Source organism: Echiichthys vipera (assembly GCF_963691815.1).
Source record: "Echiichthys vipera genome assembly, chromosome: 7".
Classification (NCBI taxonomy): domain Eukaryota; kingdom Metazoa; phylum Chordata; class Actinopteri; order Perciformes; family Trachinidae; genus Echiichthys; species Echiichthys vipera.
This window is the reverse complement of record NC_139832.1, coordinates 16,470,609-16,614,787: the sequence shown is the minus strand read 5'-3', so window position 1 is coordinate 16,614,787 and position 144,179 is coordinate 16,470,609. Positions and strand designations below refer to the sequence as shown.

Below are 144,179 nucleotides of genomic sequence, written 5' to 3'. Positions count from 1 at the left end.
CATTTCCAATTTTTTCCATTTATGTGTCTATTTCACAAACATATTCCAGAGGGTAAGAGTTGGAATATGTCGTCCCGGGTTACAGGGATGGAACTGAGAGATTGTGGAAAGAGTCCCAAAGTCCTTATAGGCGTCAACCGGAAAGAGTCTCCTTCACAGGAAGTGAAGACAAAGATGGCGCTACATTCAGAGGCTGAGGCAGAGGAGAGCCAACAGGAGCAGAGAGAGTACGTTGAGAGACATGGCGGACATGACACCTCCACCTGAGAGACACAGAGATTATGGTATGTCAGCTTTTGCAGAAAAAACATCCTGGATTGACAGTCAAAGTTGTTGCCGATTTGAGGGTAGAAAAATATACATCCCTTGAGTGTCCAGCTGTCATCCATTAAACTAAAGACCGTGTTTGTTGTCTGAAGTGTAATATTCTACCCCATTTGTGTGGAGACCACCTTAATGCCCCTCCATTTGTCAATTCCCTGCATTTGAAATCCCCTATGGCTTAAATTCCCGGGTCTGTGAAATCAAGCTGTCAGGTGGGTCTGGACTGAAAGATAAGGGATAAGGAAAAACCACAGAAGGGGTTTCCTCTTCTCATCAAGATCAATTACAGAGGCTTAAAACCCCCTCTACCCAGTGAGCCTACCTGTCAGTCCTTCAGCCAGTGAGGGGATCGAGTCAGGGGGCTATCAAGGCTTTAGTCATGGACCGTAAAGTTTCCCATCTTAGCCCTCCAATCAAAGGTATGAAACCTGAAGTGACAGCTCTGCTCTGACCCATGGGAACCCTCTAGCTGTGACAAATGTTAACCTACCGCCAACTTTGAACCTTGTATAATCTCACTAGCAAATGGCAGACCAGGAATAAACAGTCACAGCGTGTCATCGAAGCACTATGGATTTAAAATGAGATTAGATAACTGAAGGCTTTCTTTATTTTTGTTCCACTGCTGGGAAACTAAACTCAGTCGAAAACACAATACAGTAGCATTTTCGCAAGGGATTATGCTCACTCACTAAATATAATTTCAGTGTTCATCTAACAGAAAACACAGTTGAAAGGAAGCCTCATTCTTCTAAATAAGTAAATCATAAAGTGTCTTAAGCATCTCCCTTTCCCTTTTTTGACACTTTTTACACCTCTATTGTTTTGTTTAACACTCCCTGACGAACTACATCGCTTCAGGATCACCACAGACGCTGCTGCATGCTGTGAACTATGTCTGCAGGAAACTCGGAAAAATACTTAGTTTTGGATTAGATTAGAAGTAATCTCAGAGAATATCCAAATTATTTTCTCGTAGATTTGCTCATTTCTTTCTCGTAGATTTGCCACTTCTTCCTCAAAATATTACCTGCCTCCCCCAGGTCCGTTATTACTTTTTTTCATACAATGGCCCTAATACGCCATTGTACCCCTAAGTCTACTACAATAGTCTGTAAATATGTAATAATAAAATGTCTTTTTACTTTACAATTGTAATTAACAGGAAAGACTAGTTTAAATAAAAAAAAAAACATTTTTATTGATATGGAAAGAAACAAGGATCATGAATGTTATCTGTCTGTTACCTGTGATGTTGATCTGTGCCACAGCCCCGTCTCCCCCCTCTGTGTGCACCCGGATCTCCACAACATAGTTCCCATCTGTTGGCAGGGGGAGGTCTATGAATTTCTTACTGGTTGTGTACAGAGTGCCTGTGGAGTGGCCCTGTTTCCTCAACAGCACCTAGGCATACACCCAGATCATTTATAATAAATATAAAGTGTCAAGCAGCTACTGTTTAAATTGTGAGAGATTATAAAAGTAAAACTGTACTCACTTTGTAACCATCTACCGGTGCCTCGTTAGCAAGTGGTTCCACATTTTCCCAGGAAATATTTACTTTCTGGCCCCTTAACTTTTTACCAATTATTCTGGGAGCTTGACTTGGAGCTGTTAAAAGACACAATAATTGAAATGAATAACAATAATATTGGCACGTTATTGTAAATAAAGACTATACATGGCTCTGAGCTACATCTCTGCTGGTCAATACTGAACTGCTATAAAACACAACATACGTGGTTTCTTGGTATGGATGTGGAGGTGCTGGCTGGCCGGCCCGTATCCGGCAGAGTTGTAGCCCCGAATCTCAACAACGTAGTGGGAGTCGGGCTTCATAGCCTCCAGCCTGGTGTGGTTCTCACTTCCGGGTACAACCACCCTCTGGGCACCGCCCTCACTGTCTTCTTGACTCCTCCAGTACTTCACCTGGGACAGGAAGGATACAGTTGAGATGGCTAGGATCTGACACTACTTTGTTTTACTTATACAGCACTTACAATAACTGATTTATAGCATGAGGAAAGGCAAGTACAAGCTAGTTTATAGAAACTAGCGATATGAAAGCGCTACTAATGGATGTTATCATAAAAAAAAATAATAGAAAAAAAATCTTTCGTTTTTAGGGACATTTTTGTGATTGTTCCTAGTCATGTAGTATACAATAGTTTAAACCAAATCACAAAGACGTTCACACTCATTTTTGTTCCAGGATGCCTCAGTAAATATTTTTACTGACCTGGTATCCATCTATGTTGCTCTGTGGGAGAGGCAGCCACCACACTATGGCTTCTGTGGCAGAGAGAGCTCTACTGTCAACAGTCACAGGAGCTTCATATGGAGCTGAGGAGAGACACAGAGTACAGTTTGGTAAATAGGTTACAGTGAGAGAGCCACTTTAAAGGACGAGTCCTTTAGAGGTAATCTTTATATATAATTTATAACTCCAGCGTAGCATATCTTATATGTATGAATATATTTACACTCTAATGGATCAATTACTCTGCATCATAAACCAGCTAGTCTTCCTTGTCTGTGTTCGTTGGCCTTACTAATGTCACCTTTCTGTCAGTAGTGCTCAAGCATAGTTTTATAATGTGAATAAATCACTGTAAGGAACCAAGTAGTGTCAGATATCTCTCTTGGCCCACATTTCGTCACTGGGCCATCGGATACTTTTCTGTGACTTATGGGCCAGTTATACCACTGTGTGTAGGCAGTCCCTGCCAGGAAACTGTCCCCGAATGTTAAACTGCCTCGCTGGGGTTAGAACCAACAACCCATCACACACTGTCATTGTGTTGCACACAGAAACAAACACACAAAAACAATACTGCCCAACCAGCATGCACACAAATACAAATGGTCACACCCCTGGAGACAGAGCACTTTTTGTAGGCCTAGCTATAAAATCATAGACTCTAAAAGGGCAAACGTTCCCATAGTGGGTTGCCATGGCAATGAGGCATCCCTGTAACCCATCATGTCTGGGTTGGTTGCCAATGGTTATCTCAACTGTCTGTCAGTGGAAGTTAATAACTAGGCTAAATGCTTTGCATCCTTTGGGCGAATTATCAGCTTTCTGGTTCATGCTACATAGATCATGATAATCCCCCAAGGAAAGACGGAGAGGGGAAGATGGGTTCACTTTCAAGGGGTATTAAAATTCCTCACAACTATACATGAGAAGTCCTATTAAATGAGTCCTACTCTACTGAAAACCCTTCTAGTGATAAGTAGCTGACAATGACAGATTGAAATAGCAGAGTGTTGGCATATTGAAGAATTCCTAAATCAAACACGACCAGGACATTGTTTTGAGATTAGTTTTGCACATTTCTCCTTTTTGCGTCAGCATTGAGAGCTGTAAATCTCTTCAGTGCTTACCGTCCTGTGCAGAATAAATTGAGGCTGTAAGGCTGTAGGGTCCTTCTCCTTCGCTGTTGAATGCTTTGACTTTGACTTGAAACTCTGTCGATGGAGGGATGGTGGAATCTTTGTGGACATAGCGCTTGGCCTGGGGGTCCGCGACCGTCACCTGCCTCCACTCGTATCCATCGTGTGGTTTGAAGGCCACAATGTAGCCAAAATGAGGCCCATAGTAATACTGAGGCTGTACAGGCTGATGACAAAAACATCAAACATTACTTTAATATGGCCAATGTTTTATCAAACACACCTCTAGTGTGAATTATACATAACCCTATCAGAGTTTGCATTATGACTATCATGCATCTTCCACGTTTGTTTGTATACTTTTAAGAGATTAACAGAAAGACTCAAAAAAGACCAATTTAACTAATCAGATGTTGTTGAAATACTATAAAATAAAAATGACTGCATTCTGTGAGTGATATACAAAGAGTTGTGACACTTTGCTGGCTCATCCCTCTTGATCTGTCCTCATGCCTCATTTCCTTTGTTGGCACTCTGTATTATTTCTCACACCATATGCCCAGCAGGACGTGCCTGCTAAGCCAAGCAAAAAGGCACTTTAACCAAGAGAGCTAATTTATCAACGGCTGTAGAAAAGGGAAATGGAGGATAATGATTTAGTTCAGTCATTGATTTTTGTTGATAGTAATTGTTTTGTTTGGTACAAAGTGTGAGTATCCGGTGCTGATGAACTAAATTGGTGTCTGTCAAAGTGACTGCCTGGAAACATATCATTGGCTTCCTTTAAATTCAAATTTAAATTCATGGACTACGTTTTATTTGTATTTGCATGCCAGAATTATCGCCCTGAAAAAGGTTGTTTTGCCATCGTTGATCAAAGTTAAAGTTATTGTATCAGTCACGAATCAGGAGTGCTGCAACTATCAATTTTCTTATCTATTTTTTTATGTCTGCCTGTGAGCCAACACCTCACTGGAATAGGTGTCTGTTTATATTAAATTGTTCTGCCGTGTTATTTTTTTCTTCTGTTGTGTAACTTTGTTTTGAAAAGTGCTCCAATATAAAAGTTATTATCATTACATGAATTGAATTGTATTTACTTGAGATTAAACACTTGCTTATGACCTTTTTGCCCAGTGCATAGTCCAGACCTACCGTCCACATGATGGTCAGCTCTCTGCTAGTCCCTCCACCGCCACCGACGTCCGAGGGCGCCACCACAGGAACTACAATGAGACGGCAACAGAAAATCTCTGAGCTCACATGCTAAGATTCCACAGGAACAACGCCAACCCACACAGGCTGTAACCTATCCCTGGCAGCAGTACTGAAACATCCTTTCTCTGCAAACATAATATCAATGTCTTGAACTGTGCCAAATGCAACACCTTAATGTCAGTGTGGGAAGCTTGCCACTGAAGGAAACAGAGAGGCAAAAGAACTCTTGTTTTGCCTTGGGTCTTCAAGCTTACTCTCAAATGATGACTATTTTTTTAAGAGAGGTTACTGTAGGCCTGTGATTTCCATTTTATAATTGAATTTCAGTATACAGTTTCAGCAAAGTGCTCATTTGTAGAGGTTTGTGTGGTAAGTTTGGCAGCATGCTTCTGCTGTAGGAAGTACAGATAGATGGGATTTCTGCTGACTCACTTCTACAGCGATACTTAACATTAAGTAAACAGTGCTATAATAGAATGAAGAAGAATAAATATCAGAATGGAAAGCTGGATTGTACGACCACATTTCCACGACCTTTCAAGTTACTGAGTCCTCGTACCGTAAGACTTATGTAGCAAATGTTAGCCCAAAGTCAGGACATGATCTTACCTGCAGCAAGGGTTTTGTCTTTAGGTGAAGGGCTGCTCGGCTCTCCTGTCCCCAGAGTGCTGGTGGCAATTACTCTGAACTCATATTCCATCCAGGGGAACAAATCCACCACTGTGGCTAGCTCTGTATTCCCCTCTACATCTGGGGGAGCTAGAGAGAAAAGCAATGCCAAAACTTCAGGGCTATAGCACAGTATGTTAAACATTATACAGCACAGATTGTGCTATCCCTCTATTTAACAAAAATATCCTTAAAACAACAAGGAAATTCCATTTCCAGAATACATTCCTATATTTTAAGTCCTTGAGGCATGACTAAATGCATTTTAGCAAACTTTAAGAGACATTAACCACCATGTCGGACTGCAGTATCACCATGTGGCATGGCCCAAATTATCATGACAGCAGAGACAGCTCAGCATTAAAGCAGCAGTGTTTATTTGACCAACTAGTGGTGCTTGAGTTCTCACATGTAGTGGCATTCTTCCAGACATCCTTTGAGAAGGAGTCCCTGTACTGGATGGTGTATTTGGAGATGGGGTTGTGGTTGTCTGCTCCGCGGCTCCACTGCAATGTTACACTCTTGTCAGTTTTGTTTATCACTCGCACCCCACCTGGGGCACCGGGGGGACCTGGGGTAAAGAATAAGAAACAAGTTAAATGTGTTTGACGGATGACGTGTATGGTGGCCGCACAGTTGTTTTGAGATCAGTGACATTGTTCCTTAGCTTTCACAAGTTCAAATCCCCACACGACTTTGACTTGTCCCTCAGGCAGATAGAGATCATCTCACTTGCTCACAAATTGTAGACGGATGGAAAGAGGGTATCACATTTTTGAAGAAGCTTTATCTTTATTCAAGCTGCAATTCTTGACAAAAGTCCTGAGCCGTTTAACAACTTTATACTTCTACACCCGTCTCCAAAAAGACCACTGTTTGATGCATATGAGACACAGCACATCAAAGCCCTTACATTTTCTTTTTAGTCTCTTCTTTAAAAGACATCAGCAAGGACTGATGGATTAAGGCATTAGAGTTTAAATCCCATTGACATATATGAACTAAGGCTTAGGCAAAAGCTTTTGAATCGAGTGTTTCTCGTGGGCCTCCTGCTTCTCTCGATTCTTCCTTTGGAACATAAATATGGCCTAATAGAAAACCCAGACTGTGTCAAGGTCAGCCTCCCAACCCACAGCCTCAGAATTCAGCCACTTTTTCCAAGTCACGAATATGAGCCGAGACAAGTAAGGCGATTAGACAGCCAAAGCTGGACGGCCCTTAAGCTTTCCCTCTCCTCTATGGGTCAGGAGGAGAGAAAGCAAAGTAGTGAAAAATCTAACGTTTTTTTACAATTCAATGTAAGGGATGAAATATTGTGCATATTTCACATGTCTGTACAACAATGCGTCATATGGATGCTTAGCATAGTGTGTTTGGACTGATAAGCTTCAGTGCTTTTCCCCAGGAACCAAATTTAATAAAGTTTAGGAATAGTTTTCCTAATTCACAGACAATTACATTAACACAGCCACATTTCAACACTGTTCCAGGCAAGACTGTAACATTACACTACAATAAACACACACACACAAATGCACGCACACACACATACACACAGACACACACATACACACACACGTCATATGAAAAGGCTCTTCTCTCCCTATCTCAAATCCCTATTAATAACAAGCTGCAGGTGCAGAGCTGTGTTTTTAGCTCGGCCAATCTCCTGAAGCAGATCTGCTTCCTCATCTGTCCTGATAAATGGCTGTCTTTCATCTCCTTCCCTGCGCCCCGGACTGTTGGCATTTGGCACTCCATTAGGAGCGGCCCAAGGCTTGTGTTTTGGTTCCACTCTGGGAAACGTTACAGTCAGCTGCTGTGCATTCACCTGGCTATCTGTCAACACCTGCTCAGAAAGCAGCAGCGGTGGCAGCACACCCAGGGCACAAGAGGGATCACTGGCAACCAGATTACTGCAAGAGTTCTTGGGTTCCTATCTGAAGAGACCCTTTGTCCACCGACACTGGGCTCGTTTCAGTACCCAAGGGGAGGGCTGTAATGCAAGCTTTCACTCATCAGGAAGTGAAGGGTTGAAAACAAAGCCTCATGAATCATCCAGGAGAAGAAATACAGTAAATGACAGATAGAGCACTGGAAGAGTGACAGTGTTTGTTCTATGCGTGTTGATAATTGTATGTTGCTGGAAGAACAAGTACTGAAATCAGCAGCTCTCCGTATCAAAATGTTGTGGTGAAAGATATAAATGATGTTCTACACACTTTAGTCATCAAATACTCATCCCATGGCATTACACAACTTAAAACCACAAACATACTAGTTTCTGTAATGCCAAGACAAGTGGGAGCTGACTATTTTTTCAAATCCCTTGTTAGAGCATTGCTTGCTCTGTTCTATTTCATCAAATCTATAACTGTTTCTAATAATGCAACCACAGCAACAGGTAGATATTGAGATTCACAAAAAACCTTTCTGCAAAAACACAATTTATTTTCCAATTTACCCAGCTGGACATAGTGTCTGGATAAGTATGACCTAATTTGCAGCGTGCAAACATATAGTATAGCCAAACAATATAATCCAGAGGTAAGGCACTGGCAGATACGTTTGAATTGATTTATTCAAGATTATTTGCACTTATAGAAAGGCTGTATTGGTTGGCTATTATAGGCAATAATTGCCAGTTATTGGTTTCTACATGCATCATCTTTGAGCAGACAGCCTGAGTTAGAGTTTCTGGGTGGTGGTGGTAGATAGTGAGTGTTTCTTGTGTGTGTCTTTCTTTTGCATGAGGACACAAGGCGTTTCCTTAAAAAAACAATTTTTCACTGCTTTCTCTCTTGCTTTCCTTTGCATGGAGTCTCGGGGTCGACAGATTATCTGGCAAAAATGGCTGCGGTCTGGTTACTCTGGAGAGATTTACTTCTTTAAAAACATGCGCTCGATACAATACTTGTGTTACTCTGTCTCATCTCTCCCATTTTTTACAAACAGGGTCTGACAATAAGAGCTGAGGAAACATTTTTAATGAGTAGTTTAGAAAATGTGTGTCTGATGAACTGTGGAATTCTTCTTCTTCTTGTTTCACTTTAATTTTTAAAAAGCTCTGTTGAATTAAAACCCCTGAAAACTTGGCTTCAAATCTTAGAGGGGGGACATTATGTGCATTATTAAGTTGATGTTTTTTGGGGCGGTTTCTACTAGAACATGTTTACATGCTTTAAAGTTCAAAAAATATTATTTTAGGATTTGGGGGTAGACATTACAGATTGCCAATGGAGGGACATTCTGAAACTGGTCCACTCATCTTCGATTGGTGCCAGGCAAGGCCTGTTACAGTGGAAGGTGCTTCATTGAGCCCATTTCACCAATGCTAAATTGGCTAAGATGTACCCTAGTCACAGTAATGCTTGTAACCGCTGTAAACAGTCTTTTTGGGCTTCCACCGTCTAAAAATCTGCCCATTACTACACAACTTGTTGTTGCCTTTACCACCCTGCTCGCCAGTAACATTCTCCTTAAATGGAAACATGTTTCTCCACCGACTCATAGCAGTTGGATCCATGAGATTTTACAGTGTCTCCTGTTGGAGAGGTTAAGGTTTTCACAGAGGGGATCTTTGGAGGCATTCCACAAAACCTGGGACCCATTGCTGGCTTTTATTAGCAATAGAATCACTGTTATTCCTGACGATGCTGAGGACAGTATTTACTCTCTATCTGAAACGCTTCATTTCTGAATACAGTCTGAGTGCATTTCTTTGTGGGTTGAGCGTTTTGATTCACAGTATTTATATATTAAAAAAAAGACATGGAAATCTCACTTTTATCAACATTGGACCTTTACGTATTTCTCTACAACCATTCATAAGCAACCATCAAAAACACACTTGTACCTGTTTAGGCCTTACTTATAAAGAGCTTAATATTCAAAAACTATGCTTCATCAGAACTAAGCAGGCCTAGCTTAATCAGATTTGATTGGCAGTACCCAAATATTCCTAACAATCCTAGAAAGAAGCTGATTGAGAAAACATGTCTTCAGAGCCTTTGAGACATTTAATAAACTGTAATTGACTGTATATATGTGTAATTACACCACTCATGACTCACCCCTGACAACCAGGTGAGCAAAGGCGGTAACATTGTCGATAGGGGTCTGTGCAGTGCAGGTGTAGCGTCCAGAATGCTTCAGCTGGACGTTCTTGATCAGTAGCTCGCCGTTTGAGCTTCCATTCTGCACAGAACAACACAAGAGACAGCAGTTCATGTAGGAGCGAGCAATACATCATACATCATAGATATGTGATTTCATTTAGCCTGAAATATGGAAAAGAAAGTATTATTTCGATCACTAAAGTAACCTTTGCACGATCAGAGGGACTGAAATTTCCAACCAGAGCATGCAATTAGGTGAACTGGACATGGGCTTCGGCTAAAGGGCTTCACCTCTTTTCTTGTGAAGAAATGTCAAGCTCTAGACAGTGTTTGCTTTAGTCAGCACTCTAACTGGAGAAAGGCAAAACCATCACAAAGTTCTTCTTTAAAAACACACGATTGCATTGAGCTCACTGATTGAGAGTCAAACTGGCTTCGCTAATACCACACAAACATTATTGCGGTAAGTGGAGCTGGACCCCGTTTTTACAAAGAGAACAAAAATGTGGTATTATCAGTCAACGAGGTATCATCGATCACAGTCATAATAGTGTTTGCCTAGTGGGCAGAGTGACAAATGAGAAATGCTAACCACTAACTTATGGTTAGAGCTGCACTAAGAGAGAGAGTAGGTCACGTCAACAATAATGGATGTTAGCGGAAATTGCTATTAAACTGATATACAATGCTTTATTCCACTCAGGGAAGGAATGTGAAATGGCTTTTAGAGACATATTAGTTTAAAGCAGGCTGTTCTTTTCCATTTCAGGTGTTCCAATAAAAATGCTACAGACATCAGCCCAACCTGAAATATGATTTGACGTGAATGAACCCTAGGCTAGAACTGAGATATTATTGCTGGGACAAAGTCGGGGCTATCAACCAAAACTTTTATTATCAATGTCTATTTCTATTTAACATACTTAATTAACCAACATGATGTCTCACCAGGGTGCGTTCATAGTGTTGACTGTCCTTGTGGAGGTCAATGACCCTTCCATCCAGGGACCAGATGAAGGTGATGTCTAGAGAGGGGTCATGTGACGCAGCACACTGCATCCTGGTGTCTTCACCCACTTTAACGTCAGAATTGGACGGTGCCAAGGTGATCTTTGTGGAGTCTGGGGGGAAAACACAAGAGGATGAGGGAAGCAGTGACGATGAGTAGAATGTGAGGGTATCAGAATGAAATCGAGTTCCTGTGATCTCGTTGTTTGGTGTAAGGTGGTCATGAAAGTCAGTCTGAGCTTCCTTAAGTTAGTCTTCTTCTAGTCTTGATGGTCCGATAAAGTAAAACATGATTAATGTATGTTATTTTGGCCTGTGAATGTTCTCATTTGTCCAGGTCATTGTTATCCTTAAGCAATTTCAGTCAAAAGCAACTGGTTAGTTGTCTCAGAAGACGATTCACCTCTCATCCAAGAGGCTTCATCAGTTCATGTATGCATCTGACCAGGTTTGGACTGGTCCAACTATCTGGTGTGGGGATCCAGGTATTTAACCTTTCACAAGGCTGATGATGTCACTGGAACCCTTTGTGCTCCAAGTGCCAACGACTGTTGTTATTATGAGATTTTAGTCTTGCAAATAGTGAAATTTGCAAATAGTGAAATTTAATGACATAATGAACATTGCCAACAACCAATAAGTGCGCTCTCGCCAGAACTAAATAGAAAGCGTTAACCAGGTAGACAGCAGGGATGTGCAAGAAAATGAACAAGTCGCGGTTCAAGGGTGGACAGACTTTGCTGTCCCCGTTTTTTGAACCATGTTCATGACCACATACTGTGGTGCCAAAAATCTGCCAGTAGCAGGATGGAAAATAACCTTAAAAGGAATCTAGTTGTATTCTTGCATACAGTAAACCTGCAAGATCCCAGGTCTTTGCAAAATGTTCCAGTCTGTGACTAAAAACTCAGTTAAGTCTTTAGATGTAAGAGGATGCCAGACTTCAGTCTTTGAAAAGTATTTTAAAAATCTCCCAGTGTATACTAGGCATTAAATGAAACATGGACTCATAGTAGTATTGTATTGTATTAAAAATTGTGTAATATCAAACAACTATAATTGTTCAATGTACACAAACGTCCAAAAGAGGGCAGAAAAGAGCTGTACATCAAGCACCACTGGCAATCAACTGCATGGAATTAAATATGTTTGACAGCTGAGATTGCATGTCTAAAGACAATTAGTCACAAACAACCTCTAATATCAATTTTAATTATTTGCTATTTAATCAAAATATTTTAACAAGTTTATTGCTCAAGTACACTACTCTCCTCATTTCTCATTGAACAGTATGAGGACTAAGCCCTTCACATCTGATCTAAAGTATTTCCATTTAGTCTCTGTCCTTCGGGAATGACTGAAAATCCACCAGTAGCCCTCAGAGGGACATTATTTAACAGTCGACATCTGGAGGTCAGGACTGTTTGGTGGGACTGTGAGTGACAGGAGTGATTGCCAGTGAAGGCTGACATCAGTCACAGCAAAAGCGACTCTCCTGGAAACATTTCAAAAAGAGGTATAAAAAGAGTTATCAATTAAGTCTTATTCATTTGCAGAAACGTGCCTGTAACCAACAGAGAACCCGTGCTGTTGGCCTTGCCCCGGTCATTCTCTGCAAAGCAGGTGTATCTGCCTTCATCCGCTCGTGTCACGTTGAGGATCTCCAGGCTTCCATCCTCCCAGATGAACACCCTGAGGGGAAACCACAATTAATTCTTCAAACACTGCTGAGAGAGAGCTATGCAATATAAAATATTTAGCACGATATAAAGGTCAAAAGTCCAGCATATGTGATTCAATAGATGTGTGGATGATGAAAAATGATGAAAGTACTCTGAAAGTATGACGGTTCCCTAATGGGTATGGAACAAGTGTGAGAACTTAAAACTACACAGCAAGACGCAAATTAAACAGTGCTAAAATCAAGGTAAAGATTGATCCATATTTCTCTGCATATTTCAGATTCATGCATGACAAATAGCATCATGCCAGCTGCCCTGTCACTACTCCACACCCTCTCTCACGCAGTCACCATAACGAATATTATGAGGCATACTACATACCCATGACTGTGTGTGTGTGTGTGTGTGTGTGTGTGTGTGTAAGGGGGGGGGGGGGGGGGTTCTTACAGATTAGGCTTGTTTTGTCAGTGAGGAGCCCAAGACAGGGGTTTACGTCCATGCTGATGAGCTAACTGTCAACCACTGACAGACATCACTGCAGCGCACAGCAATCGCCGACAAACAACAACACTAAAGACTTTTCTGGCACAAAGTAAATTTAGGAGATCTAGAGCTTATTAAGATCCTCCAAATCGCCATACTGTACAGTATGTGTCTTGCTACTGTAAGAGAGGATCAACTCTAGATTAGAGTAGTGAGACATTCTCATATACTCATCCTTGTGTTAATATGACCCAGATATGTCTCCTAGTCACAGAGAAAGATTGATGGAAATTTTTAGCATGAAAAACTACAGTACAGAGACGAACTCTGCCATGAGTTAAGAAGTTTGGAAGTGTGCTATCTAAATAGGGGACTGCTCACCTGGTAGAGTTGGAAAGCAGCTCAGTGTCTTTGCTCCAGGAGAAGGTGGGCTTTGGAGCCGCTTTGGGTCGACATTCAATCACCAGCCGGCCGTTTTTAGGTGCCAGGACTCTCTTCACTGGGTTGTGTTCAAACGTGGGAGCGCAGGCTGAGGAGGGACCATTTGGATGAATTATCACAAATTAGCAGAAAATGCATTGATACATTCGTACATTTATAGCCGATTTTACATTCAGAAAAACGTGTAAAGTACTGATCAAACATATTGTGCATAATTTTTGGCATTTTATCTTTATAAAATCTGACATCCGGATCCAATTAGTCAGTTTGAAACGTAACCTTTAAATCTCTGACGCAGCCTTTTGCGCTGCAGCTGTAGCCAAAATGTGACTCACCATACACACGCAGTTCAGCATTGGCATATATGACTCCGTGGTGATTCTCTGCAATGCACTGGTACATCCCTGAATCGTCAAACGTCAAGCTGCTGAACCGCATCTCTTTCCTGTCAGACTGGAAAATAATAATAGTGTCAAGTTACAACACCATCACTCTACATTTTTCCATTTTCATGCAATTGAAATTCTTCTATTGAGCAAATTATTAAAATCAAACTGTTGATTATTGGCACTGATGGTAATTAGTTTATTCAAGATTTTCATTAAAGCGTAATAATGCAATGAAACAACCACCCCCACTCAGCTGTCATTGCTTGTTACTCTCTTGGGTATTCTGCAGGACTGAGGACAGTTGTATCTATGAAGGGTTACACAACACATGCTCGAACCCACCCACTCAATACCAACAGGTATCTTCTCTTGACATAATGCATACCCACAGTGCCAGCTTCCTGCTGTGCTGATGTAACAATCCTGGGCTGCACACTGTACAGGTACTAAGAGATGTTAAGACAATAAAGATTTATGAGCGCGAATATTACCGGTACTCCATTTTTCAGCCAGCGGATGCTTGGTTCAGGTTTGCCACTAGCTATGCAGGACATAGTGTAATCCCTACTGAGGTCCTTCTCAGTGCTGCGGATATGCTCCACCCACTCTGGAAAAGCTGCAAAAGAGCAAGATAAGAGTTTGAGAAAAATCTAAGAAAGTGACAAAGCTTCTAAATAACATATGATACTTGAGGCATTACAGTAGGTGTTTAATCTGCGAGGTACTGATAAGAACATAGGGCTGGTGAATTTACACCACACAGCAGAGCCCTGGGGATAATTAATACAGCTAAAAGAACTAACAAAGAACTGTAAGACTTACATTTGATGAATGCATGTATTCCCTGTCATTTATTATTATTATATATAAAGAGAAGAAGGCTGATATGACATACAACACATTTCTTACCCTCTACAGACACACGTGCAACATGGTAGTCCTTTCCTCTTGAGTTCACTGCCTCACACTGATAGCGGCCTCCGTCTTCAAACTGCACATTGTATAGGTGCAGATGAGCCCCCGCCATCCGCACCTCGTGATTGGGCGGCAGCTGTCCGTCTAACTTCTTCCAGCGGATCTCAGGGACGGGGCTGGGAAGGGCAGAGAGAGAAAAATAATAAACAAGGCGGACTTCAACCTGTAATGCATCACTGCACTCAAGTCAGCATCATTCTAAAAACATGCTTTATAAATGATTTTGCTCAGAGAATAGGGGGTGGATGTAAGACAGCCTAAGCTACAGTAAACAACATGTGACTATGCATTTAGGGTGAACTAATATGGTGTTCTGAGAGATTGGTACATCACTATTACTTTAAATTTTGTATTTTATTTGTCATAGTCACCGTCAGCATTTAATCATTTAAAGTTCCCATATTATGCTCATTTTCTAGTTAATACTTTTTGCACATAGCCAGTTACATACAGGCTGTATGCATTTCTCTGTATATTTACATTTAAGATACTTACTGTATTTATACAGCACCTCGACCGGCTTTATAATAAAAAAAATGGCATGAAAATCTCACTTGGGACCACGCCAATATAATAACAAAGGTTAAAAAACCCTCATGATTTCGTTACGGAATATTTCATTATTGAGCAGAAAAACCTCAGAAACTTATGGATGTCTCACTGGCTGATACTTGCCTTTCATGCCTTTCAGACCAAATAGTGCACATTTCAAATAGAGGTAGTGAATGATCTCTCACACTTACTTCCCCAAAGCGAAGCATTCCAAGGTGATATTCTGCCCCACCAGAGCAGTGGTGTCTGGAAACTTGACTTTGAGGTCAGCAGGGTATTTCCTGATGGGACCTGAAAGGAATAACAACAGACCGGAATCATTGCTCGGCCCAATAGTGGTGTCAAAATGATTTAGTGTTCATTTTAATCATCCAGTGTTTGTTTCAAAGTTTTTTTTCAAAGTCTCTTTTGTCAATACCTAAGTGGGTCAAATTAAACACATTTTTTTTTTTTGTAAATGCTTTTTACTTGTGTGCATGCTTCAGTCCTACTTCAGTCCTAGGCGTACCCCCATTTAAAAAATCACTGGCCTAGATCATCATTTGTTGTTTTAAGGACAAACTCCTAACATAACTTCAGTTGATGAAACACTGCAGGGACTGACTGGAACCAAGAATAAGGTTAATATGCCTGAGTATCCAGGTTTCAATCAAGGTACTTCAGGTAGCATTCATGTTACTTAAAACCTAAATAGGGACTTTTGCCAGTTTCTAAAACCAGAATATGGTGTTTAGATGCTTAAAGCATAACCAGGATACTGCAAAAACTACACCTTTACTGTGATATATAGCATATCGAATGTACCAGTGTCTTGTAACAAGGCATTTCGAAAGCACTTAAAAAATGCAGTCCCAAACATATACACAAACTAGTTAGAGTTAAATACAGGCCATACTCTGTCTGCTCTGCTCTAATCCTGACCTCTTCGGTGGGACAGCATTCAAATCAGTTCTCTAAGTAACTATTCAAATCACATCTCCCGCAGGTGAGGTGGGTAACATGATCATGAAAGTCAATATCAAACTGCGGAATACATTTTTACCTCTTACATTTGGTTACACAATCACAAAGAGAATTGATAAACTAATCTTAAGTATACTGCTTTAGTGTATTATCTCTCTATTCTTTCATAATATGCTGGTTTGTGTGCCAGTCTACTTGTGAGCTTATTTGTACCTGCAGTGTAAATCAAATTTAAAGAGTCAACAGTGACGTGACCTTATCACATTTAAAATAAGCACTGTTGCGATTAAACATGGTGCTTCGGTACGGACGAGAGACAAAAAAATCAATGCAGCGTTTTGCTGCAGCCAGGCAGAGCCACTTCTTATCTTCAAGCTTATTTTTGAAACTCATCTCTTGAGCTTCTGCTCTGCACTCACACCTCATTTTGCTGGTAAAGCTTAAAGCCTGGATACTACTACTTTGTTTTTCTGGCTCACACATATTCAATCTCTCTGTTGTATTTCACAATTGTGTTGAGCTTAAGTGCACGTATGCATCCAAACATGTATTGATGTATTACATTGGATATTAAAGTGAGAGGCATTAATTGCAGTACAATGTAAATGTAATTGTGGCCCAAGCACATACCGTGATCAATCCGGTAAAGAGTAACTTAACCAACGCAGATTTTGACTTGGACTTTTATGTGGATTATATAAATTTACTGGCTATAAAACTGAAGAAACCGGAAATCTCAAAAAGCTTCAGTGTAATTTATTGAAAGGTCAGAAATAAGCAAAGAAAATGGGTTGTAGGAAGTGAGGTACTAACGTTCAGCCAGAGGTACGAGGGGGATGTAGTTGGAGAAAACGCTCTTGGAAATGGACGGGCTGGACGCAATGCAGGAGTAGTTGCCGCTGTCCGATGAGTCCACCTTGGAGATATAGAGGTTACCAGTTATCTGGGAGACAAAGCGCCTTTTGTCCAGTGGGATGAAGGTGGGGAATTCATTGAGGATCCATCGGAATGATAGCTCGGCTGCACAGAAAGAGACACGACAAAAAGCGGCTGTCAATCAAGACTCTGACATGCAGCAAAAGCTTTGGGAAGAGCCAGGGGATTGAATGTGAAGCTGGCTTCCTTTGAATAATCTGAATACATGCAAAAATAAAAAATAGCACAATTCTTTGGTGCTGAGGGGAATTTATTATTGTAGCATCTATTGACCTTTCAGATGAAATCTTAAGCTGTGACGCATAATAGAGGAATACTGTGAGCACATTAGCTTGTTGAGTTAATTCAGATGCTGTGGAGAGAGACTTAACAATGCTTTCAGACTGTTCAGATGATTTGCATGAGCATGGATATGGAAAATATGTGTACTGTATTGGGGTTGATGGCAATGGCTAAATAATGGTAATGCTATAAAAATGCTCAATAAAATGAGGCCACATACAGAAGAAGGGAAAACGAAAATCAACCAAGATATAGTCACACAGTTTGTAATCTTTCTCTTTTACATTCATGAGGGAGTAGCAGTAACCCCAGCATGCGAATTGCTGCAAACTAAGACAAAACGCCTATAAACTCATAATGAGACAGTGACAGAGTGGGAGATGTCATTATTTTTTATAGCTTAGAGGACATTAAGAAAGGGCAATTCAATCCCATGCCAACAGGGGACAAAACATCTTTGGTTTAGTTCATATAATCATCATCAGTGTCATGAAATCCCCCGTGTGGATAAAAAAAAAAATCTCACAGTAAAGTATGTCTAATGACTACTACTACAGCTGTCACACTTTCATAAATATATATATATTATATATATATTAAATATATGGGAAAATATTCAGTCCACATGACTTGCATAGGTATAGACTGCAGCACGAATGCGTAAACCTACACAGTCAAAAATGCATAAAAATCCACACAGAAGGGACCAGAAACAGGGAACACTAACTGTTGTGCCACCGTTCCATCCATCCACCCACTTCAATCAATGAGATGCTACTGCTACATGATGATGGAAGTTGAACACAATCTTGTACGAACAGTTCAGCAGAAGCACACTCTGCTATCACCCACAGTTATCTTGTGCTGTACCTGGATAATGTGGCGGGGGAGCGCAGAGCAGCACCGCCCCCTGTCCCTCTTTGACGTACACCGACTCCCTCTCCTCTGATGAGAAAAGGTCGAGGTCTGAGAGAGACAGAGACAAAAGAAATCAGTTGTGAAGTTTGATTCAAGAGCTACACAGAATCTACTGTAATACATTCATATTTGAGCATCTCTCGAAGCTAAGTTCTACAAAACATCTCAAGGTTTAGGGGTTGCATTAAGTTCAACAACTGCTTTTGAATAGAGTTATAGTTTAAAGTAACGCATATTAACCACACTGGCATCATGAAGTCATACCCATTCACAATTGCCCTTTCCACACCACTTATGATCTGTCCCATCTGCCCTTGCCATTTCTGTGCACTTAATATGCATGAAACTAGAGCTTTAGGGCAGTTCTCTTTAAAATGTGCATGGTGCTGTACATCATCTCAGCCTAAAAGGAGGTTTGCATCCCAGCTACTTACATCCAAACTGGACCGAGGCCTCTTGGCTGATGACCGTGCCGTACATGTTGGTAGCCAAACAGTAGTACTGTCCAACATGTTTGGTTTTAATGGGATTGCTGATGACCAAGTTGCCTCCTACTAAACGGTAGTGGCTGCCTTGTGCATTCAAGTCGACTTCCATGTTGTCCAGCATCCACCTGATAGGAAAAAAATGAGGGTCAGCAGAGTAGTGCATAGTAAAAGCAGTCAGTGTAAATAATATATAAAACATTTAACCCCCCACGGCAGGATCAAAATCTGACCAGTGTGTTTCACTATTGCTCTTTTTTGAAATTAACCTCTACACACACTGTAAAAATGTACCAGGATTCAAATATGTTCTATACAAAAACAATAACAAATTTCTTGTTTGAAAGGCATAACATACTGTACTGTAGATGAACCCTCCTACTGGCTGTGGTCAAAGCTAATTCTTTCCACTCTGACATCTAATTTTGGGCTCTGTGACAGTGAAGCCGATCTGGAGGATGCCAAGCAATATCATTTACATACATTTACATCTAAATTGAAATGGATCATGCGAAGCGCTTTAAATTTTGAGCTGCAAAATGAGGTGGAGACACGATGGCGCTGACGTTTGTGCTGCTGCTGCTGCAAGCACAACATCCTATTTGTTATTCTTTTTTTTTCCTGTCATAGTTTTGCATTTATATGATTTTTAGTATGGGGGGAAAAAAAACATCTGCTGCAGACAAAACGAGTTGTGTAGGACAATGCCACAATTATGTGGGAATATGTATCACACAATCATGCACAACTGGATGGTCACAAACATAATAAACCCTTGGAGGTGCATCGATGTTAAGATCATCATCGTTGTGACCTTGCCATTTACGGGAAGATCCTCAAACAGTCAGGATACAGCAAGAGAGATGGCGAGTGACTGGAGGCGCACAGAATGCACCGCGGGTAGTAATGAGGCTAGGTTTAGGGGGAACATATGTTACTTGTATGTGGCAGGTGGATTGGCCCGGACCCGGCAACTCATGGTGATTTTTGCCTCGGGCGACTCCTCTGGGTAGATGGTATCCACCGGCTGCTCCTCAAACACTGGCCCGTAACCTGTGGCTTCGTCTGCAGACAGCAAACAAGCAAGACAAGGGGTAAATAACAACTCAGACTCAGACTTACAAAAAGGAATTATCAAGGTGTTAGAGCTCAGCACCCGTCTGGCAGTTCTGGGGCAGCTCCATCAAAAACGACACAGCAGGGTTCAGATGTAAGACGAATAAAAACATATTGACTGGTCTGTGAGTTTGGACCTGTGAGCACGAGCACATACTGTACACACACCCACACACACCCACACACACACACACACACACACACACACAGCCACACACCTCTGTTGCTTAGAAATCCTGGTTGTTGTAGCTGTTAACTAAAGTTAACAACTAACTCTCTCTATATTATGCTCCTGCTTTATTCAAAATTGCAAAATCGCACTAATTATGACAGCGATGTGCTCACTCAGGTGCCAAACCACAATCACACATTCATATGTTGCCAGTGGATATGATGTAGTTACAAAGCAAATCAGATCCCTCGGAACTGGAAATGCTATCTTGCCTTAGCATAATCAAACACCTTTCATACTGCACGTGTCATCATCTGTGTTGGGAAGCAGTTACACAGGCAAATCCAGGGAGAAGAGTCTCATTGATGAAAATGCCTTTCTTGCTTCAATCTGGCTTTTACACCATCAACACACACATGCAATTAGCCCCAATTACTCATTAGAACAGACAGACGTCAGGAGCAGAGGCATGAATAAGAGGCGAAAATGTTCCCAAGCGCTGATTATTCTTTCAGATCAAGAGTGTGTGTAGGTGACTGCAGGAATACAAATGTGAGGTGTGTCTGAACGTGTGTGCACGCAAGTGTGTTATTCCCCTTGCCTCTGTATGTTCTAAGAGAGCACAGCTGACACCTCAATGGGGAGAAGCTCGCTCTTTTCAGACTAATATCCTTCTATCCGATGCTCTTCACAAGGCCTACAGTGAACTCTTTTTGAAAGTGTCATATTGACTGACAGTGAGCAACCTTTAGGAATCTACCTGCACAAAAGATGCATTTTTGGAAGACATGTTTGTGCAGAATAATAAAAAAATAAAGCGTTAATCATATACAGCAGTCGAACATGTGTGAGCGCAGTAACCTCCAATCCTGTGTAGTTAAATATCAGCGAACCAGACGCATATTTGCCTCTGCCGTGAAGGAGGGAAAGGAATTAAAAATCTTATAATCCTAACCAGTATGAAGGCAGACTTGTAACCACTCTAGCAAGTTATCTACCCCCTTCTCGCACCACGATGGCTAACCAGGAGGCAGCAATTAAGACGTTAGGAGACAGGATCCACTCCCACTCCCACACTCCAGCAGCCAACCGTGTGTGAGTGCCTGACATTGATGCAAATCCCAAGGATTCTGAATTACTGGAGGCTGAGAAAGAACTAACTATACCATTAATGGTGAATGGAGGCTGATAAAAAGGCAAAGTAAGTGGGAAATTATGTTTTGGGAACAGGGGAGAAAGGAAAAAACCCAGAGGAATTGAAAGAAACAGGGATGAGTAAAGGGAATATAGTGACCCTATTCGACTGTTGCTCTCAGACTGCTCTGCGTGAGTGTCAGATAAATGCCTCGCATGTAAATATAAAATATAAATGTGGGATGAGCTGGAGGAGGGAAGCCACTGAGGTTCTGGTGCAGTGCGGAAATAGGAGTTGGAGTGAAACTTGGAGAGATGAGCACTGGTGCCGTTCCTATCCTTTCCCTGTTATGTGGGTTGTGACAGATGGTGAAGGGGAGTGTTGGAGCAGGCCAAGTAAGGCACACTGCCTGGAGACACACACAGGCCTCTTACATTCTCTCTACATCCTTTCACTGCCTCTGTCAATCTGTCTCTACCTCTCCCTTTCCTGTGTCCTCACTCCAACTCTAACCTACTGTATACTGTCACTCTGCCCCTCTTTCTTTATCTTTCCTGGATTTCCTTCTACAACTTTGATTCTCCAGGTCTCTGAACTCTAGTTAGCCGTACAAGCTACATGGCTCCGGGGATGGCAACGTCAGTCGGTCAGTCCATCGCTTCTGGGCAAGACTGAAATATTTAAACAATTGGTCCCCAAGACAATGGATCCTACTGACTTTGGTGATCCTGTAGTGCCACCCTGAGGTTGACGTTTCTGTTTGACTGAAATGTCTCAACTATACTAGATAGATTTTCATTTAACTTCTGTTTTTTCAATGTTACAATGCCCATAAGATGAAACCTAATAACTTTGGTGACTTTGATTTTGAGCTATTTAGAAAATTTTAGCATGCTAACATGATAGTGAAAGATATTGGAATAGTCAACATATATATGCTAAAAAATCAGCGTTTTAGAATTGTTACTTTGAGCTCTAAGCACAATAAATACTGCTGCTGGCATGGCTGTAGACTCTGAGTCTTGTTTTTCTCAAATCATCAGTGTTTTCTTTCTTTGGCCATCTCTCAAAACCTCCCACTCTTAGTTGCCTCGTGTATTCTCTCAAGAAGTCTTTGCACTCTCATCCTCAGCAAGCCTGGTATGTTTTGTCCAAAACACAGAGAATCTCTTTCCAACTTTTCAAAGCTATATCCGTTTACAATCTCTGTTTTATTCACTCTCTTCATCTGTGTGTCTCTCAGGTTATCTTTTTTCTCTGTATAAAACATTTTCTCCGTTTCCTTTTTCATTACTTGACTGTGAATAGGTGGAGTTGCCCTTTTTAACAAGCAAGTCATTATTTGACTGTACTGTAAATTGGGAACATAACAGAAACAACTGCAATCTGTCAATCTTTTTTCAAAATCTCCAGCTGTTTCACAGGGTTGCAGTTTTCATTTTGCAAAATAAATACATTGTATGTTTTTTTTCATATTTAAAGTGTCACATAATCATCCCAGAAGAACTTAATCCTTAATTTAACTTTACTCACAGCTGTGTGTTCCGGCTATATCTGCAGCGTGGTTTGTTTGCATGACCAAGAGAGTGTCCAAGTGGGACGGATAACATATTGTTTCCCGGAGGCACCAAAAGCACAGTGTAGCAATAATTACCCACAAGCCCTTGAGCCATATAATGAGGCAGGGTGGCAGACCAAATTGTCCCTGGAGCAGAAAACTACATTTTAAATTGTAAATGTTGAATAAATAATATTTCTGATTCACTGCCAGCCTGACTATTTTGCAGAGGTGTGGACATAAGAGTGCCAGTGTCAGTCAGTGTGTGCTTAGTGTGGTGCCAGCTGTGCAATCACAACTGCTGTCAAAACAAATTATTCTCCGAAATGACAGCTGCAACAGAGCAGCGCTTTTCAAACAGGACTGATGAGAGGGTGAATTTGAGCCCGGATTTTTTCACAGACCTGAACATATATTAATCTGAATCTGCTATGATGACAATAGCAATGACTGTGGGTTTAAAAGTGCATTACCGGGATCACTGTATGTAGAGATACTGTATAAGAAACAATTATTATTATTATCATTAACCTTACTGACTATGTTTCTGATATGTTTGTTTTTGTAAAAAAAATTCAAAAATGTGTGTCCGTTGCAGTTTCCAACAGCCCAAGATGACTTCTTCTGAGATCTTGTTTTGTCTGACCAACAGTCTAAAACCCAAAGATATTCAGTTTGCTATCATGTAGGACAATCTAAAGAATCAAATCATCCCATTTGAAAATCTGCAACCAGCAAAACAAACAAAGAAAAAAACTCAAATGGTTACTCTATTATCAAAAATAGATGCATATTAATTTTCCAATGATCCAATGACAGTTGCAGCTAGTTTTTAACAGAAGTATTGGAAACTTTGAGTACAGTGTGCGGCAGACACTTAAACTAAAACACCGACTGGCTCAATGTTCAACAAGGTCAGGTTTAAGGATTGAGATTGAAGCGGTGTATTCAGCCATTCTTTTGACATTTTGATGCCCTAAAATTTCAAACTTTTTACAAACATCTTTCAAGCCTGCAGGGGGTGATTGTCACTTCAACAGCAGAATGATGGGCATTACCATTGCTATGGGCTAAATGAGCAGTTCACTTGTAAGAAAAAAAAAAGAGAGATTCTGCAGTGTTCCCCAGCTGGAAGGCCACCTACGCAATGCTCTGACCTTCGAGGAGTGTGTGTGATTGTGTGGGATCGTCTCATCCTATGGCCACGCCTTCATCTTTGTCCAAGTTTCACAAAGCGTTCAAAACAATAAAGCCTAAGCAGCATTTTCTCACATTTGTAAGTGCTAAGTGACCTTAAAAACTATAGTCTATGTTGTATCTGAATGACTTGTGCAGCTTCAAAAGCACTCAGCAGGAACCCACTGTAGCTGCATCATGCTGTGTTGTTTCTACAGATGTGCAGCGGTGAAGATAATGTCAACATGTCCAGGAGGTGACACACTGTACCAGCAGACAGATTGTAAAAGTAATCTATGGTTGATGATTCATGGAGAAGAAAAGACAGGAAATGGATGGAAAACTAAAATGATTCCTCTCCTCACTGAATCCATCAACAATTCAACGTGCATGCAGCATCACAACGTGTTCCCAAATAACAAATCAGCAAGCCTTCCTTTTTTCCAGTCGACCCCTTGCTGACAGTCTGCCTCTGCTTTATTTTTCTCCCAGAGAATAACACACATGGAACAAATCTCATGCAGATACACACTGTAAACACTGAAGTACTGAAACAGTATTTTTGGAAATGAAGAATGTTGCAGCTTTCTGTTGGAATTTATACATTTAAAGGTTGCATTTATAATAATAATAATAATAATTTCTGCCAACACACTTGACTAAAAGAAATTACAACATTTTACTTACAGGGTGTTAAATGAAAAGATCGATATGGACTATTTCTGGACTATTTCTTGGCTGGGCACAGTGACTTCCCGGAGTCTCTGCTGGTTGCCTGGCAACTTCTCAACAACTCACTGTGCCCCACCAATAAATAGTCTGGCATATATCCCACTGTAAACCTCACCAAATATTTAAACACATTTTTTTATGCTAAACTAAACCAATCACCTGTTGGTGGTAGCTTCATGTTGTACAATGTAATGTTTTGGCCATGATTAAATAACTATTTTACACAAAAGAAACTGACATAAATTCTGTGCAACCTTTTTCTGTGCCAAAGATGGGTGCAAAATGTTTTCACCCTTTACACTACTTGTGGTAGACCAATAAAATGTCCATCTGTGGGAAACAATGCTGATGAATAATGAACCCACTTGAACCCCATGTACCCCCTGACCATGAAAAAAATATATTTTGGTAGCAAGAAAAACAAAAAATAAGCTACTAGGATGACCGCCGGGAGCTAGGCAATGTTGAGATTTTTTCGGGACGGGACAGGAGTGAAAATCCACTGCCATGTCAGTCTCTAGTGGAAAACACATCAGCTCCGGGAGTCAAGTGCAGGCAGCCAGCATTTATGATCTATGATTTAAACTGATATTCAACACAGTATCGTGTCCATAGACTGTAAAACACCGGCCCTCGCGATCCGACCCTCACGGTGCTACAGATTAGCATCTAGTGTACTGTATGTACCATACATAGTAGGCTTCATTGCAAGTGTGCAGGTGTGGCTATTTAATTAGCATAACAGAGCTATGACTTTGTGATACTCCCGACACCAACACCTTTTAATTTGTTCTATAATAAACAGTTTATGGTTGTAACATACAAATTAGTTGTAAGTACAGTACCCTTATGGTAACACCAACACATGAATGACCGTAGTCGAGGTCAAGATGACGGAGTTAGCATCCTAATGATGCTAATCCTGACAACTAGCCTCCGAGGCGAAGTGAGGGCCAGCAGCTAGCTGTCACTCAAGAGGCCATGCACCTAATTATTCATAAATTGTAACTCCAATAAAATAAAAACTAGTCTGGTACAAAAAAATCACCCCCTATTTAACATTGGGGTCAATGAGAAATTGCTCTATTATAAAACCTGCCCCTTGTGGCCACTCGAGGAACTGCAATTTTTGGCACTTCCACATTGGATGAACCTAGAATTCGCCGTGGTTGGGGCTTGGTTGTCTGACTGTCACTCCTAGTCTCTGTGAAATATGGCCACACCTACAGCCTCACCGATTTCTACCAATTTACAACCAAAGATGTACTAAAAGTTGTAACTAATGACATGGAAAGCAGCAGACATGTAAATGGTATCTATCATCCTGGCTAACTCTTTGCAAGAAAGACAATAATCGTAGTTCCCATGTTGAACTATTCCTTAAAACAGTTCTATTCTAAATTTGTTGAAGGATATTATAGAAAATGTAATGCTTGTGTAAAAATCAAAAGTGATAAACAATCTTAAAAATAAATAATTAGATGAATATATACGTAAAAAAAAGATTAAATGTTTACCTTTATAAGGATGCTTGACTGAATCCCACTACACACTTTCTGTATCATCCATCAGACCAATATAACCCCACAATGAGGCATGGCAGCTCTAATACAGTTTCCAGTTCTAATTACCATCCTTAATTCATCTTCGCAGTAACGTGCAATGTCTTGGACTTTAACCATGTCCATTAGGATTAATGTACATCCAGAAGTCCAAAAATAGCAGGCTTGGATGGAAACATGACCTCCAGATACATTTTCATTAGTCCTGTCCTATTGTGGAACATGAGAAAAGGAGCCGTCTGTCACTGCCTGTCCCTTAACGCATCTAGACAGATATCATTGTAGTTGACCCACCTCAGGGGGAAGATGGAAAGAGCTGCAACTGAAGCCCATTTGTATCTGACAAACTTCTTTTATTCGGTTTTCATAAACCAACAGTACAAAAGCTTGAATAGTGTGTTTAATTAAGGAGGATGGGGAATATAATAATAATAATACTGTCCTATTACTACATTGAATTCATCATTTTCGTTCATTTTTTGAGAGGGTTAATATCACATTGTAGAGGAAAGCAGCCCCTTTTGGACAACCAGGCCTATTTTTCTTTTCATGGAAATCAAAGCCATCTGAACAGCATTCATGAACAAACAACTACTGTAAGTTACTGTCAATGCTTAGTGTTTCTTTTTTTAAGAATAAAACCTAATTAAGTACTTCATGCCAGTAACAGCTCCTGTGCACAAATTGCTTTGACACAATAATGTGATAAGAAGTCACAGGCCTTTCAAACTGACCTACAGGTGCAGCCGTGACTCTGAATCACAGCCTGCTTCCTTCCTCTGAACTCCAAGGCCACAGCCTCATCAACCCAATGGTTAACATGTGCTGCATGTTTGTCTCTGGTTTGAAAACTATAATTAAAAGATAATATTTTTTTTTCCCCTTACACATTTCAGGTAACCCTGTGACCTTTCTGGTTATTAAACATTCTCTGTAACCTTGTGGTCTACCTTGACCTTGAAATCTTCTCACCACAGATATAACTGAATATGCAGAGCACAAATACATAACAGCTAAATTATGTCTCACAAAGGAAAACTTTGGACACACGAGTGAAGATTTTTTATTTTAAAGTGTGCAGGGTGTAATTCTAAAACTGTATCTTCATTAGCCTCTCTCACATAAAATGCAGCCAAGTTTATTGGCTAGAGCAATGGTGCTGGCCAGCTTGATGTACAAACAGTAAACAGTTAATGATGAGTGTCTGATGGCACAGCATGGTAAAAACCAAGGAGCTTCTACTGTATTTTCATCATTATTGAAAATCTCCTTCAATGTTTTATAACAATCCACAAGACTTTTATGGCACTGGAACAAGTAATCATTATTTGGTAATATAATCAGTCTTACCTCCATAAAAGTCAGGTACCTCCCCATGCATTGATGCATCTGTAACAGTTAACAAAGGAAATCATGTCAACACTATTAAACTTCAAATACTGTACACGAATGCTGATATTTATGTGGTTTTTTTTAATCCTGTTTTCCTAAACGATACTATTTATGTCACTTCTCACAGGACACAACAACACAAATGGATTAAATAAAAGTCCGGCTTCATCGAAAGAGTTTCTTCAGAGAGGTGCAGGTCTTTGATAGGATCCCTTTTTGCTGCAGAGAATGATGAACAGCTGGAAAGCCTGCTTTGGTCTGAAAGACCTCCTCTGGCTGAGCGTCATCTCTGTGGAATTCATACATCCTGCCATTCACAACAAAACAGTAAACTCAAAACATTTGTGGTTGTCCTTGGCCGAATGCAGTGATGCTGGCTGTATTTAATGTACATTTACAAAAGTGAAAAACACCATACCAACCTGTTGAATGAGCACCCTGACTGATACACACACACACACACACACACACACACAAACTCTACTGTATACTTTAGTAGTAGGATAGTGTGCGCATGACTTTTGTTCTGCTGTCATAGCACTGATGTCACATTAACCAACAAACTATATTCTTGTTTGGGCTAAACAAAAATGTCATGCCAATGTTCTCTACTCAGGATAACGGCCGTAGTCTGTTGTTTGGCTGCTGTCTGTTTAGATAGAGCAGCAATACAGTTCAGTCCTGTGGGGGTGAACTTAAAAAGTGTAGTGTCTGTGTGCCATGCAAACATGTTCGTGGTGTTTGAGCCTTCCCCTTCTTTTTCTCTGGATGTATTTGAGCACAATTTCAACAGGGTATTCAAAGCTTTAGCTTTAGTGCTGCCAAAACATTTGGTGAACTCAGCTACAATAACACAAGTACCTTACCATTTTTGCTCATGTGAAATCAAATCTAAAACAAGTGAGAATAGCCCAAGGTAAGGAAGCACAGAGGAGGTTTTTTTTTTTTTAGGACAGGTAATTTTCAGGCCTGCTGTTTTGTGACTACCTTGCTTTGTTTCCCGCACAGCTGACTGCACAACAGCATCACAAAAAAAGGAATAAAAACCTGCAAACTCTAGGTCCTCCAACCTGGCCCACTTTTTCTACAATCTGTGCTATTTTGTACAGTTGGCCATAGCATGTGTATAATAGCTCCAGTTTATCTTTATCCGATTGAATTAGTTTGTATTTACACCTGACACTAAAGCGTTTCTTACCTTTCTTGCATGTCTCACAGAGATTCCCTCCAAAGCCACAACCTCTTCCCCCCTGCCTGACCTCTGACGCTCCCCCGACACATGCAAATGCTGCGTTCGAGTGCAATGGGAAGTCCAAAGTTTCAGACCTCCAACTAGGCAAAGTGCACTGGAATGCCTGTCAACGTAGAACCTCCTACTAGCGAATTCGGGGGAGATTGACATACCCAGACTTCACTAGTAAGGGGTTCACTTTTGTGTGCCATACACTTATTAGGAGCATTTTAAGATTACAAAAGAAAAGTGTAAAATTGCCAAGGTAAGAACTACTTTAAAATGCATCTTTACTGTAGTCCGTGACATTACTATGTTTATTAAAGCTGGCAGTTGGCAGCTTGTTCACACCTTTCCTCTCTTGTACTCAGTTACTGTCAGCGCTGAGTGTTTTGTTTTTTTAATAAAATGGAATTCAGATCTTTATATCAGTAACATATAAAAATTTTGACAGAACAATAGAAAAGGAAGTCCCTGGCCTCAAACTTCACCCTGACAAACCAGTTTTTTCATGTGCTTCTATCAGCTGCTTGCCACCTGTGTGATTTTCATGCCCATTTGGAGACACTAATAAAGTGTGAAAACAAAAAACAAAAAACTAAATAGTCAAGCAGAATGAGCAAAGTCCTTTTGCCCTTTTAATTTCTGAGTGCTGGCTGCTACCCAGCAATGTTTGAGAAGAAAATTCTCAAAGAGTAAACTGTGATTACTGCTGAAGTAATTACAACATTTAATGTATCACTGAAGCCAAGTAAGTCTTTTTATTTCAACTGTAACTGTGAGCTGTAAAAGTGAATGACTCATGGGGCCAGACAAACATCTAATAGCTCCATTATATATAAAGTAACACAGCTGTCTGAGTGTAAGTATAATTTTTAGAGATGTCTTGCTTTCATCCCACATCTGTGATATAGTGTATCTCAAGATGCACATTGTGTCAATTAATTAAGCCATTCCCTTTGAGTTGAATGGGCTACTGACCTGCAGGGGAGAGAGAGAGAACCAGGAGATGGAGGAGCAGGGTGAGGTGCAGCATGATGTTGAAGTGAGGACCACCTGGTGGGGGTACAGCTAGAAGCTCAGCTGATGGAACATTGGCAGGACTGCCTGTTCTTCCTAAAGGAGGTAAATTAGAGTAGTAAGAAAGAGGGTCTGTCAAAACATAGGACACTTTTTACAGAAGAACATTTCATTTGTAAGTTGGTACAGTGAATTTTAAGGAAAATGATAAAACCTCAACTGCCCTTCAGGGTGGACTGGAGTATTTACCAATATCACGAAAATATAGACCAGCTGTGCACAAAGAGGCTCAATTGAGCAATAACAATGTCTCCTTTTTGGCCCCAAACTTTGGTTTCATTCACAACAGAAAAGAGCATACCGGTACTAATGCTAAATAAAAAGCAGGATTTGTTTGTTGGACATATTTTCTTACAACAAAAAACCAAAGCAAAAGGCCAGGAATACACATGAAAAAAGCAGAAATACATTTCTATTTCCAAAACCATTTACAATGTGTGTGTCTCTCAGATTGTAAAAATGACTTTCACTTTTTCATTTAGTCTACAAAAAAATATAAAAGGCTCCCAGAGCTCAAGGTAAGAAAATGTGTCTTAAATACCTTAAGCAATGAGTCTATTGTCAAAAATGTCGCTGATTAATAGTAGACTTTCTGTGTAATATGGAAACTGTAGTAGAATCAACCTGTGTCGGAGCACATGACAAGCTTCAGCTGCAAATCCCTGCCTTCATGCAGATCACAGGCAGACAGTGCCACAGCATTTTTACTGCATCTCTGCTTCCTGTCAGCCTCCAAGGCACAAGTTCCTTGATAGGTTGACGCCTGATGATTGACATTTTGATGGTTGCCAGGAAAAAAAAAAACCCTGAGCGCTTGTTTAGCTGAGCAGGCACCTCGCTGCTTACTCACTCCCCCCCAAGACATTAACAATAACACCACACCAGGAACCACCAGCGCAGCACAAGGTTTCAGCCTCACGCCCAATAACACTGTATGAAAAGCAACAGCTGTTTGAGTCAGGAACACTAACAAGGACGAAAAGAAGAATGCTTTTCCGTGACGGTGGATAAAATTCTATTTGAAATGAATGTATTGTCTTCATATAATTAATATTCGAATGAGATCCGACTGAAGATGTTTCATGTGTTTATAATAGTCTGTTTTATTAAGCATAGCACAGGCTCCCCCATCACAGAGGGTAAGAAGCTCACACTGAAGAAAACTGTTTCGGCTTATATACTGTTACAGGAGAGTGCGAAACAATTTTGCTCCGAAAAACAGAGAAAGAAATCTACATCTGTAAGGAATAAAACTTTACCTATGTGGAGTGAAATAACTCAGTACCAGGTAGTATCAAAATGTCTCCGCCTTCATGTACCCCAGATCTAAAAAACAGTCTAATTGTACGCTTTTCTTGCAGCCAATCACGGCAAGTGTTGTTTGATTTAAAGCAACGAGTGATGGCCCACTACTGCAACAGCTACAACCCATATGGTTTGCGGTGTGGTAAAGTCGAGATGCCACCAAAACAAGTATCAAATGAAGTAATCTCCTGGTATCAGTATCACTTTAAGGATACTGGTATTGTAATTTTTTCCAAACAATACCCAGCTGATGCTGAATGTGCTTCCAATGGACCAGTATCCAACTAACCAAATTAATAATTTTAACTGACATGATCAATTAATAATTAATCGTTATGGTGATATAAAAAACCTTAAGGGAAATTAGATTTGAGAACGTGTGTGTCATCTTGTGGATAACAGCAATCAAAGTGTGTGAATTCATAACATCATCGCCAAGTCTTTCAACGTTTTAAGGGCAGAAAGAGAAATAATGTAGCGAAAAAAAATCTCATTTGCACCGCGATTTTAGTCCGTTAGTTCTACTTTGAATGGCTTTTTCAGCGCTGCATTCTCTTTCAGCGAACACTGTCAAAACTCACACCCAAATCTAACACATTCATTTATATTCATTTACTGGCATCACAGTGCTGAGCATAGGTTCAATATTGTCCATTCATTCCCAGGTTGTGCTGGACTGGTGTGTGTTGATTAGAGTGTAATTGAACATGAGGCAGACACTATTGATTCTCTGTGCACAGCCTGAGGTGTCGGCTGGCAGAGACTCAGAGGTGGGACGGCAGGATTGAGATCTCAGCACTCACCAGACAAATGGAGTCTTATTACAAGAAAATGGATTATGATGCACAACACAAGCAAAACTACACATAACGCCGTATGACTAAATATTCAAGGCATGGATACACACACAAAAATGAATTGAGACAAACTGGCGGACACACTGAACAACTACGCCACATGCTCAATAAGTTGGATATAATGTCCGAGTTGTACAGCTGCAGCAAAGCAACACAGAGAGGATTTCATCTTCATGCTGGCCTGTATCCTAGCAACACCTTTTCAAAGGGCGCAGTTTAATGTGCTGCGGGGGGCTTTTGTGACCAACAATGAAACTATGCAAACACTCATTTTAATCTGGAGCAACACTGCTGTTGTGGAACGAAGAACCATGGGGCGCTGTGCTCATCTATTACACACATTCATCCATTAAAGTCAGAAAAAGCAGTGAAAAAATAAGTTTATTAAAACTTGCTCAGGCTTACCCTCTCTCTCTCTCTCTCTCTCTCTCTCTCCGCGCACCTTACTCTACAGCGATATCGCTAATGTAAATATAACATCTGTAACTCATAAATCATAAATGATTTTAATAGATGCACTTAGGAGATTAGGGGAGACGACGAGGAGCCTCATTATAGCATCACAGTACACAGTGAAAGAGCCAATCCCATCTATCCCATTAACAACTGCCACTGAATTGATATACTGTAAGAAACCATCAGACCAGCACCACACACAAAGGCACCATGCTCTTATAATCAGTATTAAAGGGGGCCTCCTAGCACTCAGTCTACCTTAACAGCCGGAACGCACATGATGAGACCGCTCCCATCATCACAGTAAATCACAAGGCCCAGACGTGACAACCCTCAAACAAGGCCATTTCTTCTCCCCCATAAATCACGCCCCGGAAATTGCCAGAGCTATAACTGCTCGTGGTTAGATTTTGGTGTTTTTTCTTGTCAAGGCTTTTTTTCTTCTTTTTTCATTTCCCAGCTTTTGCTTTGCTCACTGAATTTCAATCTCTTTCCCTCTGCTTTAACTCCCCTTGCTCTAAAAGAGACCAGAAATCAGAAATCATATTACACCGATTAGAGGCTGCTAGGGGCAGATTCTGGGGGTTTTCTGCTGGACTCCAATGGCCAGTACTGTCATTTGTGCTTTTTATCTTGACCGCATAACCCCCTAAGGGCGCCATAGGGTAAGTGAAAGTGAGTGAAACCCCTCCTTTTTCTGTGTCTGGCCTGATGTGTACTGCATAATCAAGTGGGTAACTTTATAGAAATGTCTTTCCTTATCAGTTGAGGAAGATTCAGTGATGTGGGGGAGGAGAGGCGGAGAGGATGAGGGAGAATGGTAGACTTCAAAAACAAGACATTGCTCCAACACCCCCCACCCCATCCCCACCACCACATTCATCACTTCTTACACTGTACATCCAAACACAGTCAACATCACCACCATCACAATCAGTCATTAAACACAGATTTGCAGTAATCCTGCAAAGGGATGCGAAGATGGGGTTAACGCTGGATTGATCTTAATCAGTTGGAGAAGAGAAGATGAGCACTGCTTAGACACAGTGTCAGCTACTGCAGCATTCAAGTCATGTCTGATCTCCACAAGGATGCAAATCTCCAGCAGTAAAGGCACATTAAGCTGCTCTTCTCTGGTTTAAATGATTGTAAACTGGACATTTTTATGAGTTTCTGAGATTTTATAAGCAAAACAGTTAATCAGGAGAATAAAAGGGATGTTATTCATTAATGAAAATGAATATTAGCAGCCCTGATGTTATAGCAGTTTGAGTTAGCAGTGGGGCATGGCAATATATTTATCTTATCATTTATCATTAACTTTCCATTGTTCTTATCAGTTTGTGGGATTTACTATGTAATAATATGAATCATTCTGAGCTGAAAATGCCTCTTTAAAAACAAACTGAAAATGCACCGTTTTTATTTTCACTACTTAACATCATATACTGTATTTAAAGAAATAGTTTGACCTTCTGGTGAATACGCATTTTCACTTTCTTGCCTGGAGCTATGAGAAGATTGATACCACACTTATGTCTGTAACCTACAATAAATATGAAGGTAAAGCTAGCAGCTGGTTAGCCTAGCGTTATATAAAGGGAAACGGTTAGCCTGGCTCTTGATCTTTGTTTCATGTAAAGCACTTTGAATTACCTTGTTGAAATGCGCAATATAAAAACACTTGCCTTGCCTTTTTACCATTGACAGGGTAGCTGTTTCCCACTGTTGCCAGTATTTGTGCTTAGCTAAATTAGGGCTATTATTGATATGCTCAACTCTCAGCAAGAAAAAGAATAAGTATGACTATTCCTTAATTGGAAGAGGGTGTGTGGGCAGAGTATTATTTCTTATACTGAGCCACAATATGTGGAATCCAGTAATAAGGTATCTGGGAACAAGAAGTAAGTGAGCCATTGTGTCTAACTTCCATTTGTGGAGGGAGCAGTGACTTAGTCTGCTTTAAAGGGGCATTACTGTTCAATCGCTTTCTCTTTTTTAGCTTTATTTATCCTAAGCCTGCTGAAACAGTTGCTGTTTTTCTGATTCACATTCATGAAATGATAAACAAACATGCCTCATATCTGCCCAGTACAACCGCATCTTTGAGAGGAAAGTGCAGAGAGGTCTTCAGGGATTTGTTTCAATTGGGCAAGTTTTACCTCTTTCATGTCAGCTCATAATGGCCATCTTTCATGCCGTCCAGAGACAAAAAACATGTTATGAGAATATCTGAGAAGACGCCAAAAGCAACAACAGCTGGTCAGCCATGTACGTTAATTGTTTGCTTCGTCAGAACTTATTCAGAAAAAGGCGTTTACACATCCCATTTACCGCATCGACCCTATTTTGAAAATGGCAGGAAGACTGTATCCTACTTTCTCTACATATTTCTTTATGACATATTCCATTTGTATGGAAAAAGTGTTTAAAATGCCAACTTTAGAAATGTTGTTTGACATGATGAGCGAGAAATGGAAGGAAGAAAAAAATTATTTCACATCTGATGGGATCAGACACCTGATATGACTAAATACTGTTTGATCATACATCCCAGAATTAAACACAAGCAGAGATCTCTTCAATGTTTTTGCTGAATCATTGTTATTTTACCGCAAAGCAATGGGGATACAATAATCTACCTTGTGAATTATTCATGACAAAATCATTGATTTTGTTTCCAAAATGGGCCACAGACAGCCTTTGTGTCTCTTCAACTTCAGCTCAGAAATATACTGTACATTGTATCTGAATGGAACATAAGACTGGACTTGGCTTTCTCCCAGAAGACCAACAGAATGATTCAATCAACTAAAGGATACAGACACATAGGCTACCCAAGCCTATTACACAGCAGATAAAGCAGTAACCCCAGGACTCAAACAACACCTGCTGAAAAAGTTGCTCTCTACACGCTTTATGTTGCACCGGTCCCCTGTGGGTAAGCATGAACTGGCTCAACACTTAATAGAAACAAATTACTTTATTTTTCTGAATGTAACAGCTTGCTTTCCTCTTCAGTCAGAATTCATTCAAGTAAATAGTAGCGCCATCTGAAATATTTTCTTTTACCAGCTAAAAATCCAGTTCATCTTGCTCTTTCAAATGAAAAACTGTCCAATAATTCATTGATAAAGGAAATGGTACAGTCAGATTTAACATGGACTAAGTTGTGTATTCAAGTCTGCATTCATTTCTCAGGCTGTTACTTGTTGTGTTGTGTGCAATCTAGTACTTATTTTTGTTCATCACCTGCAAAAACACCTCAATAACTCCTGAACCCGGAGAACCGACTGCACGTCTCAGTATGAAGTACAGTATTATTCATGATGTAATCCAGCTATAGATGATCCTGTCATGGCTCGTTCACTGTCTGTCTCTCCCTCCCTCTCCCCCCCCCCTCTCTCTCTTTCTCTCTCTCTCTCTCTCATTCTCTCTCACTCTCTCTCTCTCTCTCTCTCTCTCTCTGTCTCTCACCCAATAGACGCAGTCATGCTAATGTAAGCTATTTATCCCAACCCCTGCAGTCAACACAATGCCCCCCAGGGCCACAGACTCAGCAACCTCAGCTGACCTGAATATCAATGACACCAGTCATTTAATCCATGAAATCTGGAGCTGAACTCCTGTATGAATTACATTAACCTCAAATCAGGTTTTGTTTGTGAATTAATGCAGAAAGACATCACACGTCCCTTGAATTTAAAAAACAAAACAAAAACGACTGCAACTTTTGTCTTTGACGAGTTTGTTCAAAACCATCATTTGATGCCATTTCTGAATTGTGACTGACAAAAGGTGAACATGGAATGACAGCTGATAATTTTGGCATCATGAGTGAGTATTAGAGATGCACCGATCCAGTTTTTTCCGATCCAATCCGATACGGATACCTGGGCTGAGCGTATCGGCCGATACCCAATGCCGATCCGATACTACTGTAGAATGAATGAAGCTTATACCTTGCCATGTGAGAGAAGGCATCAGGCTTGACATCAACATTTAGCCTTGTTTAAACTTATGTAAATGTGCTTAATATTATTTATTAACAAATAACAAAGTGTTCTTTAGCATCAAAAATAATAAATAACACTTCCAGTGCACTTCAAACAGATATTTTGAAATGTAATATAAAATATAGCATCTGCCTGAAACCCAACAAACAGTAGCTTATAATTAACTTGCTGTGTATGATATTGATAAAAAAAATAAGTGACTGGATCAGAATGCTGGATCAGCCTCATTCATCTGATTTCCGATTAGTCAATATTGGAGCCGATATCCGAAAAAAAAAGTGAAATGTAGATATGCATAAATAAATACATTGAATCAAGTAAATAGGAAGAAACTCCCTCTCCAATTGTTTCACCTAAGGGCTTGCCTTGACCCAAAAACAAAGCAGAGAACATCCAACTCTGGATGGTTGTTATATACATTAAGACATTTCAGTTTGATCTGATCTTAGTCTCTCTGTTTCCATTGAACTGAGCAGATCTGTAGGACTCAACTACTAATGCTGGATCATAGTAGGGCTGCACAATATATTGTTTTATAATTGTCATCGCAAAGTCAACTGCGAAAGACTGCTGTGTTGCAGTCAGGAATTGTTAGAGTTTGTTGAAAGAGAGTATTATCAGTAGTAAACTGCTCTTTAAAATATAAGTATCATTCTTTTTTTATTGATGCATTTTGTGTTCAGTTCAATTTATTCAATTAAAGAATATTGGAAATCATTACCTTTCATTTTTTGATTCAACAAGCAATTTGTTGTATTTAAGCAGTAAACTGAAAGTAGTACAAAGGCAGAACTGAATACACTGTATTAACTGTTTATTTGTTGCAAGTAATTGCATATTTTCCTCATATTGTGCAGTCCTAATGGCAGTAAATACAGTATATCTTGGCAGTGGGACATAAAAGTCAGTCGATGGGCTGAACAAAGATTATCTGAATTATATTATATGAAATGCTATCAAAGATACTACTCCAAAAAGACTGAATGTCAGAGCAGAGCAGGTAACTATGAGGGGCCTCTTCTGTCTGGCACTTGAATGTCACCATTCTGTTCACAATGCTGAAATCGTTCACAAGATAAAATCAGTTTGCAGTTGCGTGATACATTGATACATTAGAAACCCCCCCCCCACACACACACACACACACACACACACACATAGAACAATTTTTAATGTGACATGCTTCCAAGTATGGAAAGCATGTCACATTATAAATTGTTCCATAAAGGCAAAGGTCAGAGGAGACTTGCACTCTATAAAGAAAGAGTGCTCAGCTTAATTACCTCATGCCACATCTGTCCAATAAAGATATTGGCTTCTATAGGAGAGTGGCGACATGCTTTCAACGATGGCCGTACACTGCTGTAAATAACTGTAATTACTAAGTGACAGAGTGCCGCTTACACACTTACACACATACAGATAAGGAAGAAGAGATCATATATTGCAATTAGTGCATCCTGAATTATACTGAGAAAATCAATACCTTCAGATTGCACAAAGAACAGTCTCCGATGGAAAGTATTCTGCATAAGGGAGCTACAACAAATGGCAAACAACAGAAAGATTAATCCAAGTTGAGCCTTCCCCACAACATTTCCCATTCATCCCCTTATTGGATTAGAGGGTGTGAATCCAACATTAGGCAACAGATTAACTTGACAAACTTAATGTTTAAATGTAATCAGAAAATAAGCCACAAATACCCTACTTAATTGCATGGTCAAGAAGAGGAGGAGGTTATCAATTAGTGGAAAACCATCACCACAGGAAGCTATCAAAGAAACACAGTAAAACAATGAGGGCATGCGTGTATGTTGTGACTCTACAGTGCTTACCTTGCTGTGAAGAGCTATCATGCCAATGGCTATGTGACTGGATGAGCTACTTAGCAGCCTGTGTCCCCATCCCCTTCAACATGCCTACCCTGCCAAGTGTCCTAAATACTCCGCTCCATTGTCTGCCTCAGAACCGAGCTATGCTGCTGGATGGAAGCACTCTCTCCAAGGTTGAAAAAGGAGGGAGGGACGACGGGAAAAGAAAAGGCTAATTCCCCCGAGCAGGACAGGGAGCCATGCAAATGGGACACCACTGAAGAAGCCTCCCTGCAGTGAGAGCGCTCCACAGAGGGGTCTTCTCTCGTCACTGTGGCCAGGCTGGGGTTTAATCTCTTAAGCCCTCCCACTTCACACACATACACACACACACATACAAAAAAAGACACTCCAAATACCAAACTTTAACCCCACCCTGCATCACTCTTATTAGCCTGGCAGCGGGCCAGACGTATCATCAGCACTGTCATTATCATTGTCTACTTTTGCAGAGAAAGCTATTTTTTACCCATTTCTGAGGAGCTGAATGTCAAGAAAATGAATGCTTTGTAAAAAAAGAAAAAAAACATGTGGCCTTCTGCATGAGACTGACAAAGTGGCGAAAATACTGTTGCTATGATATGGATTGCTAACGTGAAAGCTGATATCATTCTGAAGTTAATTTTCCTCAGTCTGGCATTTCCCTTCTCCTATTCTATTAATCTTTCTAAAAAAAAAAAAAGCAGACAATATTTAAGCTCTTCTTTGAAGTTCATGTATTTCCTCTACTTGAATAGAAGGAGTATTTAGTCTCCTTTTACTTTCTTTTACTTTTATTAACAAATCAGCATATTAAATATCTCAAAGTCACACCAATTATAACATAAAGCAAGGGAGGTAGGGAAAAGCTCAAAAAGGCATTCAAGAGCCATTACGCAAAACCGTGAACCCCATGGCTCTCTACCGGTGCTACCCATGGGCTAACAGCAAAATGATGATATATTATTCTGCTGCTCCCAGTTGTTGTGAGTTTTCTACTTAGCCTGTGTTGTGATATGAGCTTTAAGTGGTGTCTGCTCTGTTCAACGGATAGGAGGCAGCCACCATTAAGGGTGCACTCACACTGTCCATCCGTACCCTGCCCCAGCACGTTTCACAGGTAAAGTCTAGTTCGTTTGACCAGTGTAAGTGCAACCGTACTGTGCCTACTGCCTGTGACAAGACGCACAAAAACTCTGAGGTCTATGGAAAGATTTGTAAACAAAGTGACGCATCGCGATGATGTCAGTCAATGCGTGTGACGTGTTACGGCGTGATGAAGCATAGGCAGGCAAGAAGCATTCCGCCGAGGCCCAGGTAGTGTGAGTACAAACGGGCCTGGCCCGCGGGGCGGGGGGGCAAGTACCCTAAAGCACAGGGCACGGTACGGATGGATAGTGTGAGTGCGCCCTAAAACACATTCTCACATAGTGCCTTCGGGTAGCATTAACTCAGAAAATGCAGAGCAAGTTTTGCAGGGATTTGGTTGCGGGGGCACTAGAGCAGTTTTAGGAGATTAGGAGCTTTGTACGGCCCACACAATAAATTCAGCTGAGTTTCAATAAGCTTTAGGTCTGCATCCTCACATGCACATGCACCTGTAACAAATTATTTGTTATTCCTCGGCCCAGCCAGATTTGACAACATGATGAATTGAGTGATTAGGCTAAAAAAAAAAGCCTTTATGCTGGAAAAACAAAGCACAGAGCGACGAAATGATTTAAATTATTGGATTTCATGGTGTTTAATCATGTAGAAGTCCACATACCCTTTTACCATCTATCTTACTGGGTAATTTATGTCCAACCGATGCTCTAAGGGAAGAAAATGCACGTTAAAGGATCTTGATTGACTCATAAGGCCTTAAATTATGTCATGGAGGGATTGGGGATGACCCAGAAATGAATGAAGAATTTTAAAATACAGTAAAAAGAAGATTCTTCTAACATAATCTAAGGCTTTAAGTAACATTAACTTTGTGGGTCATTCAACTTACATAAGTGATTACAGAAAATAAAAGGGATTATGTAGAGCAAGTGGTGAGAGCAGAGTATTCCAGCGCTGACAGCAGATAAAGTTGTTGCATTTGGACTAAAATGTACCCAATGAAAACTGGAATGTACAAATGTGGGCACTTAACCTTCAAGTCATCTAAGCTAATGGATCAGGATCAGGAGAGAAGCACAAGATGCTTGAAACTTATGGCTTCCATTTAGATCAGCCAGGACATGACACTAAAAAGGCAGAAGGATTGTGCAAAGAGGCAAAAAGTACAATTTCTTCCTTTTTAGCATGCACTCCGCTACTATTCATAAACCATAAGCTCTCCGGCTAATCAAAACCAATGCAAATCTGTCAGAAGCGTACAGCAGGTAGAGCAGGGGACCGAGTGCAGCAGCAGAGCATAAGGTTTGTATCTGGCTGGCCTCATTGCTTAGTTTTTTTTTCTTCAAATGTGATTTACCCATGGCTTCTGACTCAGCACAATCCCACTGCTGACAGGAATAAAAGAGGATCATTTCCTCCCTTCTCTCTATGTTACTGAGCTGCAGTACAATCAGAGTGGGTAGATACAGTGTGTTACCACTCTCAACGACACAAAAAAACAGCATCAGCATTCACAGGTAATTGTTGGTGTTTGTTTCAGATATAGTTCTTGAATATATTATTTGGGGTAGCAGATGGGGCAGAGATTGCTGATACTGAGAGGAGGGCTTATTGGATGTCTACCGCATTTTGGATTAGGGAAGGACTGATTAGATTTTCAGACTTTTAAGTAGGATGTGCTTTTTCTTATATTATCTTCTGCCTGTAGACCAATTTAAGTAGGAAAATGTTTTTATTTAATTTTACCATATAGTTTGGTGTTTTGGTTTGGTCTCCACAAAAGGAGACTAAATGCACTAGTAAAAACGGAACATACAAACAATTTTAAACCTGGATACAATCTCGTCAAAAATGCAGATGTGCAAATATCTAAGTGTTGGCCCATAACAATAATTCAATTTTTAAAATACCCACCTGAAACGTATGCCCTATACCTATACAGAATTACTGCAGAAAAAAATGAATAAACAGTACATTGTGTAAAACTGCACAGAAGGCATAAACAGTACAGTGATTCCAATATCACACTTGATGCACATGAGAAGTTTGCCATTGACAACTTAGCGTCCTGGTCAATAAATTAAACTGACTGCAATTTGAGATCATTAGCAGTGAAATTAAAAAACATTCACCAACTATCTATTTGGAGTACCTATCTGCAAATTAAGATCAGGAGCAGAGTGGTCAGGCATCTAATTGTGCAGATAAGTAAATCACTAAATTCTACCGCTGAAACTAGATCTGCTGATAACATGGACTACATTAATAACTATTCAACAATGATTGGAGGCTCAGTTGTGGTAAGTATTTTAGCCATAAGATATCTGCCATGCCCTCATTTCTGCTCACTGTGATCTCATTTGATGTGGTGTTGCCTGTCAGCAGTATAGTGAGAAGACAGGACGCATGAAAGAAAGAACAGAAACACATATTCAACGATACTGTTCATAGCTCTTAAACAAGAGGGGAGCTACAGTGCATGCTCCAGCTGTCCCACACTGGTCCAGTTGGTGGCACATGCACTGGTTTGCACCTCTAGCTGGTTCACCAAGAAGATGACCAAGACAATATGCAGTGAACTGCCACCTCATGTTCTATAGCAGGCATCTCCAATCCCCCTGCATGTTTTAGGGTTCTCCCTACTGAAACACACCTCAGTCTAATGATTATATACCTGGGACAGGCTTTATCTGCTTAATAACAAGCAGAGCATTAGGGACTCGTACTGTTCATAAGGCTTTGCTGCTGATGTTTATGGTTGATTGATAATAGGACAAACACAACTAAGGCTCTCTCAAAAGGCTTGAGTTTAAGCCAAAGTAAATTACCCATGATTGCCAAGATCTGATCCTTTCTTTGTTTGAGCCTTTTATTGCTGCTCAATGAGTCAGTCGAAGAAAAAAGAAGCAGAACAAGCTGGCCAACCTGTGACTGGAGAAGAGCCCCAATTGGGCCCAACCTGCCCAAAAGAGCTTTTGTGTGCACGTTAATATGAGGAGCACTGAGAGGTTTGGGTGAATGAAGCTACCTTGAAAGGCTCTCACGTTGAGTGGAGAATGAGTGCATGACTGGATTACTTTGATTACTTGATAAAGGAGAGAAAATAAAAACAATTATCAAAGCCACTGACATTTTATTCTGTGCTATTAAATGGTCATGACTTCAAAACGAAATATAAATTACTTGTTAGAAGTCTGACAGGGAAAAACTCAGCTAATCTTCATCAGGAGTGTGTGTGTTTGTGTTTGGTTTTGATCAGATTTGACTGACCGTGAACTGGTGAAATCAGCAGCCCCATAACTGTCTTAAGATTTTGACTAAAATGTTTCTAGATCAGAGGAAAAAAACTAAATGTCCCTTGCAAAATACCAGGAACTGTTAAAACGTCTTCATCTTGTGCTTAGGCATGCCTCTGAATGGGCCCATTTTGTGTTTACGGAAAAAAAGATTTTTAAGACACGCGTAGGAAGCACAAGGAGGACCAGCATGAATCATTGTAACCGATCACTGTGTTTAAGCCTGTGTTTGTGGATAACGATCACTGTGTTTCTATCACTAAATCCCCTGGACATAACAGCATGCTGCTACCGTAGAGCCGCACAGATTTCTAAACACAGACTACTCGGTTATAACTAATATTATATTATAAATGCTGCTTTTTTATGAAGGAGACATCCGGCTGACAGGGCTCATCATAACGCAACTTAGGTTTTTGCCACACATTTTTTCATTCCCAGGTTAGAAGGACCTCACTATCATTTAATTCAACATTAATATTTAGTTTGCTCACTTGGTTGAAAGGGATCCGTCCATTACCCAAGCTAAAGCCCAATGATATAAAATGATGCGTAGAAAGTCATTACATAAAGGTCGGAGAGACTTGCATCATATGGTGTTAGTGTGTGAAACAGCTTCCGAGCTGGAAAAACACTCACCACAAGTGACATTTCCAACACTGTTTAAATACTTAAGGCCTAGAAACGCAACATACATGGATGAACAATGCACATATAGGGCACAACATTATCACAGCATACATGATGACAACACTAGACTGCTATTTGCCCCGACTACTCCGGCTACGCTGGGCATATAGAACAAATACCTCAGAACCAAGGATCACACACTGCAGTGCATTGTGATTTATATTTAACAATCTGCTGCCTTGGTGGCTCAAACATATGCAAGTAAAGAAAATGTCAACATGATAAGATTCAGAAACACTGGCATAATGCACTTACAGACCAGACACACAAGTACTGGGATAACACACACACACACACATGCTTCAATAGGTTCATCCTCTCATTGTGCAGCATTGTGCAGTGTTGAGGTAGGATGTTTCATTCTGAGAGGCATATAATGAGCTATTCCCTCTGCAGAGAACAGAATCCTGGAGCCAGCAGAGTTGAGCTGTGTTGGAGAACACGTGCAAACCTACATACACACATGCGCGCACACACACACACACACACACACACACACACACTTAACAATAACCCAAGAGAAGCTAGCAAACTTCTTAACTTTCTGCACTGCTCTGGCTCCTCCACACAGCACACACAAACCAAACAGTGAGCTCTTCTCTTGCTCTCTGCTCTTCTCTGCCACCCACCTCTGTTCCCAAGCACACAGCCCTGAGGTGCCTGCAGATGCAACCCAACACGCCTGAAGCTGCAGTCCCGGCGAGTTGGTTGGCAGTAGTGGAGTCAGCTGTATATCTCTCCGCTACAGTATGCCTCAGGATAAACTGCTAGTCTGCTAGTGCTGGTTAGCAACCGCTGTCATGGCATCCTGCCCTCTTCTATCACAGGCACTCAGTAGCACAGGAGCCCCCTCCATCAAACACACACACACACACACACACACACACACACACACACATAAATGCACACTCACATAAACACTTAGCTGTCAAATCATAGGGCTCCCCAGCTGTGACCTCACATCTCATTGGAGGGAGAGGAAAGTGAGCAGGAGAATTATAAGAGACAGAGAAGGGGGTTGGGGTTGCATGTGTCTTTTATAGACAGAGGGTGAATTAAAGCAGGGTATAGCCAGAAAGCATGCCAGCCACAGTAGGATAGAAAGAATCACAGTAAGGGCAAGTAAGAAGACTAAAGGATGTGAGGTAAGCTGCTGCAAAGAGGAGAAGAAGTAATAAAAACATTTTCAGGGGTGAGAACAAACTGTGAGAGGAAGGAAAGAAGACAATATCATTTTGATTTCTGTGAGGGCTGGGTATGTTCCCTCAGTTGGAAATAAACACTACAACCACACTGGAGGAACAGCAGGAAGAATTCAGGGAGGCAGCTGCGCTACAACAAAAACAAAAACAGCTGCATGTCTTACTGCCCTGCTGCAATCTTCACCTTATCCCCTCTTCCTCCCTTTCACTCTTCTTGTGGATCAACTCTTCCTCCCATCTTCTCATCCATACTTCCTGTATTCCAACCCTTTTATGCCTCTCTTCTGGCCCTGTCTTCCAATTGTTCTCTTATTTTACATCCTTTTACTCCTCCTCTCATCCATAATGGATAGTTTGGAGATATCCGCTTCCTGTAGTGGGCCCTGTGCCCCTGGAGCCAGTCATATTGTATTGATTCTTGCAGCAGAGGAGTCATCAGGGCAAATATAATAAGGTTTAGAGTCACACAGAATTTTCTGCATCTGTCCCCGCCCCCCGCTCCCCCTTGGGGAATCAGTCCATCTTCTCCTGTCCTCTGTCCTGTCCAAGGAAACATGCATACAAATCCAATCATCAAATTGATTCATTGGTTAAAAATTGAGAATTATCCACTCTGCAAGTATTTATGGGAGACGAAAACGGGAGTAGGATCAAGATTGAGCAAGAGAGGAAAGGGAGTCTCAAAGAAAAGTGTGTGTGCATGTGTGAAGGTTTTCATGCGTGTCATTCTTATCCACAAGGCAGTGGTCTGCCTTACACAACAGTGAACACAGAAAAAGCACACAATTTTTTCAGCTCAAACAATTCGCCAAAGTACCACATAAATCCTGTCTCCTCTTGGCGATCAGTGTGTGCCACAGTCTGACGCATGTCATGTCACTGGCTGCTACATTAGGGCTCATTAGACTAGATATCTGCCCTATGCTGTCACTAGCCTGCTTCTCCTTTGAACCATGGCCTTCATATATAGGTCAACATTGGCATTCAAGTGACTGACAAGTCTCACACACACACACAATGCTGCTCTTTTTCAGGACTGCACAAACAATCACTTATGCCCTCTAGCATTAGAAAACAACAATGTCAAGTACAATAGCAATAAACCAGAAATATGTTGTTCACTTAAAGTAGCGTCTTCTATGGAGTTAGGAGCCTTCTGAGGAAGGGTCAGTGAGTTGTTCTCAGTGCTTCAAGAGGCATTGCATCCTGAGGAACATGGGAGGGCGCCATTAAATAGGGCAATTTTCATGCTTGCTGAACAAAACACATACAATGTAAAGTGGGCGGCTAGATACAAAGAGACAAGAGGAAATATGTCAAGAAAACAACTTTTTAAGCCTGTATGATGAACCTGAAATGTGATATAGAAGCGATGGTAGATTGACATTCGTGGAAAGAAATAACAATCTCTTTTTATACTACATGTCTCCAATAGTTAGACCGTATGAGTAGGGGTCAGCTAGATGGATGCAATCTTATACGGTGGCTGGTGGATGGATAACCGGATAGGATATTAGTATTTACAAATTGTAACCATTATATTATAAAACAAATACCTCAGTATCAGTATGTATAAGGATATAATATGAATTAATTATCAATTAGTCTTTTGATGAGTTTTCCATTCATAAATAAAAAAGTCCACTGAATCTACAAAAAAATCCCGCAAATTCCCATTGGCATATCCAAAGAGCTTACAAAGAGTCCAAATCACAAAGATAATAATTGTTACACCACTGAAGGCAATGAAATCCAGAAAATATTCACATTTGAAAATCAAAAACAGGTATATTTTTGCAAAATAGTTGCAGACTAATTTCCTGCCGATTAGCTTTGAATGTGACTTTTGTCGCACAAAAAAGTAGACTGATTGAACACTCAAATAACCTCATAAAATCATATCATTTCAATGAAACGCTAACCTGGACAAGTCAACATTTAAGATATAACTATTACTATAACCACATCCCGGGCCATACTGAATCTTATCTTCTTTGGGGCTGCAGTAACTCAGTCCGTAGGGATTTGGCTGGTACCGGAGGGTGGCCAGTTCAAGTCCAGCTGAACTGATAGCTGGAGAGGTGCCAGTTAACATCGTACTAAGGTGCCTTTGAGAAAGGCATTGACCTCTAAACTGCTTGCAACGCCAAATATGTGGCAACCCATCATGCTGGTATATCTCTAATGCATGTGCAAATGTGTGTAGTAAAAAACAGTAAAGAGTAAAGTAATCTTTTAAAGACAACAACAACTACTTGTTTCTTTCTTTCTTATATCACAATATAGATTTATTGCTCAGCTCTGCTTCTTGAGTTGTCTTCCATGGGACAAATTTACTAGTTGTGTAAAGATTTAGATTGAGCCAAACCGGGCCTGTGTGAAACAGATCACTGGAGCCCAAACTTGTGACAGCAACAGTGATGTATTTGCAGCATTATACTGTGTTGTTACAACTTTGTTCACAGCTTCATGTAGTATTCATGAGAAAGGGCAGCCAACATGGAAGCATCTCTAATGATACTTCTGACTTTTATTCACACACACATACACACACACACACGCCCACACACAAAGACAGAGACCCCGAGGAGCCAGCCAACGGCAGCGAAATGAGTGTCCCCATCGCCTTCTGGCTATCTAAGCCCTAAGATATGAGCTTTTTTTCTCTGGAGTGGAAAAATAGGTCTGACACTTAATTAGCTAACAAGGTCACAGCACAGAGCCCAGGTCCCACGTTTGTGTCTCCCACTGTCCTGGTGATTTGACACTCCCTCCCTCTGTCTCTCTGCAAAGCACTCACATGCAAACATGCTCAATATAAACAAACATGATCTCCTTCCCTCTAAACAACTGAGTGTGGAAATGGAACTGTCTGTTAATTATTGTTGTACATCAAAGCATTAAGTCTAATCATGGAAAACAGTGTCCATGGCCAGCTGACTACCCAGTCCCTCCTTCCTCTTCACAAGCAACATCTCACCTCTGGGCTGTTCTGTCTTCATTATCCTCATCTGCTCAGAAGACTGTCTGAACATACTGCAGGTGAAAAGATTTCTGCGGAGGAGTCTTGAAGTGGGGACTATTAGCACACACAGATATGTGCCTATGCATACATTTGCTGTAATCTGTACCTTCCTCTGCAGTGGTTAGACACACAGTCAAATCAAACAATCCTCTCCTCCAAACACTGCTAAATTTCTGCGTTTTTCTTCAGCTCAAGGGTGAGTGGATGTGTGTGTGTGTGTGTGTGTGTGTGTGTGTGTGTGTGTGTGTGTGTGTGTGTGTGTGTGTGTGTGTGTGTGTGTGTGTGTGTGTGTGTGTGTGTGTGTGTGTGTGTGTGTGTGTGTGTGTGTGTGTGTGTGTGTGTGTGTGTGTGTGTGTGTGTGTGTGTGTGATTGTGTGTGTGCAGCTACATACAGACTAGAATAACAGATGAAAACAGAAGAATGGGAAAGGCAAGATTGATGCATGCACTGGACGTGCTGAAGCTTTGGGAGTGATAATTTAATTTGGTGAAGCCAATGTAGATGTTAAATCCCAGTGCCACTGTAGCTTTGATGCAACAGCAGCCCTATTGCCAAGGGCGGCATGGCCAAATCTGGAGCATTAAGAACTTGAGAGCTTCTGTAGATATTAGTTTACTTCTGATATTTCCTATTTCCAGATTTCTCTCCAAGGCAGATGAAGTAGATGGATGACAGATCATTCCAGCAAATGGGAGAGAGAGAAACGAATCCCCTGCCACTTAATCTATGGACACCGCTGGTGCCTGTCTACACTGTACGGAGGTTTTGCAAAACATATTAACAGGATCTTTTACAGATCTGTGGTTCTGTACACCAGGCACCACTTAGCAGTTCATTAAACCAACTCAAACTCAATGGATCCCAAAAAAAATATGAGTTGGGTAGGGAAATGTTAACACACCACAATCCCACTGATAAAAATGACTAATTAGGTAGTGAGAAAGAAAATATAACTTAAAAAGTGTCAAAATAAGGCTTCTCATTTTTATTGAACTGAAAGATTTTCTTGAGCAAGATTAGAGATTTCTCTTTCTGATACTTCTGCAGAGGCACATTTAAGGTTGAACAGTTCAAACAAGAGGCTCAGACATCTCCTCCAGAGTTGAAAGTCAACGAGACAAAGCCTGCTCTGTGAATCCATTGACTGCCATATACTGTATTGGTCTGTACAAGTGCTTTTAAGCAGCGCCATGCATATTCATGCCCACCCATCAGGAAGTCTTCCTCCACTACTTGTACCACTGCAATCTCCAGTCTCTCTCAATGGGTGCATTTATGTGTAAAATTATATCCCCTTGCTATTTGGCACTCAAGTACTGCTTCCTTGAAAAGCTGCATATACTATTTAAAACAGTCAGCGCAATCTATTGTTGAATGTGAACACATTATCCAATTTACTGTTTCTCTGTTGGGTGTTTCTTTTGTATTAATTGAAAGATTCTGTTCGTTTGTGCATGCAGGGATATTTGCAAAGAAGAAAAACACTTAATCCGGACCAAGCCCTCCAAACATTATGGAACACATTGTCCATGTCAACAGATGCAGTCACCTGTGTTTACCGCTGAGCACATGGCCACAGTCAGACGGCCTGTTGGAAAGCAGTGCGTGCGGCAACTGACAATGAGCGCATCCTGAGAAAAGACCTGAGTCATCTGGTGCCTCTTGGCCAAGTCGCACCATGTGATCATGGCTCAAAAGGCAGAACAGGTGCCCAAATAAAACAACAAGAAGAAGAAAAACAGAATGAGTTGTATTGAAAAAGAGTGCTTAGATCATGATGCCAGACCATGATCAATCGACTGTGTAGATAACTCTGCGACTAAGATTAGGCTAATGTGCTGTCTCTTCAAACACTGCTATTTTCAAACGCAAAATTGGTACATCCTAACATTACTTGGCTGTGTCAGTGTAAGGAGGTGCAGATGTGTGGGAGCTTTCTGGCTTTTAGTTCAGAAGATTATTACTTATTACTTCAAACTGATGCTTTTTCCTCACTGCTCTGTACGACCCTGTGAGTAAGAGTACTCACTGTTTCACCTACATTGTGTTAGGTTTTATTCATGCAAGTGCTTAAATAAAACTACCGTACTGAGCATTGGTTTTATAACTTTTGAAAAGATTTTCAAGTAATTTTTTTTACACCTCTTGCCTAATTTCACAGCATTTACTTTTTATTATAAAGCAGGCCAATGTATGAGGGGGTCTTAAAGAGAGAGGCGCTAAAACGAAGCTTTCAGACAAAGGATGAATACAGGTATATTCAGACAGAGTATGAGAAAAATATGTTTTTTGAACAATAAAGCGTGTAAACATGTTTTAGTAGAATCCCAAATTAAAATTATGAACCGGAAAATTAGGATATTATAGGATCTTTAATATTTGAAAAATGTTCAATAATCAAATCAAAACCATTTTCATGTATCCACATTATCTGGGGATACATAAAAATGTAACTATGAAAACTGCAAGTAGGGGAAAGAGCTAGCCTGGCTTTGTCCAAAGGTAATCTCGCATCACTGCTGGTTGCCAGGCAACCTCGTGGTGATGACATGACTCCAGGAAGTCCCTGCGCCCACACAAGAAATAGTCCACAAAACACCATATTGTCAATTTTACACTTTAGTTTACTGTGGTGTAAATTTGCAAGCTTTAGACATTTAGATTTAACTTTGCACAGTCAGGCTAGCTGTTTTCCCCTGCTTCCTGTCTTGATGCCAAGATAACTTAACCTTCTTGTCTGTCTGGCATTTAGCTTCATATTTAACTAAATAATATAATATATAATATATAATATATATATATATATATATATATATAATTATATTAATATGTTAAATATTTATCCATGATAATATTCTCAGTTTTTTGCTTTGTAGGAAATGTTATTCATAAGTTATTTAGCATGATGCCTAATATGTACAGATAGTTGCAGGCATTAATGGTTTGTAGCTTTTTCATTTCATTGTACTGGAGTCAAATTATAATGTGGTTGGTCATGGGTCAATGTGAATCTCATTAAGTACTCCAGCAGTCTCTCTTAATACAGAGTAGTCCGCCCCCACTTTCACTCATATAGAAGAGCAGTGTTTTGCTTTGTCCTGTTGTCCTCTTTTGCAGGGGAATTAAGAAGAATACAACCCCTCTTCTTTCTATCAATTGTGTGTGTGTGTGTGTGTGTGTAGTAGTAGTAGTAGTAGTGTGTATCTGTGCTGGTCTAACTGTGATGCTACGGCCTTTGCTCCATCTGTCCTCCACACACTATGGCCCTGTGTTTGCAGCATGAGTGGAGCTGTGTGTTGCAGATAAGAAGCAGTATGTGTGTGTGTGTGTGTGTGTGTGTCTGTGTGTGTGTGTGCGTGTGTGCGTGCGTGCGTGCGTGCGCCCTCGAGCCTGTGTGTGTGTGTGTGTGTCTGTGTGTGTGTGTGTGTGTGTGTGTGTTTGCTTGTGTGAAAAGAGCACAGAAAAAAAATTCAATGCTCTTTCTCCCAGTCAGATTCACCTCTGGATGCCCTTTCCTCCACTCACTGTCATTGCACCTTCCTCATGAATAATCCGACCAGTGACGCTGGCCACTATTCCCGACACATTTCACCACAAGGCCCACACATACAGTATGCAGGCTGTCCACCACCAACTGAACTCTGGACAAATGCCACATTAATATGCATGCATGGCTTACTTTTCTCCACTGAATAAAGGGTGATATTTTCAGAAAGGGAAGGGAGTTGATGTTGTGGTTGCGGGCACCTCCCTCAGTCTAGACAGCCAGTAAAGAGAATAATAAGGGATGGTATCTTCACTCATATCTTCATTATCTGCCTGGTAACTGTTTAAATGCATCTAAAGGCTGAAATGTACAATGGTAGAAGAAAAAGATCTGTAATGAGGAAGTTTCCTCTACTCTCTCTTCCGTTCCTTCTTGCCCCCGACCTCTCTGTCTCTTGGCATCAGGATGACTTGCTCAAGTAGTAGTCTGACTCATGATAATTAAAACACAGAGTTGTTTTTTTCATGGGGTAATATTAGCCGTTTCTTCTCGGGGCAATTTGCTGTTGCTAAGTAAAATTGCGAGGATAATTTCAGCAGCATGAATTAGCAGATTGCAACAAAAGCTCCTGCAGCTACAAACCGAGCCAAGGAAAAAGAATCTGCTGCATAATTAGTGCACAAATCTCATGCATAAGTCAGCACGATCCCCTCAGAATGCTGAGTTCGGATCTGAATGATATGCCAACCGAAAAGAACCATTTTTGTTCGGGGACATGTTAGGGTACTTTGTCGGAAGCTATTAATGCTGGTGTATTGTCCCACTAGCACTTACAGAAAACATGACGCAGGTGGTTACATCACCTTGTGAGCTGGTGAGCCAGATGTGACAGGGTTGCCCTGACGTGGCAGTTGGCAGGGCGAGGCTTTATACAAAGAGTTCCCTGCTTGGACTGAAGAGGCCTACATAAGCGTTCTTTGACCTCTTTTATCCACACTCATTAGCTATGCATCAAGAGGGTTGATTTGAGACCTTTTGAGAGGATCCAGAGAGAACAGGTTTGTTAGTGTGAAACGGAAAACCAACCTGTTTGTCGTGCTCGCCTTCTGCGAATGCTAATGTCGGCCACATCAATGGGCTGTTCATGTAGAGATGCAGCCTAGGGGCCCAGGAGCTCTGAGGCTGACCAGTGTAACCCAAATGTGCCGGCAGCACAGCAAGAGAGCCTCGAGGGGACAGCGGCGGCCCACAGCCCAGAGCCTGCACCAGCCACAGCTTTTATTTCTGGTTACACTGATCTAAGGAATGAAGGGAGAGCTCCAAATGTTTTGTTCTTCTCCGTCCCGTACCCCCCTCCTTTTCTCTTACCCCTTTTCTCTCTCTGCCTTTTACCTAGCCAAAGAGCTGGACTGAAAAACAACAAGCATTTTAAATTATTGTTGATTCAATACAAACAAACTGCAGCCAGGCTCTGGTCCTGATACGCAGCATTAAAATGAAATCAGCTTGCACAACACTACCTTATTCCTTTCAATCAATCCAAGTTTCTCTGTGTCCAGAAAAATGACAGCATGAAAAGAACGATTTTATTTTAAAATACAGTGCATGTGCATTTTTTTCAAAATGTTTCAAGAAAAATGTGAATATTATGGGAAATGAATGGATGAAACTGTGCAGTTCAGATAATGGAAATCGAAGGAAATGTAATAACATGAGTAACAAGACTATGGGTGGTCTCAGCAGAAGTACTGCAGGTAAACAAACAGGGAGGCTGAATAATGGGCAGAGCAATAGCACTTGCTGAGGATCCTAGTGCTATGCTTCCCATCTCTGCCAAGGGTAATGGGATTTCTTCGGTTTAAATGCACTTCACTCACTCTGTGGAGCCAGTGGGAAGCTAAACTATTGATCCACAAACAATTTAGCTGTCCAGCTGTCCAGAGAGAGGGAAAACAGGACGCCCCTAAATGTATAATGAGGCTTCCCAAGAGCTTGGCTTCCTCAGTATTCGCTCCACGTGCCAGGAGGCCTTCGCCTTTGGGCTCTCTCCACAATTAGACTTCTATCCATACACTCATCACACATACACTCCCTCCCACGTTCGGCTTAAGGTCAGCCAGCTAAATAACTTGTATGCCTCTCACCAAGGACATTTCTGATTAGTCTAAGAATCCCCTTTGACCCCCGCAGTCTTTCATTATTTTCAACACACAACTGGTGGGGAGTTCATGACTCGAGGTGAGAATGCTCTCCCATTAACAGGGCTGACCTGCCGACAATATACAGCATGCATCATTACTATGAGGCAACATACGCTGGGACAGCATGATAAACAGCATACAGCAAACATGAAAGGTAATGGTAAGCAGAGGAGTGTGGTTATGCTTGGGAGTCTTGCATGCTGAACTAGCATGTAGATGAAGATCTTGTCTTCCACACATGCTCCCATAGCAACAGGCCTTGCTCAAAGGCCCCAAGAGTGGCCTGTCCCCAATGAGGAAGACGCTTTTGAACAGTTCCCTGCACAATCAGGTTTGTTCTTTATCCCCGGCACTATAAGATAACAATGCGAGCGGTTGGAACTACAGTGAGCTTTCACAATCCCACGATAAACACAGATTAAATAGGATTAAATCCAAAACAATGCAGCTCATTACTGAGAATATCAATGATGAAGGATGGAGAGGTAATCTAATCTTTGAAATGATGCTAAATACTAGCTTTCATGTGAAGATTATGGAATAAATTACTGTCAGAGGGGATATGGTTGTATAGTTAAGGTTTTGCCAGCATCAAAAGGTCATTATTTCTGTTTCAAACTTTAATCCTCCAAAACATCTCCTCTACTCCATACAAAAGCTAGACCTTAATTTTGCAGCTGGCTCAGAAAATGTACACAAACCATCTCTGTCACTCACTATGATCTGGCGTGAGCTGGACAACCTGTTTTGTAACTCCATGAAAGGAAGAAACAGATGAGGAATTTACTTGTTTCTACATCGCGACCTTCTGGCTAAAATCCCTGAGAATAAATCAGACACATGCCACTGATTTTCAAATGGCATAAAATGGAATTTCATCTTGTATGGGACCAAAATAGCATACAGTGTCATCTGACTGCACAGCTTCTCAACAGCACTGTAAACAACGTGTCCGACTGCACCTACGAAGGTGCAAAAACAGATGGCTCAAGACTCCCATGTGAGAAGTCAGTCCACTGTGTGTTACACTATATCTCTGCTCAGTGAAATGTTAAACAAATACACATGGTGTAATCTGACACTTTGAGGATTACTTTAATTAAGACTCATTCACATTTAAAGTGACTACTTAATTAGAGAAAACTGTCCTCTGAACTTGTTTACCTTGCAGTACTGTGACTTTAGCTTCTCATCATCATTAAGTACATACCTCTTTAATAAGAGTTAACAACAAGTAAAAATGCAATTAGCTATTTGGGGAGCAAATAACTCTTGATATAACTGCGGAAAGTGAATGCATCCCGGTGAAGCCTGATAAGGTTTGCCATGCTAATAAGCAAACAAACGGTTTTCTGTGCTGACATTGTAATGAGGGAAGTCAAATATTAACTGAAAAAATTAAAAAGGCTGATTGTGCGGTTCATGTAAATTAGCAGGGAAAGGGCAGGCATGTGTAATCTCCTTCTAATTGAGTCCATAAATCCCAAAAGATTTACGTTGATTGTAAAATCTAAAAATATCTCAGAGGAAGACGAGTGACAAATCAGAGAAAAGAAGGGAAATCTTGTCAAATGCAACCTAGTTATAGATTTTAATGGTTCTTACATGTACCCAGAATGTCTTAAAGTAACTAATCAACTTAAACTCAACATTTATAATCAGACACACAGAAGGCCTGTAAATTAATACATTAATAATTCAGTAAATCAATCATTTACCCAGTTATACAGTACAGTGGCCTCTTTAATGCATCAATCTATATGTTTTTTTCTCATTATTGTGTAAATTGTGAATTTGAAGAGTTGAACTCCTCAGTTTTCCCAACAGACCACTGACAAATCTCTGAATATGAAACTTGTACCACTTCGAGATAACACTTTGTTATTTTGTAATTGATCAATGTCATCTCACCCGCCCCCCTCATGATTGACAGGGCGGAGATACCAGGCAATTTCCGAACACTACCTGCTTGTCCGGTCAACATAATCTTAATGGAAATGGCGTAATCTGATTCTGAATGAGACATCACTTTGTCAGATAGACAAACCGTAGCAGCCACAAGAGTCACGAGGGAAGCTCAGCACTTTATCAAAGGACAAAATCACACTGATAAAAAGAAGTGGAACTGATTAAATGTTCTATTTTTTCTTAAGGCGAGTTTGGTTTTTGATGTTTTTTTTTACAACCAGGCCATTTCTTCTTACCTTGTTCGTAAATGGATATCATATTTCTCCAGGAGCTTTAATGGTATAAATAGACAAAAGGCCAGTAGTTGAAATCAAATATATCTATTTTTATCTTCAGCACTGTGGTGCATTTGTGTAAATCAACAAAAGGCAATTTCTACAGGCTGTATTTCTATCCCAATCTTAGATATGGCATATACAAATCATGGACTGCAGAAGAGCTACATGACTCACATGCGTGTGTGCGCTCACAAACAGCTATGTACACACGCGCACGCACACACACACACACATACACACACAAACACATACACAAACACACACAAATAACTTTAATCCGATGTGGCTGAATAATTATTCATTTGAAAAGTAACTAGCCTCCTGAAGTGCCGGGAGCAGCTATTTGCGATCATTAGATTAAAGTAGGCAACAGTAGTCCCAGAAATAGAGCAACAAAACCTTATTCAGTCAGTCAAAGTGACTGATTTGAGAGTAAATTTCTAAATATGAGAGATGTAAACAAATACTTCAAAGTTCCAGCTTGCTCCTAACCTAATTATTTGGTAAAAGAAATGCTGAAAAATGCCCATCACAGTCATGTTTACTATCACATCAGACAAGGAAAGCAGCAATTTCTTACATCTGAGAAGTTAAAAGTCACTTCAGCTCTAACTTGCATGGCTCTCTTTTCTAGCTACTGGCTATACAAAGCAAACAAGCATCACAATTTTAAAAGATGACAATAACAACACTATGTAATATCTGAACATCATCTAACTACACTTACATTAAGCCTAAGCTAACATTGCACGCATTACAGTTATTTTATTGCTTTGACGCAGTAGACGACTCAAAATCCACATTTTTCAAAACTGTTAACGCAAAGGCCTAAACAGTGGCACCAATGGTAAAAATGACTCATTTTGCCTGCAAAAGGCTCTACCTCCGGCAAAACATTTAAAATATGGACCAAAAGCAAATTTTGCATAAAGTGCATAATCGCTTCCAATCAGTCATTAGACAAGGGGCATCAAAATGCAAAATTCAGCTCTCAATGTGAATCAGTGCTGCATTACGGTCAGCAGCTTACATATCAGTGCCAATTTGCTTTATTGCAAAAAATAGATCCAGAATCATATACAATGATTTTTCAAATTTTAATGAATGCAGTATTCATTCTTTTTTTTGAGATTGTGGCTAAGAAATGAAATATTCCAACAGAAACCACATATACAGCATAAAAACCCATCACTGTGTAAGACATAAGGAAAATGAAAATAAAAATTCTGTACAATAAAGAAAAAATCTCTTCTAGTCAATTCTCTCTTGACGAATAGGCCACATGGCCTCATCTACATCCCACTCAATATTTTCTCTTGCGATGCACCTAGGGAAAAATCTTCTTGCATGCCTGATCCAGCCTTGGCATGCCTCTGCATCTATATCTTGGGCATACTGATTGCAAATTGAAAAGTTGTGTGAAGCAGTGTCAAACAGGTGCTTCAGTGATTTTATACTGGTCAAGAAGTTTCTAACATATATTTTCTGTTTGGTTACCACAGCTAAAGCAGTGGAGTTTGGACTGCTTGAATGACATCTGCGTTAACTGATTTGCAAAAGGGTGCGGGAAGTGTGTCAAAACAATGACAATGGGTTAACTCATTTGCAAGAGATGTCTTTTGCTCTGTTGAGAGAGTGATGATGAAGACTGAGAGGTTACCAGTTTCTTCAACCAGGTCAAAGCAATAAAAAAAAACTGTAAATGGATACTCAACAAGTGGGATAGAACTATACCCTGTGCCTATGGGTTTTTCCCACTTAGCTCAGTTTCTACACATAAGCTTTGTAGGGTCACGTGCATGCAGAGAGCAGGGAGTAGGCCGCATTGGGAGAATCAATGCTAGGTCTCGTGTAAAACTGTATTCAGTCAGCCAGAGATGGCAGATGGGGACTGAGGGCCTTTCTACTCCTCAGGCATGAACAGAGGAGAGGTCTGTCTGCAGGCAAACATGGAAGACGTCATGTCTCACTGCCGTACCATTAGTGGATCTCGCTATTGATTGCCGGCACGTAAATTGCTGAGAAATATAAAGTAAGCATCGAGACTGGAGTGTTGCGTGTTTTGTCAGCAGGACAGAGAGAAGCACTTGTGTAGGCAGTGAAGACAGTTTCAGCAATAACGGTTCCTGTGTGTGCGTGTGTGCGTGTGTGCGTGTGTGTGTGTGTGTGTATGTGTGCGCGCATTTTTTCATGTGCATAGGCTGTCTCGTTCAGCTATATCCTCTGGTGCATTCAATTTAACAATGAAACAAGTCTACAGGATGTATTCCCTCCAGCGTGAATGACACTGCATTCAGTGTGACAGAACTAACAGCGCCTAACAAACTAGCCCTGTTGCTGGAAAATGTCAGTGCTGCCAATCAGTTTAAAGTCTTTGTAAAATCGCATGAAAAGTCTTCCCCTCTTTAACTAATGCTTTGACTCTTTGCCCAAGAATTAGTCACTGCAGACTCATGGACATCTGTAAACAAATCAAATCTCCTAAAACATCTCTAAAATGGCTTAATCTTAGATGGCAAACATCCAAGGTCGTGATTTGCGCACCAAAATCATGCTGCTTGTATAAAGACTTGTGTCTTGCCGAAACAAAAAAAAACAACTTGATGCATTTGACAGATTTGCAGGAAATATTCATACACCCGATGAGTAAAAGCAATCTCTCTCGCCTTTGTACTCTTGCTCATAAGTTATGCTACATGCTGTGGTGAGGTGGAGATGGGGAGAGAGAGGACAGCTCTATTTTCTGCCTCTGGTGAGGTGAGCCTGTCTACCTCAATACATGACAGATGTGTGTGACTGAAGCTTCACCAAAGGAGAGGTAAGCGTACAGCTATGTTGAAGCGTTTGACTGTGACACTAATGGAGGATGATGCTGTAGCCTCAAAATGCATCACAGAACAGCCATATCCGGCAGGGTGCTGTGTTACGTAAAAAGTTCCTCGTCATGCAAGCTCCTCAAGCCAATACATCCCTACAGCCAAGACGCTGACAGGGGACAGTGGGTTACAAGAATTCAAAACTCTATATACAGACATATTACATTTTGCAGCAAGGGGGGTAAAAATGTAAGGTGATGCCTCGCACATAGCCGGTTAGCCTACTTCTGAGCAGAGTAAATTCATTCACCTAGCATGAAGGAGAGGGACTTCCCCAGGGTGCACACAGGACAGCACAGGATGCATTAGCACTAGTCAAGCTTACAAGATTCATAAAGTGCTCCACCTGATAGGTGGCCACAGAATCCCTCTGACATTTTGTGTCACATTTACGCCTCTAATTCAATCAGGACAAACACACAGACTCCCACACAAGTCACTGAATGGCAAATAAAGGGGAAATTACATTTTTGCCCCAAAACATTTAGATGTGCATTGCTCAGGAGCAGAAAGAGGTCAGACATTTATCAATTGATCATCTGAAAATAGACAAATTGTTATGCTGGATGAGCAAAACCTTCAAACAAGTAACAGAAGTGGACACAAGCCCCACAGTATTATCTTACTGGATCAAACTAAACATTGAACTAAACTTGCATTCAAATTTAAATGAGTTCTGCCCATCAAACAAGCAAAACAACTCGAGCCCAAGAGATGTCATAATTCCCCTTATAGTTTGGTGATACTGATTACATCGTTAATCACATGCTTTGAAGCTCATTAGACCTCAATGGAAAGTTGTGGCGGCTTAAAACATACTCTACTGTCTTCTGCCGGGGGCTACGCTTAAAGCTGAGCACTTTTGAGTCATTATTCAACAGCCTTATGAAAACCATACTGACCTTGCATGTAAATATTACCCCATAATGCGGGCACAGGTGGGAAAATACCTTGAGTGGCAGACACCTTTAAGCACACACAATGATTTATGATCTGCAGTATGACCTCCACATATATGCTTAAAATCAATGTAATACATCACATGAATCACATCTGAATCATCAACATAGTTGCATGATTTGTCTGAGGTTACCATCTTCCCTTTTTACAATGCCATTGCGTTAACTATAATTAATTGCTCATCATTTTTGCTCCATGATGAAGACCCACTTAGAAATCTCTCGGAAGCCTGTATGGTCTGGTGAGTCAGGACGCGCCCATGACACCTTCTCCAGCACCTGACATCCTGACAGAATAACCCTGCGATGGGCCATTATTACTAAGCGCCACGGCTCAATCTGCCAGTGAAGATGACAGAGCCGAACCATATGCCTCAATCAATCGCGGCACTGACACCAGGACATGCGTTTTAGTTACGCCCCTGATGAAAGTGTTTACTGTCGTCGGGTGTTTCCTAATCTTTTTGGCTGTAGGCGGCAGTTTGAATCATCGGTATGCGCGGCGCTATTAGGCTCTGGCCTCTGGCGTGGTCTAATGAATGCTGAATTGAATACTCAGACTTATTGCTTTAAAGCAGATGTATGCAGAAATACATCCTTTCATCTGCTCTGTGCCTCGACTATTTTTTGGGGAGGGAAGTGCATGCCAGGATGTGCAGCAGATCATATAACAGCTTTACCCCCACCACGCCACGATATGTCAGATATTGCACACACACACACACACACGCACACACAATATCTCTCTGCATCCGTCAGTACGACACGAAAAAAATCAAAATGCAGTTTCTTCGAATACCCATATCGATAAGTCTGCATTGCGGAGGGCTGCATAAGCTCCATCCCATCCGCGCATCCCACTCAGTCTGTTGTAAACAACTGATTCCCCAGCTGTCAAAAATGCAGCAGCTCGGCTTCTCTGGTAATAATGTCAAACAGTCAGTTTTTACTATAGCTGCCCAGTTTTCCCCGTGAACCTACCTTCCGTAGCGGGCAAATATGCGTCCGTCCGTCCGTGTGTCCTTCACGATGCTCTCTCACACACCTGCTTAGCACCGGATCGCCGGGCGCTCAGGAGCGGGGAAATCAACTGACGGAGCAGCGGTCCTGTCCCCGTGGATTGGATGAAGGGTTATGACTGTCAACTTAGGGGGCGCTAGACCTGCTTGTTCCTGCAGGACCGTGGAGCAGTGGCTCCCACAGTGGTGTCCGGGTTTCTCGCAAGCCCCATCATCAAGGGTTCCCACATGAGGATAGAGTGTACTCTATTAAAACCTTTAATGTCTCTCATTCTGGACACATTGCATTCAATTAAATGGCCAAACTGTGCCTCAGAATGGGATCCTAACTGGCTCATAACTTACGGTAACATTTATGGGTTATCTTAAGTCCATTGCAGATTAAAATTATTTAATTTATTATATTTTTTTTAAGTAATATATTGTAAAAAAAAATCAAAGGCATTCTCTTATAATGGAAAGTTTAAGTGTTCACCATGCAACATATGTTTTGATCAGCATTGATAGTCAAACTCATATCCCAGTGTGTCAAAGTGTTGATTAACTGTCGGTGCACTCTTTATTTTACAGGTCTTATCATGAAACTGGAGCATGGAGGCCATGTCTGCCCGCAGCTTATCTCACATAACTAGGTCTCCTGGACCTATCATCTTAACATGTTTTGTGCGTATTTATGACAACATACTCAGGGACCTCTTGGTGATCACAACTTTTTTCCAGCCTGTTTTTTGCATCATTGACTGCTGACTCCCCCTCAACCTGTAGGGTCGCAAGTGAGCATCAACTGCTTAGACTAAAAACAGGCCTTACCTCATCTGTTTCAGGCCTTTTTGAAAACGAGAGTCAATATAGGCCAAACATTCACTCGATTGAGATGAGATAAAGGAGTTCAACTGCATTAAAACACACACCAAAGAGGATACGTTTCTCTTTGATTGGTAAGCTAACTTTCATGTTTACTTAGCTGTAACGGCTAACGGTAACGGCTAACAGTAACTGTCAGTCAAACTTCTCTGCGATACTTGTTTATAAAGTGCGATTTGCCGGAGGGGATGGGTGCAAACAGGCTCAAACAGACTCCGGTCTGCTGTAGGCTACTGGACCGGGTCTGTAGAACATGGTTCTAAATTAACACCTGCCAACCCGCCAAATGTGGTGTTACGTGTGTTAGAGCAGAGAGAAAACTAAAACATGCAGGACAGTGACCCTCCAGACTCCTGATATAGATAGATATAGATATAGATTGATAGATCCCAAGCTTGAAATGAAATGTTTGCACTTCCTGTGTATATTTTGTTGTATGTATTGTACTTGATGTGTTCTTCATGCCAACAATGTTAATAAAATGATCAAATCATTCAGTGGCACTCATAATTTCTTTTAATTTCACCTGAAAAAAATTGGCTAGTGGAAATTCTGATTGGCATCACATTAGCTGGTGATCAAAGTTAATTTAGAACCCTGCTGAAGAATATGGCAACCTGATTGGTAGAATTATTTTCTGTTGTTGCAACTACGATCTTGAGACACTAGATGGCGGTGTTCTTCTCATTCTCCATATTCAACCTATAACTAAGAGCTGATTTTTTGCCAACCTGGGGGCAGAAAACCCCCAATAAAACTAGGTAACATTACACATCCACAACAGTTGCCTACCTTGAAATAAACACCAACAAGAAGCATTAATCTGAAGTCGTCTTTCAGGCCATCTGACGAATTTAGGTCCAATATCCACTAATTTTTCAGCTCTTTAAGTCTCCAAACGACTCCTGAGAAAATATGTGAGGCTTTACTGTGTTCACTATCCATTTTCTGCCGTTTGGTGTTGGGCAGGGAACACATTGAGTTTATCAGCTTTGTTGCTGGAAACGGCCGCTAATGGCAGTTGATGATAAGAGCTTCTGGAGTCATAAAAGTGAAAGCCCTAAAAAGAGTTTGGTTTCTCCACATTTGTTTTGTTTAGGGGTTATATCAAAAATGTTAATGCATGTATCTAAAAGGGTAACGTACTGTATCTTCACTGAGTGTCTCCTGCCCCAACCATCACCTGACCTACACACCTGCAATCCCCTTGATGAAAAACAGATTTCCCCCTCAGTCTCTGCTTTAGTGCACTTATGTCATCATTCCTGTCTCTGAGTCTTGTAAAATACAATATTTATGTCAAAGATAACAATTCGTTTTTTTAAATCTGGTCTGTGCGCAGCTACAACTTTCACAGAAAAAGAGTCCCTATAAAAACCGTTGACAGTGAGGCTTTTGAGTTATCCAGAATTTTTAAAACATCTAAAAGAAAAATTGCTTTGAGCACAGCAAACTTAAATTCATTCAATTATTTTGGGGGCTGTAGCAAAAGTTTCAGAGAAAGAAACCTCAAAACATGAGCAGACACCACCAGGGGTAGTTGGGAAATGAGACTGCAGCCTGCATGTCAACATCAGCCTGTTTTCATCAGGCACATATCAAAAGGGCACCTCTACTAATTACAAAGCCGTGCCCATGTGTCAGTCCAAACATGAGACCATCTCAATCCCCTGGGATTAGATTTAAATCTTGGATGTAAACACAGCACAGCAAATAATAATCTGCTGTGGCGGCGGCCCATAAATAATGCAGGAATCTTTGAGAAAGAGCAGGGTAGAATTAATTGACGGACTTAGCCCCCTCGGATGAATTTGGGGGAACATATCAAAGAAGTTGTTTTTAATGTGATCAGACTTTACATGAAGGTTATAGCTCCATATCAAGTTGAGTGTGGCTGCTTTGTTTCCTCGGGCTGTTGTTATTATTATTCAGACTATTCATCAAAAAAAGTATTGTTTCCTTTAAAATGGAAACTGCTGTTACTACTCAAGACATTATTTTCAGCCCAGGGGGATGTATTAGAAAAAAATACTCCACCACAGAAAATAGCCATGCCAGAGGGATTCAGTAACACTGAGGAATTTCATGACATCCAAATAGAGCAGCATAATACAGGGCCCAAAAGAATATTATAGGGTTATCCAAAATCTAGGTGGTGCATTCAAGCCTCAGACAAACACATTTGTTCCTCTTACAACATGACAGTGCAAATAGAGACTGATCCTGCTGGTGAATAACACTGTTTCAAGGCCGGTCTCTGGGGTGGATAAGAGGAACGGCAAACACCCTGCTGTCTGGAGGAAAGAAAGGGTGGCTGTCATCTATCTGCCTGGCAGGGCGAGAGGAGGAGGGGCATTGAGGTGGAAGGAGGGAGGGGTAAATATGATTTAGCCCCAATGATCTCCACAGGGGGGCTCATGCAAAGGTAACCCCCCTGCCACCCAGCCAAAATACACATGGGACATGGAGGGGGGTGCATGGGGAATAGGAAACAGGGCACAGAACAAGTTTTAATCCTAGTGCTATCATGAAAAGGGGGGGAGGGGGTTTGATAGCGAGTATCAGATCGATAGAACAAAGCACTCTCACTTTATGTAGTATTCATCCAACAGGAGTGCAATGATAGCTGCCACCATATCAGCTCACACCCGCACCCCACTCTCAGGGAAAACAGCCTCCTTGAGTTGATAACACTGGTGAAGAAATGATACTGTTACACTGGTAGACGAGGCGTCCCCTCATACAATTGGGGTTTTCAATTTCAGGCAAACCAAACCGACCACAGGCTCCAAACACCTTGGTCTTCACAGATGTGTGTGTGTGTGTGTGTGTGTGTGTGTGTGTGTTGTTGGCAAACCGTTTGTCAGCCATATGGAAATGTCACAGAGTAATCATAAACAATTATCCTCCCCAGCTCCCAGAGCATCAGGAAAGGGCAAATCTACATAAAGACACAAAGGCTCTGCCACTTATATCTTAGGAACAGATGCCCTGAAGCTCAGCACACATTTCAAAAATACAAGAAAATAAATGATGGTGCTTTTCTAATACCTGCTTTTGATATTCTTTATTCTATATGATGTCTTATTGGTAAAGATTGGTGCTGAAGGATAATGTCCTTCAATTTAGCATCTGGGATGCAAATGATGCACTTTAAAGCCCCCCAGGTTGTGTGGAAACAGATCATCACTATGAAACCATGTAATGATCTTTTTCTCCATTGAAAGCAGACTGGAGGTGGACATAAAAACCAGCTGTAGATCACTTCAAACCAGGCTTTCCTCCCAGCTGTAAATCAAGGGCCTGGACACAGAGGAGGGGGGGATGGATAATGGATGCCATGGCAGATGCACAGCTGACACAGAATATATCCACTGAGGATTGGAAGAGGAATGGGAGCATGGAGGGAGGGTCGGTGCGGAGCAACAGGAAGGAGGGGGTGGGTGGAGTTCAGAGGGGTAATGGGGCAGCTGCTTGTTTGGTCGCAATGATCACCAATTGACAGATGAATAATGGGATTCTGTTGCCATGTAAATAAATAGCTACGTCTCTTACAGGAAGCCTTTTGTAATTGAGGAGGGATGTCAACACAGGGACAAACAAATGCATAGACCTTCAGCTATAATGTAAGGTAACTGAGTAGCCTATAATATTATGATTAGAATATTTTATGGCATGACCCAACTGTGGTTTCTACATACGGATTTCCATTGCTGTCTCTTTGAAGGTTAATGGGTTTTACAGTTCAAATAATGTGCTTTGTATGCTATTCAGTTTTTAAAAGCCTGTTGCTTATATCAGCCATTGGTGTAATTACATCATATCACTAGGTGGCAGTAAAGTCAAGAGGGAAAATCTGTCATATATAAATTGATGAATCATCATCCAGTAGCTGAAGGTCATCGGGTCTTTGAGATCACTGCAGCTGAGTGCAAGAGACATTTGTTTTGGTTGAAATATTATTATGGACAATCTTCCAACCGGGTGCAAATCAACAATGATGCTCTCATACTTCATAAAATTATCTTTTGCTTCAACCCCAGTTCATTAAAATGTGGAGCGGCAATCCCCTTCCAATCACTTCTGTTTATGGCAAACAATCCTGTGAACTATCGTCAAACAACTTCGCCCGTGGAAAAGAATTAGTGTACCTGAGTGAACAGAAGGCAAAAAAGTCCTTGCCAGAGGGAGAGAAATCATTTTGAAGACACTAGATACCAGACTTCCCTGCTTCCTGACACCATTGCTGTGTGAAAATGCACCAGATGGCAAGCTGCTCTTTCGCTATTACCCTGACAATACGACTGTAATGGAAGTGGAAATGCCACAAGTGAATGCCAAAAAGCTGGAGCCCAACTGTTGTGTTCCATAAGGCCTTTCTATAGCCGCTTCACACTAAGAAAACTGAGGCAGGTGTAACCATCCATATTTACACAGCCCACAGCTTCTGCTCACTGTACAGTCTAGTGTTGTGTGTGCATTTGTACATTGGTCTTACTGTTACTCATGCAATGAAGTTTTGGAGGGCTGAAATCGGATTTGTGTTTGGCATCACTCCCTTCTCTTAATATATGCCAGGTATTGCAGTAGGCAATGATTGGTCAAATGCTAACACACACACACACACACAACATAGGGTACAGTAGATTTACTACTGAACTTAAGTACACGTGAGGTACTTGTAGCTTACACTGCTTTTCTTTTATGCTATGCTCTTATTGTACTACAATTCTGGGGAAAATCTTGTATGTTCTAAATTTATTTGACATATCTACAGTACAATTTACCAATCTTCTTGGTTTGTGGCCCTTTACAAAACATAAGTGTGTTGTTGGGGCTCCCTGTCACGTTGTACATTAAAGTTATTTAGCTGACGCTTTTATCCAAAGCAACTTACAACAAGTGCATTCAGCCATGAAGATATGTACCACCCAAAAACAGTAAGAATCATGCAAGTACATGCAATTCATCAAACAATCAAAACTGCCTCAAGAGCTAGGTTTTAGAAATACTAGATAGAGAAAATTATATTTTTTCATGGGCCAAAACAGGTGAACATTCACTCTTGTTCCAGCATTGTGGAGCCAGTACAACAGTAATTTTGAGATATTTATACATTTTTAGCAGCTGAAGAGAGATATCCTCTCTAAACTTCTCTGATGGTTTCATTTCAACAACCGTTTGAGGCCAAAAAAATTATCCATTGTTTCACAAAAAGCAAAGATTGGAGATTTTGAAAAAAATGACAACAAATCTAAGAGAGCACTAAGCTATTTTTTTTCCTACTGAAGATCATATTATGATTAGCTATTTACTAGCTGTGTGTGCTGGTATTGTTTTTTTTTTCCTGCTTCATTAGTCTGTTTGTGTGTGCGTGTGTTTGTGTGTGTCTGTGCGCGTGTGTGTGTGTGTGGTACATTTTTGTTGTGGAATGATAAATAAACAGCTTCATTGCGTAGCATTCAGTATTCACAGACTGAATAGCTTTTTATGACTCATTAAATCCACTCATCTCTTCGAGAGAGGGCCATGACATTTTGAGTAAAGAGTCTGAAAACTGAAAGCAGATAATTATTTATTCATTCATTATATTTCCAGTAGCTTGAATTTCATACTTGCACTAAAAGGAGAAACTTAAATAGAGAAAGAGAAAGTATCTGTTAGTACAAATATGTTTCTTAAATACAAAACCATTTGCAATACTGTCAGAAAAGAGCATCATGTTGGCAGTATACTGAGACTGCATAGAACCAATACAAGTCAGAATAATATAATTCTGTGCATCAATTAATATTGTTGCTATATCCTATATGTTGTACAATACCAAAGTCATATAACTCGCTGACAAGCAAATCAGAAAACAATCAAAATTCAAATGTATATGCATTTTCTGTCCAGTTAGTTGCAATACAATGTACACTGTGCACAGCAAGAAAAAAAGTATATATATATATATATATATATACATACTGTATATATACAGTATATATATATTTTCTACAAGTACTCTATATTTAATACAGTCCTATCAACAAGTTAAACCATATCATGCACAATATTGCCTCCTAGGCTGCCTCATAAGCTGCTTGTCTCTGTACAATCAAATAAGGTATTTACAAATTCAACAAATATTCTATGTCTTTAAAAAAAACTTGATGCAAGTTAAGAGAAAATAAATCTTGATCCCATCCAAAGGCCCTCAAGTGTAGTTAGTACAAGTGAACAATTTTTTGCCTAATAGGGATTGAATAATGTGATGGTTTCCCACGCACACTTGAAAATGCATCAGACGTGGTTCAGATGATGTTTTGTCTGATCAACTGTGGGTGTGCTTAGGTTCTTGGAGGAATCAAAGCCAGTCCTGTGTCTCAAGGCATTGGGATGTCTTTTAAAAAAAAAAAGATGACAAGAGTATATGAATTATTCCTTCCTCCAGAGTCCTCTTCTCAAGCTTATCTTATCCTTAGATTTAACTCCTGCAGCCCTACTACTGTCTCAGTTCCAGTCACTGAACTCTGGAAAGAGGCTGAATCGTTGCTTTGAAGAAAAGGCACTACCTGCTGAAGGACCACTGCCGGGACTTAGGCGAGCTGTCACACCCTTGGTGTTTCCCCCTGGCCTTCAAGCTCAATATGAAGAGGTTGCATGCAGGGCAAAGGTCATGAGGTCATGTGACAGGCCATGCAGCATTGCCGGCTTCCTCCTTCATAGGTGCAGTTGGATCAACAGAGTGGTGACAGATGACGATGTATCAAGGCAGCAATCTCAAGCATGCTGTGTGCACTGCTCCCAATATTCAGTTTACAGATAGTTCACTTTATACCTATATATGTATATATACACTGTACATGATCTGCCTTGTTCACTGATGGAATTATATTATTAGATACAGATTCCTGTACAAGCTTCTTTGTTGAGAAAAAATACATGGAGTAATACTCATTTACTGTAGACACTGATTACTATTTGAACATAGTAGAAAATAACCAATAACATAAACAAAAATATAGTTCAGACGAGCACTGCATAGTCCAAAAGAGATTCCTGGTCAGGAATGTGACACTTGTTAATATCAAAGTAATTATTTTAAACATGGATCTAGGTCATATCAGGTGATTCATGCACTGTTAAAATCAAAATGTCTGGTTGAGCTACCTCCTTCCTAAATGCTGCTAAAGGTATAATGAACCGCAGGTCTTCAAGCCTCTCCATAAAGATTTCAAAGTGAAAACATAAATGTCTTTGATGAGTTGTGTGTATTTCATGTGTAATGTTTGTGTGCCACCGGGGATGGAGATGTGACCATAAAGCCATGTGGTGTTGGGACATCCCTATAAAAGAGACGTGGGGATTGAGCAGTCAGTGCAGCACCTCACATTGGTCTGTGAGGACTGATTGACTACACAAACGAGTTCAAGGAGTTCATGGCATTAATAGGTGACGGGGCCTCCGAGCTCTCGTGGCCCTCAGCAGTCTCTCTGCTGGCACTCTTTCCACTATACTGGCCGATAAACGAGCCATCCTCGTTGAACTGTCCGTCTCCTCCTTCCCCGTAGTCAACTAAACTGTCGTCACTGTCGTCTCTCTTAACTGTCCCATTAGATGGCGTGCGGCTCCCTTTTAATGGTTTATGGTCCTCATTGTCACTGAAGGAGAAAATAACATGCAGGTGTTACAGGTGAGATGATGTGACAGATGCAACAAGGAGATTAGTGGTTTTTTAGATGGAGCGCAGAATCTGATGATTTGGCTTGTTTCTTTAAGTCTTTTACTTTTTTAAAGATGTAAACACAGCTCATTAATACACAGCAGTGAACATGTCTGCCCACTGCACAAGAAGCAAATTTGAATTTAGCTTGCTCCATGTCTAAAAAACAGTAGCAATGAATGATTAGTTGGTTTCTGTCAGGCAACAGGGGAATAAAGCTCAAGCAATCATACCCTGTTCAAATTCCCCCTGAAACCAAATATGGAGTGGTAAATGTTTTGTTCGACAGAAGCACCCCCACCCCATCCCACCTCCCCCCGAGACAGAGATTGCGATGAAAAACAGAAAATCCAAGGCAATGATGTGGATAAACTTGGAAAGCAAGGTTTCAGCCAAACATCCCCCAAAGCAAGCATGATAATCACAAATTGGCAAAATGCATGAAAAATCTGCAAAGAAAGTTTTCTTTGGATATCAGATAACATTCCACATACATGAGTTGAACATCAATGAGATATGATCACAAGGCCATCATGTAAAAAAATTTAGAATAGATGTTAATCAGTATGCAAAAGCATTTTCAGGGATAAAAACTAACACAGTTAAGCCAGATTAATGACTTAAAAAATTGTATCTGATGATGGCTTTATGACCAGATATTAAACTTGATGATAGCCGTGAAAGAACCTGGGATGCTTAACAAGCATTTTTCTCCACAGTGACTCTCCACTGACCCTCCTCACATGCTAGATTTACAGAACAATGACTCTCAACCCCCCGAAACACCACCATCACCCTTACCTTTCCTGAGACCTATACCCCTGCCACCAGATGGAGATCCAGCTGAGATCCCACACAGCACAACAGTCATTTGTAGGGATGATTACATGTTGCACTTTTACAGGCACATATGCCATGTACATGTTTAGTCTGAACTTAAACTATGCTCTCCTGCAGTCAAACAAGAACAGCTCAGTTGAGTGAAGTTATGCCTTTATTGACATACTGTAAAGTTCCAGCTGAGCTTAATGAAACAGCATGGATAGATAGTATACTCTCACAAAGGCACTATAATATTTGTACACTTTGCCTTGTGATTTATTGTCTACTGTGTTTTTTGAGTTGATGTACACTGGAGAGATTCCTCTGCAGTGTAAATAGGTCTCTCTACATGAGTTTAAAGGATACGTTTGGTGATATTTTACATTGTTATTGTTATCAAATCCCATGAAAATACCAAAACCAATAATGAATTAATTATACCTACAAATATTGACTGTTTATTTCTCTGTGCCATAGTGCTCCAACAAACAAACAAAACAGTGAATCATATCTTTGCAGATCTTCCTTCATTACAATGGGCACTGTATTATTTTTCAGTGAATCCTACAAAACACCATCTTGCTGCTTTAATTACTCACATAGTCCACTGCTGAAAAGAGTCCCCAATAAATACATGCATTTCTCCTGTTTGAGTAACTGTTGCTAGTTTTTGTTTTTAATATAAAGTATACTATATTAGCCTGTTAATATTGTAAGTCTTCAGTAGGAATATAGGAGGAGGCACAAACAAGCTGGAGAAGTCAAAAAGTACTAAGAGACAGACTAACACAAATATTGGTTTTGGTCCATTTAAAGAATTTGTTGACAATAATAACATGTATAATAACAACCGTCTTATCCTTTAAGAATTTTAAAGAATGGCTAATGGCCAGATATAAACAGCATTAACCAGCTCTTGTTCAGTCAGTGATGATTTCTTCCTTCAAACACATGCTAATAATTTCATAGAAGATCCATATGCATCTACATACTGTATATCTATATATGAACAATAATTCCATTCAACATATTATTGCCTAGAGCAAACTCCCATGTATCAGATCTTCACTCCATACATGTCACATATTATATATATCTATATATATGTATTCATCACTGCATAATATCCACAGAACAGATTTCTTTATACATAATACAAAAATGAGTATAAAATATAAAAGCAAGACCATCTTATAAACTGACTTATAAAAAAAACAATTCAGAAATGCTAGCTATAGAGAAGTAAAGTGCTTAATTTCTCTGTATTCTGCGTGCGATTGGAGAAGCCGCCTAGAAAGAGGATGCTAACAAACTTAGCTGGATAACTGCTGTAAGGTAGAAGGAATGATCATTTCAGTGATTTTCAATCCTATCGTGGTTGTAAGTAGCAATACACCAGGCTAAGTGTTAATACTATATATAATCTACACAGGATGTATATGAGTAGCTTATTAGTTGGAATGGAATTCGATGCTTGGGGTCACTTTAGGATGTGTTGCAGACTCTAGCTTATATTATTTTTTCCTGACAGTCTTATTTAAAGATTTAACCCAAACCCCTAAATCCCTTGAACCTGAAGAATCCTGCTTCTCAAATGACACCCAAATGTCATATCGAGCACACGCACACAATAGAGTCTGACACAAGTAGCATCCAGGACGTCCCAAAACCCAGGGGGAAAAACTCTTGTGCTTCACGGTGGTAGAAGTTCAGATGGAGGGGCACTTCTTTTTCTTCTTCTTGTCTTGAATTTCCATTACTGGATGTGATCCTAGGTCGTTATTGGTCAGCTGTAAAGGTTGAGAAGAGGGAGGGAGTGCAGAGCTCCAGTCCAGCCTGAGAGAGCCGTTCTGGGCCGGAAGCAAGGAGGGGGCAGGGGTTGATGGGTAAAATGGGGCTCTGGGGCCTCCAGAGGCCTGAGGACTTTCTCTCACCTGTATTCCCCAAAAGTACAGTCATCATCTTTCATGGGCTGGAACTCTGGGTCTGTGTGTGCATCCTCCTTCTCTTTGACTAGGGAGAGTAGAAGAAACAATTTCAACAAACCATCTGGTAAGGTAGAGTATACATAGTAGAGATTAACCATGAGGATGAATGTGTATAAAGTTGTTTTATTTGTCCTTTTATCTTCATAGTTGTTCATTATTCAGACTGAATGAAACTAAAAGCTTCAGTACAGTATCGCTGCTACCATGACAAAAAACATTTGCTCAGCTTTTTGTTCTAAGATGCTTTTCACGCTATATATCTGTCATTACTACATATAAAATTATTGTTTTCTTGTTACAACAAAATATATTTTTAACTTATTATATCACAAAAAAAGCCCCTCTTATTTCAGAATATCAACATATCTCTGAAAAATATTCTCACGGTAATACATTAAAGATTCGAATGTTGAAGAAACTTCCATCTGTTGTTTTAATGAGGTGAGTCAGCATGTTATTATAACGAATAACACGTTTGTTTTAACAAGATATATTTTGTTTTAACAAGAAATTATCCAATGAGAAATATGTCAAAATTACATTAAAAAAGAATATAATAAGATATTTGGGCATCTATAGTTATGATATTCATATTTTTTTTTTGTCATTGTGGCAGCCGTTCACTGCCATAGAAAGCTTTTAAAAATCTCTGTCCGATTCGTATGCTTTCAGTGAAAAAACAAACGATTATTCCAAAACCATGAAATCTAATCTTGAAATCCTATTAAACATAATTGAATGGTGGCAAACAAAGCATTAAAGTGGTGGTGTTTGTGGTATGACTCACCAGGGTACTTCCCTCCCTTATTTCTCTGGATGAAGCAGATAATGAGGAGGATCAGGATGAGCAGAGCGATGGCACACATAAGGCCAATGAACCATCCCTGAGTGGCGATGTCCACCTGTCTGCTCGTCACAGCTGGCCAGAGGGGGAGAGGGAGACTTAACATTTATGACTGGATGATCGTTCCTCAGTGGGAAGGGAAAATACAAACATGTTTCCATAATCATGTGCTGAAACAAACATGTAACAAGTGTATTGAGTCACAAGGATCTACTTGTTAGAGATTTCACTTCATGTGTGCATCAGGATTGCTTATGGTTACAGTAAAGACGAATTTCATGTTAGACAAGTTAGAAATCTCCTAGATTATATCAGTTTAGATTATTATTGATCCAGCTATCACAAGTGCAAACAAAGACGGTAACAGATACACACAGATTACACACAAACAAACACACACACACACACACACACACACACACACACACACACACACACACACACACACACACACACACACACACACACACACACACACACACACACACACACACACACACACACACACACACACACACACACACACACACACACACACACACACACACTGTACACGCAGTTTTACTGTGGGTGATATTAGGTTGGATATTATACAACTAAACAAATATCAAACTTCTAAATAAAAATTATTAAATCTACAGGACTGACTTTAAGTATGCTAAAATTAAGCCACACAATCATGCACGCTGCTACACACTGATTCTATGTCACTACAGTACATGCCTGGCAATACAGAGTGACCACAACACATCTGTTAAGCCCATGCTTGACTGGTTTATGATTACTAGACTGCACAACATACTGCACATTCCACACACGGCACAGTAAAAGGACAGGCCGGGCCAGACCATGGTGGAGGCGACCACCGAGGAACTGCCTCACCTGGGACTGAGACCAATAGCTCCTCAGAGCGGTGGAGCGGCTGGTCGTGGTGACCTTTGGCCACCAAACGCACCCTATAGGAGAGGCCCCCCTTTAAGCCTTTCAGCATAACGTTCTGAGAGCCGTTCACAAGCTCTTTCTGCCACTCCTCTTCATCTTCACCTGCAGGAGGGACGTTGATGAAGAGAGGTACGTTTCAGGCAGCAAATGACTTCAAATGGGTCATGGAGATGATGTCATGACATCATGGGATGTACTTGAAAAAAACATCTACTGACATGAGATTATACTTCAGGCAATTCTGTCTATATTAGATTTAAAGGTCCCATATTACGCTTATTTTCAGGTTCATACTGGTATTTTGGGTTTCTACTAGAACGTGCTTTACATAATTTAATGTTAAAAAACACATTCTCATAGTGTCTGTCTGAATCTACCTGTATTCACTTTAGTTCCTGTCTCTTTAAAAGCCCAGACTGCTCTGATTGGCCAGCGTTTCTGTTCTTCCACGCCTGCACGCTCTGCGTCTCTGCATCATACTTTCAGCCGGGGAATGACTGTAATGGCACTGTAGCTGCACTTTCTATCTATACATAGTATAGTTGTGACATCACACATATACAGAAGTCCTGACAACATTTAGAGCCACAGTTTGTGAGTGGATTGAGCATTTTGATGCCTTCAGATTATTTAAAAAGAGATTTATATTTTTTTTAAATAATTACAATACAGGACCTTTAAATAGTTAATATTCATGGAATTATGGAGTGATAAAAAACTAGGAATCTATGAATGAATTATTGCCTTGACAGTTCAACGCATTGTAACTTAAGAAAAGACATTTAACCAACTTCACCAACAACACATGTGCAGCATGATGCAAATCAGAAAGCACAACCACATACTGAAATGCCGAAGTTGCAGAGAACCCAACAAAAAAAATGAGTTACAAAACAACAGATGTTGCTAGGGTACGATAAAAAGTGATGAACACTCCTGTCATTTTTATCGTCCCCTGGAGACTTGTTTTGTAACTAATTTCTGTTGTGTTCTGTGCTCCCTGCAGTGTTTCAGTGTGTGACTGCGTTTCCTGTATTGGGTTAGGTTTCTGTATTTATTTATTTTTCTCACTTTGCCGCATTTTTAGCCATGGTAGCAACAGTTAAACTGCTGCTGCGCATGTGCTGTCAGATTGAAGATATTTTCTTCATTTTTTCATGTCTCGACTATTTGCATGTGCTTTCTTAAGATGCAGTGCCTTGAGTTCTCGGGCCACCGTAAAAAGTATACATGTGGTGATGAGCTATACAGGAAACATGTTTGACTGACTATCACAAGATTATGTTTTTGATAAGGACATTTTCTAAATTACTGGGAATCTATGATCATGATATTTCCTAATTAAATCCATTAAACAGTAGGTGTGAGAGAGCCATACGACAACAACACAGTGTCTTTCATCCTCACTGCAGGTGGATAAAAACAATGGAGAGTGCTTCACTTAAAAACGAATTGGCATAACGATCATGTTTTTTCTTCTTTTTATGATGTTTGTCTACACAACTTCCAAAAAGATTGTCACGGGAGCTACATGGCACTTCAGTAAATATTGAGTAATTAGAAATCCAATCACAGACAGATTCATCACATCTGGGTCCACGTTTGGCAGGAGCCAGCGTCAACATGACTGCCAATATTTCTATTCACCTGCACAAGCCAATAATGAAGTAGGAGTCTCTTGCCACCTATGTGTGGAACTGACAGAAATAAAGATGTGTTGCTTTGCTTACTGTTTTTCACTATGTATTCTACATAAATGTCTTTCTCTGGGCCCCAGTACTCCCAACTGATCAGGGTCCCGTCCTCTCCAAACGAGGAGCTAACGTTCCCAAAAGGACTCACAGGCCGCGCTGAGCACACAAGAGAAAAGACAACCATCAAGATCGGCCTGTTGGTCAAAGGACAATCTAATAAATGGCAATTGATGGCTTTGATTTAAATATAATCCCATTCAATACTCTTAGCATCACCCAGTCTAAAACCTCATAGCCTTACACAATAGCAATTTTCATATCAGGACACTATACCAACAAAAGAATACACAAAGCTATCATATAACAACATGTAGTTGACTAAGATCACAGCAGTGTCTGTACCCTTGTGGGGTGGACGGCGGGGAGGAGACCGTGCAATGGGATGAGGGGTTTGCGTGTTTCCTGTAAACAACGTGGAGAGGAGTGACCACACACAAAAACACACACACACAGACGCAAACACTTTCCACAGGCAGAGACACCACAGACGCTGAAGTCATTATACACAGTGCACACACTTCAAGCAAATGCTCGCCATGCAGCTGGAAGCATAACATGTAACCACCATGGAAGAAGTGAGGAGGGCGTAAAAGTCGCCAAAGGCACAGAAGAAGAAGAAAAACAGCCGAGCACTTTGAAAAGACTCATCTAGTTTTATCACATGACATTAAAAAGGCACATAGCATCTTTATCTATGAGGCTTTGAACTTTCCTCAGCTTTGAACTCAGCGGGGCATTTTGGCGGGCTGCAGGATTTGATAGAGACGAGGGGAAATTACTCAGTAATGATGAGCAGTGCATGCTTGCGGTGGGTTTTGAAAGCTATGGCTGTATCTGTAAAAACATGCGTGAATATAGATACGACCGGTACCTGTGCCCACATCTACGTCAAGCTGTGATATTAGAGCTTGTAGAAAGAAACAGGACACAGAGAAAACAACAGGACAGGGGTCACTGTGGGATGACCCCCTCGCCATCTGTGTAACTGTATGTAACAGTAATCAGCTCCTGATCGGTCTGAGGGTTTATGGGTCAATACAAATGGATCACACTCATGTTCCACTAGACCTTGACGAACAGCTTATGTGCATCATGCTCTCCAAAATGCTATAAATGAAGGGTAAAGCTATGGAATGGTGTGTGTCATACTGTAAACTGTACATGGCCTAAATGAGGATTTCACATACACAAAACACAGGAATTATTTGCATTATTGATTATTGTCTTGAGAATCTTTTTCATTTAATTCATTGGGAATCATATGAGATATGCTGACAATTCTTTCAGATAATCGCTAAAATGTTTCTCATAGTTTCTTCGCTACTGTACAGGGAACACGCAAAACATATGCGTCACAATAAACAGCATTTCAGTGTTTTGAAATATCAGAATTTGAGAGACAACTTTAAGAAGACACACGCAGCAAGGTCCATCCAAACTTAAAACATGTCACACAACTCCTCCAGAACTCTTTACTCTTCAAACATAACCATCTCCTTTTTGAAAATATATGCCTCCTGATAAAAGCATGAAAGTAAAAAAAAAACTCTGGTGAATAAAGTATAGTGTACAAAAGAGTTATGTGATGTGTTTTCATTTTGCATGGACTTTGTAGAAATGATGTGTAGATTAATGTCAGGTTTGGATCCTCTTACCTGAGTTACAGAAATAATTCATATTAAACAGCTTTCCAGTTGAGGAAATGAATGATACTTAGGTCACTAACTTTTTAGTTTTCGGCTTTTGCTGACTTACCTTCATCCATGATGGTGACAGCTTCCTGAGAAACGGCCACGCCTGCTCCCCTGACTGTTTTCGCATTCAAATAAAACTTGTAGCGTGTGCTGTACTTGAGGTTGAGCAAAGTGACTGAGGTCTCATTGGCGGGCAGGGCAAGCTCCTCCACTGGGCCCAGATCATTGGAGTTGTTGACTACAGGGTTGGAGGATGGGTGATAAGAATAATGGGATGGAGGTTGGGAAGTAGTGAGGTAAATTGAATAGAAATATAAGGAGGGGGGAGTGTCAATGATGAGAAAGGTGGAAATGAAAACGTTTGGGGCATAGAGGTGTAGGGTTTAAGAATAGAAGGCAGGAGTGACAAAAGTTGATTTGTTAATTTGTGTCGTAATTTTAGCCGAAATAACTTGAAATGCTCTTAGTACTATTCTAAACCTTGATGTTTTATTCCTTATAATCTCTGAACATGATGACACATCAGGACATGAAAAATGATGACATACAAATCTACAAACTACATGCAGGAAGGTATCATTTCTTGAGCAAAGCTATAAGTTCAGCTGTTGTCTTGAAGAAAAAAAGGCTCACCTGGCTGATATTTGAGGGTGTAGCCGGTGATGCGTCCATTACGGTCATGAGGAGGATTCCACTCAAGAGTTAAAGAGTCCAGGTTGAGGTTGGTGACTGCCAGGGAAGAAGGAGCACTAGGCACTACAGAAAACACAAAAATCATGAAATCTCACACATATGCATCCATGTAGAGCTGAAGAGGGCAACAAAATAATATTAAAGGAATTTTAAACTCATAGTTAACTTCATTACTCCAAATTAAAAGCCAGATTAAAAAAGATCGATTGAAGTGTTAACACCAGACTATCCAAATTTAGTGTTAATCTCGGTTGTGATATAACACAAAGAAAGAAAGACAGAAAGAAAGTAAGAAGACTATTCCTTCTCCTACCTCCTTCGGGTGTTTCAAACTGCTGGCTGGGGCTGGGGGGACCCTCTCCCTTGCCGTTATAAACCCTGACATTGAATGAGTAGAGACTGAAGGGGTGCAGGCCAGGCAGCATGCCGTGGGTGTGGTTCCCACTGAAGGTCAGGATCTGCTTCTCCACGTGATGGGGGTTGTGTTTGTGGAGACTGCGCTCTCTCCAGTAGTACACCTACAAGACAGTTGGTATACAGTAAGTGTTAAGTGTGTGTGTGTGTGTGTGTGTGTGTGTGTGTGTGTGTGTGTGTGTGTGTGTGTGTGTGTGTGTGTGTGTGTGTGTGTGTGTGTGTGTGTGTGTTATGGTAGGTGGGATTGGTATACGTGGTACACTGCATGTGGACCTTTCTACGGTACCTTATATCCTTTGAGATGTCCTCGTATTGACTTAGAGGGCACAGGATCCCAGTGTACTTCTGCCAGAGTGCTGTTCAGCATTACAGCCTGCACATTTTCTGGAGCCGCTACTGGCACTTCACAACAGATAAGGAAACATACTGAGTAAATGTTATAGGTTACACAACTGAAAGCATCTTCCCAGACTTTTTAAGGGTCGAATGAGGCCAACTCACAGTCCTCTCCTGAGTAGCCATGGGCAATAGCAGGCTCAGGTCCAGCTCCATGGTCGTTCACTGCCTGAACTTTTAGCTCGTACGGAACAAATGTGGGTGTTCCAGACACAACAAACTTGGAGTTGTTAGCCACAGTCACTATGGTCCAATCACTGTCCACCGCCTTCTGCCTCCACATCACTTTATAGTGAAGCCCTGGACCATTAGCCTGGAGGCCTGACAGCGGCTGCAGAGGAGAAAGTTTTAAAAGTAACCTATTTGTCAATACTTTACTTTTTCAGACAAAACACTGAATGTGCACTACAATGTAGAGTACCAGTCAAAAGTTTGGTTACACTTTCCTATTTAAGTGAAAAAGAAAGTGTGTCTAAACTTTTGACTGGTATAATATATGTTTTTGTAGATGGTAACTGAGAGAAAAGTAAGAACAAAAGAAAGCTCATAAGACCAGACAAAAGCAAAATTGTGCTATATACTGTAGTTAAACAACTTTATTACCTTCCATGAGATTACAAGATTATCATGTTCTGTTCCAAATCCCTGTACACCTGTTGGGTTCTCATCTGGAGCTAAAGAAAAAGAAAGACAATATAAAACATTATCCCTGTTATTATATATACTGTATATATTATGTCCTATCTTACTTTAATACGTTTACTCACAAAAAAGTTATGATTTTCAATATAGAATAATTTGTAATTTGAGTCTCTGTCTGGATATCTGTTTCCTAGACAACCAATCATCTGATCAATAACATAGCGGGTGTATTTCTGAGAACCTAAGGAAGTGCAGTGTTGAGTGTGAGCTCATGAGATTTACCGGACATATACATAGGGTGTTATGTACACACTATGTAGTGTAGAAAGTGGGGACCCTTTTTTACTGTTACACTGTCAAACAGCATGCTGGGTACAGCTCACTCTCCATTGCTCGCAGTACAGTACAGTATCTGTATCAGTACATCTGTTTATTATTTATGTACTATTAAGACATGAAAGAAAGAATTTACTGAGTATGAGTAATGAATCTACAAAAGGCCAGCAGAAACATCACAATCTAAGGGCTGAGGCAGTCTGTACCTGCAGGTTCTGTCTTAAACATTCTGGACGGGAAGCTGGGGCGGCTGAAATCCACTGCGTTGAGGGCCAGCACTCTGAAGGTGTAGTGGATGTAGGGTGACAGTTTGAGGTGAGCTGTCGTCTTGGTTCCAGGAACCTCGGTGAGATTATGCCAGTGACCTCTGTGGTGCAGTGAGTCTTCATACTGGATCAGGAATTCTGTGTAAAATAAGAGAAAGCCACAACTGTACATAACTGAACACTTTTTACACTAGCTGTTAGTAGATTTGCATAAGTGGAATGAACACCCAAGCTATTTTGGGATACTTTAACTCAAAAAGCAAAAAGGTTTAGTTGAGATATGTGTAAATATGCTACTTCTGGCAATGCTTTGAGGCTTTATGGAAATTGTGGATTCATCCATGAGAAATAGATTATGCTGCAGTAGTGGTTTGAGGCATTTCTATGGACATTATTATGCTGTTGAAACTGATTTAAAGCTGACCTCACTGAACGTAACTAAACCTGTCAGACAAATGTAGCGAAGTAAAATATTACAGTATTTCCCTGAAGTAGCATACAACTGAAATTCTCAAGTAAAGATCTACAGTAGTACCTCAAAATTGTACTTGAGTAAATGTACTTTCCTACACTGCTCCTACGTGGCCACTTATTTCAAACGACATACCACAAATTTCCATTGAAAAACAATAAAACTGTTGTAAATGTAAAATAGATGTGTCCCTTTAAAACACTTGTATCTGCTTCACTTACGTTAAAGCACAGACTGCTTGGATTAGGAGCATGAACACATAAATCCCAAACAGACACAGACACAGACACACACACACACACACACACACACACACACACACACACACACACACACACATACACACACACACACACACACACACACATACACACTTAGGACATACTCTGAATAGGACTGTTATGTTCATCCCCAGGGGTCCAAGTGAGCTGAACACTTCTCTTTTTCTGATCCGTCAGCTCCAGGTCAGTTGGAGGGTCGGGTCGCTCTGGAGAGAAACAGCAGAGGCAGCAACATCAACACACGGGTGCACTTACAGAATATGGTGAGTTCATGCCACAAGAAGATGAAGCAAAAACAAAAGGGGAAATCTTGTTACATACTGATACTAGAATCATAATAAATGCCAAGTTTAACCAAGCTCACTTTTTTATTTACTCCTTCATGTTCCATTTGACAATGTTATGTGCCCTGTAATACACATGCAGACGCTGCATCATGCATATGAAACGCCTGATGCTCAACAGAGCATCTTCCATAATCACTCTGCATGAAATAGTCTCAGGCTCACTAGAGGGGTAAAATTGATGCTCGTGTTTTGGAATGATAAAGTGGAACGCATGCTTGGAACACATGGGTGATGAAGAAATGGCACTTCTGAAAAGATCCCAAGTGGTGCAATAGGGAGATGTCTGCTTTACAAATTATCTTTGCATTCAAATGTAAGTGGCAATTGCTTCCCCTTTGTCAAAATCTTTAGTGTTTAATGCATTCAAACGGTATGCACTTTGGTAAAAATGGAAAAACATAAAATGTAGTGGAAAACAAAAACATGAAAAAAAAACACCTTGGTAAATCCAAATAAAAAGAAAAAATGCTCTGTGATCTTCAAAAATAAATCTTTAGGCCACCACATGCTTCACTGAACAGAAACATCCAACATACACCACAAGCCCATGTCAGCAGAGCACACTGGGTGCTCATGTGCGCTCCAGGTTTACCGTAGACAACAGCTGGTGTTGGCGTGGCCTCTGCCAGGCAGGAGGGCAGGAGTGAAACAGGGAGTTTAGTGGTCAGTCAGCCAGAGGAAAACAAAGAAGATTATCTGGCTCGCTATGAAGACAACAATCAAATATTCATGCTGCTGATACAATAGATGACTAAATCCACTCCAAACCTCTTAAGTAAACTCTCAGGCAATTAACCTTGAAGGGCTGAAAGGCTGTATCTGTTGTGTAAGTAATTGAACGGATTCATTTTTTCGGGGGCGAGCTGAGATGGAGAGAGGTTACGCTTCAATAATTTGTGAGTTTGTTTTATGAGTCGATGAAACTGAACTTCTGCAAAAAAGCTAAACATACCGACAACAGTGAGCTCAGCGCTGGCCGAATCATGATCCAGAGTGGTGTTCATTATGCAGGTGTACACCCCCGCATCGTTCTCTGTCACATCAGTGATGGTGAGGCTGTCCGAGTCTACGATTAATCTGTAAACAAAGCATTCAGGCAGACAGATTAGCGCTACGTCTGATTGTATCAAAGTTTTTGTCCTAATCGAGCTGAGAACAAGCATCCAAACGAGTACAAGAAAGCCACATAAGTAAAGAAACAGAACAAACTGTGCAATTTCATCAACGGTTAGACTGCTAATTGGATAGTGGCTGGATCCATTCTAACTAATGTAGAGGGACAGCAAACATAGGCTTAGCAGTCTAAGGATGGAGACAGCTCTGACCTCTCGTCATCGGGCAGCTCTCCGTCGTCTTTGAGCCAAGTCATTGTGGGGATGAGTGAGAGGTCGTGTTTCACCTTACACTCAAACACCACAGACCTGCCCCTCTGGATCACCATGTACTCTGGCTGCTTCAGGATTCGGGTGGGCTCTGATGGGAGGGAGGAGAAGGAGGTTAGTTTCCGTTTAATTGACTAAAATCAAAGACTCGAAACAATCATGGTACAATTATTTTTGGGAAAATTAAATCATTTGAGAAGCTTTTGTTTTGCTTTTTCTTCCATGTTAGATTTACTTTTTAAAAGAAAAAAAAACAATTTATAATCTATATCTGATTTTTCTTTCTTAGTTTTTTGTGGATCTTCTTGAAGTTTATTTTTGTTGATTGTTGTTTACAAGATGGGACCTTTAAAAATACTTAATTTGGAAAGCAGATATGACAGCCTTTGAATTATAAACACAATTCAGTCAAACAAATCACTGTGAGCTGATTCTTTTCCTATTTTTTAGTCTTGTGTCTACTCTGGACTATAAGATGATTTTTACTTCAAATTGTACAGCTTCACAAACATCACACTGTAATAGCGCTATGTGAGTTATTATCTAAATGTGAGCTTTCCCTGGCTTATAGTATTAGAATAATCAGTGTAGAAACACTTTTACCTTTGACCTCCAGATTGATGTGATTCTCATAGATACCAAGGGTGTTTCTGGCCACGCAGGTGTATTTGCCACTGTTATGGGCTTGAGCTACATGAATCTCTAAAGTCCCATTGTCATGCAGGATGTAAGGGTCTCCATCCAGGGTGCTGGAGCGACTGTCTTTGAACCTGAGACAAAGAGGCAGCCACATTGAGCTTTTGAAGAAACATAAAACACTTTCCTCCGTTAAAAGTTCATTAACTCACCATGTAATTTTAGGGATGGGTGAACCGAAGGAAGCGCAGTCCATCAGAGCCTGGTGATTTTTGATGACCTGGTAGACTTTATTGGCTGGTGTCAGCACTCTAGGCGGCTCCGCTGCAGTGAGTCAGCAGCAATTATGGTCATGTTATTACACTATGGAAATCGATGCAAATGGAAAACAGCATTCTAATACAAATGGATCTTGAGTAATGAACTTACAGAGCACATTGACAAAAGCGTTGGCCAGGAGGTAACCGTAGTCATTGGAGACATTACACTGGTAGACGGCGCTGGATCCAGTCTGCACAACAGTGAAGATGATGGTGTCGTCCTCCACCTTTCTGCTGAGATCTTTAGGGGAATCTGTCCATGGATAACAAGGGTTGCAGATGGTTAGCTTAGCTTAACATAAAGATTGGAAACAGGTGGGGAAAGCTTACATGGATCTGTCCAAAGGTAATAAAATCTGCCTACAGCTCCTCTGAAGTTGTATCTTGCTTGTTTAGCCTATACAAAACGCAAAGTGTAAAATCGACTTGTTTTGGTTTTACCTTGGGGGTTATGTGCAGAGCTATTTATGGGACAACCAGTCATGACAGATGGCTTTTTTGTTTAACTTGAATTGAATGGAATTGAATTGTATTGGATTGGTTTCTTGACTTCCTGAAGCCTCTCCTCTCTCTCCACTCACAGAAAATGCTGAACTATTCGCTTTGAAACTAAATTAAAAATTGATGCAACTGAAAAGTTTCCCTTGTTTTGTGGAATAAAAAAAGGATTTCTGAAGTAAAACATTTTTATATTACTGTGGGGTATTGCAAAAAGTATTGTTTTGGTATCAGTATAAAACAAATATGTACAGTATGTAAATAAATTACTACATTGGACACTGTAAACACATCTACAGACAGCCCTACCATATTTGTCATCCATACCAGAACCCTGGTTTTTGCACAGCACATATTCTATATATTTGGATGTTATTTGCACCTTACTGATATCTAGTTGTTTAAATGTTGCACCTACTGTTATGTTAACTTAGTCTTTTGTATATTAAAACTCTTGTATCTGCACTATTCTGACTTTTTTGGAAATCCTGCACAGCAGTTTCCCAGGGGATAAATAAAGTTCTTATCTTGTCATATCAAGCAACCAAAAGAGGGATAAAACTATTACACAGTACCAGCGTATTTACAAATCATCATTAGAATCCTCTCTCAAATATTGAAATTATATATTATATATTATATATAAATTATATAATTATCAGCTTATATAAAGCCCAGTTCAGACCAAAGATTCGCAGCAGGTTGAGTTAAAACTTGCAACTACTTGCAACGTTCAGGTCTGTACGTTCTGAAACCTGCCCGCTCAGACCAAGGAGACGAGGTGAGATGGTTTATCATCTCCATAGCAACGTCTCTCTGTACTTCCATTCTAACCTCCAACTTTTCAGGCTTTTTTTCGTAGCTGGAAATAATTTGTAGCATTATAAAATATAAATGAGGACAGAGATAGTGACATACTTGCTACATCTGCATTTCTAGTTGTGATGAAACTGGGAAAACACCGTTGTTTCCCTGATTCACTGCTTTGTTCTGGGTTACGGCCGGCGCTCCCTCTCCGTATTGCTCGCTCGACTCTCTCTCTCTCCGTCTCTCTCTCTGTGTCTCTTTTTCTTTTTCCTCTCTCTTTCCCACACGCTCGTTGAGCCTCCGATTGATTGATTGGCTGTTGAAACAGGTGACGTCTAAAACCAGCTGCCTGCGATTTGACAAGCTGAATCGCTAGGCCACAACATCAGCCGGCTAGACTTGCAACCAGATGGGTCAGTTCACACCGCTGCAACTTTACCTTCGACGTTCTAAAACTTAAGCTTAAAGGAACAGGTTGCACTCACTCTCTATGGGGATGCCATTCATAGCCCAGGTGATGGAGGGCTTAGGTGTGCCACTGGCCCTGCAGGTCAGCACCCCGTTCTCTCCTGGAGCTAGGACAAGGTTCCTGGGGGTACCACTGATCCAATATGGAGCAGCTGGAAATAGAACAGAGCGCAGCAGAAGGCAGAAGAATTAATCACTGAACACACTGCCCTGTTGGCATCTGTGCATAAATCAATTATGAGATGGAAGGAGAATGAAGAGACAGAAAGAAGGATGGCCTGATGAGATACTGTGTGCTTTATCACAGACACACCTTTGACCATGACATGGATAGTGTGGTGCACCGAGCCGAGCCGATTCCTGGCAGTGCAGCGGTAATCTCCTGCGTCTGATTCTGATACGTTCACAATACGCAGGGTCTTCTGGTAATGCAGAAAAGATGTGCGCTTGGCTGGGAGATCGCCGCTCACTTTGGTCCATGAGATTTCAGGGGTGGGCCTGGATTCAAAGAGAAAGAGAGAGAGAGAGAGAGAGAGAGAGAGAGAGAGAGAGAGAGAGAGAGAGAGAGAGAGAGAGAGAGAGAGAGAGAGAGAGAGAGAGAGAGAGAGAGAGAGAGAGAGAGAGAGAGAGAGAGAGAGAGAGAGAGAGAGAGAGAGAGAGAGAGAGAGAGAGAGAATAAGTGATGATGACACTCGAGCAGGTGGGAACTTGAGGCTTTCGGGCCTGAAGTAATGGGGGATTCTTTCACTTACAGTCCTTCTGCTATACACTCCATTTCCAGCACCTGTCCTCTCAGCACCATATTGGAGCTGGAGGGGCCAGATGGGATGAGAAAGGCTGGCTTCCTGTCATCCGCAGGGTCTTCTATAGACACACACACAAACACACACACACACACACACACACACACACACACACACACACACACACACAGATTCACAAAGAAAACTATTACCATCTCTTCTGCATACGTCCATAACAGACTGAAGATCAAGGCCCTTCACATTCTGAACTCTGTGGTAGAATGAAACCTCTCTTCTACAATGGGTCTGTAATGCACAGGGACTAATCCACTTCATTACAGACCGCATGCTCATATTTCATGGCGAGATGTAGATTGTATTGTCATGTTGTGTTTTATTGCCAATTAATTGCCCACTGTGGCTATATTAAAGACTATAATTAATCCAAAATAGAATTGAGAATAAGAGACACAAAGATCTGAATTGGTAAAGAAGAAATATGCCAATATCAATAATTAAACAGTCAGACTAAATGTTTGTGAGGATGATAAATTAACAGTCTGACATGTGAGCAGTTTGATGAGAATCAAACCTGCTTGCATGTTTTGTGTTGGACAGTGTGTTGAAATGTTGAGACAAAACCAAAACAGCAAATGAGAAATTAAGTGAGATGGAAATGATTGGCAGCAGAGAGATTAACAACTAGGTGCAATCTAAAATTAGGCAGTGCGAGGGGAAAGTGAGATTTTGAAATTGTTTGAGTAACAGTGAAAAAGGAAACAGGTCGTAGGAGGAAATTCATTGTTTATCATCAGTCAGATTACATTTTTAATATGTTTAGTAATGATTACTTAACTACTTTACATTGAATTAAGATAGTATTAATAGTACTTTTCAAAGATGAAACCTGCACAAATGTTGTTACATGTCAAAGTTACACAATCAGCTCAGTACTGGTATCATCATGCAGTGATGGTTTAAGTGATTCGTAGGAGGAAGTGAATAGTTATCAAAAGGTTTTGATTGGATAGAGCAGGAGTGGCATAGGGATAGAGGATTAACTTCTTGGATTCAGGGGTTAGTGGGTAACAGCTACAGTGTAGAGCTCTATGTCGGGGGCAGACCCTAGGGGGCGCCAGATCCCACCCCCTACATAAATCAATGAGATAGTGAAACACTTTGGGTTGTCGGGTTTTAGGGTTAGTGTTAGTGGGTAAAAGGCTGGAGTTTGGAGCTCTAGATTGGAGGGGGTAAACACTAGGGGGTGCCAAAACTCACCACTAAATAAATCAGTGTCATTGTAAAAAGCTGCCATTGTGTCATTGATTGCATCCACTGTAACACAACAGAAAAATCAAACACACCACAAGTTGAAATCATCAGGCACATGGAGAAAAAAAAACATTAACATGAGGGTGTTCAGAATTAAAACAAAACTTTTAAATGAATCCAATTTCAGAGATCAGAAGTCATAAGAATCTTGTGAGAACAGCCTGCCGTCACTTAAAAGTGCAAAATGATTAACTGAATGAGAGAAGTCTTTGTTGTTGGTGGAGAGTGCGTATTCAGAACGTCTCACAGAAGTAATAATATGAACGCCTGTCTGGCAGATAGTGCTGGGAGCCATGAGAGCTCTGACAATATATCTTTTCAGTGGGATGACGACCACTGGCGTCTCTGAGGATGGGACCAGAGATAGGAAAGGCTGTTTCCCTCCTACACAGTCGTGCTAGCACATGCTACTGTGAAAGAACTGTCTCTCATGCGGTCACTTTACACACAAACTTACACTCTAGTCATCTCACTCATGCTAGATCATCTACATTTGACTTTACTGTATCTTGGTTTCTCCTCCTCACACACACAATCAGACTTACGGTTGAGGACCTTGACGGTGATAGGTTGTTTTTGCTGTATGGTTTGTGTGTATGGGAAACGGGCGTAGCAGATGTAGTCATTCCTGGAATCCTCTCGGAGTACATTAGAGAAGTAAAGGTCTCCGTTCAGGGACTGGGAGACCCTGTCGCTCTGAGGCAACCTCTGGAAGACTGAAAAGTACGGAAAAATGTTTGATTTTCCCATGGAAAAACCTTATAATTGAGTCAGCAACAGTGCTTTAAAGGGTTCATGTATGCAGCGAAAACAAATTATCTTTCATGACTGAAGTGCTCACTATTGTCCATCCAGAATATGATAGGAGGAGGCAGGCCGGCTGGGGGTCGACATGGCAGCACCAAGGATACGCCCTCCTGGACGACGATTGGCTTGATTTTCTCCTTTGACCACAAGGGAGACCCTGGAGAAGGATACAAACGACAGTCGATGAGGAGTTTCATAATTAGACATGAAATATGGACCGTAGCTGACATGATGACAGAGATGACGAGGCAGGATGAGGGGAATGATGCCTAACGGAATAACAACACGCAAAAGGAGAAATACAGAGGGATATTCGCTCTATCTATCGTTACACCCTGCAAAATAAAACATGCAGCTTTTCTACTTGCAACCATTACCTGTCAGTAGTTCTCTTAGGATGGAAAGTGCTACTTAATTGTTAGAAAAACAAAAGAAATGACGTGAGATATGCATGATATTGAGAAAATGAAAGCAAATGAAAATGATAGTAATGATAGACTGTGCGGCACTTACGGGACTGTTGCACGACTATGTTGTTGGAAACAGCAGTTCCATGTTTGTTCCTCGCCGTGCACTGGTACACGCACTCGTATTGTTCAGCCTTCACTCTGCTGATGTCCACCACCAGGGTCCCAGAGTGGGGCTTCATGATCACATTGGGGTCCTGGTCGATATCAAAGTGGGTCCCATTTCTGGTCCAGGAGAAACTGAGAGGAGAAAAAACAGACCAGTGATGTAACAGTGTAGCTGATATCCACTGATAACAAATTGTGTTATGATAATCTGGTGAAGTGTACTAGCACCACACTGTATCGTAATACGGAGGTAGTGAGAAAAGGTCAGACAAGTGTGATAAGAAGTATGTCTTGTTTTGTCTTTGTGAGGACAGTTTTTCTTTGGGAATGAGAACATTCATCTCTCCAAAAACACCCGCCTAACATAATTGGAAAAAAAGATATAGACCTAAAGGCCCTGAAAACCTTTCCTCGATCAGTTTCTTAGAATGCGTAATGGGGTCCTACATGAACACATACTTTCATGCCCAAGTTCAAACAGTTTGGGTAATTTTGGCATAAAAAATGCCTGTATCTGAAGATCTGAAAACAAAGCCAATCACATCTAACTAAACTAACTTAACCACACATACAAGTCCTGGTGAAGTCATTGTAAACTCCTAAGGTTTAAAAGTTTTCTTTTCTAACTTCAACTTTGATTTAATGATAAAAAGAAATTCTCATGGTATAAATTCAAGTTTTCAGGGGGACTTTAAAACAGCATTTCAAATCATTCAAACTCTTTTCTTGCAGGGCTTCACTCCTGCAAAGGGGGTTTGAGGGTTATAAAAGACTAAGTTTCAGGGTTAAGAACTGTATTTCTTCATTGATCAGATATCGCAAGTATAGAAGTACAAACGTATGTGTGTTGCTACCAGCAAATGAACGAGTGTTACACTGACGATAGAGGATGGCATAATTTGAAGTATATATAGAAATAGAAATATATAGAAATATTTATAAGCATTCACTACAATCAGCTTTTGGCAAGGGCAGCGTGTGCAGGAAAAAAAACCTTCTTTATTTATTAGAGTTATAAAAAAAACAGAACTTTTTTCTACTTATTTTAGACTGAACTTCTAGAGACTTGCTTGCTGAAGAGGCTTTTAACTGAAAATTCACAGGTGGTGGTTGAATCCACACATGGAATATCTTTCTTCGTAACAGCATCATTATTTTAAAATTACACTTCACAGATTCCTACCTGGGATGAGGCTTCCCCTTCGCTTCGCAGTGGATTATAATGTTCTCTCGTGGGTCGATGATGTAATCCTTGGGGGATTGGTGAGTTATTGTTGGCGGCTGCGGCACTAAAAGCGAGCAGAAAGAGGGTGCAATGTAATCATGACCTTTACTGCATAACTAAGCCTTTTTGTTGCTGTATTGACCACACAAGCGGCCATTACCAATCACATGCAGACTTACCCCGCTGAATCAAACAGACGGCTGTTTGCTGACAGACACAAAAAACTCTCATAACATGTGCAACAGCAAAGAGCCATGCAGCACACTCAGGTACATTTCACTTTACTGGAATGATCCGATGCTTAATGTATTCCTGTCAGTGCTGAGGCAATAACTAATAGACTATGACAAAACTAATGATACAAGAACTCATGCTCTTTCACAATAATGTTTTATAGAAAATGCTCTACCACTGCAGAAACACACACAGAAACAAAAACAGAAAACAAAGAGATCAGTGCATGCAATATATTAAACTCCAAATCACACTCAGCATCTTATAACTTAAAAGACAAAATGTAATAAAAAAAGCAACTACAACCTTTAATGCACAACAACAAAAACTGCTAGCACAACCTTTGCAGTGAATTCACACTAGTTTGAGACTTACATCCTTCCAGAACTTTAGTGTTTTCCCCAAGAAACAGCAAACAAGAAAGAAAGAATTGTGACATTAAAGAGAACGAGACATTAGAGGTGAAAAATATCTTCCTGTTTCATTTCGGCTTCAAACACGGTTGAGACAAGGTCTTTTCCCAGGCGGCAAATGTTAGCCTCCTGTGATCATACGCTCCAACCAAAGAAAATGTAGAAGATCTATGACAGTACCACCGTGATATAAGGTTGTGGTGCTAGAAGTCAGTTCGGCAAACTACTTTCTTTTCCAGTTAAAAGGAGGAACACTGGGTCTAACAAAACTTACAAAACCAAGGCAACAACATACTGTATAGAGTTTCCTCCAAAAATAAACCATCAACTGCTTAGAAAACATGAATCTGACCCTAGTTGGAATAGAGATGTAGATAATATAGAGAACATATATAGAAAGATGGTTAGAATAAATGTGATTAGAGCCAACACAATTAATCAATTGTCAGAAAATTAATCTGTAACTCTTTTGATAATCAAATTATGGTTTCAGTCTTTTTTCAAGCAAGAACGCCAAACAGATGTTCCTGTTTTTCAAATGTGAGGATTTGATGCTTTTATTTGTCACATACAAAGTATTCCGCTTTTTTAATAATCACTGCATGCCTAAACATGATGATGTCATGATCATCAGTGTATGTCAGTGTAAAATAAGCTGCTTAAGGGGAAATGATCATTAAAACCGAATTGCCGCTTAAAATTATTTTCATCTTCAATTGAATCTACTTTCTCTGCTAATTAAGGAGAAGTTAAACCATTTTGGGAATACTTTTATTTTCTACCATACCAAAAGTTAAATGAGAAGCTTGATGGTTAGTTTAGCTTAGCTTAGCTTAGCTTAGCGCAATAACTGGAAACAGGTAGCCTGTCAGAAGATTGAGAAATTAGAACGGCAGAAACCAGCAAATTCTCACATTAAAACTGCGACCAGCGGATTACACTTTTGCCTGACCTGACATTAGTCTTTTTACATTCTCTTAGATACGAATGTGTTGTATGGTGTGTGATGTGTTGCCTTACGGTCTAGTGGGACCTCCAGTGCGGTGGCGAGGTGTACCAGGAACAGCACCAGCAGTGCTGTGTCCATCCTCCTCCTCTCCATCATCGGTGTGTGACGCAAAGGTCTGCCCCCAAATACAGCAATGCTGCCTCTCTGCTCAGTCGCACTGTCTGAGGACACGTGCACAATCACAACTACAGGGAGAGAAAGAAAGAAAAAGAAAGAAAGAGAGTGTCAGAGATAAGAGGATGGCAGCATAAACAGAGATCTGAACTGGTTAAATAGCACATCCAGTTACTGCTGCTATCAGTCATCAAACTGCGATTGTTCTGTTTTGGGTTCATCAGCTGGTGAGAGAGAAAGAGAGAGAGAGAGACATGTATAACTCTGGCCACAGATCAATGTTAGTTGCCATGCAGTGCAGTTTGCTGGAAGCTATCTTTTTGATCTAGTGCACTCCAATATGGACCGATGGGGCTCACATGGGCTCATTTTGCTCGGCTAATCACCGCCATGGCCATGATGCCATGATGCCATTAGGCTTCTCTGTCATATTGATCACATCAGATGGGACAAGACACAGGGACACTCACTTTACTTTCCAATTCACTCTCAGCTATATCAGTTTGATTGGCTGGCTGAGCCCACAGCAAACTGATACGCAATGAGGTCAGATTTCAGACAGCGACCCATCGTTCTCTCATGAGATTGTTGTAGTGGGAAACATCATGTGTGATTGGGCCGACCTTAGATCTCTGACATCTTAGTAGACACTGTTGAATGGCTGCGGGGACAGATGGTACAACAGGGTGTTCAGGTTCAGGCGAGGTAACTTGTTTACAGGTCTGAACAAATGGGATAGCCTAATTGGCTATTGATGAACTGTTAATTGAGTGAGGATTTTCTTTTCCTTTGTGAGGCTACACAATATAATCCAATCACAACACTAGTGTGGTTTGACTGTGAATAGACTGGAAACAGAAATGCATATAGGTTTGAAATCTTTCTCTTGTTGCCAGGCAGCTCAGTGTTGCCATATCACACCTTCATTCAAACCGAAGCAATCATTTTTCTGAGAAAAAGCCCCAAAGGAATGACGGCAAAACGCAAATGTTGAAATACTTCCAGGGTCATCAAAACCAGTGTGACCCAAGCTTCAAGGAGTAAAAATAACGACTGAGTCAAAATTACTTCAATTTAATTTGTATACATTTACATAATTCAGCTCCTTCACAAAGAAATGAGCATTATTTTTCTGCTGTATGAATGTGAGTGCAGCTTGTAAATGATGAGTAAAAGGAATGAGGAAACAGAACTTAGGAGGAGTTGTTTTAACAACTGCAGCCTGACCTGTTTTTATCTTGTTCTCCTGCCTGCTTTACCCGAGGCATCTGCAGGCACAGTATTAAAATGTCACATCTTAATTTGGAGCTCAGGCAGACTAATTTACTGCGTTATCACAAAAGCACACTATCGAAGTTGGGATACTAATGTCGGTTACGGTATGAAAGAATCAAATCGAGCCCATTAATGATGGAGCTGTGAACGTGCGCTGCTCTCCTGCCTTTGGGTGTGGGGTGGGTCAGGGCTGCAGATGAGGTAGTGGAAGCTGTGTCTGGGACCACAGGCTAGGCAGTCAGAGTCTGGCCTGGTCCTCCTTGGGGATCGGGTGTATTTGTTAGTGCTGCCCTACAGTCATGATTCGGTACTGGTGTCTGGTGGCATGGGAAGAGAACAAGGCTAGCGTCCCCTGCCCCCGGCTTCCACAACACCTCTCTAGGGAAGGCCTGTATTATTCGCTTAGGGCAGCCAATCACACAACTGGCTTTGAAATTTGACATAAAAATATCCAGGAGGGGCAATTTCATCAAGCTCATTTGCAGGCTGCAGGCAAGGGTACTGCACCCGCACTGAGCAGAAACCCTGCAAAACACTTATTATTGGCTTATTTTCAACTCGCAATGTGGTAGAAATCAGATGTCATTCATGCCAAAATCATTCAATAGTGATAAGTAAGGATTCATCATTTCTCACCAATCATTTCTCATTTCATTTCGCATCAATCTTTTCTCTTGCCAGTTTCGTTGATGTAAAATGTTGTAATAATCATTATAATTTGTAAAACAAAACAGCCTAAACTTGGCAGCGAACAGTCACAGGTGAGGTGGAAAAAAAAGAAGGGCAGCCTGTGACAGCAAGAGAATAAATGTACTAATTATACATTTTATGGTGAGTCCCCAATAGCCCGGTGATTCTTATCTGGAAAGCAGCCAGGGCTTCATCCAGGATTCATTTCCCAATTTAATGAGGTGTAGCAGCTCAGCTCCAGCCAGTCAGCATATGTGTGTCTTTGTGTGCGTATTGTATATGTGTGCCTGTATTCATTTGTGTGTATGTGTGCTATAATTATCCCTATGAGGTGCAGTGATACTGGGCCAACCCCTTACATCCCTCTCACAGTAGAAGGACAGTGGAAGCTCAAGTGGGGCCCTTAAGACGTGAAACCAGCCGCAATGGCCTGAAACTACTGACATCCTGCCTGAACAGTGAGCATACAAAAGATTAAAAACAGCTAGACTTTATGCTGTTTAAATTAAGTAGTGGATTATTCATGTTCCTAATTCTGAAACCCTTACTTAACCATGAGGCAGAAGCCTGTATAATGAGTGTGTTTTGAGTTTAAGCTCTAGAAGTCCTGCATCTTGAAGAAGAAACAATAGTTCAAAGCCCACTTCTCATTTGAATATACAATTCTTCGAGGGGACATGCAATCACAAAACATTCATCCCAATTGTTGAACCTTCCTATGCATCTTGTGCCGACAAAACTGGAAAAGCCAAAGTCAATAAAGCTCACTTCGGTGCAGACTGCTGAGGCCGAGATAAAAACACAATGCTGTTTGGAGTGCTGCGGCAAAAGCTGTCAGACTACTGATAAAATCAAACACAAAATAGTCTCGTCGAGAGAAAACATGAAAGGTTGGTACGGTTGACACTTCCAGCGAGGAATTTTAGATATATTTCAAAGTAGATGAGGCCAAGAGGTTGATAAACTGAGCCGTCTTACTTAGAAAACTCAATAGTAACTAAAGCCACCACGTCATGATCGTCCTCAATATTTACTCTCTTTTCAGCTCAGTTTTGGTCTCCACCAACTCCTGAGGGAACTATCTGTCTTTTTAGCTGCTAAATCCTCCACTATGTTAACCTGCTACTCACTAACTACAAGTCTGGTGATGCAAGACAATGGCTGCCTGGAATGGTTGGAAAAACAACCTGAAACACAACAGCATGGTATGCAAAATGTAAGGTACACTGCATTTCTATTAAATAAACTAAATCATGCAGAACCACCTTTAAGCACCTTTAAATGCCACGACACAACCTAACTAGCTTTATTTTTCAATAAAAATCACTGTCAGCAAAACAAAAGGCTTTAATGTTAAGACCACCTTCACTCAGGACTTGCTTTTCTCTACGTTCATTTAGTCCGTGCAGAAAACACTCCAGCACTTGTGTGTTAAAGCTGCATTGAGCTGTCTGGCCTTTCATTCAGCCAGCCTCTTCAATTACTCCATTGTCATTTTCACATGGCCAGCTACTTCACCATCCCAAAACTAATTGGTTTTGTGCACATGTCAGAGAAGTAGCACATTACAGCGAGACACACACACACACACACACACACATAAGCAAAGACATATTCATGCAGTCTGGCTGTAAAACGTGACGGGTCAGGACATGTCTGAGCACACTGATGGAGCTGACAGGGGCACGAGCGCTGAGAATTGAAGCACACCACGGTGTAAATGAATAGCAGTCAGCAGGGGGAAAAATCCAATTGAGTTTCCCTTGCAGCAACAGGCAATACTCCATATGCTTTATGCTAACCACTAGCAGAAACATTGTCATTATATGTGCCAAACAACAGTGATGTAACACTGCAACACTGACAGAATCACTTCTGTTGCATCAGTACTGTACAGTTTTAACATCTATAATGAAAGAAAAGACGTTCTCTCATGCCAAACACCCTAATTATCTCCTGTAATCAGTGCTATTGATAATGGCTCATGCAATCAGGGGTTTGTGAGCCGCGGTATGGTCTTAATGGAGCAGCAGGGATCCCCTACAGACGGCTGAATGTGGGGGTATAATGATGAGAATGGCTCCTCATTCGGGAAGGTGGTGATGAGAAAACGGATACGGCTGGAAGAGTTTCTTTTCTTGGAGGCTGCCGGCCCGGGTGTTCCCGCTGCAGCTCAGGATGTCACTGCATTGGTATTCATGCCCAGGGCTGCGTGTCCATTTCTCTGTGCCATTAAACATCTATAGAGGAAGAGGGCCTTGATGAAGGAGATAGTGAGATAGTCCTTCACTTTGGTACCAAAGTTTGGAAAGTCACAATCAAATTGGATTGGATCATGAGGTTCTCTGATCAGTAATCCCTCTGCTAAATACTCCTCTGTATGTCCTTTTAAACAAAAGCTATTACATTTTTTACAATCTTTAATTGCTGTGCCTCCATGAGCTACTGATTCACAGCTAATGTAGTGGACAGGCATTAGCACTGATATGGATTGCAGCCATGATGTATGAGGTTGAATGTTCAGTGGCTTTGACTAATACCTCTCAGGCCTCAGATCTGCAGCTACAGGATCACAATGGAAATTCCGCGGGCTGGCTTCAACGTGCGTTTCCCATAATCTTCTCATTAGCTTTTATAATTGGGTGTACCGTATGCAAATAATTGGCGTGGTTAACATATGAATTGGGGTCCTGTTGTTCAGGGAGACCCCCACAGCACAAGAACATGGCAGGGCCCTTTCATCTGCACTGTACAATGCCAGACAATGGACTGAGGATCTTTCATCTGCTCCACTGAAAATATGTCTTTTCCTTTCTCTCTTGTTGGATAAATACTGCAAGCTAAAACTAGTTTTGATACGTGGACATTCGATGCACATTATTTGTACATTCCCTAATAATAAACCTTCAACTACAGTATGATGTGCTAAAAGGGCACTCCAGCAATCTTATACATCAAGATCATAAACCTGAACTGCGGTTTGGGTTTGAACGCTACACTTTTTTTTTTTTTAAAAAGCATGTTGTTCAAAGTGGTGGTGTTAAAAATGTGGGCCTTTACCAGGCACAAACAATGCATTATAGGAAGTGTAGGGGTTTGTGTTTTGACCCATAATAGGAAGCAAAAGTCAGGATTTATTTTGGCTTTTGCTGCAGAAATTTTGACCACTCTCAGTAATCTTGATGGAAGTGCAATATTAAATCTCTTGAGCAGCCTTTTTAAAAATATGTTGCTCTGTTTTTAATACTTCTCTCCCAGCTATCAATCTACCACAACTCTAAATGCTAATTGACATCTGCTACTAATGCAATAGGTCCGGCAATTTGTTTGGTCCTCCTCCTTTCACAAAATGCTGCACATTGGCATTCACTAAGGTGCCTCCACGTACAAGCTAAAAGCACCCCTGGGTTCGCTCTCTGCCCCCTCTGCCTAAATGCTAATCGGTGCCGGCGCCGGCACTTCTGAGAGGGAGCTCCTCTTTTGCATGCAGATGGAAGCAGCACCTCTAGATGGCACGTCTGTGTGAAGGAGGAAATCCTTGCTTGTTCAACCTGAATGGAACCGAAGGGCATTTTGCTTTCATCTAATCGCTGCAGACCAGCTAAATGTGACATATAGTTGGTGAGTCACGTCCTCACATTATACCAGCACTCACTCTGAGAGCCTTCTCATGATTGGATGCGTGTATGAGGCCCTCTCTTTCTTCTCATAGGATAATTGCTGGTGGAGGTCTTTCAATCCTTTAACTGTCTTACAATGTAGCAAAAGCTATAAATTATTAGCTAATAAAGTAGCAATGGCAGGGAGGTGGCAAAAGTTAATTCCCCAAAGTGCATTTGAACGCTTGTCTGACACCTGACTTGTACAGTAGCTCATTACTGGAGAATTAAGTGAGTGGAGGCACTTTTAAAAAGCATTCATTAAAATAAGATCAGGAGGGGAAGCAGCACACAGCTGAATGAGACACTATGGATCTGAACTTGACCTTCATTTGATAGCTGATCCCCACACTGTAATTATGCCTTAAAAGATGATGTTTCAGTATCCGCAAGCAGTCCTGCTCATGAATTTGTGTATGTGAATTCATACCCCCATCCTCCTTGTTTGTGTGAGTCTGTGGGTCAGTGTAGTGTAGTGTCAGACTTTCAAGATGGAGCTTGAGTGCGCTTGGCCTGATACATGAGTGTGTTATGGGTGAGGCCATTCATATGCTGAGCAGAGGTTCATTATCATGAGCAAATGCAGGAGAGTGGGAGGAATGCATGCCAACTGGCTTCCTGAATAGCTAAAAGGACTCTCAAAATCCTCAGCATACAACATCACAAAACAAACTTTAGCTACAGAAACATAACAGCTTTGAGAAAGTAATCAACATAAAACCAATCTACTTCGGGAAGGCAGGCAAATCCTTTGAGACAGGAGAAAGAAACAGCCATGCATACTTGGAATCAGAGAAAATTTGTTATTATAGTTATAATCCATAGGACTCAAATGCAGGAAGATATTATAAAGCTAAATATAGGGACACTCCACACAGCTTTCAGCAGAGCAGGGACACTCAAAATTGCAATCCAAAAGGGCACTCTGTATCCGTGGCAATCCCCCTCTGTTCTCAGATCGCCATGCTGACAAAATGATGTCAACCCTCTCATCAAACACAGACATACAGGGGGGAAAAGAGGGACAAAGAGGCCTAGGCCCATTTGTCATCTTATAAGTAACCTTGGAGAGAAACTGTACGCTTGGCATCTGCTCTGCCCCCAAAACATCTCAACCTCCTCTGAGCTCAACAAAAGAGGTATGATTAGAATCTCAGTTTGCCACCGTGTCCGCACCGGATGGCTTACTCCACATGTGAAGGGTCTCTCACGATGGAGCCAATATGTGGAGTTTACTTTAAGCTTAGGGGTGCAACAAAAAGAGTGAGTGAGACAGGGAGGGGAGGAACCTCAGACACACAAAAATTGGCAATCGTGATGTTTTGCGGCAAATGAACTTCTGTGGGCAATGTCAGCCAGGGTAACACAGAGGAACAGTGTCTATGTATGGTTGCTCAGAATCAACAGTCAATGCAACCAGGCCTTTCTGGAAAGCACTACTGTATAATAAACACTGTTCCGGTGGAATTTGAATTGTGCTGATACAGTAGGCCTACATACAGGCAGCAATGAGTCATTTAGAGCCGTCTACGCTTTGTGTGGTACCATTCAGTCCAGCAAAATCTGTCTTCATTCAAAACCAAAAGGTGACCCTCATGATGACGTTACAGGAAAATTCAAGTTTTTAGGATTCATCAGGTGGACATTAGGGCTTGATATGACAATATGACGTATTTTCTATATCCTTTATATAGCAATGCAGAAAAAGAAGTGGCCAAACAGCGTTACGTCAATATTTACGTCATTTGGACGATGCTTAACGTTCTGATACTTGTTTACAGATTTGTTTAATGAAATACAGACAACATCCATCCATCCATCTATCTTCAACCGCTTGTCCCTATCAGGGTCGCGGGGGGCTGGAGCCGATCCCAGCTGACATCGGGCGTAAGGGGGGTACACCCTGGACAGGACATACAGACAACATGCTCTATTGTAACATATATTGTTATCGAGATATGAAATGACCTACATTATATTGTGATAAAAAAAATCTTCTATATCTCCCAGCCCTCTTTAGCATCATCTCTACCAAGTATCATTGCAAACAATCTATCAGCCGTCAATATATTGCACTTACAGATAAATTTGATAAGTTGTTAGCTGTTGAACTATTTCAGTCTGGACCAAAGTTGTGGACCAACAGACAGACCAACATTGCCATCCCTAGAGCCTTAAGCTAACATGGCTAAAGAGAGCAAATTGTGCTAGTAGCGGTCCTGCAAAATCCACCTACAGCATCAAATAACAAAGCCTGAAGACTGCCAGTGTACTTGGACAATCTGTTACCAGAACATGTAATTTGCCAGTGATAAAGTAGTTGTGAGAAAATCCCCAGCAGGTGGACAGAGGCAGCAAGGTCTAGTGTTATTGAGTGTCACCTCTACATTCACAGAGCGCCACAATAGGCCTCTCCTGCCGCTCTGCTCCTCCTCCTCCTCCCAAAGCCCCTTCCACTCCACCCCACCTGTCTGTGAAAGGTCAGCGCAGAGGAGGGTCCTCACCCCCTCCCTAAACCCACAGCTCCCACTCCACAATCAGCCCCAACACTGGAGCCCAGTGCCAGGAAACTCAATCAAAGAGGGGCTTCAGACCTCTAAAAACCCTCTATTGTCTCCAGAAGGCTTCCCCACACTGAGGCTGGTCTATATGTAACACTGTAAGAGGAGTTGCTCATTACCGCCCGTCCTCGGTTCCACTTTGTCTCTTTTATGCAGCTGACAGAAGAATCCAGTTGCCAAGCCGGGCCAATAAAAGAGAGTGCAGTTACATAAAAAAAGAAGAGAGAAAAAAGGTAGAAAGAATAAGAGAAAAAGGATTAATTTGCAGGACTGGATGATGATAGGACACACGTGTTGCATGTGTAAGTGCAGCGAATTCAGACGTAAATGAGACATGCAACACGTAACTCTGTCACCTTTTGACCGTCACTCACTGCAAGATGGTTCTTTAATGGCATCTGTTTAAAATGTTCTATTCATCCCACGAGTTAGTGAGTATTGACTGATAGACACACCACACCAGAATGTGTGTGAATGTCAGAGCAATCCATTATCACATAAAGGGAGCACTATGTAGTTGCCCCCTCTGCCTCTCTCCTTCTCTTTCAGCCCCTCCTCAGCTCTATTCAGATACGGCAGGTGAATACAAATCATTTCCCCTTCGCTGATCTCTAAAAGGACTCACCATCCAATTTCAGACACAGAAGACACAAACAATAGTCCTTTCATAATGTGAGAAAATCCAAATCACAGCCTTTTTTCTTAATGAAAGATACAATCAGGAGTTAACCCTTCCAAAATGCTACACAAGTTCTGAAAAGACTTAGCAAAGGATCGTTTCTACATAATAAAAGTATGAAGCTTTGAAATATGACTGCAACTCATAATTATTTTCATTATACATTATTGAAATGTATTAGTGCAATGGTCAAGCAGAGATTTGTTGGAGCAGTCGGGAGCATAAATGTGCAATTGACTGCATCAAAACAGTAATTCATTCATATGTCCATTCGTCCATCGTGCACATAATTGTTTTGTTTTTTTTATTTGTTGACAAAAATTGTCATTCTTTTTGTCAAAGTTTTAGTTTTGTTTAAATGCTAATTTATATTTAATTTTAGTCTTGTTTTGGTTGCCAGGAAAAAGAAACTAATATTTGCATTTTAGAAGCTGAAAAGGGACTCAAACTGATCTACTGATAAGCCAAATTGATAGCGATTACTACCAGTTTGAAGATTGATTAAGTGATTAATGCACTAATCATTTCAGCACTACAGTGAAGTGACACTTTTTGTTTAGCGGACTAGAAGAGTTCCATCATTTATATATATTTACACTTTTATACCAAAGCAGTAACAGTAGTTTCTGTCAAACTGGACACATGTAGTTTTTATTCCTTTAAAAAAAACTTTTGATATCCCTGTTTCACTTTCCTTACTTTTCAACTTTGTTCTTTTGGATAAAAGGTTGTCAAGGAATATTATTTATCATAGTTTTTGTTGACCAAATAAAAAACAACACGCTTGTGAAGCTGGAGCCAACAGATGCTTTATAATTTAAATAATGAAAAATGTATCTACGTGAATGATCAAAATCATTGGTGATGACTTAAATTGATGCACTAACTAATGAAGTGATGATTTGTAGTTACACTTCGTACAGTTTGAGATATTTCCTCAATATTTCTCTAACCTGTTATTTTGTACGACAACTGAATGACACAGATTATAATCCACTACATAATTATGATTATATTTAAATAAACACACCAAAATAACACATGAAGAAATGCTGCTTAATGGGAAAATAACACATGTGCCAACTGCACTGATCCAAACACTTTCTTTCAGCCAAGTCTGAATGAGCTTTGATTACACTGGCTTGAGCTATGGCCACTCTATTTCATGAGTCAGGTTTTCATATGCTAAACTCAACAAACAACGCAGGGAAAGCGAACAATTCATCAATGACAGCCCTGAGTAAACTCCTCTGACTGTATGAACTTAAGACTGAAACAGGCACTGCACATTTCCTTTCAGACTTCTGATGGAATTTGATCTAATTCAGTTGAGAAACTTGTGATATTTTACCAAAATGTGAAATAACAGGGAGAGAAAACATTCCCTTTAAGCGAATGGAATGATTGGATCAATTATTTGAAGCACAGTTTTTTGTGAACTTAAAGAGAGAATTTTGAAGATTAAAGAATAGAAGGGGAAGCCCATGAGTGTGAACATGTTTCAGTCTGTCTCATGGGTCTGGTTGACTGAAATGTTGGCTAATGAGTATGAATGATACGGGGTAATGATAAAAAGACTTAAATTTCTCATAGAAGAAGTATCTTTATGTGCTGTAGAACTCCCTTTTAGGGCGCACTCACACTGTCCGCCCGTACCGTGCCCCGGGCTTTAGGGTACTTGTCCCCCCCTCCCTCTCCCCCCGCTGGCCAGCCTGTTTGTACTCTGCCTGGGCCTCGCGCAAATGCTTCTTGCCTGTCAATACATCATCACGCCGTAGCACGTCACACGCATTGATCGCCGTCATCGCGATGTGTCCCTTTGTTTACAAATCTTTCCATAGACCTCTGAGTTTTTGTGCGTCTTGTCCGACTGTTTTTGAATATTTTCATCCGACCAAATCTGCAGTAAACACTCCATCTCCGCATCACACCAACTTGAACCTTCGCCGCCATTGTTGTTGTTGTTAAATGTCCGTGCATGGTCCTTCTTTTTATTTATTTTTTTCTATGTCCGAACTGGCGCACATAAAATGACGTCAGAGCCGCCGTAGGCCTCGTGCTTGTGCTCGTACACGTGCGCACGCTCGTGCTCGTACATGTGCAAACACGCTTTACAAAAGCCCACCTCTCTCAAACAGGCCATGGACGGCCAGCTGGCCACAGCTAGGCGCGGAGCGGTTGCACTCACACTGGTCAAACGGACTAGGCTTTACCCGTAAGACCTGTTTTGGCTTGGTACGGAAGGACAGTGTGAGTGCGCCCTTAGAGTAAAGTAAAGATGTGACATGAAAACTCACCACATAACTGAAAAAAAGTGAAACATTTTCCTTGTGTTATGGCTTAGAGATTTTCCCTTTTATATCCATCATGTGGAGTGCTTGAGTGTGCTTCGAGTGGGTCTGGTGTTTGACCCTGAGGGCGTCGCAGCCCAGACAAACTGTGCTCCGTCCTTACAGATCATCTGGCCCCATCAGAAATAATGGCCCTGACAAGAACTGCTACATCAGCCCTCATTTGTCAAATGGTGATTCCGGAGGAAACATTGCTCCCGTTTAACACTAACAGTCCGCCGAGCTTCCGCTAAAAGCCTCTGTCCTGTGTCTGTGCTTGACAAGATGCAACTGGTCGCTAATGCAGGAGAAGTATCTGCTGAGTGTTGGATAAAGGCTGGGTGAGGCTGTAGTGGAGGTTTTTACTGACAACATCTATCGCCCTAAAAAAAATGTTGGCACTGGGAGGTCAAGCAGCACGGACAGATGAGGTGTGTGTGTGTGACTCCAGGTAAGGAGACCGGTGGTGTTTCAGTGTGTTTGTGCCCCTTAGGGTCAAACATGGCAAAAGAAAGAATCACTGCCATAAGATATAATGCTACAGTGCTACAATGCTATGAATGCATTAAGATGAATGAAATAAAATAAAATAATTCAACACCCAAAAGTGTGGAAATTAAAGAAAAAAAATTAACTTTTGGTCGATAGATCTTTGATGTAATTTACCAAGCAGTAAGAATGACAGACAAATGACTGTGTATAGCTTGTTATTTCAGTGTGCTTTCATGTTTCATATTTAGCTCACCCCCCCCCCCTCTCTCTCTCTCTCTTTCTCTCTCTCTCTCTGCACGGTGATAAAGATAGAGATTTCTCATAAGCATTGGCTGAGATGCAGGTGAGCCAGGGGTTACATCTAAATTCAGCCATTTGTATTCCACCGCAACACTCAGGCTGTTTATATTGATGTGCAGATAGACTTGGCCTTGGACCAGGACCTACGCCTAACAGCACATAAATCATTTTGTGTCTTAGAGGCCCCACCAAACAGATAGATCCCACCAGCTTATGAGAGTGTGAGGATAGTCCTCTCTATCCCGTCGATACTCTGGATTCACCCACAGTGTGAAGAAGGATTCAGATATATACCAAGCAATAAAGATGAAATGAGAGTCCACAATTCTGTACTCTAACAAAAAAAATTGATACGGACATTTAAATTGTGGTCACAAAAAGAGCACAAGCTTTGAGGTAGGTAACTGGTTAGTATATAACCTGGGCTCTATTTCCTCTAGTCCTGTCACTGTCTAATCTATACAAGGCCCTCACCGTAAGACTTGAGACTACATGCATTTTTTACTTCAAATAAATCAGGTCATTCAAGTATTCTGTCTGACCATCTTTTTTCTTTATCTCAAGTAAGAAATCCAGTTCCTTCGCTCACTCTGTTAGAGGAATAGTTGGACAATAGAGTAGACGAAAAGACTGATATCACTCCTGTGTTTGTATGCTAAATAGCCAGGAGACTACTTGCTTAGCATAAAGACTGGTATAAGGGAGAAACAGCTAGCCTGGCTTTCTCCAAGACATAATTCCAGTATATAACCCCTGACAAACCTTAACTTTCGACAGAACCAAGCCAACTGTTTCCCACTGTTTCTCGTCTTTATGCTAAGAAAAGTGGCTGCTGGTTTCAGTGCTAATACCTAATAATAGATAAATCAACTTGTCACAATGGATAACACATAAATGGATATAGAGGAATGAGTATAGATGCCTTCAGCAGTGTGAAAAAAGGAAAATATCTGAGGCTGGATCAGATAATTGCACAGAGAGGGCAGTGAAGGTAGAATAGTGCCTGGAGGAAGGTTTGTGCAGGTGAGAGAAGGTGAAAGGAGCCGGGAAAAGAAAAATAAAGGTGGAGATGCGGAGCCAGATATAGAATGGTGTCTCCTCAGACTCTCACCAGTTTGTGAGTCAGTTGTGCATGAAGCCAGCTTTCTCCACAACCATGAAAGATGGAGAAGGAGAGCAGAAGCCCCTCAAGAGGGGCCTCACCAACCTCTTTCACATCACTCAGCCTCTTTCTCTCCCTCACTGTCTTTGTATCCATCTATTCATCTATTTGTTTATTCATGTCCTTCTTTCTAACACTTTATCCGTGTCGCCCTGCACCTCCCTGTCTCTGCTTCTCATATGGCCACAAAGACACTGAAAAACACACATACACATGCACTCAATCACAAGCACACAAAACCCATTTCTTGACACAGAGAACAGTCACAGAATTGTCAGGCTCGTATCAAAGAGATACCTATGAAATATCTCGACATGTTTATCTAAAACGTGTGCTGGGAGCAGCCCAGGAGCCCTTTGTGTGTGTGTTTGAATACCTTTGCTCATCTGCAACTCGTCTGAACTCAGAACAGCTTAACATTGTGGCTTTTTCTAACCTTGTAAGAACGATGCTGTGGCACTGATGACACTGTGAATTTACGCTGGAATTTATGGAAAGGAGGATGTTTGAGAGAGTAAGTGCCGTAAAGTCCAGTCCTTGGTGTTTTCATTTGTTGACTTATTAACTATATGAATGTAGCCTGTTCTGTACAGAGCAGTTAGAAAGTATTAAGATAAACTTAAAATTATTCCCATTTGTTTGTGGCCTCTTAATTCAAGGGGACAAAATATAATCTCTGGTTTTATATACCGTAGTTCAACATTGTGGGCTAATCACCTGTTGAGATTTGGGGGCATTGTTAAAGAGAGGTCAGGCAGGTTTAAACAGTTTTAAATAAACCCCTAGGTTAGCCAAACTTATCTGAGAGAAAACAAAAGCCATCATCTACAATCACAGCCCAGACTGTACCTCCTAAACCCAAAGATCTCTGTAGTTATGTTGGTACAACCTGAAATCCCAGCAATTACACTGATGAGCACAATGTTATTATTGATACGAATGATGCCAAAGACTACAAAAAAAACACTTTTAGTGTTTTATTATTATTATTTTTATTTTACCTTATTATAGATACAGTTTGACAGGAGCTGTGGGCAGAGAGAAGCATGCAACAGGACATGCAACAAACAAATATCCCCAGTTGGACTTTAACCAATGACCATTCTTCTTTTTAATATCTCATCATATTCAATATTTAGATCTAAATCCTTAAATTACTGGCTGGATTCTACGACCCACAATCACAAGTAGAGGGTTGGCATCTTCTTAGGTGTTGCTCTGTCAGGCCTGTACTGCAGCCATCTGCACTTCTTGCTTGTTTCAGGGGCTTTTTGCCTTCAGTTCGGTCTTAAGCAAGTAAAATACATGATGAGTTGGCCTGAGGTCAGGCGGACAATCAAGAATTTGGCCATAAAACTCCTCAGTTGCCTTGTTGTCCTGCAGCACTCTGCTAAAATTGGGATTTTAAAAAGGGCCAAGAATCTCTCTCTTCATCCAATATGCCACAGTCAGCACTTAGTCACGTTTTTATTACAAATCCAATATGTTTCAATACTCACTGTATATGAAAAGACAGAGTTATGTTATCATGTAGAGTTAACAATATCAAAGCTATTTCTAAAGAGGCAAATCTCTGATTGGCTGATGCCCACTCTTTTTTCCACTTTGGCATTAAAACAGACAAACACAACAATAGTACCACACTCCCTGATGGCCACGTGAGAGAAACCAATGAAAGACAGCACTATGGAGGTAAACAGAAGCCTCTGCGGCCTTCCACTGAAGGGCCTGTGCCCTGAATACTGCTGCTCACAATGGACGCTTCACGCCTCACTGTGTTCCAAACCGCAAATTTGGTCTGCAGCTCCTACATGTGGCGCTCTATGACTCGGCCATTGAAAAATGTGGAGTCAGCCTCTCTGGCCTGACAACAGCAACAACCCAGTGCCACAGTGTGATGACAGGAGTGAGACAGAAATAATGAGACATTCAGAGACAAACAGTCTGACAGATAGGCAGAGGCAAAGCGAAAGATTGAAATAGGCACATAAATGGATAAACTTAGAGAGAGCACCTGCCCTTCCCATCTCCAAAAATAAAACAAGCGTAGCACAAACAGCAGAGGTAGATGAGCTCCGAGCCGTCGGAGTCCCTTAACACTCCACTCAGCTGTGCGTTCAGCCTCCCCACACAGCTCGACGGTGGGATCTTTCCGTCACACTCCACTGGGCGGTGGACACACATCACACCGTCACATCACATCTCACAAAGCATTAGATCAACTTCTCAACAGACACACTCTCAGCACCGCCAAATAAGGGGACAAGCCAAAGGTTACTGAGGGTCATTTAAAAACAAAAAACTGTGTGACCTGAGAGTCAATTCTCTGGGTTGTAATGCACACTTAGATCTTGTGCTGAAGGGAGCTACTTTCGCTCTTAATTGTGCAACTGCCATTAGGGTACTATTCCACCTCTGCTTGCTCCATTACGACACATTACGTGTCAATAAGAGAGAGGCACTAAGCGCAATATAGGCTCTAAGTGCTATTTTGTGATTTCTAAGTATCGACGCCCACTGTCACAGCAGTGGGCGAGGATGAGAGGGGGTGTTACCTTGACAACCATATCCATCAAAAAGACAGTTGGACACTAGTAACACAGTGTCGGATTTTTCTATTCCCTGCCAAACCTTGCTGCCAATAAAGCGGCCGAAACAAAAAAGAAACTTTGCCAGTGGACGAATGCCAGCCAAGCAAGCGCTGACCTTTGCCTTACAGCGAGAGCAAAGGAGCCGGCATCACAACAGAGGCGGAAAGAGTCATAGCTGTGGAAGTCGTTCAGGGACTTAGAGAGTGTTAATATTAATACATTCATACTCTGGCAACAGCGTAGATGAAGATATTTGGACTGGAGACATTTGCCAGGCATGGCAAACAGACTGACACTTGTGTGTGTTAACATCCTTCGGGAAGGGAAATGCCTTTGAGAAGAACAAGAGCGTTTGATTCTGAGAGGCAGGAAGCTCACACTATTCTGGAAAATGATGGTGTTGGTGGAGATGAAAAAAATGGATTCAAGGCTTGACGGAAATGTTTCCAACTTACCAGAGAAACTAAAATCCCCTCTCTCCTCCTCCTCTGCTTCTTCTTCTTCTTCTGTGGTTTTCTTCAATCTGGTTAAACAAAAAGGGAAGAAAATAACACATATGAGAACTCGTAATTCAGATTTCTCTGCTCTTCTTTTGTGGAAACAACCCGGGACTTAAAACCCACCTGAAAAAGAAAATACAATATATCTTAATAAGGTTTCTTGGAAGAAAGTTTTGCACGGCTAAAGTATTTATGTTTCCTGACATCCAGCAGATCTATTTGACTTCACAATGCACCTACTATTCCGCGTTTGGGTTTTATTATAATCTGCTAAAACCTCTCCTGCTGTCACAGTCACACCACAGATTACACACCAGGATGTTCCAACAGGAAATCTCTCCTCCTCATCAAACGCTTGGTCTTGTGAAAGAAGTGATTTTTTTCTAAACGCATATTCATCCTTGAGTGTCTTTGGAAATGTGCTTCAATCAGTTCCAACTGTGACAAGTTTAGATGGTGAAAAACAAAGCAAACATCCAAGCTGTGCAAACCAAAGTGTGAACATGGATTTTCAGAGGCAGGAGTGTGTAATCCAAACTGAAAGAAACAAAACCTGTTGCTGAGAGCAAGTCTCCTCCCTTCCTCCCTCCTCTTGTCTTGTCTCATCTCACTGATCTCCTTCTCTTCTCCTTTCCCTTTCTCTCCTCGTCCTGTTTTCTTTACAGCCACCCTTACCCCTGTCCTCTTCCCTCTCACCTCATCTCCTCTTCTGTCTTCTCTGCTCAATATTGTCTTTATGTTCCTTTGTTATCTCACGCTTTGTCTCTAGGTGTCCTCTTCTAACCTATCCTGTACTTTTCCTTTCTCTCCTCTTCTCTAATAATCTCCTCACATCACCTTTTCTCTCCTCCGGCCCTACCACTTTGTACTGTCCTCTTTTCTTTTTTTCTTTATTACCCAATCCTCTCCTTAAATCTCCTCCTTTCATCCCAGAATATTTAAGCCTTAAAAGCAGAATGTCTTGGGAGATGATAGCTCTTCATGACACATTTAAAAAAAAAAAAAAAATACATTATTGCTCAAGTATGTTTCACATGACAACTCCTTGCTCTAATTATGGGAATTCGGCAAGGTCTAAGGTAAATAGGATTATCCACACTAATATGTTTTCGTTTCAACTTAGCAATAACTGTTGCTACATTTACACCTGGCATCACACCCAAGTTTGTTTCCGTGGTCTTCTTAGTCACAACGTATCCTTCCCTAATTCGTCATGCCCCTTCACACAACCCTTTTTCAGACCTCAGCCTTGACTATCGGTGGTTAATTTGACATGAATAAACAAATTACAGCCATTTCTGACCTTGTGCAGCTATTTTGCATTTTAAAATGCTACTACTGCCTACATGTGCAGGAAGCCAGCAATTATTCAAGCTCATGTCCTCTTCTAGTCGTGTCCAGTAATGCTATCATGCTACCTATACCTTGTTTACACTGCCACGCGCATTGCTGAATGTACGATTTATGATATTTTCAGGCGTGTTGGGACAGAGATTACTTAGCTAATACACCTGCGAGCATGGAGATAATTTTAATTTAAAACACCTTTTTAAAATTAAAACATAGTAGTGTAGTCTCAGGTACCCTGTTCTGATTGATTCTGTCATTTTCCTTTTTCTTCTCCTTTGGGAATATCTCTTGACATGTGGTCACAGAAAAGCCTCTCTTAACCTGTCCTTTCCTTCTTTTTCTCTCCTCTTCTCTAATAATCTCCTTACATTACAGCAATTCTCTTCTCAACCTTCCCCAATCCTCTCCTCTCTTCCCCTCAAACATTGTCACAGTGAGCACAGACACTACCGGAATCGATGGCCAAAAATGATTGAAGAAGCCAATCCAATTTTCTTCTAGCAAAGGCTTATCGACTTCAGTCTGCTGCTCCAAATATGAGTGTGGAAGCCCCGTTGAAAGACTCCACCGTTTCCACTTGGTTAAATACGAAAACTGCTTTCTGCACCGCTACGCAGATACAATTGTGAACTACAGGTTTACATTAATTCTGTTTCACACATATGACAGATGTGGTTTATTCAGTTGTTTTCTCTCAGGATCTCTGTTTTATCTTATCACCCAAGATTCAATTCTGCAGCATCTATGCACAGTTAGCTTGTCTAAAATCACTGGTTTGTTACTTGCATGCTATCCCCCTAAAACCTACATTATTCCCTTCAACCTTTTGTACATTTCAAGGATTTAGAAAGCCTTAGCTCCTGTCAATAACATATTACCTCTTACAGAATATAACAACAGAAAATGTGGTCTTCCCACAGCCCTGAATTTGAAAGGCCCCTGACCCAGATTTAAAAAAAAATAAACACTGACTGGCTATTCACTCGCAGCATCACATTGTATTATTACTGACACCTGTGCTGACACCATTCCTGTGCACAGAGCTACAGTTCAGATATCATCGTGTTCAAGTCTTACAGTAATTTCTCCCTTACTGAGCATTTGCTAGATAGCAGTGAAACATCTCATTACAGCTGAGACCCATGATCAAAATACAACAACAAAATGACCTTCCCACATCCTGTTTGAATGTGCTGAAGGCTGATCCCATCAAAAGCGGCCTCCCCCTACCGCATTGAGCCCACCATCCAGCCACTCCACCTCAGCCCTTAGACACTACAGAGCCGAGCTGAGAACAGTCCAGCTCGGCTGCCATGGTGATAAGGAAAGGGCCGGAGAACCGAGACTGAAAATAGCCTGAGATCGGATGCTGACAGAAGGCACCAAGCAAGACTACAAAACAACTCACAGCAAGAGACGTGTGGTGCCCTCAGCCCTCAATACCTCGGGGAGCGCTCTCGTGTCATGAGGACTGACAACAGACCGCTGAATCTTTCATGAATATAGATAATACAACAACATTTTAGGAGAAAGGATTCATAGACAAATAAAAAGAAGAAATATGCGTTTTAGTCATCCTGAAACTTTAAGCTGTACTAATGAGTATTTTTTTATATTAATATTGGATGAAATGACTGTTAATTTTCTAACATTAAAGGGGTCACGAATATGGTGATGAACCCAGAGAGAAATATAACCCAACTCTCCTGAGGGTTTTTAGTGTCTTCCACCTAGCAGTTTTGGTTTTATAGCACATTTTACTGTTTCAGTTCCCTCTGCACACTACCAGCCCATCACCAAACATCAAACAGAGGAAGATATATAGAAAGAAACAGATATTTAGGAAGCAGTGGATAGACTTACATTTGTTAACACAACACTAAATAAATGCTAATGTTGCTCCATATCTGCTAGATGTGTAAATAAGCAATCATTTGCTAACATGTAGGATTGCAACATGAATGATTAATCTTGGGTGGGTAAATTATTAGAATATTTTTCAACTCAATGCATCTCTATCAATATAAATACTGATATACAATGTTAAGTATTAGGTAATGAGGATATGCAACAAGCATAGCTCAATGCAGATAATACAAGTAGTGAGGTGTCACACATTTCTCTAATGAGAGTCTGTTGGTGTTCTCCTGCAGGCTGTGTTGTTTTGACATGGTGTGTGTGTGTGTGTGTGTGTGTGTGTGTGTGTGTGTGTGTGTGTGTGTGTGTGTGTGTGTGTGTGTGTGTGTGTGTGTGTGTGTGTGTGTGTGAGTGCGTGTGTGTGTGTGTGTGTTTTAAGACAGGGAAAGGGGGCTCAGCACTGGCATAGCAGCCTGTGGGTTTAATTCTAGACTCTTGCCTAATGAGAGGCAGAGTGTGGCTGTAGACGATACCGCTCTTCCGATGAAATATCATTACTGCCAAAGAGGGGAGAAATAATTAGAGCCGATACACACTCTTCCCCTATAATGAATTTACATCACAGGACGCAATCGCAGAGACAGAGATGGGCTCTTATGCCATTACTGGCGGGCTGAGAGTCAGCAGAATAAACAGCAGAAGATGTGTTGATATTCAAGTGCTGGAAAAGTGCAAACTATCCATGAAAATGTTAACAACACAGCACAGTGTCAGAAAACAAGGTCTTATGGACATAAACCACACTGCAAGAAATATCCCAACATCCTCACCTGTCAATATGTCACAGGCTACAATTAGAAGACCAAACCAAGTGAATGTGATGTTTTTATCTTCCTTATGAACTCAGTGCTTGGTGTATAGGATGTCAAAAAATAATAATAAATGTCCATAACACTTTCCCTAGGCCCAAGATAACATCTTCAAGTGTCAAAAATGACTGAAATGATTAATCAACTATCAAATTAGTTACTTAAATAAATACAAAATTATCTCTCAATCGACTAATCGTTTCAGATCTAATGGATGTATCGTTTAGTCTATGTTCAACAGGGGAAAAAAGTAACAGTGAGAAACAGCCATCACAAGTTCTGTAAGCTCGAGGAAACCTTGTCCAATGTCCAAAACAATCAAATTTTAAGTTTACAGTTATATAAAAAGGAAGAAGAGCCTCACCATTACATATTAAGCATAGACTAGATTGATTCAATGTTTCAGTAAAATCCTCCAGGAGGTTTAATTAGTTCAGGAGTTCAAGCCTTAAACAAAAAATCCAGTTGACTTGGACTATCATCTGTGCATCAAGAGCATCCATGAGCTGCACTTTCCACACAACAAGTGGCATAAAACGTCCATTTACAAAATAAAGTATACATCACCTTTATCTGCGTATGTGTGTGTGTGTCAATAAGAACAAATCCCTGATGTCTGCATCCGCTGTGTGAGAGCACAGTTCTGTTGTTGTAATCCCAGTGGCTGTGTTTTCATCGATGTGTCTGCTGTGACTGAGTGACAGTAAAGAGAGACGAGCCGATACCCTCACAAATACGCTCCCTCCAACACACCCACTACCCCTCCTCCCATGTCCATCCCCTGACCCCTCCCTCTCACAGTGGGATTAAAACAACCTTTTGTCTCTCTACAATAGAGGTTAAACATTTCCTGGTATCACATGAACAGCTATCAGAATCCACTAAGAATTGGGTGGGTTTTCTACAGATGCATTCAATTTTCAAGAAGTTATTTGTTTTGTATCAGACAGAATTGTCTGCAGGGTGATGAGATGACAGAGCATGACATCCTGCAATATGAATTTGGCTGAGCATCAAAGCAAAATTAACACTGTAATTGCATGATAAATCAAATGGCATACGATGTACACTAGAATATCTGTCAGCTGCACTGATAGTGCTTGAGTCAATGCAGCTTTCTGGATGTTCAATAGAGGGTGGAGGTGGAGCAAAATCAGCAAAGCCACACAAATAAAAGGAAAAAGCCTCAAGGCAAATCCTAAGGACTTCCTTTCCCATACAGTGAGAAGCCAGAGAAAGTGCTCACCTACACTCAACAGATGTCCCCATGCAATCTAATCTAGTTGACTCAGTGAGGGTAAGCTTATTTATTGCCGACTCCTCACCGGTATTATTGCAACCTGTTTTAAAAGAATAGATGTGAAAAAAGGTCTTTTGACTATGGTTGCAGAGGGCAACAATGGTGGGAGCTATCCCTTTGAAAGAGTCACTATTCTCTGGGCCCGGCCCTAAATAATGCTCCTCTCATTACAAAAGGACAGAAAATGTAACATTATCTGCCTCAACGCACTTTGTCCATCAAAGTGAACAATGATTTAGACTCCAGTATCTAGAAACACTCTTTAAAACTTTTTTTCCCTCGCAGCTGCAGTGGTGGAAAGTAAAGAAGTACATTTATTCATGTACTGTACTTAAGGGCGCACTCAGACTGTCCCTCCGCACCGGCCAAAACAGGTTTTTCGGGTAGAGCCTAGTGCGTTTGACCAGTGTGAGTGCAACCGCACCGCGTCTAGCTGCGGCCAGCTGGCCGTCCACAGCCCGTTTAAGAGAGGTGGGCTTTTGTAGAGCGCGTTAGCACATGTACGAGCACGAGCGTGCGCACGTGTACGAGCACGAGCACGAGCACGACGCCTACAGCGGGTCTTACGTCATTTTATGTGCGCCTGTTCAGACATAGAAAAAAAAAAGACGGACCATGCGCGGACATTTGACAACAACAACAATGGTGGCGAAGGTTTACGTTGGTGTGATGCGAAGGTGGAGTGTTTACAGCAGATTTGGGCGGATGAAAATGTTCAAAAACAGTCGGACAAGACGCACAAAAACTCTGAGGTCTAAGGAAAGATTTGTGAACAAAGCGACGCATCGCGATGACGTCAATCAACGCATGTGACGTGTTACGGCGTGATGACGTATGGACAGGCAAGAAGCATTTGCGCGAGGCCCAGGCAGTGTGAGTAAGAACGGGCTGGCCAACGGGGGGAGAGGGAGGGGGGGACAAGTACCCTAAGGGCGCGCTCACACTATCCTCCCGGACCGAGACCCGGGCTTTAGGGTACTTGTCCCCCCTCCCTCTCCCCCCCGCGCCCCAGCCCCGTTTGTACTCACACTACCAGGGCCTCGGCCAATACTTCTTGCTGTCCATACGCCTTCAAGCCGTAACACGTCACACGCATTGATCGCGTGTGTGTGGCTTTGTTTACAAATCTTTCCACAGACCTCGGAGTTTTTGTGCGTCTTGTCTGACTGTTTTTGAATATTTTCATCCGACCAAATCTGCAGTAAACACTCCACCTCCGCATCACACCAACATGAACCTTTCACCGCCATTGTTGTTGTTGTTAAATGTCCGCGCATGGTCCGTCCTTCTATTTACATGTCCGAACAGGCGGACATAACGCTACTGCCGTAGGGCTCGTGCTGGTGCTCGTACACGTGCGCACGCTCGTGCTCGTACATGTGCAAACGGCTCCGCTAAAGCCCACCTCTTTCAAGCGGGCCGTGGCGGCCCAGCTGGCCCCAGTTGAGCGCGGAGCGGGTGCGCTCACACTACTTAAAGGTACTAGACTTTAGCTGAAAAACCGGTTCTGGCCGCGGCCAAAAGGATAGTGTGATCACGCTCTAAAGCCCGGGGCCCGGTGCGGAAGGACAGTGTTAGTGCGCCCTAAGTGTACTTTGTACCTTATGTACTTTTTAGTCAAATATTTTCTTTGATAGATGTTATTATGACGATCTTATAACATACAATACATTGTTAAAGGTTAAATCAGCAGTTTGGCTAGTGTTTGGCTTGTGACAGTGTCTAGTTGGGGCTCCTTGTTACATTTCAGATGTCTATAACCCCTCTCACACATGCACAAAGTCTGTATATTCTCTTTTTGAGCAACCGTGTGAATACGGCTACTCGGTGTGCACAGAATTGTGATGTGTGACAGTTGATTCCATATTGCTGCTTGCCGAACCAGAAGTAAACAAACATCTTATATAGTAGTAGTTAAAACTAGCTTCACCTCCACCAGCTACAACATATAAATGCTGTTTCCATGTTGATCCAGTGCTAGCAGCAGTGATCAGTCAAAGGACATTTCAGTGCAGAACCACCTGATAATACTTTACTTTTTATAATACTAAATACTAGGATTTCGAATGTAGGACTTTGGCCTGCAATGGATTATTTTCGCATTGTTGTATCGGTGTCTTTCTTCGCTATGGAGTTCTTGGGGGTTTTTCCCCACATTTTTTTATTAAATTTTGCAGACAATTACACAGGAAAAAGCATTACAGCCATACAGTGTCATTCATTCATTCATCTTCAACCGCTTGTCCCTTTCGGTGTCGCGGGGCCTGGAGCCGATCCCAGCTGACATTGGGGCCATACAGTGTGTCTGCTTTAAAGTGAAAAAGAACAGAGAAAAGAACAGAGACAAAAACAAAAAACCCAACCCTGTCATCCCTCCCAACAACCCATGTCAGATAGCCAATAGCCAACCAAGCAACCAAACAACATAAGTAGATAGGTAAAGTAAAATTCTTTATTTGCTGTTTTGTTTGTCTCATGAACACGTGCAATGATACTGTACATGGCATTTATGCCAATGGTTTCACACTGTTCAACTAATCTACAGGTCGGCAGTAACACGATAAGATATGCACCAATGTGCGGGTAAAGGCAGAGAAGAAGAAGTCTGCGAGCAAGTTAACATGGATTATTCAAATGTTTTATGAGGAAGGAAATGCATTCAACACATCTGTCTGAGCTTGAAGGATACACACACGTTTTTCTGTGTGACACTGGATGTAAAACATATTTATTATTTGTTTACAAGAAAACCCCATAGGGCATCTTTAATTAAAGGATCTGCTCAATTGTTTCCATTGGTGTAGGTTTGGGAACAACCACTTAATAATCCTACAAAGGCACATGAATTCTGTCTGCACGAGTTGGACGTGCTCAATGGCTTCATAGCATGGTCATTGTTGCATGCAACTGCGAGTTTATAATTTCCACCCACTAACCATGATGAAACCATCAGCCTACAGACCGTCAGAGCTTCATTGGTGGTCAAGAGACCTGAAACCCCTGTGCCAGAATTCCACCTTAATTTGCTAATGAACGGCTTTGGTTGTTTTCTGTGTACACATAACTCATCATGTTTAGCTTTCTCAGCATCAAACGTTGACGCATGAGGAGCCATTAATTTAAAAAATGTATCATAAATAAAAGCATTCATAGTGGCAGACATCTTTCTGAGAGATGATGGATAGCAGTGAGGTGTATGCATTATGGTATGAAATGAGTAAAAGGGCCATATTTCATTGAGCGAGGGGCGTGATTGACCAAGTCTAATGGGCATTATTTCTGCACACTGACTCCGTTGAGCTGAGACACTGGGCGAGCCCATTGCTCCTTCAGACTCACACTGAGATAGGACCGGCGCCCTCCCTGCTCTTTGTCACGACACCAATAGAATAACAATATTTCAATGGCAACTGCATATTTCAATGGCAACTTTTAACAGAACAAAGTTCATGCTGCGGTCTAGACCAAGCCCTCCTAGCTAGAACTGCACACTCTCTGCATCTGTGTGTGTGAGTATGTGTTTGTCTATCAGTGGGTGTTCATGGCGAGGACTCCTTTTGAATTTCCTTTTCAGGGATGTGAATGGGAGTGAAATATGATTGGCCCGGAGAGAGAATGAAGGGCAGGGTTCAAAAGGCTATCGGGGCGGGGTGGGTGGTTGAGTGGGGGGTGGGGGGGTGGCCACTTGTGAAATACTTCAGAGAAGTATAGATGAGGAAACCCTTCTAAGTTTGCTCCTGATGCGTTCCAATTCCTACAAGTGATTTTCGACGCTTGTTTGTTTGAGTACTCCCAACATTTTTTCAGGTCAGATAGAATCAGTAATTGTTTAAATCTGATTCTCTATCAAGTAATAAACTGTGACAATAACCCTGATAACACAGAACAGCACTGTCCTTTGGCAGCCTCTACATTTTGTCATTGTGCATTTCTGTATCAATTTTCGCCCAGTTAACTCTGGCTGAACTTATTATAACGCTTGTTACAAACCCCAATAATGCTGAGGACTCTGGTGAAAGAGCTATCACGTAGCAAGACTATCAGGATAACTTGAGGTATCTGGTTAACTATTGAAGGAGTCAGGTGAAGGAATTTCACAATGAAGCGGAAAAAAATGTTTTTGCATCAATCCACATTGATGACACGGGCATCTGATCTGACAATGTGCAAAACAAAGCGGCCGGGGTCTTAAGGGAATTTACATGAATTACAGCAAGAGGCCCATAGGGATGGCCGCGACCTCTCCTCTGCTTTTTGAAACTAAACAAGACCCAAATCCCGCCTATCAACACACACACACACACACACACACACACACACACACACACACACACACACACACACACACACACACACACACACACACACACACACACACACACACACACACACACACACACACACACACACACACACACACACACACACACACACAGGCAGTCTCTGCAACAAACAGACACACATGCACAAGGACACATTGGTAAAGAATGGCGTGACTGGTTACCATGGAGCTATGAGGCTCACTGACAGGGCTGGAGTGTTAACATGCTCACAGACAACAGAAAGGATGATGGACAGAAAAAGAAAAGGACAGAGGGAGAGAGAGGGAGGCAGAGAGAGTGTAGTAAAAAAAAAAACAAAGAAAGTGTAGAATAGGAGAGATTTACCACACACAGGCAGCAGACCATCCCTGAGGTTAAGGACCTGTAGTGTCGTGTATCGTATTTCTTTTTTAGCTGAAAGACCCTTACTGACGCACTTCAAAACACACAAGAGTTTAACTTAACAGAAGCCAGAGCAGCACTGGTCTCTTTTTTTCCCCCCGTAACCGTTTACAACATCAATTCTGCTTTTGTGACGTGCATTATTGAGGGATAGTTCAGATTAATTCTGATAAGTTTCAATTAGGGTCCTATTAATAATAACACTATAATCGCCATGTTAATAGCTGAGATCTGACCCCAAAGTAAGTGCTCTCTTACTGCAAGTGGAGTACCTCCAAGTTAAACCAGGAAATTAATCAATAAACTATGACAGTTGTTGACAATGAACAGTTTGGGGTAAATCATTTATTGTCCCCCTTTGTTATCTCTTTCAATTGCATTACTAGGGATTTGTTTACAACTTGTATGAATGTCTGAACGCTCATGTTTGTTTACCCATTGTACACATTCGTAGCAACGCTGCTGTGTTGCTGGATCTCCGTAATTACTTTGGTGAGTGCGATGCAATCATAGCGGACAGAAACTAAATGCAATCCCACGCGATGGACATCACAAGATTCTAAGAAGAACTAAAAAGCAAATACCCATTGTTTTTGTTTGACTGTACTGTTCCCGGAGGGCCCTTTAGGTATGTTTGTCAGTTGCCCTGTTGTTTGTTATAATGCACAGTTTCTCTGTGCAATGATACACTGATATTTCCAGTGTGCTTATTTTGAGTTTTAACTCTAAACTGATATATACTGTTGGCTTGTCCTGTCTGATCATCAATGTTGTTCTGTTCAGATTCCAACAAGTAACTTGATGATACAATGTTATCCTAATGTAATTTTCTAAAAAGGGAAAAACTGAAAAAATAAAGCCCAAGTTGTAATAAAAGAAATTTTGCTTTAGGGAATGACCTCTATTACTGGAACAGGAACCCCTCCTACTTTAACTATTGTTAGCTCACCATGTTCAAGTCAATGACTTTGAGTGACTTGCCAACAATAGCCATACAGTATGGCAATATGGCAACCATTCATGTGTTAATGAAGCAGGAGAGGAAGCACTACAGCCTGGTTTGTTACAGTGTGTGTGTGGGTCCTTCCTCCAATTGCAGAGAGCACCAGCTGAGGATGTGAGGGGTGGTGGAAAAGATCCAGATTTTTCTGCAGCAAATAGAGAGAAAGGCCCACCGAGCTGGTCTCTTTTCTCTATATGCTCCACGCTGTCACCAATAAGAAGATCATCCTCGGTCCAGTGAGCATCCGTGGTCGTCAATAAACACACACTATGCCACACGCACACACGCACACGTTCTCTCAGTGTGTACATGTGTGCTGATCCCTGCATCCATATGTGGCTACAGAAGGTGCAGGCATGTGTGCGCCTCCTTTGCCTTCCCACCAGGACCAATTTCCATCTGCCGTCTGTGTGAGAGTGTGCGATCGATGCTGCAAGGGGCGCGTCACCCAGGCTGTTCATTACTGTTGGCAACACTGCAGCCATAAGCACAAACAACCTGCCCCGCTGATGAATTACACACCAGCCATGGCCGAATGAATGGATGTCACTTTCATTTAACGCCAGGCTAATGGCGTTAACCCATTACTACAGAAAAAGCAGAAGTTGAGTTTGCTGCTCAACTGTCACTGCTGATTTTATTAGTTTTCATTAGTTTCATTAGCTAACCACAACAACAGCTGAGGGAGCCTGGTGACATCTTTGAAGTGCATGCTTGTGGCAGCAGGAGGGAAATGTAATTCCTCTTATTGTCTCTTTCTTCTTCTCTTCTTCATCCTCACCCACGCTGTGTGTTCAGCTCTCACACCACCTGTCTCCTCAACACAACCTGAGCCTCCCAAGACCCTACAAACGCACAGTATCCACACACACACACACACACACACACACACACACACACACACACACACACACACTCTGTCAGAAGTGACATGGCAGTGCTGCCGGGCATTCAGTGCTCAATAAGACTACAAGTATTGTATAAAATCATACAAGCAGCTCTGTAGGTTCTTAAGAATAGTGACATTTTGAGCTAAATGGTGATGCCAGGATGCTAACATGCTCTAGCATGCATACTAGCACGTTGATGTTTAGCAGGGTCAATGTTCACCATCTTAGTACCACTGAGGCTGATGTCATGAATTTTGCAGGAACATAAACTAAAATTTAAACTAAAGTGTTCTATGTTCAGAAATTTAGACCTGATGGTGTTGCAAGACAGATGAAAAGTGACTCTATCCTTTGGGGAACATGAATGTGTGTACCAGATTGTATGGCAACGGATTCAATATTTATCAAGACATTTCACTTAAAACCACAAATGTCAACTTAATGCTGGCGCTACATTAAATGTCAGGGGATCCCTAAAATTAATTATCTGTAAAACCATGAAGGTCTGAATAAAAATTCATGACAATCCAAATGATAATTGTTGAGATATTTTACTGTGGACCAAAGTGGTAAACCAACCTACAGTCTGGAAACGAAGCATCTAAGCAAGACTCCCAATAGATGCAAAAGTAAAACAAAGAAGACTATAAATAGGCATATGTAGACAAATGTGCATGCGTATCTATCATGTTTTTGAATATGTAGCCTTTGGCCTTGGGATTGCATCAGCAGCATATCAACCTACATTGTGCAGAAAAAAGTGAAAAAGACTTTACTTTTCAAAGGTTTCACCTCAAAAGCAAGACTATACGAGATAGAACTACTGAGATTAAATGACAAAGCAAAAGCAAGGAGAAACATCTTAAAACACCTGCATCACAGCGAATACTTGACTTTGAGACAATTTCTTTCTTTTACGTGAGTCCAAAAACTGACAATCTGATCTTTCGCCTCCTGCTCAATGCTCTGATGTGAAATCTATATTACATTCAATGAGTCACAAGCAAAAAGCAACAAAGGCTGAGTAAAAAATTCTGCTCTCTCCTTCAATACACATACAGATGACAGATATTCCCATGAAATGAAATAACCATGATCAACGTAAAACAAGTCGCAGACAGCTGGCAGGGTGGGAGTGTCATCGACGTGGCATTATGTTGAGGTGTGCTGAGCCAGTGGTGAAGGAGATATTGCTGAAAGGTTTAATCAGTCTATGTACTGCAGACACACACACACACACACACACACACACACACACACACACACACACACACACACACACACACACACACACACACACACACACACACACACACACACACACACACACACACACACACACACACACACACACACACACACACACACACACTATGTTGCTGCAGGTGTTGAGATAAAAATGCAGAGACAGGGAGACGGAGTGAAATATTGGAGAGAAAGAAGGTATGCCAAAGGCAGGAGCAAATGAGAGGAGCAGAAGTGAAGGCCAGCGAAGGAGTTAGTTAGCTGCTATGTGCATGGACTTAACTATATACTGTATATATGTAAGGGAGAAGAGTGTGTACATTCCTGCAACATCAATCCGCAATGTTTATGTTTGTACGTCCACAAGTGTGTATCTGTTTGGCATACGAGTACATCCCTGAAACATGAATCCCCTGTGTGAGTGTGTATTAGTGTGCACTGTAAATTCTCAAATGAAAGATGGGTGAATGGCCAGGACAAACAAATAAAGGCTGGGTATAAAACATTGAGTGGACTGTCTAATTAGGAATGAGAAATACAGGCCTGTTTCATGATTCAAACAGTAAATCAAGTGCCTGACCCAAAATTACAACTAGGCCTTCTTTGTCGTTTGCCCATTAAGACTGTGTCTTTGCAGTTTCTAACTGGCCCAGTGGAGGAAGACCAAACAGTCCACCATCCCTCCCTAGATCCCTCACCCTCCCTCACCCCTCTGCCTCTTTTCTCCTGCTCCCTCCCCTCTTTCCCTCCCCTCTCTTCCCAGACTCCATGCTCTCTGGTGCAGGTGACAGCACAGGGACAATGGGATGATATCACTGGTCAGCTATTAGCAGTTTGTCTGCATGCTGCACAGTAGCAGACTGCTGCAGCTCGAGTGTGGCATATTGTGAAGTTTGTGGGAGAGAGAAAAGAGTACAAAGAGAAAGAGAGATGGCGAGTGAGAGAAGGAGGGAGAGAAAAAGGAAAACAAACTGTACGGCACAACTGAGGCTGAAGGGAGGGCAGAGTGAGGAAAACTCAGCTTTCTCTGTAGAATCAGTGTGTGTGTGTGTGTGTGTGTGTGTGTGTGTGTGTGTGTGTGTGTGTGTGTGTGTGTGTGTGTGTGTGTGTGTGTGTGTGTGTGTGTGTGTGTGTGTGTGTGCGTGTGTCAACACTGGTGGTCATGTTTATGCAAACTACACTTTAGCCTGTGTGCCTATAGCTGAATATGTGTGGGTAGGACTGCAGACTGTGCTGCCTTTTAATTACAGTACTGCTCCTTCCTCCTCTCTGACAATGTCTCTGACACACACACACACACACACACACACACACACACACACACACACACACACACACACACACACACACACACACACACACACACACACACACACACACACACACACACACACACACACACACACACACACACACACACACCGCACCTGCCATGAGGCAGATTGGATTTACACTGCATCAATAATTCACCCACACATATATCACCTAACACACACAAAAACACACAGTAGAAGCTGGTTGTCTTTGAGAGACCGATCAGCATTAGAGAAGGCAGTGGTTACAAACACACAATGATACTGAATAACTGTGATTAGAGACTAACACATGTCCCACTGATCTACATCCATACAGCCCAAATTACCTCAGATATTAAGCCAATTATGGGCCGTGTAAACACAGACAGAAAGGGACACTTTTTTGGAATCAAGAATCAATTCTTATAAACACATGAATAAAAACAACATCCCTGGGCTTCCTATGATCCAGATCCGTCATTATACTTCATCTGAGACAGGCTGAGCATCAGACACACTGCTGGAGAGAGGCTTTCATCTCCTCCACTGTGCATTAGGCAGAATTTCAGTTGCCCTTTTTTTTAGCATGCAAACGGGCTTCTGTTACTGTTGTTGTGGTCTGTTGTTTTTTTTCTCCACAGTCAGCCAATACCTTGTTACATCTCTGTGTGATTAGATTGTGGCCAGGTGTCATTAATGAAACATCTGTCCAAGCATTTAGAGGACATTTTGATATGTTCTCTTTGAATATTTGGAGTGCTAACAACTATTTTAACAACCATCTGTCAATTTTCTGATTTATGTCAAATGACATTTTCTCAGGGCTAAAGCTTATGTTTTCAACAGGTTCCCAAAAATAATTCCCAATTACTTTTAAGGTGATCAACTAATAGATTAATCAATTAAAGGTGCAAATATTTATTCAGGGTAAACAAATCAGTACGTGATGATCTGAAGAAATGAACACATTGTTTAACAACAATGAGTTTGACAGGTATTTTTACTTTACCTTGCACAACAGCTGAATTCTCGCGATAACACAAGATCACGTGAGAATCACACTCACAAACTTATTCCTGAAATTAAGTAGGTGTTTTTCTTTTAGTTTTGCGTATGTGCTACAGGAAAATATATTGTTATATTTTTTTATGTCTCATACAGTAATGCCTTGTAATCCCATGCCAAATATTTGGCATGACACAGGAATAAAACGAACTATGAGACTATAAGACTATAAGGAATTGTAACTGAATGACATATGGTGAGAATTCATCAGGGTGATACAATTCAAGCTCAAAATACAACATCAGTAAACACCTTATTGCAGATCAAATGGCTCCTGGATTCAAGTGAACACTTAATGGATTCTAATGCTCTCCTTTAAATGTGTTGAAACCAACTTTGGTATTTACAAGGGGAAAGCTTGTGTATTGATCAAACAACCCATTAGCACTGTGAACCCGGTCTTTATTGGAAATACTTAAAGTGGATTCCTTTAAAATGTTTTGAGGAAATGGATCCCCTGCACTACAGGCAACAGGACAATGCACTTACTGTGGATGCATGGATTCCATTAGTCTACAAGAGGACTACAGTACGTGAAAATGATCTGTAATGCAAACATAAACAAGAATGGCTGACCTTGGAGGGTAAAATCTGAATATTCTTACACAGATAAGGCAGTGCACTGTTGCCCCATGTGGATTCTTAAGAGGGAAGTTTAAACATTTTCTTGGGTCAAGTAATTTATTCACTTGGATGTCAAGAACAGGAGGGGGCTTGAATTGAGGAGTGTGTAACAATTGGTCTTTTCTTTCCCCAAATCTGCATAATTATTGAGGTTAATTCAACGCAGAGCCTGGGCACTATTGTCTTTGAATGTGGCTGCCACTGCTTAAATGAATAAATTAGTAACAAAACGAAGCAGACAGACAAGCTCTGCGTGAATGCACAACGTCAGAGAAAGTGGCTCCAAAGATAAGAAGAAGCTGCTAGAAAATGCCTTCACTTGATTTGCTGGAAACAACAGCCTTGTCATTTGCAGGCAGGGCCTGAGTTTTCTCAGTGATATGATTGCTATGGTATCTGTGCTGCATGCTCAGTGATTCACAACCGCGACAAATTTCATTGCGTTAGTCTCTGTGGTCTGTGTTCCCTCTGCTTCATCGTCGATAAGCAAAACTTACATTGCTGCAATTGTGACAAGACACCTTGCACTCTTCAGGGAAATGATACAGTAAAAAGGGACAGATGCTCTCTGCTGAAATAACTGAGATGACAGGATAGACAGCTGCATAATAAGAAAAGTGATGGAATGTTATTTGGGTGAATAGATCAACATTTTTTTATTCAGAAATTGGCTGGAGGGAATTCATTGTGAGCTAAATGCAGTGACAGCATACTTAGCGTTTTCCCCACTTATTTATGTACAAATTAAGAAAAAAAAGCATATTGCTACAAGAAACTGCTCTCAAAGATGCTGTGAAGCATATAGAAAACAATGGGGTGTACTGTATTGCAACATAATGCTTAACACAAATTGCCCTCATACTGCTCTGAAATACTGCATAAAAGCAATCACAATAAAAAAGAAGAAAATTACAAAAAAATTACAAGATATTTCAGTCTGGACAAAGGTGATGGAGCGAGCAACCAACCATTCATGAAGACATACATTACTGCTCTGTTTAGCTAAAAGAAAAAGTGAGATACACGTTTTTACAGAAAAAAAAAACGAATGCAAAGCTCTGCTCAGGCAGCAGCACTCATTTCTCTGAGTTCAGCGGCACATTCACCCAACTACAGGAAGAAATCTAATTATACACCCACAGTTACTTCCTTATTTCCCATAGTGACATCCTTCTTCTGAGGTGGGACTGGAGCTGGGTTAATTTACTTAAACATGTCCTCCTCTGGGCTTTTATGTGTGCTGTGCTGCTCTTATTTCTCAAGGCTCTTGACATGATAGATGTGTGTCCTTGACATGACTGATGGTCAGTTGAGGACCGGAGGCCTCGGAGAGCTCTTGTCAGGGAGGATAAGCCCTCTGAGAGGTGCTGGAGGACCGAGGGGACCTTAGCTTCAGGAGGAGGTCTGAGTGCTGCCTGTCTCCAGTAGTTCCTTCTAGGGCCTGAAACCATGTCTGGGGTGGGTAACAATCTGGCTGTCAAGGGTGACTGACCAACCAGTCCGTCTGGTCAGGCACTTCTGGTCTTTCAAGGTCTCTCTCTGCTTGAGTGCTCAATTAGTGACTAATAGCCTTGCTTACAGACTACCAGTAAATCCAACGGCAGTGCTGGTATAACACTGTTTAGTTGTGTTTTTTTTTAGAAAGGTGTAGAGAGGGGAGGGTGCTCTATCATACAACAAGGCCTTAGGGCAGACAACTTAAAACAAGGGGAGCCTCTTTAACTCACAGTCAACAAACAGCAAGACAAGAGAATACCGGTACTAGTCCCACAAAGGACTACTATTTAACTGTAGGGCTTTTCTTTTCCGGTTAAGCCGCTGAAGTCAAGTTGTTTTCACTTCACTTCTTAGTTCTTGATTTGTTGACTTTCAGTGAAAGAGATCTTAAAAGATCAGTGTCCAGTCACCAGTTAAAGTATTTCTGTCCTCAGCCAGAGGACACCTGTCGCAGCAGAACAGGGTCCAGAAATCCACTAAAACCATTTTTATAGCACTAAATCATTGAAAGGACAATCTTTATATTAGCTGGACAAACACTTAAACTGCGAGTTTCCTGTCTATTTATCTGCTGACAAGCTCATTTGATGTCACAGTAATCTCTGTATTCTCGTAAGTATAAAAAGTCTCAGCCTTGGAAGAATAGCCTGGATCAGCACTTCTATACTGCATTTCCTCTCTTGATGCAGTGATCACAATGCAAGTTAAAGCTGCCTGCCCCTTTTCCATCCTGTGTGTACTCATTATAGAGTGGCGAGTCAAAAAGCCCCACACAGTGGTAGGCATCCTGATCCTGGTGTGCCTTTCACATGGTAAACAGTTTCAGATGGGCCCAGTATTGTGCTGCTATAATACAGCATCTGCTTTATGGCATGGAAAAAATGCATTGTCACCAAGCCGCAGTGAAAGAGCCATTGAAGGACAGCCAGGGCTTCTCCCCAATGCCGCGGCTGTGACCGTGACACAGGCTGGTGGGTGGTGGTCAGACGACCTGCATACTACTCTGACATTGAGGTTGTGAAGACGATGGCCAGGAAATGAAGTATAGGTGCTCAAGAGTCAAGTGACAGAGGAATTTCACACTCTGGCCAAGTTTGAGAACAAAAGCCTATGCTGCAAACACTAGTCAATATACCGCATAACTTCAGTGGAGCTAAAAAGTCTCCAATGAGGCTTTGTATCCGGTCTCAATGCAGCAGCATAGTGGGTCAGAATGCTGCAGTGAGCACTGGAGCTTGGCCAGGTGGGAACGAGACACTATGCAGACTGAGACAGAGAGACAGAAGATGCCCCTTATTTCTTAACTCTCCATTAAACATTTAGAGCTGCACTCGGCACAGCTGAGAGCTGCCGCTGTGTGAGTCTATGTGTGAAAACATCTGTGTCACACATTTATGCCACATTTACCAGAAATCATCTGACACAACAAACTATTCTGTGTGATGTTTTACTATTTTTTTTGTTGGTTTTTCTCTAATAAAGCTTAGTTCTGAGAAGGAAGCGACGTGAAGGAAGCAGAGGAGGAACTGCATGACAGAAGATGTTTAAATTAGGCCACAGGGATTAATAAGATGTTATCTTGTGCTACATTTAATCCTCACACTTCCATATCTCTGGTCAGAATGGTTAGGCTAATTATAGTGATCCATGGCTAAGCAAATGTCCCACTTTCAACTATCTGATCAGTTCAGTGATATGAGAGCCACGACCAAGTGAAATAAACTCTTGAATAGATAACAGGCCAAAATTAAACTTGACTGTTGTTGGGTTTCTGTGCTCTCTGTAACCACTGACTGTCCTAAGCCAAAGACAGTTTGTTGTGGGAAGAACCTCTACTCAGTACCAACAATTGTTTCTTTAGTTCCAACAAGTCCAACACAGCAATGTTCTCTCGATGTGATCATGTTATGTTAATTTCAGGAGTTCCATTCTCCAGGCAAAAATGTTATTCCTATGATGAAACGAGACCTCCAGTATTTGGATGAAGTACTTTTTGAAAAACAAGGTGTGTCAGATTAAGTTGGCGACAGCTGCTATTTCAATGTGTCAGATGCATATTTAATCCACATTTCAGTAAATATAAGTGTTGGATTGGACTTTGATCTGGGCCAAAAAATTTAAGTATGATTTATATATATACTTACTTGCTTACAGCAGCAGTGCACATAATTTTCCCTTTCTGACTGTCACTTTACATTTACAATGATCAATATCACTGTAAACATGAAAGTGTTCATTTTCAACTGTTGTCCCTGGCCAAATGGTAAATTATCCATTAAAATAACAAGAACGCAGATGAAACAGGAATCAGCTGACAAGCTACTGTGTCAGGCTAGAACAGATGAATACAAAACAAAAACATTTGAAGCTGACAATCAACATAATCACATGACATTACAGAGGACATACAGTAGATAAAACAATTAGGACATAAGTATGAAAAAGACTAGTGACAACCTGACAGATGCTGCAACAAGGTATGGTATGTTTTGTTGCTTTATAAGCAAGTTGTAAGATTATAAGACAACGCATTGTGAATATGTGCCTTCATTTGTCAGGTATTTAAGACATTCACATTGGATTATTTCATCAACAACAATCTCAAATTAACCTTTAAGCATGATTATATCAATTGATTTTCCAGACAGTACTTTATCACAATGTATTGATATAAAATGAATGACATATATGCCCATATCGCCCATTCATATTTCCACAAATAAATGTCCAACCAACACCCACACATTTCTAATTTAAGAATCTAGGCTCATTTAAGAAGTCAGTCCTGGCAAATATCCAGGGTAAATTGGAAAACCAACACTCACACAATCTTATTAGCATATCAAGCACATGCCTCAGATTCTGCTAATTTTAGCATTACAAAACACAGATATGTTGAGGTTGCTCCAATTTGAATTCACAGAGGCCCAGTGGTGAATGAAGGAGGTTAGGCATGCAGTTGTCCAATGTTATGTAAAAGAGCCACTTTTATGCCATTTTACCATGTCTGATGTGAAAGAAGAAGTGCTATGTCAATCAAACTAAAGTGCTATGACGAGCTGTCCCGGTGCTCTCTCTGTGGCCACCTACTTCATTATGCTTCAATTCCACACAATATGAGTCACAGTGATAAAAAGGGATAGTTTCACAAGACATTATAGGGTAAAAATGGACCGCCATCACAGTGGCACTTTCGATCAGTAGTAAGTTTTATTCAAACCTCTTCTTTTCATTCTTTAAACCAGCCATTTGGAAGAAATTCATTCAACAGGGCTGTCAAGGACGCAGCCCTGCCACTGCTGCTAACGCTCTGCTTCCACTCGAAATTCATATCCAAAGTCCCATTTTGTTTTAATCACAGCTTAGATAAACGGAGCTTGTGAAACAAATTCTGGTACTTTTGTTTTGACGCCAAATAGCATATTCAGCTCTCACTCCTGCTGCATTTTAATGCAAGACTGGGAAAAACAACTCGCAAACAATCAAATCCCCTGAGAAGGCAAGAAGAGGTGACAAGCAACTTTTTAACTTTTGTCGTGTTATTGTTGAAGTAAAGTCATTGATATAGTGATAATAGAAAACCAGAGCCCGTATTCAAATGGTTACAGGTCAATGATACCTTGGAGACATGGGAAAGGACACATGGGGAGAGGACATATCCTCATGTCTCCAGCAGGGGCATTGTTTCCAGGATCAAAAGAAAAGAGCCATATTTCAGACTTGGCTGCATCCCGGTGAGAAGGAGAGCATGTCCTGGTCACTGGCTCTTCCCCGTCTCTCACCCCAACCTGACCTCCTCACCCTCTTCACCTCTTCCTCCCTTCATTCCTACTTCCTTTAGGCAAACACCTGATCAATAGCGGCCTCCTGTTGTGAGTCATTCTCCTCACAAATGAACACTCTTCAAGGACTGTTAAAAAGCAATGACCACAGTAAACATGTACTTTCACTCAATGACACTAAAACAAAAGAGTGAGTGAAAAGCAAACCCTAAAATTCAAAGTGTACATCCAATCCAAAGCCTCAAGTTGGGCACAAAAGGTTCCTTGCAGGGTTTTATTTTGTCTCAAAAAGCAGATTTGAGGAGGAGGACGAAAGGAGGGGGTGGTTTAAAATGCTCTCTCTAATCTGTCTGTCGCTTCCACCCATACAGACACACTTCTAATTTGACTTCAAAGCACGGGGGATTGTGAGCTATACGGATGAAACTCTGCATGAAATCAGTTTTTCTATCATTATCTCCCCAAAACACACTGATGTTACTGTAAATATATGCACATTTCCTGCTGTGGTGTCAAACATTAACTCCTGAAACTGTGATCATTGATTCAAACTTTATTTTCCTGATATGCCGCGCTGCTTCCTAGCAGACGTGACTGAAATACTGCCGAAGCTGTGGTGACGACAACCATTACTTCAGGTGGGTTTGTAGGTTTGCAAGGATTTCATCATCAAACCCCTAACCCCCACCGCTGGGTTCAGATTATGGGAGTCTAGTTATCACTCTCTCCCAGGGTTGGGTTTTGAGTGCAGGGCCAGGGTAATCCTGGGGAGTTTGACTTGGGACGCCCAAGGCTTAATTAGATTTTTTTTCACCGCTGATGACCGTGGAGAATCCACTCAGTTCGAGTTCCATGTAGTTCCCCTATTCTGGTCTGATTAGACACTATATCAGTGAGCGGCGCCTATGTTTAAAGGCAATGTTGGCAACAGGGTAATCTATAGATTCATTAAATATGCATTGATGAATATAATGAATGCTACCAGTTTGCCTAAGGCTTTACCCCTGGATATGACTGTTTCAACATGTAAAATCCCAGAATTAGAATAACATAACATGGACCCAGATGACTGTATGTAATATGAACATTTCTGGGGTGAAATCAGATAGTTTTTTCCCTCAAACTCCCTAATGAGCGAGTCATATTATTAATATATTAATCTTATTATTAATGTATTATATTATTTATCCTTTTAACAAATCCAGTGAAAGGGAAGAAATAAGAGAAAATGTGAAAACACTTATTTTCATTGTTACCTGATCATGCAGTACTTGAAGCCATTGTTGTAATGTCTTGTTTACTATGGTGTGACTTAAGCAGCACTAAATTGCACCACAAAACTAGTAATTGTGTTGAGATTAGGTGTTACTAAATATTTACACCCTGCAATTGACACCTGACCAAAATTATGTTAAAATATAATGTGAACTATGAAGGTTTTACATTGCGTCACAGAAAAAAACACCTCAAATTAAAATGACGAGATACATTAACATAATCAAATTCCCCACTAACTAACTAGGCTAACTGTGAAACTCATATTTCTCCACATATGGTCAATAAATTAATGTCATATTTTAATTTTAGAGGATTGGCAGCTAAGTTCTGTATAGAAGAAATGCTATCCAACTTCATGACTTCTGAAGTCAGTAATGGATTTACAAATAGCCGGTGCCAGCATGGCAAAAGTAGATATGAAACATATTCTGAGAGAGATATTAAAGGAAGAGGGTTAGAAAGGAAATACTCAGAGGAACAAAGAGAGTCAGAGAAAGATAGTGGTGGAGATCAGTACATAATCTGCTCTCAGGGCAGTGACTGCTCCTTTATTTAAATCTCATGGCTACAAACTGAGATTATAAAACAGGTTTTAATAATTCCATAACCACTGTGCATATCAGGATCTTTGGCTTGGAAATGAAACTCCAGTTTTAATCATTATCATTCAATCAAGGGGAACTGATTTTTTTTTACTGAGATAGTGGTTTTGACAATTATGTAAAAGCCCCAGATGTGCACTTAAATGTAGATTAGATATCCAACAAAATGCATATAAGCCAAGAGTGAGTGCAGCAGCACATTGCAGCCCCTCAGTACATGAACAATTTGATCTATTATTCCACACCAATCACATTTCATGAATGCAGTGCTGAACATCTAAAGAGTGCCCCTTGACTCTAAGCTGAGCCTTCTACATACCCTGAAATGTCAACTACAATCAAGATACTGATTTCGGAACTATGAGCTGTATGAATTCCACCTCAGTGACACATCACAAATGACCAGTGAGTGAAAGTGGCCTCTTTTTCTCTCACAGGATCTATGGAGGCGTGCTTTCTGTCACGCAGTAACTCCTTTGAGTAACATGTCCACCATGGTTCTGCTCATACAGGGACGTGGTCATTGTGACTTGAGTCCTGAGAGGCCCGAAACCAACCAACCTTGAAGACCCGAGCATTAGGTCTACTTCAGACCAAAGTCTTTTCAACCCTTGCCAGAATAATACCAACGAAAACCAATATAAGGAATGCTATTCATTGCCAAGGTCCACATATACAATGGTGTGATTGTGATAAAATATACAGGAAATGGAGCACATGGAAAAGACGATTTTTGCTTCTGAGATTTTTAGTGTCATTTCTGCTTTGAGAGACTTCAGGCTCTTAACACCGTGAGGCTTTGGCTATAAACCGTGGCACACTGACAAAGACTCATTGATATTTCCACATAGACAGAGAGACAAACAGAGAGCTGAAAAAGCCTAGTGTTGGCTCAGAGAGCTCTCAGCCACACTAGACATTTGATTGGGTTATCAGGCCGGCCAGCCTCAGAGGAGATCATGATAAATGAAGTTGCCATTTGTCCATCCTCCCGTCCTCACAGCCAGACCCAGCTAGCCCACAGCAAGGAATTATCTTAATGACAATTACATTCTTGCAGCTTCTAAAGTCGCCCAGTGCTGAGAAACCAGCAAAGGACTGACCGCAAGGGAAGATACTGATTGCTATTCCATTGCCCGCAATTGATCTTAAATTGCTTTGGCACAGGGCCTAAACACAGTCATCTCCATGCTGGATGTCCTTGTTTTTTTGTTGATAAATAAAATTTACATTCATGGGTCTAAAGACATATTCTTTTAAAATATGGCAGCATTTTATCACATACTTGGTTAACCAGCTATGTATTGTGAATTTCAATTTTTTTTAATTGTATTTTTCTTTGTCATGAATATGTTGATTATTATATCACCGGCAATTTTCCTCTGAAATTATGTCCTTAATATAATGAGAATCCTGACAAATGCTAAAATCTGTGTTGTTACAGGAAAAATAGGTCTGAAAATCCTCTGTTGATCAACTGAACAAAATCAATTGACAGATTTCAGAACTAAAGATTTTTAATATTCAGTCAAAGTAAATTAGGCTAAACAACAACCATGTTAATGTAGCGTCTGACTTTTTCCAGTGTTTACTGCACATCAGAATGGCAGCGTGATCAGCCTTGAAAGGGGAATGATGTCTGGCAAACATGTCTGATGCTCATTGTTGTATCAATGGCCACTATTGGCCCGTCTGGACCTCTTTTCCACATGTGATGTCTGGACAACTCAGCTGATTGGTGTAAAGGAAGGAAAGGGGATCTGGTGTGACAGAAACACCAAATTTTATGATTCTAATGGTCTCTGACCTAAATCTTCCCTAATCATTTTCATGCCTGGACAAAGATTATAGATTATAGGTTTTTACACAACACGTGGCACCAGGACAATAAAAAAAAAAGAAAAAGCAACAACAAAGCAACCACAACTAGTATTGTATGTTGTGCTTTTGATATCTCAAAGGACATGCACGTTTATCTTCTATTGAATGGAGGAATCTCAGATCTACACTGGGATTTGTTTACCATCTCATTTCTTTGTTTCTCCCGGGAGAATTTTTTTTCCCAGGATTCCTGTGGCTGTGTTTGGGGGGTTTAAGAGATGAAAAAGAGGGAAAGAAAAGCCCATTGGTCTCAGCGCCACAGAAACAGCATCTAGAGCCAAACTGTCATTCCCCTTGGATTAAGGGCCCTTCAGTGGTGGCTGCTGAGCTGCTAACATGGTGTCCCTTGGACGGGGTGTGGGAGGGGGTAGAGGGTGGAGCAGAGGGTAAGGGCATTAGACGGCCTGGCCTAAATAAGACCTTTAGGTCAGTGAGCCTCCTGAACCATGGAAAAGCCACTTTGTGTTTCCATGTCAACTTTATTCATGAGCTGACAGCTAAGTGTCTCCTTCTTTTCTGTTGATTCAATCCCTGTTGCATCATGTGCTGGGAGACAAAGATAATCTACACCTTCGCTTCGCTTCTCTGTACAGACCCCGACTTCTACAAGTTTATTCGATGCAACGTTCAATAATAGGCTGGTGAGAGTGTGGAGGCTTGTGGTGGATTCCTTGGCAGGGCCCACTCTTTAAAATCTCCAGAGTTAAAAGCAGAATAAGAGCTCTGGCGATGTATTTGCTGAGCCATTAGACAACACAAGTGGGCTGCATCACTGTGCCAACAGAGAGTGGGGTGTGCAGGAAAGGTACTCTTAAGCTCTATGCAAATAGGAGGAAGATGGAGGCTTGAGAACAGACTAGAAAGCATTCAAGTGCACACATTTCCTGAATTCTCTGTCATTTTGGCGAGCCTACACCCTGCCGGTGGCGCAATGCCCACCTCCTGTTGTGTTCAGGACTGGAAAGGGAAGCAGTGGCCCTTGTTATGTGATGCTACTATAAAACCAACTACCTCTCCAACATCTGCTGCCCATCCAAAGTTGGCCTGAGATTGAACAGGGCCGGAGGCTCTCTGTAGCGAGGACTGCCTCTCCAATCCTCTTCAGCAAGAACAACTGTGTGCTCAAATACCCAACACCAGAGTCTCTATAGTGGACCTCCTCAGCCATAACCCTGCATCACCCCCCTATACTGCAAGAAAGAGGCAAGGACAGCCGCCCCGCCAGTGCAGAAAGAAAAAACAGACCCCCTTTGTTCCCCCAGCCCCCTTCTTAGCGTCGACTGAGGTACATGATCCATCCCTCCTCCCTCCTGCAACCCTGAAAGTATTAAAAACACTCCCACTTTTCCTTTCCCTCCCTCCACTTGTTTTAAGTGGGTGGCAAGACAGCAGATCGTCTTCTGAGCATTCAGTAAATATACTCTGAGCGCACATCTCAAGTCTCATCTTCATTTGTTTATATCAAGCCCCTGAAGTCAAGGTTGACTGGGAGCCAGATGTAGTGGTACATGCAGCTAATTTAACCTGTCAAGCGCTCTACTGGGGGTAGAGAGGGAACATAAAACCCACAACATTACGTTTCATTACTCTAACCTCCCGCTTCAAAAGGGTCTCTATCGCTGTCACTCCCTGGCAGTTGGTTTGGACAGAAAAGAGCCTCTCTAAATGCTTTGTTCTCACAAAGGGGTGTAATAACCCGACACAGGCGATAATAGTGTTCCCCCGGGCAACCTTGAGTGATTGGGCTTGATGACTGTCATGGTGTAAAGCTCTGGTGTAATGATTCCATCACAGTGAGCTGTCTGGGGACATCCGCACTGACCGCTACCCATCCACCATCTGTCCATACTACTGCTGTCCAAAATAATGCAACCTTAAAAAAACAGTTAATCACTCTAATTCACACAAAACACTACCTGTGATTAATAGATCTTGAAATTAGGGCTGCAACTAACAACATTTTTCATTACGGATGATTCTGCTGATTAACTACTTGATTTCACAGAGCCCAAGTTGACATATTCAAGTTGGTTGTTTTGTCCAAAATCCAAAGTTTACTATCATGGACAACTAAAAGAAAGTAAATATTCACATTTAAGAAGCTAAAACCTGAGAAATGTTGGCCCTTTTGGTTTAAAGAAAAAATTACTCAAGCAATTTATTGTTCCTCAATATTAAAACGTTTTCAGTTGTACTTGGGATATAATGAATAATCCTTAAAGGTATTATATGTTACTTTCCCGCATCAAAATGTCTAAAAATTACTAGACCTGTGATATATATTTTGTTGAGTTGTGTACTACATTATGTTTCCAACAATGTTTAAACCCAGAGAAATCTATAATTTTATTCAATGGTCTGTTACATTTGGTTGTCTGCGCCATATTGCCCCTATGGGACATCCTTTGTGTGCTGAACCTCATCTGAGAAACACAGATTTTAAATCGGAAACTGCTTTGTTAAGGGTTTTTACCCGTTTCAATCACCTGGTCCATTTGTTTTGGAGAGGAGGAGACAAACTGCCTCCTCATTAAAGCCTCCTGAATGATGAACAATGAAGGAGGAATCCTAACCAGACTGCAATGACGGCAACTGTGGTGAAGACAACATCCATGATCCAAGTCACCAAACTCTTTCTTATGATATTGTTTAGATTGAAAAACCCCTGGTTGATGAAAATTGCTTTATTTAAAAATAATTATTTCAACAAAGGGCTGCAATTTAGTATTAATTTCCATTCAGTTTATTTGTTGAATATTATATTCAATAACAAAAATAGTGAAATCACAAGTTCCCAGAACCCAGAATGTCTTTGAATTGCTTGTTTTGTTCAACCAACCAATCACTAACTGCAAGATGGTCAATTTACAATTGTAATAAAACAGGGAAAAGCAGCAAATCCTCACATCTAAGAAGCTGAAACTAGAGGATATTTCTTATTAAATTACTTTGATTTGATTTTGGATTTTTAAATTTTTTTATTTCCTGTTTTGATTTACCCACTCATCACAATAACTCAGTATAATCACTGAAGCTGTGTTGTTGGTGCAGGAGGAGGGTATCGCCATATCTTTTTTTTATCTTATTACACAGAAAACCAGTTTGAGTCTCGTTGTGAGCAGCACATAAATCATCTATATTATCAATTTCCCTTAGTCATTTCACATCATCCACTCCTCATAATATAATAGAGGTCTAGTATGTAAACATCAACAGTTGCAGCTGTGTGGACTGGATTCTCAGGAACGTGTCAATCCCCATTAGAGACTGCTGCCTAACTGAGTGTGAAACTCTAATTGCACCCACCAGCTTGCAACCATGAAGGCCCCGCACACAGAGAGGGAGAGAGAAAGTGTGTGTTTGTGTGTGTATAATGAACATGTATGTCCTTCTTTGCATGTACTCATCTAGCCCTGAATACATTTGTCCAAATTAAAAACCAAAAATTACAAAGGCAAGTGTTCAAGCAGCCGTGAAGAAGGGGGAAGGGGGGGGGGGGAGCGCTCCCGAGGTCCTCTAATGAGGCGCTCATCAGTCCCAAAATGAGACGAACATGCTTGTGACAAGGAGGTCCAGGTGATGTCAGGCTGTGCTGCTGTGTGTGACTGGCCCAATGGGAAAAAAGTGCCACATCACAGTGAACCAAATGGATAGGCATGGGCCTCCATCAGTCCCCGGAGATTTTGCCTCATCACAGCTGAGCTGCACAGCTCTTCTATTCACACAGCAGATCGTTTCCTAGTCCGAGTACACGTGCCTCCAGAGCACAGTCAATCATTCAGTCAATCAGCTGGAGTGACCTATGCTGGTGTCTTGTTTATATGTGCATGAGCCACTCAATGAAAAATTAATTATTGCAGCACTTTCTGAAGGACAATTTCTTCGATTAGGGCATAAGTTTTCTAGTTTTGGTCATAACTGCTACCAGTAATGTTAACACTGCACTCAGATCTGAGAACATGCCCAACAGTGCTAAAAAGAAGCCAGACAGGGCAGGAAACACAAGCACGGGTAGTGAGATGCAGGTTGTAAACAAACCACAAGGTTAGAGAAACTTATCTGGAAGTGAAAACAAAGGAAAACCTTAACTCAAACTGTCCGTTTGTCAACAGGCCAACACACTAGTTGAACTCTGACCCAACGTACTTATTGTAGTTGTACGCACAAAAGGTTTTACGCAAAGAACCGTTTTTGTGCATGTTCACTTGCAGGTTTACCTCCAAATAAAGTGGTTTAGATTATCTGGCTAATCTGTTGACTTGTTTGCAAACTGAGCTGGTTTGAAACTAACGATGATGTTTCAATTACCGACTATTATCAATTAATTGATGAATTGTTTTGTCTGTGAAATGTCAGAAAATAGCAAAAAATGCCTGTTACAATGGCCCACATTATGTCGACTATTACGTCTACAAATTGCTTGTTTTTCGACCTTTAAACCAAAACTTAAATATATGCAGTTTCGGCCTTCGCTTGATAAATTAAATTATTAGTCGACACTCATCAACAGATCTGTAAAATTGGAAATCTCCCGAAAGGATCATGCAAAAACACCACTTTGAATCTTGTGTTTAAAAGACATGCGCATACAGTACACAGAGGCTAAAAGGGTTCGATTCCAACCTGTGGCCCTTTGCTGCATGTCGCCCTCTATCTCTCGCCCCTGTTTCCTGTCACACGCTGTCCAATCAAAAAAAGGCATGAAAAGGCCAAAAAATAATCTTTTAAAAAATAAAAAAACAGAGATGTGCTCAAAGGTATACTGGAAATAAGTCTTCCAGCATGACAAAAAGCATTAAAAGTGACTATCTAATCTTAGTGTACTATGACAAAAATGATGACGATTAGTCAACTTATCGATTAAGAGGGGGCAGCACTATTGCAGTTTACAATCATCCTTGAAAAATAACTAAAACGATTACTTGATTATCAAAATAATGGTCAATACATTTTCTGCCTTTCAGCAACTCAACTGATTGATTGAATCAATCCTTTCAGCTCTAGTTGGTTCCCTTATTTCTTACCCTTTTAGACTTCTTTGTAGCAATGACACCCTTTTCCCAGATCTCAGCAATTAGTTTGGTGAGTACAAAACAAATCACAGAAATGACGGTCAAAACCACAAAGGGAGGACCAAAGTTGTAATTAACCAGAAGCATCCTTTGAAACGGTCCAAAGCCATACAGTACAGGGGACTTTGTTTGTTGGGGTCATTTTAATCATCCCATCTTTGAATACATGAAAGAAACATTTTTATGACATAAATGAATTGCGTCCTTTGGTGAAATGAATGAGTGAAAGCCTCTCAGGTTCAGATCAGTTGAAATGATGTCATCATCATCATCATCCCCGCAAGTGACACAGAACAAGTCTTTCTATGTATGAGACACTTTGTACCCATCCTGCGGTTGGCGGAGTTCATAATGCCACAGACGGCCGCTTACAGAGGGCGCGTTGACCGCTTCTCGCGGAATAGTCTGCGTGTTTTTGCGGCCCACAGAATGAAATTAGTGACATTTTCCCTCCAACACCCAAGCTTTTCCCATAGCCCCCGCAGTTTTAGGTCAGCAGTGTGACTGACTGGTGCTCTCACAATAACTCCGGCCAACGTGTGTCATGATAATCCCTTAGTTATGCAAATCTCCCCGCCTGGTACCATTTGTGCTGAGGGTGAAAGTAAAGATGGCAGCACAATGTAGGTCAATATCTTGTCCCGATTTCTCCACATTGGTCAAATGATCCTGAAATGTCCTGTCAGTAGAGCTCCAGAAGCTGCAGAATCGTGGCTCCCTATAGGCTCAAGCAACATCCTGGCTCACCACAGAGAAGATGTGACTGAAGTGACCACAGTCAGGGTTATGCATTTAAGTAAAACGGTATCGCAAAATTTGCCGCCTGTTTGAGAATCAATGCAAACGAGACATAAGGCAGGGATAGGGGGATATTGTTATCTTCTTAGACAGATTAACAATAGTCTGCCTGCAGTGAATAAACATTACTAGAAAGTGTGTCAGCCCTTTCAGAGCAAAAGTAAGAACAAGAGCTTCACACAATAAAGCTGGGGTCATTAGCATTGCATTAATATGACTATCTGAGCAGGCAGCGAAAGTGTGCAGCTGAGGCATGTGTGTTTGGGTGTGTGTGTATGTGAAAGTGTCTGGGGATGAGCGGTGGAAGAGGGGTGGGGGTGTTGTTGCATGATGGTGAGTTCCCCCTTGACTGAAGCTTTGACCAAGAGGAGACAGAGTTAGGGAGGGAGGGATTAGGGGGGAGTGAGCGGAGGATTTGGGTGGGAATGTGGTGTTTTTTTTAATTTCCAGTAAAGCAATTGTTTGGCTTGTATATTAAACGGCATGGGATGTAAATGTGAATCTCGGGGGGCTATCGTAATCAGATTGAGTGTAATGAAGGAAATTAGACTAAACAAACTGACTGGTGAGTCAAAACAAGGCAGAGTTATGAAATGAATATGAAGGGAATTAAACATGTGGGGAGCAAATCAGCTTAGGGCATGAGGGATTTTGTGTAAGAGCACAGCTATTTCATCAACACAGGATAATAAAAAACTGTCAATCACAACAGATCTATCTATCTATACATCTATATGTATATATATCTTTACTTAGAGGGTGTAATGTGCGAATCGTGAAGCAAAGGACTAGATCATATCAAAGGTTCAGACTGGAAGAAGACAAGTGTCAATGATTCCTCTCAGCATCCTTTAAGCAGCACACATTTGACAGTCGCGCCCCAGAACATGTACACCTGCACCTGCTCTCTCTGACGACCACGAGCTGAAGGCTAACACGTCAATGTGTCTTGTACATTTGTTTTTTTAGAGATTCATCTTTGGAAAAAAAAAACAGCCTCCGTGTCTTTGCGCTCAGGATAGAAAGACATTGCTCTCGCTCTCAGCCCTACAGCTTCCAACTCAACGTGCCGCTTCTCTCCCCACAAACTCTTGACAGTGAACTGTACGCTATACGGCACGTGTTTGTTATGAATGGCATCATTTAGCTCACCTTATCTCCTCCCTCGGCGGTGCGAAACACGAAGCCTGTTCTGTATCTTCAGTCTCCTGCGACCGAACTGCGACCGTCTACTGTGTTTGTTTACGTGGACTCCCGTTCAGCGCCGAGCCTCTTTGCACTTGTCTCCTCTGCCTCACTGGTCCTCTCCTCTCCTCTCCCAACGGTTCACACACACACACACGCGCGCGCGCACACACACACACATACAGGCGGGGGCGCGCAGCAGCACTCCGGGGCGTGCGCACGCCCACTGCGCGCACTGCAGCGCCGCTGCCGATGTATGGTGGCCTCGAGGCGCTCAAACATTCGCGCAAATTGTTGTCTAAATAGACACGGTAATAGTACTTTAGCCCCCTACAGGCTCAAAACCACAGATGGACAACAGCTGGACGTGTTTTAGGATAAAACAAGCTCAAAGTTGTCTCTTAATGCTCAGCTATGCCATTTTCTCTTATTTAACAGCAGGGGACTGCTTTTTCATTTAGCTGAAATATTATTACTGTTATGTTCAAGCATCACGAAAATGCCACAAGCGGGAATAATGTTCAACAGTGAATCAATTCCCAGCCTTAAAGGCTTAATAATCCTGTACATTTCCATTAATCAGGCCTGCAAAATGAGAATGAGGAAATGAAAATAAAAACTCAAATAAAACATCAAATCCACAGACTAAGAGTACTTTCACCTTTTAGACAGTAAACTTTATTTCAGCTGTTCTGGACATTAATTGCTTGGAGCCATTTGCATGTCCTGATACACAGCACCAGTTTGCCCTCAGAGCAGAACTGCACTAACATCATACAGTAGCCCAGGATCAACCAAGACTCTGCTGAATGCGCTCATGTGACTTTAAAAGCAACATTTCCTCTTAGTTCAATCTGCTGCAAGCCAGCCCTGCTCTCTTCTCTCAGTGCATGTTACACACATGCATTATCTCAGGCTTAGCAGTGGTAGCCCTCTGCAGCCACAGAATCAAACACTGAGAGCAAGTGACACAGTTATCACTGTGATAATTCTGCTTTGGCAAGAAGACAAGGGGGTTTTTGGTTTGAGTTGCCATCCAGAAGCTGGTTGACTGAGATTAGCTGAAATGAGGTTGTTGCATGGATTTCAAGCAAGATGAAAATGGATTTATAAATACATAATAATTTATTGGAAATAAGCCCAAGTGCAGTTCGTCAATTAAGCCTCGATAAATTACCTTTAAAATCCATGATCCACCACACTCTTTAGCTCTCTCATTTCGTCTCACACCTTTATTTATTTGTGTTTTCCTTGCTTAACATATTGAAATGTGACTGAAAGCTGAAAAAGAAAGAGGTTGAAATGCAGACAAAGTCACTTGTAATTCCCCAGCGTCAATGGAACAGGTTTCCCTCATCATCAACTGAAGGGGGCCAGGGAATTCTTACCCACATCTGCCAATAGTGTCACACTGGGAAGTATTGTAGTAATTGTCCTATCCTCTCATTTCAGACTGCCTCCAGATATGTCTGCATACCTCTTGAATCTCATTAAAATATTCTCTTAATTTCCCTCATGCATATTATCCGTGTAATACTCTGAGGGGTTTCCACAAGTTCAAGGATACAGCACCATGGGGACAAAGAACTTGCAAAGTTGCAAAGTGAATTTTGTCAGGTCTTTGTGTAGAAATGCAAAACCCCACCAGAGAGGACTCCATCTCCGATGGGAAACTTCACACACAGCACAGCACAGTTATTGTGCAGGAGAGACAGTCATCGCTTGGCCTGTTTTCTTCACTGATGCTGTGTTATTTTGTTTGATTCTTTTCAGAAAAAACTCCATTACACCAGAAAGCCGACCATTTAATGACCTGCCGCCTCCTATCAGAGGTAATGATCCATCAACTCGGATTCAACACAGATCAGTATGGTCATTGTCACGACTTGCATCAAAACACAGCAACAACATCACAGATGAATGAGTCTTATTTTTACAATATTGTGAATCTGCTATGTCAAAGAAAGTCACATTATTTATCATCCATTATTTTCAGTTGATTTTCTATCTCTCTTTTTTTTCAAAAGGGGCAATCAAAATTTGCAATTAAACTCTTCACATATTATCTTAATATCTGCTGCTCACTCCAAAACTAATTAAGTGCTAATTAGCTGGGTTGATTTGCTGCAGTTAAATATGAGGTTTAATTGAGTAGCACCCAGCCCAAGGATAAACAATTACATAACAACAAAGATGGGAGAACACAGTACCTGTCAAAACCTCCCTGAGATATGTTTCTGCAACACAGTCTCACTCCCAATGCGTCAAAATCTGACGATTGGTCAGGGGCCTTTGGCGTTAGTTACTGACTAAAAAGGTCTCCTTGAACGTGTGTTGGTTTCTGACATTGACTAGAAAGATGTATTTATACTCAGTCTGGAAGTTTGGCCAAAGGTGCAAAAGAAATCAAATTATTGATGTGATTACTGCTGGGGGACAAGTTCATGAGTCAGATCTGTTTACATCAGGGGAGGATGCATTTCCTCTCTCAGTCTGCAGTGTAATTATGATTATGACTTTTCTATATTGAGTGGGAGCAGCTTTTACTGGCTGTCTAACTGTGTTAACACACAGAGGGCAAAAACATGACATGTATCCACTAAATACAGCACAGAGACAAGATCTGGAGCACCTGTGTTTCAGGTAATATGTTGTTGTATAATTGTATAATTGCATGTTTTTCTGACAGCAAAAAAATGAGGCCAAACTCATGCATCTACGCTCTTGGAAACTTTCAACAAGGAGTCAAAGCAAAGAGAAATAAATGGTCCAGAGTGTGGTGTTATAATAACATTAGCAAAATAAAACATATTCTCTCTTTTCACCTACACTATGTTCAGACTCAGAGATAACACAACAGTTGTGCTAGAAACCTGCGTAGGCCGAAGTTTTTTCCACACAGACAATTTATCAGGAATCCAAAAGGGAATAGATAAAGAATCAGACCAATACGCAGATTACCTTCCATGGTAATTAATGTGAATTCCATGAAATACATTTTTTACCCCATTCTAAATTTTCAACACCAGTTAAAAAAAATGACAGCTGCTTTTGGTCATTTTTCGCAATATTTATAAGTTATCAATTAGCAATGCTTGATTCACAAACTAGTCATTTCATACTCATGACTGGTTTATGGATAGAAGGAATTTCTGAACAGAACAGACAGATAATAGTTTTTTCCCTTGATAGATGTATCTGAAAAATCGAGTCTTCATCCAGTAATAAGTGTCATTTTCAGTTATCTGACACTCCTGGATGTGAATCGAAATATCTGAATGAGCCAAATCAGCATCGATTGAGATGTAATTCATTTACTGGGTGAACAGTCAAACTGACAAACCCAGATAACAGGGTTTAGTGTAAGCTGATACCTGTGCCACACAGTGTGACATCTTCAAGAATTCAGTGACTTTACAAATGTATCTGAGCAACAGTTGCTGTTTAACAACGTATTTTGATTTCAATCATCTCACTAGTTCTTTGAGTACTTAAAATATTTAAGATACACCCTTTTTATTCTATAAAGTCAGTCCACTTTATGCATGTGTTGCTTTTGCCATTTGACCACAGCTGTTGTGTCCTCTGCCTTCTGGCGGCCATCGCTGTGTTTTCATGCGTGTAAGCAGTTGGTGGAGACCTGTGACAGTGAAAGGTGTTTATGCTGGAGGGAAATGCGATCCATCACCGCCAGGGTTGTTACCCAGGCGCCTAGGCACAGCCTTGCACAGTCATCACATCTCACCCTCCTCTCTTTTATGACAGGCAGCTCAGGGAGAGGCCTTCAAATTACCTTCCCCTGAAAAATACACCCCTACCTTTACAACTTGAGTTACAGAGAAAGAAATGCACCCATAGGAGCCACTGGTATGTCTAGATACGGTATGTGCCTGCAATGGTCATTTTACTGCTCAGAATTGACCTCTCATTAAACCAATCACGTTGCAAATTGAGCAGCGAAAGTGCATATCTCTGATGGAATAATGAAACAGTTGTAAGCACAAGTTA

The 144,179-nt window shown here is 41.1% G+C and overlaps 2 protein-coding genes across 5 annotated transcripts in view; both read right to left on the bottom strand.

The window, feature by feature from the left end:
- The window catches only part of LOC310948763 (contactin-1a-like), a 62,049-nt gene extending 1,367 nt beyond the window's left edge, over nt 1-60,682 (bottom strand). Inside the window, exons 1-24 of one of the 2 annotated variants that reach the window (XM_083915992.1) lie at nt 60,552-60,682; nt 29,895-30,029; nt 27,641-27,679; nt 19,778-19,904; nt 18,789-18,967; nt 18,307-18,402; nt 17,032-17,238; nt 15,447-15,546; nt 14,638-14,819; nt 14,220-14,344; nt 13,675-13,792; nt 13,280-13,427; nt 12,298-12,425; nt 10,674-10,846; nt 9,681-9,804; nt 6,017-6,178; nt 5,548-5,697; nt 4,876-4,946; nt 3,712-3,946; nt 2,564-2,667; nt 2,064-2,253; nt 1,823-1,935; nt 1,572-1,646; nt 1-263 (exon numbers count right to left, since the gene is read on the bottom strand). The exon at nt 1-263 is cut by the window's left edge and continues 1,367 nt beyond it. In XM_083915992.1, coding sequence (XP_083772118.1) covers nt 33-263; nt 1,572-1,646; nt 1,823-1,935; nt 2,064-2,253; nt 2,564-2,667; nt 3,712-3,946; nt 4,876-4,946; nt 5,548-5,697; nt 6,017-6,178; nt 9,681-9,804; nt 10,674-10,846; nt 12,298-12,425; nt 13,280-13,427; nt 13,675-13,792; nt 14,220-14,344; nt 14,638-14,819; nt 15,447-15,546; nt 17,032-17,238; nt 18,307-18,402; nt 18,789-18,967; nt 19,778-19,904; nt 27,641-27,679; nt 29,895-29,949 — 3,132 coding nt within the window. In that variant the 5' untranslated portion in view covers nt 29,950-30,029; nt 60,552-60,682 and the 3' untranslated portion in view covers nt 1-32. Of the gene's footprint in view, nt 264-1,571; nt 1,729-1,822; nt 1,936-2,063; nt 2,254-2,563; nt 2,668-3,711; nt 3,947-4,875; nt 4,947-5,547; nt 5,698-6,016; nt 6,179-9,680; nt 9,805-10,673; nt 10,847-12,297; nt 12,426-13,279; nt 13,428-13,674; nt 13,793-14,219; nt 14,345-14,637; nt 14,820-15,446; nt 15,547-17,031; nt 17,239-18,306; nt 18,403-18,788; nt 18,968-19,777; nt 19,905-27,640; nt 27,680-29,894; nt 30,030-60,551 lie in introns of both variants that reach the window. The other variant, XM_083915993.1, reaches the window with a different exon arrangement.
- Nucleotides 60,683-67,254: 6,572 nt separating this feature from the next.
- On the bottom strand, nt 67,255-140,214 carry LOC310949609 (neuronal cell adhesion molecule-like). Of its 3 annotated transcripts, XM_083917101.1 has the most exons (30): nt 140,139-140,214; nt 107,810-107,877; nt 91,513-91,686; nt 89,804-89,909; nt 88,559-88,752; nt 88,080-88,202; nt 87,784-87,954; nt 87,185-87,241; nt 85,916-86,027; nt 85,477-85,661; nt 85,181-85,315; nt 83,500-83,643; nt 83,283-83,394; nt 83,038-83,204; nt 82,378-82,525; nt 82,005-82,129; nt 81,645-81,674; nt 80,810-80,911; nt 79,893-80,090; nt 79,312-79,382; nt 78,814-79,039; nt 78,599-78,714; nt 78,212-78,416; nt 77,839-77,961; nt 77,267-77,443; nt 75,488-75,607; nt 73,698-73,859; nt 72,759-72,890; nt 71,918-71,996; nt 67,255-69,099 (listed from the first exon to the last, which is right to left on the bottom strand). In XM_083917101.1, exons 3-30 carry the CDS (start codon nt 91,595-91,597, stop codon nt 68,853-68,855), a joined length of 3,852 nt encoding a protein of 1,283 aa, XP_083773227.1. In that variant the 5' UTR covers nt 91,598-91,686; nt 107,810-107,877; nt 140,139-140,214; the 3' UTR covers nt 67,255-68,852. The 3 variants fall into 3 exon arrangements, with proteins under 3 accessions (XP_083773227.1, XP_083773228.1, XP_083773229.1); XM_083917102.1 differs by lacking the exon at nt 81,645-81,674; XM_083917103.1 differs by lacking the exons at nt 73,698-73,859; nt 75,488-75,607.
- Between the last annotated feature and the right edge of the window lie 3,965 nt (nt 140,215-144,179).

Bases quoted from the DNA above. Each gene is read 5' to 3' on its own strand.
- LOC310949609 (XM_083917101.1), bottom strand. From the start codon at position 91,597: ATGATGGAGAGGAGGAGGATGGACACAGCACTGCTGGTGCTGTTCCTG. The intron at 86,028-87,184 runs GTGAGTTTTGGC...GTGTGTCTATAG, and splicing joins TGACACTGATTTATTTAGTG to AAGACCCTGCGGATGACAGG. The intron at 83,205-83,282 runs GTGAGTTAATGA...TCTTTGTCTCAG, and splicing joins CCCATCCCTAAAATTACATG to GTTCAAAGACAGTCGCTCCA.